We start from the raw sequence: 140589 nt of genomic DNA on the forward strand, positions 1-140589 counted from the left end.
CTCTGTGATGTATGTCTATAACAGCCCCCTGAGTGGGTGTTGACTACGGTCAGAGGGTAGGCCTCGGTGATGTATGTCTATAACAGACCCCTGAGTGGGTGTTGACTACGGTCAGAGGGTAGGCCTCGGTGATGTATGTCTATAACAGACCCCTGAGTGGGTGTTGACTACGGTCAGAGGGTAGGCCTCGGTGATGTATGTCTATAACAGACCCCTGAGTGGGTGTTAACTACGGTCAGAGGGTAGGCCTCTGTGATGTATGTCTATAACAGCCCCCTGAGTGGGTGTTGACTACGGTCAGAGGGTAGGCCTGGGTGATGTATGTCTATAACAGCCCCCTGAGTGGGTGTTGACTACGGTCAGAGGGTAGGCCTCGGTGATGTATGTCTATAACAGCCCCCTGAGTGGGTGTTGACTACGGTCAGAGGGTAGGCCTCGGTGATGTATGTCTATAACAGACCCCTGAGTGGGTGTTAACTACGGTCAGAGGGTAGGCCTCTGTGATGTATGTCTATAACAGCCCCCTGAGTGGGTGTTGACTATGGTCAGAGGGTAGGCCTGGGTGATGTATGTCTATTCCAGAGAGAGTGAACTACAATAACAGAAAGCACAAACCCCAGATAACATGTTCCTAGCCAATTTTCCGGCCTGTTAGCGTGAGCTCCAATTCCACATATCCAGTAGGTGTTGTGTAGAGTACCCAGATTAATAACATCTATTGCATTGTTCGTTATTGTACTGTTGCACTCACTTCTACCAACAAAAACACTACCCCGGTAGAGATACAGTGTTATTCTGGCTAGGTAGGGTTCAAGTCCATGGACTAAATGATAGAGAACCATATGAACCTGATAAAATAATTTTAAGAGCCGTAAAAAGATTGTCATTATCTTTCTGCCTTGTTGCCATGTATTAACAGTCTTGCAACCAAGTTGCGTTAAAGGGTTACAAGTATTTTAGGGATCCCTGTCATGTGAGATGAAAGCATTAGCATACAAACATAAAATTGGGTTTGGTTCTTTGTGCCAGCTACTCTATGGGCGTACTGTAATGCAATGTTTTGATGAGCAGATTGAACCTGTGAAAACACCACACACATGAGAATAGCAACCACAATCATGATGAATATCAGCCTATTGTTAGTCTATAGAATAATATTCTATTTTATTGCCCTAGTAGACAAATAGTCTATAATGTGTGAAAAAATGGTAAGGATAAGATCTCCGGATAGGCATGAGCCCTACACACAGTGCAATCACAATCTAGGCTGCAGGCCTGGGTGTGTGATGGGGGACTCTCTGGCTGGTCCACTGGTCGGTTAGGTAACTTCGGACCCTGAGTTCGTAGGTGACTTTGTATTTGCAAAGGGTCACATCCGAAGACAGAAGATATGTTTATAGAGTCCAGCGATAGATGTTCATCACCACCACCTGTAGAGAAAAATAAGAGAACAGTGATAGTAGAGTTGTTTTCAAATCTTTAACAGAGTGATTGATCTACCTGATCATTAAATTATGTCGATAGTAATGTGTGACATTAAAGATTATCAGGTCCTGATCCACTTTCATGCTTCTTCACCTGAGATCGGCCCCCAATTACCTAGTGTATTCGGATATTTAGTCTCCAGGCTCTGCGTCTCGTCAAGTTGAATAACTCTATGCTGACTCACATATATCCATAGGTTTGCCCTGTACCTCTAGCCACAAGCAATACCTGATAAGGACCTTACTACTTCAAAAGCACTTAACCCTGTAGTCTTATTATGTATAGCTCTGACACTACATAATATTGTGGGTAAAGCATCTGGCTATGCTATGCCAGCCAGATGCATTTTGGATAGTCTGTCCTTCAAAATTCAGTTTGTCTGTTCTGTCTGACCCCAAGAGTGAGGCTGGTATGGACAATGTAGCTGCCAGTCAATGTTCAACAATCTGGCAACTTCTTAACACACTCTCCCTGTGAACAGGGTTCTTTGATCGGAGTCCAGTTGATTTGGTAATCCCCATCTTGGAATGCTTTCTCTGACCAAAAACTTTGCTATGTGGTTTGCATTTCCTTTGTTCGTAGGATAGGCTTCCATCCATTTCGAAAACCGGTTGACAGTGATCAATTGCTTCTTAGATAGGTAACTGGAGAACATCCAATAAAACCTTCACTTCTGATTCATTTTTTACAGGAGTTCCTAGTGCAGTCACAATCCCTCTTCCAAATCTGTCTGAAGTTGTGTTACACCAAAGAAGTATCTTGAATCGGTGTAGATGTTTGCTCTTTTCCCTTCAGCCTATTTACATGCTTCTGTTAAAGCCACAATATTCTATCCTCTCTAGTGACTGTAGTGACCGCCAATCTTGTTTTCAAAGTGATGAGATTTCATAAACACCTCGGAAAACTGATCCATGACTAATTCACAACAGTCATAATCAAGCAATGTGGCATCCTGTAGAATCATGAGTGTGGCCAGGTTTCTGGGTGCACATCTTTGTTATCCTGTTCCATATAACTTCACCATGGGAGAATTCCAATGTGGAATCAAGCTGCATGATGAAATCTGGCCAATGATAGGTTCTTGAAATGGCCCCTCCAACATGTTGGATTCAATTGTCAATGGTCTAACTGTTTGGTTTGTATCATGCCCCCCCCCCCCCCCCCCATGACTGTTTTGTTCTTTCTCTTCGTCTAAGATTATGCTCATATTTAGCAACAGGGGCAATAATTCCTGAGGCACTATTTGAATGTTTTCAGGTATTTATATGTGCATTTATTTAGAATAATATGAATCTCTTCATAGTTGCATATATGCATTTACTCATATGTGCATTTAATTATGGAATCATCTATTTATCTGTGCATTTATTTTATTCTAATTATGGCAGAATTGGTACTCCACTAAAACCTTGCAATAAGCCCTATCCTTAACAGGAAGCCAAAGGCTAGCACTGGAGTGATCCAATTCTAATATGATAATATGAGTAATGTCATGGAGACAGGAAAACTGTACTGTACTCGTAAAAAGACAGAACAAGATCCAGATTGTACTGCAGTGTCTCCTCATCAAGCAGGATGATGAATTTGGTATGTCCTTCCAGAGATATCCCCAGCTGCTTCCGGATTGAGAACATTCTGAGCCGTTTCCGCCGCCATTGCGGATTTGGACTGCAGATCAGTGCTGAAGCCACTGCCATCCATTCAGGCAGTGGAGAAAACGCACAAGCATTCGGCGGCTACACCTGACATATTCGACTACAGTTTTGGAACTGAGACTAATAGCATCTTACCAGTAACATCTTGTTTGGACGTAAATCTTACTTGTTTGAGAACGACCTAGGAGTCGGTGAGGAGGTCGTAGTTAGCACGGTGCTAACTAGCTAACGTTAGCTGCTAAGCTAGAATTTTAGGACTCCAGAGAAGCCTAGGAAACCCGCCATGGCTCAAATACTACCTATCCGCTTTCAGGAGCACCTGCAGGTATGGAAATAACCTAGATACCGTTAGCTAGCTAACTACTAGATGTGACCAGGGAGCTTAGTTAACTAGCTAGTAATCGTGTCAATCCTATTGAAAGCTTTTTCGGCTAACTACTTGGTGATTTTAACTAGCTGGCTAGCTAACTACACCACACACAATACTGTTGTAGCTGGCATGACCTCCCCTCGGCCCGGTCTCCTGTTGCCGTGTTATGCTAGTTAGGGGTAAAGATGAACGGGTTAGCTGTACCGAGCCTGCCTTTATAGCATAGCAATACTATGAAACATTAGTCATACGCTAGTTATTAGGTAACGACGGTTAGATTGTAATTGGCCGGGTAGCAAAATCTAATAAATGTATAATGACAATTTTCTGTAAAGTTAGGTTTTTGTCTTGCCAACTAGCGTTACTGCGTGACAGTCAGTACTGTACGGTCAGTAAGTCAGATGCGTAGTACAGTACTTATACTTGTTAGTAAATATCTGAAACTGCTCTTAGATTTTCTGGCTTGACACTTCATTGAGACAGGTGTTCCGGTAACTGAATTGCTTTACTCAACAGTACTGTGCTAGACAATTGTATAGTTAAAAGCAACGTTAGGTATAACTATTTTAAGGTAAATTAAGCTAACTAGAGAAATTACTAGTTGCATGCGTTAGTCAACTTGTGTTAAAGAAATTAATCATCTAAGCTTACGTAATGAATCAAGTAACTGAATTGAAAGGTCACTGATTCTGTGGTTTGACACACACACATTGTGTACTAGGTCATCTATGTGCCTGCTTGTGTGTTTATGAATATATTCTCGTTTATTTTTTGACTGTCATTTTATCATGTAAGTATGCTAAGAAAATATTACTGTAACCACCTGGGAGCAAATAAGGTTGACTGTCTTGTTCTTGAAATATTCTAGCGACCTTTTGATTACTGCCCAACGCTCTTGACCACTAGGCTGCCTTGTCACCCCAAATATGTGATGGTCACATTATATCAAAACCACTTGCTTTCTAAAATTCATGATAATTGAAGAGACTAACATAGAATTTTAGTCTCTTCAATTATCACAACCAGTGTATGTACCTTATGGCTGGTTAGCCCACTCCTGGAGCCTAGATTAGACAAGATTACCCACTTGTCACATGAGTAACAAGTTCTCTAAATTGCTTCTACCACTGTCAGCCAACATCTATGGGCTTATTTACATTGTGATGAATTTTCTGAGACACATTGAAGAAGTCTTGAGATGCTAGATTGTATTTTTGTAAACTTGCAGATAGCAGTAAGTTGAGACACCACCTTCAAAGGATGTGTGCTCCACATTTTCGGTCAAGCCCCCTCAGAGGTTTGCAAGTGAAAATAAGTTTGAGAACTGTGTTATGTTTTACGTCCCCTCAAAACTCTTTAATTACCTTCTGCCAATCGGATGGAACTGCCTCACGGGCAGCTGTATTTGTGAGCTGTATTCAGACCACCTCTGCTATAAGGGGTTATTTACATTGAGAGAGAGAATAAAACGCTATATAGACTTTCAATAATTCCTATTATAAGTCTATCTAGCGTTTTATTCTCTCTCGTAATGTAAATAAGACCTGTATGAATAGCTTTTACTCATGGTTGCTACTTAGGTTGTTTAAAGCTTACTGGGAAAAGGTTCAATTAAGCTTGGAATTGTCAGTTGAAACACTTTCTGTTTGTGATAATGTGTTTTGCTACATTTGTGTCCTGATGTAGATTTAAAATGTATCTGGGACATGCTATCTGATCAAGAAACAATTTACACATGTTTAGAAGATATGTTTTTGTCTGAATTGTTAATGAAGATGTTATTGGATGTTAGTTGACCATTTTCCTGCTGTGCTTAAAATTACTTGATTTGAAAGCAGTTGTACAACAGTGTTCATTTTATCAACAGAAATATTCGTTAAATATCTATTTTTCAATTGCATAGTTGATGAGATTATAACGGACTGCATAGAAACAGAAAAAACTTGAAGAAAAATACTTTTAATTTTTGTTGGCAAAAACGAGACTAGATGAAATTATCAATAGTCAAATATAACTACGATAGTTTGATAGGATGATTTTGGAAAGAGTTTCTGTGTTTTTCATGATACGCTTTCAGATGTCATCTAAAGACATCTGAAAGTGTGTCATCCCAATATATACGCACAGACAAAGACCGTGGTGCGGTGCCTGGAGACGTAGGTATACCCTAATTTGTTAACTATTAGAGCATTTTTGAACATTCTGTTCTCCCCTCGTTCTTACATTTCAAACTGATATTTCCATCCATGTCAATTAAATTGCTCAAACAGTAACACAACTGCAATATGCATTTTCCACTGGCTTATTACTTTTCAGAAATGTCACTTCTCCATACTGGGTGCCATGCTGTGCTTATAATGTTAATAAATAGGCGTAATTGTAGGCAATATCAGCATTGTAAGTGAAACTTTAGGACATTATCAATTTGACTTCTTTGATATGATGATATGGCTATTATAGCTTAATGAGGCAATAATTGTTTGGACTAAAATGTAACAAAAACTTTCTTTTGTCACTGTTTTTGTCATTTTGACTATGACTACACAGTCATTATTCAAATGATTTAAATGGGTCTAAAACTGAAAGATATTCTAGTAAAAATAACTAAAACTATGTGAAATCAAAAAAAAGGTGCCAAAATGAATACTGTACTACAATACTGTAGTAGCATATCCGCTAACACTGTACATTTTTGTTAATTTATTTTCTGTTCTATCAATGTGATTCTATTGCATTTAGCTCCAGAACCTGGGAATCAACCCAGCTAACATTGGATTCAGCACCCTGACAATGGAGTCAGATAAGTTTATCTGTATAAGAGAGAAGGTGGGCGAACAGGCGCAAGTGGTCATCATAGATATGGCCGACCCCAACACTCCCATCCGTCGGCCTATCTCTGCTGATAGCGCCATCATGAACCCTGCTAGCAAAGTTATCGCCCTAAAAGGTAAGGGTTTTCACTCAGCCTGGTTCCCTAACATTTAATTTGACTCAAATATATCGTTTTTGAGTTAATTCTCCCAAACCTAACAGTTAACTTCAACTCTTGACTGCTGTACACAATTTGTCTGTGTGTTGCTGTCTTTAGATAAAACACAATTTGTGTAAATTTAGTTTGTCAGAATTGATGGTTATATTTGACAGTTTAACCCCTTAATACACTGATAAAATTGTCATACTATCATGAATGCTTTGTCTATTTTTGCTTGTTTTTGCTCTTTTTTTTCTTAATGCTTTCTTATATGTTTGCAGACGGTGAGTTGAATTTTATATATCATGAGTTGTGATATTTGTAACCCTGTTTGCACCGCGTTGAAATGTCTTTTCAGTTGTGTACATGTTATGTGCTTGAATAAAATCGATGCACAATGGGGTTGATTTAGGATGATATAGTATTAATAGCAAACAGAATATTAAAATACACCATGCCATGTGCCAAAGTGCACCTCTATTTCAAAATGGCCAAGAGAGGTTAAGGCTGTTGACAGTGGAACATTCATCTGAAGTAAGATCCTAGTGATAATTGTTGGTGTATTATTTATTCCCCCTTTTATAACACTCATTTTTGGAGACGTAAGTAGTCACTTTTTGCATGATTTTTGTCCGTGCATCACTTGCTAGGTTGCCATCCAGTTGGTGACATTTCAGTGCAAAAACTATATGCATATTTTTCCACCATGGATGGTTCCATCAAATTGCTTTTTTGCAGGTAAAATGCCGTGATGTAGTGCAGATAAAAATTACTTTTGCAGTTAATATTAGAAAATGTTAAAACATGCTGAATTTGTTTCCATCCCATCTTCAAATCTCCTGATGGTTTTCTTGTTTCCTCCAGCCAACAGCTTCCTAGCTAGACTAAAGATTATTCTGGACAAAATCAAAAAAGTTACTCGTCATACTGCAGCCAATCATTGATAATGTCACTGGAATAAGACCTCAATATTGTATAGAAGCCCCAAGTGCGTCACCTTGCCCTTTCACTACACTGTGAAGTTGGTGCATGCTTTCCCGCATAGTTGTGGGCAACGTTGATTTAGTTGAGTCCCAAGATCCCTGTGCACAAATCTGTGCCAGATCATGAGTCCCTATGGCTGGGTCCAAGTCAGTTCTACCAGTAATAGAGCCAATGTCTCTTTCTCTAAAGTCTGACTCCTGATTTCTGTGTCCTGGTCAAAGTGCTTAGGTCACTGTTTGTTTACTTACTAGTTATTCACCCACTTAAATAATTTGTTACATTTGTTTATACAATAATAATCTCAAGTGGATAAATACAGTGTATAATATGTAGCCATATTGCAATAAAATTGTAAGACTAATGGTAGCCCAGTTTTAAAAAAAAAAGTATTTAGTCTGTTTAAAAAAAACAACAACATACCGAACAACATTGAGATTATCAGGCAGGGAATTCCAAAGGTGTACTCCATGTGAGAAAATGTTCCCTCATTCATTAGAATCAGGTCCTTGGTTCATGAAGTTTATTTGGAAGTCAATTAGTGGTGGGAGAAAAGATAGATAAGACACAAAGGCAGGTCTGTAGAATGTATGGTTTTGTAGACTAGGAGGTTTTAAGTAAATTAATTGAGTGACAGGGAGCTATGAAAGGTCAGCAAGAATGGGGGGACTTCGGGCATACTTGTTTGAGTGAGGATCCTTGCTCTGTTTTGAATAAGCGGGAATTTATTGAGTTGCAAGAGGGCCTCCCAAATATCATGCTCCTGTAATACATTCAGGATAAAATAAGTGCAAGGATTAGCTTTTCTGCATAAGAACAGGTCAAAGTGGGTATTAGGCAAGAGCTGTTTGTGGCGGAAAGACACTTTATATAGTGTAACGAGAAGATACATTTTTGTCGATATAGGCTTGAAATTGCTAGGGCTATACGCTAAATTTCAAATGTAACCAGCAAGTGCCCACGCAAAATAATGTTGGTTGCGGACAATAGCTATAATCTAGCCATATTTGCTAAAGAAAAAGGAGACTTGTCAAAACCTGGCAAAATAAATACAGTATGGAAAATGATATATGTAGGTAGTTGTTGTAGCCTACTATAAATAATACCAATAAACTCAGTGTGATTGTTTTTTAAATTCATTACACAGCTTTTGTTTCTTAGCTATGAAAAGAGCAGGTAAATTAAGGGCTGGGAAAGCAAGTGAATTGCATTTGCTATGCGCATGATTGCAGCCGGAGTGAGCCGGTCTGTTTTCCAAGATACCCTCGCAGCTCACCAGCTGATGTAGGCTGTAAGTGGCTGATGAAGAACTCCCCTGAGCATGTAGCGCCGGTAATACTAATGAATTCTTGAGTAGTACAACACTGGTGGGAGGATGACAACATATCTGGTGACTAAGTTTACATGCATATGATATCATGGTTATTGAATTGATTTGCGTGAAAAGGCCTTTCTACCACCGTTTCTCAAAAATAATAAATGTTGACTGCATTCTTGACTGCATTGTAAGAACCTTGCATTCAGAAATGTTTTGTAGTTCATGTGTAAGATTTAGACAAGATGAAAATAATTTGCTTTGCACTTTTGCAGCTGATTTATTAATGTTGTGGATTTATAAATTTTTGTGAATTTATTAATGTTGATTTAACCACACCATGTGTATTTATGTTGTCTAACATTTTGGTTAATCATTCCCTTGTCAAGCAAGAAAAAAAAAACTCTCTACATTAAATACATTTTTTATTTTCTTTGATTTGTAGTCTAGGTGTAGTATTGCACAACAATGTAGGCTTTGTTTTTCAAGGGTCACTTTGAAAACAACAGCCGTTCAATCTTAGATTGCAGTTTTAAGAAATGTATAGGAAACACATGTTCTGCTCCAATAATAAGCCAGTGATTTGGAGAGGCTTAATTTGAATGGGTGTCAGTCATAGTACAGTGAACGCCAAATGTATCACATCTGTTTGGGTTTTATCTTGCATTAGCCAAATGTTTCACTCCTACCCAAACTTCAAAATCTCTTAAACTGTAGGTGGATAACATACTATTAGGTTAGGAATCCTCTAGAATGGCTTGAACAGTAGATTCACAGCCTTGAAGTAGAATTTGGAGCAAACATTTATCAAAGGTAATTTCTTACATCTCTTCATTGAACAATTTTTTTTTACTGAATGCAGATCCTACCACATTATTGTTTTGTTTTTTTCACTGTGATGCTTTCTGCATTTCAAGTGCTGTTTCTATGACTACCAATATTTCTAAAAAAAAAAAGTGGAATTTGGTATTACAGTATTTTCATTTCCCCCCTGAATGGATGTTTGTGTGTGGTGATTGGTTGGTGACATTAGTGGCGAGAACTGTGCTAGATCATCTCTAAACCTTCTTCTGAATTTGCAGCGGCAAAAACTCTCCAGATTTTTAACATTGAGATGAAGAGCAAGATGAAGGCTCACACCATGACAGATGACGTCACCTTTTGGAAATGGATCTCCCTAAATACGGTAGCACTGGTCACAGACAATGCTGTCTACCACTGGAGTATGGAGGGAGACTCCCAGCCAATCAAAGTATTTGACCGACACTCCAGCCTAGCAGGTTGTCAAATCATCAACTACCGCACTGATGCCAAACAGAAATGGCTACTTCTCATTGGAATTTCTGCACAGGTAATAAAATAGGGAATTGGAATAATGTTTAACATTAGGAGTAATCTCAATCTCGTAATCTCATAATTTGGCCACATGTTAATTTTGTGAATTTCCACCCGGTAGTGTAACTGAAGAATGCAATCCGTTTTTGACCTGGTAAGGTTATTGTAATGGGAAAGACTGAATCTGTCAGAGGTTTTCATAGATTATATATTCACTAATTGTCACCTGATTGCCAATAAGATCTTGACAGATATTTTTAAATATTACTGTTCTGATTTCGATCCAAGTGGGACCAGATCTGACCCAAAACATTTCCATGGTCAGGCCAGATCTGTATTGACCCAAATTAAGAATACAAAAATGCAGCTTTATTGCTGTTCAAATCTGTTTTTCCCTTCAAAATCTGTTGTCTTCAAAATAGTGTTTTACTAAAGACACTAGAATCAGAGCTTTTTGTTTTCTTTAAAAACATCTGTATTTTTGGGCATTTTATGTAGTATACACCAGCTTTTCACACTGTTGTAGTGATGTTAGGGCCCATTCATGGCAGATTTCAAATCAATCACATTTATTTTATTAAGCACTTTTTATTTTGCCAGTTGTTATAAAGTGCTTTTAAAGCTTTAAACTCCAAAGAGCAAGCAACCTTTTGCCCAGGTTGTTCCGGTTGGTTGGTTGATGCTTGTGGACCACAATTTTCAGGTAGTGTGATAGGTTAACTGTAGGTAGTCAACTGTTCTTGATACACAGCATGATGCTGCCACCACTATACCTCACTGTAGGGATGGTGTTTTTTGAGGTGTGGGCACTGTCAAGTTTGCACATCACAGCACTTAAAATGTTGGCCAAAATACATTTGTTTTCCACATTGCATTAAATTGCTGAGTTACTGTCATGCTTTTGAGCAAATTCCGGACCTGCTGTCAGATATATCTTTTTTTTGCCACCTTCTCATACAGGCCAGTGTAATTCAGCATTATTAATATGCTGTCTGAATATTTTTTCAAGGCACTTTTATATAATTCTCCTTTTTGTAAAATCTTTAAGTGGCAGGCCTGCATCTGCTTATCTGTGTAATTTCAGAAGAAATAAACACACTAAACAAATTTAAAGCTGCTTGATACAAAAAAATTTAAGAAAATTTGCACCCATGCTGTTAGTCAATCACTATGATCTAAGCTCTTGTCAGATTTGTTTGCTGGGTGTTAAACATTTTCCCACTGTCCCTGAGACCACATATCATGATTCGAGCTGTATCCCAAGGTCATCTACAGAATTTCATATATTTTATATTCAATTTGTATCTGGTTTTGTAGAGACCATTACTCTGTGTATTCACTTAATTTCAGCAAAACCGTGTAGTGGGAGCCATGCAGCTGTACTCTGTAGACAGGAAGGTATCCCAGCCCATTGAGGGGCATGCTGCTGGCTTCGCCCAGTTCAAAATGGAGGGAAACACAGAGGAATCCACACTATTCTGCTTTGCTGTTCGAGGGCAAGCTGGAGGAAAGGTATGACTCACTCAGCTCAGCATGAACACTAGTCTTCAAAGATTTTACTAGAATAGGAAATGTAATTGTATTTTTAGAAATGGGATAAGACGGGGAGATCACTCTGTATTTTCTGTAAATTTGTTTTTTTGTGTTTTGCAGTTACACATTATTGAGGTGGGTACCCCACCAACAGGGAATCAGCCATTTCCCAAGAAGGCTGTGGATGTGTTCTTCCCTCCAGAGGCGCAGAATGACTTCCCTGTAGCCATGCAGGTACAGCGCCCACATCGCAGTGGACTCATTTAAAATATCTTTAATAGAGGAATGCAATACTTCACCTTGAATATCCACGATCAGATCAGGGCAGTACTTTCCTTTCTTTTAGTTTCAAATAGTTTATTTTGAAGCAGGTTAAGGATCAAAATACAAATTACATTTTAATTGGAACAACATCTAGCCTAGAGAGATCCTGCATTCTAACAGGCATACATTTAATCTTAAGCCGGAGAAGGTTCCAAACAAACATTATTTTGTAGGACTGCAAATGTAGATCCATTTGGGTACTAAAGCCTTTTTTTCTCTCTGTCCTCTAGATTAGCTCCAAGCAAGATGTTGTCTTTCTGATCACCAAATATGGCTACATCCACCTTTATGACCTGGAGACTGGCACCTGTATCTACATGAATAGGATCAGTGGGGAGACCATCTTTGTTACAGCCCCACATGAACCGACCGCTGGCATCATTGGAGTCAACAGGAAAGGACAGGTAAGAGTCTCAATTGGGTAGACTGGCATGTAGAGCCGTGTTTTGGTCCTATCTTTGGTTAGCTCATGGGTAATCAGGTGCCAGTGGGCTTATCAGTTTTTTTCTTGGATGGAAGGCTCACTCAGGGCTATAGAATCTACTACTCATGGTCTCTTAATTTCACGTTTATTCTACATGTGAGCTTGAAAGACCTATGTATGTGACAGTGTGTGTTCATATGTGCAATTTGGCCATCTAGAGGTTTCTTTATTTTTTTCTTTCATGGCAAAACAACATACTTTTTTCTTTCATTCCTGAATGACATTGATACAATAACTATCAATAAATCAGTGGCATGTGGGTGTATGTATGATGTCGCTAAGCCAGTCCGTGTGTTCATGTGTTTTTCCAGGTTCTGTCAGTGTGTGTGGAAGAGGAGAATATCATCCCTTACATCACCAACGTGCTCCAGAACCCAGACCTGGCGCTGCGCATGGCTGTGCGTAACAACCTGGCCGGGGCGGAGGAGCTCTTTGCCCGGAAGTTCAACACCCTGTTTGCTGCTGGGAACTATTCCGAAGCAGCCAAGGTGGCTGCCAACGCTCCCAAGGTACTGACAATACTGAGTCCAAACTATGACCTGGTCCTCTGTGACATGGTCCATTACAGTTACTGCATAATGAGTTTGTCTTGGATGGTAGTTTTCTGATGTTTATGATGTTTTTTTACCACATAAGATATGCTGAAGTGGATTTGCCTTGTTTTTCACCCAGGGTATCCTACGTACTCCTGACACCATCCGGCGGTTCCAGAGTGTGCCGGCCCAGCCAGGCCAGACCTCTCCCCTGCTGCAGTACTTCGGCATCCTGCTGGACCAAGGCCAGCTCAACAAGTTTGAGTCTCTGGAGCTGTGCAGGCCTGTCCTACAGCAGGGACGCAAGCAGCTGCTGGAGAAATGGCTTAAAGAGGACAAGGTAAAGAAACCAAAGTTGGAGAGCACTTAAATGAAATCTTCATATTGATATCCCATGCATGGCTGTCAATGCCCCCTAATGTTGCTGTAATCAGGAACCAAAAGGTATAAGTCAGAAACATTCATACAAACACTGGCCATCCAAAAATGTTTTAAAGCAATGAGGCTGTGCGAACAAATGTCAATATTAATTTTTTTATAATATTATTAATTTCACGTTTAAGCTCCCTAATGTGCTGGCTATGCTCAAATGCTCTTCAATGTAGTTGGTCTAAAAAAATACCTTTCTCAAATTGCAAGGATATTAGCATGGGTAGCTTTTTGGCAGCAAAATAAAATGTTTCATTTTAAAATGGGCTACTTACCTGTAAAAATGTTACTGTCAAGCCTGCTGAGCATTCCCCTAGTTACAGCTGTAATAGACTAGCTATGACTGCCATACAAACTGAGCTAAATGCATCCCTAGTCACACTCAATTTATTGAATTATAAGGATGTTGTCTGTATGTTCAGGCCATAAAACTCATTATTTTTAAGGCTCTTTTCTTTGTTGTTTAATATTTATCAACAGTATAGAATAGTTGCACATGTTTTCTATTTGACACTTTGTGTGTAGGGGGAATCATTTTCTATAAAAAGAGGTCAATGAGCCACAATTTGTTTGTAGAATTCCTTAAACTTGGCTTTCTCAATGTCTTTACAAAGCCTGATGTGATTTTTCACAATGAATTAACATTGCATGATTTTGTCTACAGTTGGAGTGTTCAGAGGAGCTGGGTGATTTGGTGAAGTCAGTGGACCCCACATTAGCCCTCAGCGTCTACCTTAGGGCCAATGTCCCGAACAAGGTCATCCAGTGCTTTGCTGAAACCGGACAGTTTCAGAAGATTGTCCTTTATGCTAAAAAGGTTAGTCATGGTGGTTTTATTTTTCCTTTCCAACAAAATAGAATTCTGTAATATGGTCAAATTAAGTTAGAAATTAGAATTTTGAACTGTTTTCTGTATTTGTGATCTAGGTGGGTTACACTCCAGATTGGATTTTCCTCCTAAGGAATGTGATGAGGATCAGTCCAGAACAGGGCCTCCAATTCTCCCAGATGCTGGTGCAGGATGAGGAACCACTAGCTGACATCACACAGGTCAGTCTGCAAACGGCCAAAATGTATTAACTACCTCAAGCATTCATGTAATAGAAGTCCTATTTACCTTATGTTAAAATTTACTGAAGTATAAAAACCTGGTTCATTGTAGCCCTACTGGGTGGCTCATGTCTTGTCTCTCTTCAGATGTGCATAAATTCATACCAAACAATAATGGTGTACGGTAGTTATGTAATGTCTGTTTTATCTCTCCCTGTTCAGATTGTGGATGTGTTTATGGAGTACAACCTGATCCAGCAGTGTACCTCCTTTCTTCTGGATGCACTGAAGAATAACAGGCCTGCCGAGGGCCCTCTGCAGACACGCCTGCTAGAAATGAACCTTGTCCACGCCCCACAGGTACGCACACACACACCCACACACATCACATTAGCATTAAGACTTGGACATGAAACATCTTTTAATGAGGTAAAAGGGCAGCAATTTTGGTTAGGGGTTCGTCAACAATAACTTGATAGTTTTGCATTTTTATATTTTATGAAGCAGATTTTCAATACCTGGTTTGCATCGCCGGGGGGTACAAATAGATTATAGTATTTTCTCACTTTGTACACCAGTGGTAATCAGAGCATTATTACTGACAAACATGAAGGCCATTTGGGGCCTCAACCTCCAGGGAGCCCAGGTATTCTTGTTTTTATTGTTATTTCTGCCTGCTGGTGGGGAGGTACCCAACCAACATTTACTTTTGGAAAACAAGAGACTAAAGCCATCGCAAAATATATAGAATTACAAAGAGGGTGGGAATGGTCATAAGAGCTGTTCATATTATGGGACAATATTAAATAAAAATATTTATAGAAAATATTTGACATTTTCTATTTTGTTGATTTCCATCGTTGATTCCGTCCACAATCTCGGCAACACAGAAATTACAGGCCTCAAGTATTTGTTTTTGGCCCCCTTAACTGTTGTACACCAGGGAAAACTGGAAGTAGAGAAAAGACTGCTTGATTAAAACAAGGAGAGAAATGCTCTAGAATGTTAAAAGACCCTGTTATACACACATTACACCACAAAATACCAATTTGTATTCCCATCTTCATGAGTGCCATACTCTTTGTGTTTCTTCCACTGACTTGTGGATTTCTTGTATTTTTATTTATTTTTATTCAGGTAGCTGATGCCATCCTGGGCAACCAGATGTTCACCCACTACGACCGAGCCCACGTTGCTCAGCTGTGTGAGAAGGCCGGCCTGCTGCAGAGGGCCCTGGAACACTACACCGACCTGTACGACATCAAACGGGCTGTGGTGCACACGCACCTGCTCAACCCTGAGGTATAGTAACACTACATAACGCACAACTACTCTGCATACGATATTGTATGTCCTTCACCAGGTTGTTTAAGGTTGTGGATTCCTTTGTATATGCTTTGTTTCGGTCTTAGTTACATACAATGTATTGTGAAATATCTGTATACCGCTGTATCTCCGGTCTGTGCACTGACTGTATGTGAATTGACTTGGTCCTGCAGTGGCTGGTGAACTTTTTTGGCTCCCTGTCGGTTGAGGACTCTCTGGAATGTCTGAGGGCCATGCTGTCAGCCAACATCCGTCAGAACCTGCAGATCTGTGTACAGGTGGCCTCCAAGTACCATGAGCAGCTCTCCACTCAGTCCCTAACCGAGCTCTTTGAGTCCTTCAAGAGCTTTGAAGGTTAGTAGGCCATACACGTGATGCAAACCACCTACCTCGTCTTCATCTGCATTGGACTAAGTTGTCTCTGTTAATTTCAGGTTTGTTCTACTTCTTGGGCTCAATTGTTAACTTCAGCCAGGACCCAGAGGTCCACTTCAAGTACATCCAGGCCGCCTGTAAGACCGGACAGATCAAAGAGGTGGAGAGGATCTGCCGGGAGAGCAACTGCTACGACCCAGAACGAGTCAAGAACTTTCTCAAGGTAAGGGAGGAAAGGAGGAACCTTATGGTTTAAGTAACCTGCTAATCACTTCTTGCTGCCAGTTTGATTTCGTGAGTTGATATGTATCGTTCTTCTTTTCACAGGAAGCCAAACTGACTGACCAGCTCCCCCTGATCATCGTGTGTGACCGCTTTGACTTTGTCCATGACCTTGTCCTTTACCTCTACCGCAACACCCTGCAGAAATACATCGAGATATATGTACAGAAGGTACACAACCTAGTGAAGCTGCGGAGGATTTTACTGCGTTTTTATTAACACTGAACAAAAGGGTTCTGAATAAACTGTGTATCTGTGTATCAGGTGAACCCCAGCCGTCTGCCGGTGGTGATCGGAGGGCTGCTGGATGTGGACTGTGCTGAGGATGTGATTAAGAACCTCATCCTGGTGGTTAGAGGACAGTTCTCCACCGATGAGCTAGTAGCTGAAGTGGAGAAGAGGAACCGGTAAGGAGGAGGGGGACAGGGTCTTTTCAGACTGGCTTTATTTTAAATTTGGGCTGCAGTGTTTTTTGCCCCTCTTTCTGTGATATGAGTTCTTATGGTCAGCTGTAATATGGATGTATTTTCATACATTTGTAAATCACAGCATGTTTTGTTTGTAGTCTGCCCATTTTAAGGTATCAACGTTATTGCTTAGCTGTGATTTTTCTATGTACTGTATGATGCTATGAATTGTTAAAATGTCAGTGGTAATTCAGCTTTAAGGAATTCCGTGTTAGCTTAGTTGAAGATGGGAATAACATACTGGTAAAAAAAAGAAAATGGTGACTGCCAGACGCTTAGCAAACACTACTGAATTTCTTTTTATCCCTCAAGGAAGGGACTTTTCAAATACTGTTTATCGAATTTATACATTCTTTTAGGTGTTTTAAGTGAGTTTTGTTTAGTTCTCTCCCAACATTTAAATTTAACACAACACAAGAAATTCTTGTTATTGGATTTATGTTTGTCTATTTATTTAAATGTTATATGTTTTTGTTAGCAAATGAACACTAAATGCCCAGCTAAAGCATTAAACTATTCTTTGGTTTCTTCCAACGTTCCCACAGTACAGTATATACAATGTTCATTCAGACTTTAAAATCAAAACATAGATAGGGTGTTGTCCAGCTGGCAAAGAAATCATATGAATAAGGTCCAAACAGTAAGGCAGGATCAACAATTCAGCAGTTGATGGAGTTGTTTTTGTCTTGCAGTGGAAAAACTGCAATTTCAGTTTGATAAGTCATCTGTAAGTAGCATGTATCAGAGGTAACCTGAAGTGTGTGTGTGTGACCTCCAGACTAAAACTGCTCCTGCCATGGCTGGAAGCCCGTATCCATGAGGGCTGTGAGGAGCCAGCTACCCACAATGCCCTGGCCAAGATTTACATTGACAGCAACAATAACCCAGAACGCTTCCTTCGTGAGAATCCATTCTATGACAGTCGCGTTGTGGGCAAGTACTGTGAGAAGCGGGACCCACACCTGGCCTGCGTGGCTTACGAGAGAGGACAATGTGACCAGGAGCTCATTCATGTGAGTGGGGAAATAAAAATGAATTAATAATACATTTAACTGGTGATGGCTGTGTTTGTACATTTTGCCTTCAATTCTATTAATCTTCCTGTGTAGGTGTGCAATGAGAACTCCCTGTTCAAGAGTCTGTCTCGCTACCTGGTTCGTCGTAAGGACCCTGAGTTGTGGGCCAGTGTGCTGCTGGAGAGTAACCCTTTCAGAAGACCCCTCATCGACCAGGTATTGGCTTGATGGTGAAAACTAATAGTTTGAGTATACACTGCAGTTTTCTAGAATATTGGGTTGTTGGCTTTGACACTGACAATTCTCAGTAGTTCAAGCATCTTCACAAAGATGTATACTTAAGCCGTGTTGTTTGGGAATTACAAGGACATGCGCTTATAGGCTACAGTGCCCCACATTAGTGGGTGTAAGCTATGTTATAATGGGACGTCAAACTATTTTGTCTGTTACACATAGAAACAAACATACAAACTTTAAATTTGCAAAATATGTTTTTTTTTGTTTCATTTAGGTTGTTCAGACAGCCCTATCTGAGACACAGGACCCAGAAGAGGTGTCAGTCACAGTCAAGGCATTCATGACTGCAGACCTCCCCAACGAACTTATTGAGCTGCTGGAGAAGATCGTTCTGGATAACTCAGTTTTCAGTGAACACAGGTATTAGGGCTGCTCTACTACCTGTGCTCACTGGCTGACTGAGCTGTCCATTGTGTGTCTACTCTCTCAATTCTGATGCTTTGGAACTTAATTTACATTTATAGTTTTAGTTTGTCAGATCATCTTGGTTTTTATTCAGAAACCTACAGAACCTCCTGATCCTGACAGCCATCAAGGCGGATCGTACCCGTGTGATGGAGTACATCAACCGCCTGGATAACTACGATGCCCCTGACATTGCAAACATCGCCATCAGCAATGAGCTCTTTGAGGAGGCCTTTGCCATCTTCAGGAAGTTTGACGTCAACACGTCTGCTGTGCAGGTCAATTTTTGACTCTTGGTTAAGAAGATCGACCTTTAATTAAAAGATTGCTGTTTCACTTTTCCTAGATTGGGCAGTGCAACTGTTCTACCTGAATTCCAAATGTCATTAGGTGAAATTCTGTTTCTTTTTTTAGGTTCTGATTGAGCACATTGGGAACCTGGACCGGGCCTATGAGTTTGCAGAGCGCTGCAATGAGCCTCCAGTCTGGAGCCAGTTGGCCAAGGCTCAGCTGCAGAAGGGTCTGGTGAAGGAGGCCATTGACTCGTACATCAAGGCTGATGACCCCTCTGCCTATATGGAGGTGGGCCAGGCCGCAGCCCAGAGTGGTAAGAGACTTAATCCATATCATCCGAGTTTTTCAATACACTTGTTAGTGGATGAAATGGTATTCCCAAGCTCAATCCAATGGGGAAAATGGTCATTGTGAACTGAATAGGAATGTTCCCCTATTGTCCTCAGGTAACTGGGAGGACCTAGTGAAGTTCCTCCAGATGGCCCGTAAGAAGTCTCGTGAGTCCTACGTAGAGACTGAGCTCATCTTTGCCTTGGCCAAGACCAACCGCCTGGCTGAACTGGAAGAGTTCATCAATGGACCCAACAATGCCCACATACAACAGGTACCTTCAAAACATAGACACATACTAGTGCTGCACGGTTTGGATAAAATATTACATCGCAATTTATTTGACAAATATTGCAATTACAGTAATGATTTTTGATTTTCAAAAATGATCTGCGTAGATAATCTCACTTAAAAATAGAGATCATAGCCTACATAATGTGCTATTAAACTGAATAAAAATCTATTTTAGACTTATTACCAATTTGATGGGGCAGTGTCAAACTATTTAACTCCTTTTTTAATGCAATAGCGTTTGCAGCATTTGCTATGTTTGTGCCGTTGCCATAGCTGGTTAGGCAAAAATGTTCAACCTTTTGAGGTATATTTTCTCCCATATTAAGTTTTTTTCTAGGCACCGACATTGAAGCCGAAACATTTAATAACCTTGCTTTTGTGTATGTGGGACAATATCTTGGTGCCACTCGCTAACTTGAAGCAGGCGTCTTCGCTAGTAGTTGCAGTGTTAACTCAAATTAACATTGAAAAACCATCAAGTATTTTAACAAAATTTGTCAAAGTATTTAAGTAATCTACAAAAATACCAACAGCACCCGCAAGAAAAACATTTACGGATGTACGATGCGTGACCGTTGCATCGCGTGAAGCGAATATCCATTCACCTGTTTTGGAGCTAAAAATCGCCCAAGTTGGCAATTTGTATATTCCACATGTCAATATCGCAATTTCAATTATATTTCGATGAATTGTGCAGCCCTAACACACAGACACACTCTTATTAAAATGTTCTCTGTTCCAGGTGGGCGACAGGTGCTATGATGAGAAGATGTATGATGCGGCCAAGCTGCTCTACAACAACGTGTCCAACTTTGGGCGGCTAGCATCAACCCTTGTCCACCTTGGGGAATACCAGGCGGCCGTAGATGGAGCCCGCAAGGCCAATAGCACCCGCACCTGGAAGGAGGTGTGCTTTGCCTGTGTGGATGGGAATGAGTTCCGTCTGGCCCAGATGTGTGGGCTGCACATTGTTGTCCATGCTGATGAACTGGAGGAGCTGATCAACTACTACCAGGTAAATTATTTACAATGTAAATGGCTCGTATCAATTCCCTGATTCTGAGTTTTGAGCCCTATCATATCACAGCATGTGGTCAGTGTGTTGCAATTGAACAAGATGACGTGGGTTTTTTGTTTCGATAGGACCGTGCTTACTTTGAGGAGCTGATCACCATGCTAGAGGCAGCCCTGGGCCTGGAGCGTGCTCACATGGGCATGTTCACAGAGCTGGCCATCCTCTACTCAAAGTTCAAACCTCAGAAGATGAGGGAGCACCTGGAGCTCTTCTGGTCCCGTGTCAACATTCCTAAGGTAGGAATGGAACAGCAATGCCGGTTAAATGCCAATACAAGGGGATTTAAATCATTTACATAACCTTCCTGTTTTTACGTGTTAAGGTTATTTTGACATACCACAATGTGTCTGTGATTATATCCTTGTTTTCCATTTGGCTATTGGTGAAGATTATGTCAATGTGTTATGCAGGTACTGAGGGCGGCAGAGCAGGCCCACCTTTGGGCAGAGCTGGTCTTCCTCTATGACAAGTATGAGGAGTACGACAATGCCATCATCACAATGATGAGCCACCCTTCAGATGCCTGGAAGGAGGGCCAGTTCAAAGATATCATCACCAAGGTAACCAACTACCTGCAAAAACAGGAGCAGACATTTAGTGACTCTCAGATTACATTTGTCACACAAGGTTAAGTTGTCATGATGTATTCCTTGGTCATTTTATTAGACCAAGTATTTTCCAATGAAATGAAATCCAGATTCTCTAGTGTATTTTTTTTTTTGCAGGTGGCCAATGTGGAGCTGTACTACAAGGCCATCCAGTTCTATCTGGAGTTTAAACCGTTGTTACTGAACGACCTGCTCATAGTGTTATCACCGCGACTCGACCACACTCGTTCAGTCAACTTCTTCATGAAGGTACTGGGATATAATTCTCAAAGAATTTGCTAGCTTCCAATTTATAGTCTTTTAGAATGACCTGCTTCACTGTTCACTGACTGAACTTCTCTATTCCTTCCAGACCAAGCAGCTCTCACTGGTCAAGCCATACCTGCGGTCAGTGCAGAACCACAACAACAAAGGTGTCAATGAAGCACTTAACAACCTCTTCATCACAGAGGAAGACTACGCGGTACCATGATCTTTTTAACAGACTTTTTGTTTTACATACTGTGGCTAAAATAAGCTAAGAAGACAATTGTGAAAAGGGGACATTCACTGTTTTGTTGAAAAGGGCTTTGCATCTATTCTCTGTCTTGACAATACCTCTGGTTATACATGTCTGTCCTGTCTAGGCCCTGCGTGCCTCTATTGATGCCTATGACAACTTTGACAACATCACCTTGGCCCAGGGCCTAGAGAAGCATGAGCTGATTGAGTTCAGGAGGATTGCTGCCTACCTCTTCAAAGGCAACAACCGCTGGAAGCAAAGTGTGGAACTCTGCAAAAAGGATAAACTCTACAAGGTACAGCTTCTCGAGTTAATCAAGTAGAAATATTTTGTTTACCGTCCAAGGAACTGCTCACACATACCCATGATGCTGTTCTTCTTGTATAAAAGCAGAAGGAAAAAACCCTTAACAATTGCTTTTAGATAGCTGGACTACCCTGGGCTATCTGAGCCGATGCCTCTGCCGAATGGGTTTGAATCTGGTCGACTGCACAGAGAGGAATGCTCTCACCTTTGTCTTTCCCTTCTTTGTCGTCCAGTAAAACACAAAAAAGCCTGGAGAAAAAAGTATCCAGTAAAACGTTACCAAGGTACCTGGAGAAAAAGTATTTAATCTAATTCCAAGGTCTCCTGTTTTGATGTTTGTACCTGTTATGTCCTGTGTGTGTAGGATGCCATGCAGTATGCATCGGAGTCAAAGGACGTTGAACTGGCTGAGGAGTTGCTGGCATGGTTCCTAGAGGAGGATAAAAAGGAGTGCTTTGCTGCCTGTCTCTTCACCTGTTACGACCTGCTGAGGCCTGACGTGGTTCTGGAGACAGCCTGGAGGCACAACATCATGGACTTCTCTATGCCCTATTTCATGCAGGTCATGAGGGAGTACCTCTCCAAGGTGGGTTAGGTTGGCCATGCCTCAGATGGCAGGTCACCTCATAAGGTATTTTATTCAGCTTATTAAGGATATCATGTGCTTTAGTTAAGTGTCTTCAGACGTTTACTTGGTAATGTATATACGTAAAGCAATTTATTCTGAGATGTTTTAGTTTTACCTATTTGCTCTTGATCATATTGTCTTTTTTAGTACCTTGTAAACAACCAAACACTCTGTTCAGATTGAAGCCTCCAGCTCAGTGCTTCCCTCTGTTGTGATCACAATCTCATTTTGTTCTGTTTTCTTTCAATCATGTGTTCCTGTTTCATTGGGGTATTGCTACTTTTCCATACAATTTAATTAACATTAGGAAATCTATAAAGCTTACTAGTCTTCATGTCATATGTTTATCTTATGGCAAGAACTACTTGAAATATCACTTTTTGTGCTATGTTAATATTGTAGTAGAGGCTATAGCAAAGTTTGGCAACCTTTTTCATGAGTACTAATATCCAATTACCTTAAGGCCATTGCACACTGCAGCGATTGCAGACCTTGCGAACACTTGGTGCTTGTCACCTCATGCTGTGTTTTGGTGGCTTGGTTGGGAGGAGAAATCACTAGTATAACTCAATTAGAGCAAGGAGAAGAGTATTTCTTCTACATGCACAAACTTATCATCTACACTGTTGTCCCTGATTAAATTAGTCAGTATGAATGTGACAGTCCCTAATCGGGACAAGGTGCTAATTGTCCTAGCGTCTGAGCACAAACCAAGCAACTATGTTGACCCGGGCTAATATCTCTCAATTCATTTATAATCAAATCTTTGTATCTCAATCATATTTTGTTAGGGAGACAGTCGTAATTAAAATTCTAGCTCGAAATATTCCCTCCCTTACACTAAGTTTCCAATTTCTGATTTTTTTCATTGTGTTTCCAAATCACAAGTATGAAATTGTATTTTCTGAATCTTAAATTCTATTATAATTCAGAAAATACAATAAATGGCTTGACTGCACCAAAGATCAAATATTTGGTTGCACATCCTATGGCTAAAATAACTGAATTTAAATGGTTCTTGTGCACTTCTCCACTGGCAACCTAACCCACGCTTTAGCAGTAAACCTCTACAGTTATGCAATGTTTGAAGGGGTCTCTTTGCCCAACAGTTCCCAACAATCAAATTTGGGATTTAGATCTGGACTGTTTGCTGGATAATTTAGAACAGTCTAGAATTTCTTCTTGTTTAGGCTCATTGTCCTGCCCAATGACCTTTGACAGAAACTCATAAAGAGACTTGAGAATTGGTTCAGTAAATAAATAAAATAAAAACAAAGCCACCTTAAGTATTATCAGACCTCCCGCTAATTAGACTTTTTTTTGTTAGTTTTCAATCAAGATTTATTTACTTTCAGCAGTCGGGTCTTCTTGAGCTTCATACCATTTCACAATTTTTGGGTTTATTCTCAAAAAGGATGCATGATACTTAATTGTTCCAATTCATTTTCCTTTAGTTTTAGAGTTGCTCCTACAGATATTTAAGATTCATGCCTTTAGTGTTTTGAATGTACATTTATTTCAAACAATACAGGTTTTATCGATAGTAAAATACAATCTACGTTTTAATTTCTTCAGGCAATGAGTTGGTCCTTGTTTCTTGGGTATACGAATATCAACGTTATGAATAAACAAGCAAACCATTGGCTTACGGACCATATAAATGAATGTGGAAGTGAGTGGATACACTGGGATACTGAAGACATTCAGCAATGCAAAGTTTCAAAGTTTTCCCATAACTTTGCTAACCACAAAAAATCTCAGGCATAGCCATTTTACAATTGTGGGTCTCTTTAAACACTTAAAGTAGACAATATGAAGTACAGTGAATATAAAAAGTCTACACACCCCTGTTAAAATGGCAGGTTATTGTGATGTAAAAGAATGAGACAAAGATAAACCATGTCAGAACTTTTTCCACTTTTAATGTGACCTATAATGTGAACAATTCAATTGGAAAACAAACTGAAATCTTCGAGGGGAAAAAATGAAAAATAAATACCATCACAAAAACCTGGATTTTTAACAGGGCTGTGTAGACTTTTTATATCCACTGTATACAATGTTCTTGTGGAAGGTAACTACTGTATTGTTTTTCATGCAAAAATGCTTTTTCTTTGGTCCTGTGTAGTTGTCATACAAATCAAAGGACATTTGTCCTCCACTTAACTTATTTTTGATGAAATGGGAATTTATTGATATCATGACTTTTGAAAATTTCTGGCCACGACTGTGTAATCACAGACACATTGTGGTATGTCAAATCTAATATGAAAGCATCTGTCTCAGCCAAATGGACACACGTTATGATACAGAGCTATTGTTGGCAAAATAATTTAGCACCGAATGCAGAGGTATAAAAATGTATGTCAGTTTTGCTTGCCGACCAGGTAAAAAGACTTATCTTTCTATTTAACTTATCAAAATATATCCTTATTGGTTTAGTTTATTTGCATTAGTCTCTTTACTCGGGCTGTCTGCAAAAAACTTGCAACATTGTATCAAATATTGTGGGCCCTTAGAGTTTCCTACCACACGCAAACTCAAGATTAAGTACCCCAAACAAAAGACTGGAACATGCACAAATTGTAAATGTGATTAAATACACCAACACTTGGTTCTCAGTAGTGAAGCATAGGTTTTGACCTCGGCGAACAATGTATTCACTCCAAGGGGGAGAACGGCACTAGTAATAATATATGAATTTACGATATTTAAATATTGAAGATTATAAATGAATGGTAAATGCACTACAGGTGATGTAATGGAGAATTGATAGACACTAAAGTCCTATTTACACTGCTTGTTCTATGCAGATGAACTAGTACTTGTACTACATCAATAATTTCACCATTTCTATCAAAAGTGTCTTATTTACATCTTCCACTATGATTCTTCTGTTTTCTCTGTTGATCTGATTTCACATTTTATTTGTTCTCTCATGTATGAGAGTTTCCGTTTGTTTTGCTCCCTAAGTTGCCTCTCTGAATTCCCTTTCAGGTTGATGCGATTAAGGAAAAGGTGAAACTCTAATCCATTAGTCATTCTTTTTGATCCCTGTAGTTTGGAGGTGTGAAACTAGAGGATACTGCATGAGTCTGTCCCCCCCCCCGCCCCCATGTCACTCTGCTGCTTTTGAGTCAACACTCCACATTTAGAGTAGATGATAATCCAGAGGTCTGGAGTGGGGCTCTCACACACTTCCCCTGGGGAGGAACTGGGCCCGCTGGGTTTTGGGGTGCCTTGATTAGCTCTAGCTCTATTTCAGTCACTGAGTTGGATCTGTGACTGACCTAAATGTATTTAGGAGTTTCAACACACTTGCCACACTGATGTAAGGGCCTAATTCACTCTACAAGAGTTTCAATATTTTGTAAGATTTCCATCTGCAAGAAAAAAATAGTTAACTGTTGATAATCAGATTTCTATGTTATAAATACCCTCCATGATCTTTGCAATGTGAATAAATTGCGTTGCCCTTGTGTGTTCTAGTCACATGAACGGGGACGTTAGAGATTTGGTTCAGAAGTCGGGAGTCAGTGCAAGAGTCAGTCATTAAGTAGCTCTAGCTGGAATATATTTATTTTACTGTGTGCTGCACTCTTTAGCCTCACCTGTAACTCTATTTCCATTTGCTTTATTGGTATTAGTCTGGCTGGCTCAGCTATGTTAGTTGACTGGGCTAACATTAACTAGCCTAACTAATGTTTGCAAATGAAACTTCCCGAAATTATGCTGATTGTTTGAGGAAGAAATTTTTTTTAAATTTGCTTACTTTAGCTAGTTTAAATGATAAACAAATCAAACAAATTAACATGATGGATAGCTTTTTGGTGAGGGCAAGCTTTATCACCAATCTCTGTCTGCACAATATGTTTCCCATTGCAAATGAGAATAGAAAAGTGTTTTGTCCTATTTAAATTAAAACCTCCCGATAACTCTTGTTGGTGTGAATGGGCCCTTAGTTCCATTCCATTGAGGCTGTTCACAGGACCCAGCAAACTTAGTAACTGTCCAGGGAGAAGGAAAAGAGAGCTCTACCCTGGATAACCTACTGTACAGAAAATCCCTTCTCAGATATATATATATATATACAAAATACTAATGGAAAACTACCCATTACCCATTTAGTTGGTAGACTTAAGTAGGGAATTGGAGTTTGATTAATGTTAAAACAGTCCTGGGCTGATCTGAGCTTAGGGGCATAATCTTTCAAAATTATAAAAATGTATATTTGGGATGTGCACAGCTGTCGACTTATGAAAGTGAGAGAATAGATCATACTCTGTATGGATATTGATGAAGTGACCATTCTTTCGGAGTTCCCTGTTTAAATTTAAAAGCTAGGTTTAAAGGGATATTTTGTGATTTCTCAATGAGGCTCTTTATTTACCTCCCCAGAGAGAAATTAAGTAGTTCTTACAATTCCTCTGCGTGCATTTTTAATAAAGTTTCTATCAAGATTTTATTTAATTTTATGCAATGCTAATTCTAATTAGAATTGGCTTGTAACAAGTTTCTCGTTGTATTTTCATGTCTTTTTTTGTTTTGTTTGTTTTTGTGTGTGTCTGTATTAAATATATTAATGTATTTTTACTAGAACTGGCTCAAAATATATTTTTTTGCTTTCTTAAGAGAAGAAGCCTAAGGCTGGCATACATAATTTTTCCTTTCTGGGAAGTAGATGAAGGGTCTTATTGCCAAAATGTCAAACCATCCCTATGCTTCCAATATCGTTACATTTTTTTTTTTTACATATGTAGGTGTTTTTTATGTTTGTATTTTTAAATATTTGTTCTGTAGTTAATCTTTGCTATTCCAGAACAGTAAAGTGTGGTCTCTTCAATGCTGAGTGGGATAGTATGTGTGGAAAGTGTGGAACACATGTAGTGTGTTCAGAGCAAGCATGCGTTTTCCCCTCCATAGCATTAGCAGCACTTTGGACAGGCTAAGAGGTATCGTTGTTGGCTGTGCCTGCTTCTGAACGCCTTGATTGGCCATAAAAACCATCCCTCCACCCTCTCTCTGCCTCCAGTGTGGCTCTCTGCCTTTCTCATGCCCTCTTCTTAACAAATAAATAACTAACCTAACTGCTGCTTCAGCATGTCTCTTTCCCCTTCAATTAAGCTACAGAGGGTATCTTAAAACAACATACTTATTTTGTTTTGTCAGACAGGAAGTATGTAGAGAACTAAACCCCATATTGTGATCTGACAGGAGAAAATTACATTATTAGTTTACTTCAGGTTTTGTTCAGGTGATATTTTTTATTTTCAGGATGTATACCTTTTTTGTATTTATCTTCTTCAAGATGCTCCTCGCTGCTTGCTCGATTGTGTGTATTCTTGCAGTCGTACGTTTGTCTTTTTCCAATTCCTCCTTGTGAGCTGCTTATAAACAAATCATGACTGAGATGATGGGTAACCTTTTATTACAACTTAAATTAAATGTTAATTTCCTTTTTTTGTTATAATTGTTCTTTTTACTTGATTTGTTGTATCTTAATTCTCTGTGGTAGAGGAGTGTTCTTGTTAGCAGTGTGGTGGTGATTGTAATCCCTGGTAGATTTGCTTCTGTGTTGTTAACCACATTAGAGCAGTTAAAATGGGTTTGGTTCTCTACATACAGTTCAAACATACAGAAATAGATGTGGCTGGATGGTGGGACCATTATATTTGTTTTGTTTAGGCATAGCTTTGTATCAAATCTAAACCTAGACTCCCCTACAACCCTAATGCTGGCTGTCATGGTCAAGCTTGGTAGCTAGTAATGCCGGTAGCCGCTAGTGACAGTGCCTGACTGAAAAACCCACACCCTAGCATGGCCTGCTTCTTGCAGCCTGTTTTAATCTTGACTTTATTCATCTCTGCCTGTCAGGAATGGTCCCATCGGCCAGCCAGTGAAATAACCCAGAGGTCAGTTATCATGGCGTGCCCATCAGAGCTCCCTCATGCTGGTTGTCTGTGGTTAATATGCTCACTTCCGCATTCCTCTTACAGGTCGACAAGCTCGATGCCTCAGAGTCCCTAAGAAAACAGGAGGAGCAGAACACGGAGTCCCAGCCCATTGTTTACGGTAAGGCCTGATTTCTGGATTGGATGAATGTTAGATGTGGGCTAATTATGCTTTGCTTCCTGGGTAATGTGTACCTTTTGGATTGGCTTTGTGTGTTAGTGGCCTTGTGTCTAATACCGAAGCAATTGTCCTCCGTGTTTTTGTTGCAGGCACACCCCAGCTCATGCTCACTGCAGGTCCTGGTCAGGCCGTGCCCCCCCAGCCTGGCTACGGAGGCTATGGCTACCCAGCAGCACCCGCTAGCTACGGCCAACCTCCCCAGCCTGGTTTTGGTTATGGCATGTGAATGCACAGCACCCCTGACCTGAGTAACCAGTTTGTCTCTCCTTCTGTTCCTCACCAGCTTACCATCCTCTTCTACTCACAACAGGAGATACAAACAACAAGCAAACCTGTGCTCTTTAAATTATTTTTATGTTCTCCCTTAAACTTCAATGAAGGAGTTTTGTGTTCTTTGAAAATAAATTGGACCGTTTTTATTTTTTTCACATTCCATATTTATGACTACTCAACACTTACTACAATTACTTATGTGTAATTTTTTTTTAATGAATTATAATATGTATGTAAGTGGACTTGAGAAAGAAGCAATTAACCTTTTCAAATAGGTGGAGAAGCAGCTGATTTGCACTCTGTTGTGAGAGGAAACAAATATAGAAACACATTTTGACTTACTGATGTAAACAGCTTAGTATCTATTGTCTGTCTGTATAATGCATTTCATTATTGTATATTCTGAAAAAAGGTTACATATAATATTTGAACATATATTGCCACTTCAATGGCTATAGCTAGCAACACTAAGTAACGATAGTATATTCTGCACAGGCGTGTAGCTTTATGGAGTTTTAAATGCATATAGGCGTATGTATGTGAGTGTGTGGGTGTGTGTTTGATCTAACGATCTAAATAAGAATCTTAATCCCTCTCGGTCTATACTGGCTCTTCAGTCAACCCCAGTAGATGTTAGTCTTTATTTGTTGGCTATGTGTTCATCTAGATGATGTTCTGTTGTGCTGTGTACAGTGCTTGTGTGTGTAAGACTGTGTATGTGCAGGGAGGTCGAAGACTGACTCTTCTGACCTGTTAGTGTTCCTTGTATTGAGGTCTGTGTACGGCAGATCTTGTGGTGTTCAAGGTCACATTATTTTTGTGTGTACAGAAGATGATTAAAAAAAGTGAAGACCCAGCTTGTATTCCACGGCCCGGTCTGGTTTGGTTCAGTCAGTACGATTGGCTCTGAGAACAAAGGGTTTTTTGACGACAGGGCCGTGCTCCTTTGGTGTCCTATTGTCAACTTAAATAGAACAGTAACACTCCTGTAGGTTATGTATTTAGATGGTTATTATGAACTAGATCTGTTCTTTGTCAAGAATGGTCTGAAATAAAAGCCTGTATTTACCTTGATGTATTCCCAAAGTGCTTTGAACTGTGTGTATAGTGTCATTGTAAGGTGTCATCTTAATCTCTGAACATTCCTTCCTGTTATCATTCGGACAATGTCATTACGACCATGCTGAAAGGGAACTATAAGACTAAATAAAATTAAAAAACATTGAGTCCTGTATGACTGGAATCTGTTAGGCACAATTCAATTATTTCCTATTTTTACTGGATATACACAGGGGATAAATTGGGATTTGCAAAGTGGGGAATCCTTACTTTCTAGTTGTATCTAAAATGTTCAATTGCTGGCCTAATGAAGCACGGGAGCTTAGCTCCTGCCCAATTTAACCCCTGGATATGCATGTCATAAAAGGATATAATACATCCACAAGATGATTTAAGTCAGTATAAACCACAACACATTTTTCACATTTTACTGCCGTATGTAATGTATAGTCATCTTTATTGTGATTTCTCCCATGCCAAAGAATTCTCTCTACCCAGTTAGAGGTACTGGTTTATCTGAATTGTAAAATCTTACAAGGTTTTTTTCTGCAGGGTATCATGCTAGTGAGTCAGAGCAGGGAGAGCATGGACCTTTCTTTCCACTTCATTGCAATACTTCTCTGGTAGCCCAGCAGCCCTAGAAGAAAAAATGAAGTGGATTTTGCATTTTCTTTAAAACTCAAAACCCAACCACAGCCTTTGTTAGTTCGGTGGTCTAGGCTGCTGCATCCAGGTGCACATGTGGTGCTGAAGCCTAGGTTCAAATCTGGCCCCACAATTTTTTCATCAAGAAATCTCCTTTATCTTTCCCCACTGACCTGTTCAACAATTCTTAAACATTTCTAAACCAATATACACAAACAAATAACCATCCAACAAATGCCACTGGGCCTGGATTCCTTCCCGAAAACTGGATTATATTGTGGCTTTTAAAGTGTTTGCAGAAGTTAGTAAATGCTGCAGGTGTTGCCTTTAAAAGTTTAAATGTGTGTAATACACTTGGATTAAATCCATGCCTTGGTTAATACAAACCACTGTTTCATGTAATGTAGACTGTTCCCGTCAATGCTACATCCCACCATGTCCATGCATAGCTCTCATCCATCTATTGTACTTACTTGAGCTCACTGAGCTTCTTCTCCTTGATCTGGTCAAGGCGGATGCGGCGTAGACGGGCTTCCTCATTCAGACGGTCTCCTTCTTTGTAGATCTCTTTGCGCAGGGCAATAGCCTGCATCTCCCGCTCCCTCACTTGCTGGCGCACCCCCTCTGCATGACGCAACAATTTGATCCTGTGTTTCTCCTCCTTTTCCTTCTCTTTAGAGATGGATGCCTGCTGGGCCCTGGGGTGACAAAAATGACCACCCTGTAAAACATCTATCTCTACTTGACTAAGATTTTCAAACCTGGTGATTTAGGGCTTATTGGAGCATGGTGTTATGCTTCTATTCATAAAACCATTTCATTATACTACATGTACCGTGATTTAAAAGGTAATAACTGCATTGTATCATGGCATACCTCAACACCCTTTCAAACTCAGCCCTCTCACGCCCAGCCTCAATAGACAGGAGGTGCTCCTTGTGTGTCACTTGTTGTAAGCGAGCTGCCTTCAACCTCTCTTCCACCTCTGCCTTCTTCTTGAGCTGCTCTTTCTCTTTTTTTCTCCAATCCCTTTCTGCTGCTTCCTGATTTCTCCTGGCTCGAAGCTCATCCTGACAAAGTGACACATAAAACCACTGTCACCCTTCTTCCATACTTATTGTAGTCAGTTATGACAACAGTAACCATTCAGTGTGAGCCACTGTATAACAAATACTCACCTGCTCTGCCTTGTGGTCTCTCTCTCTTTCTTGCATGGCTCGCAGTCTGGCCACCTCCTTCTCCTTTTCTCTCATGATGCGTCTCTGTTCAGCCTCGTACTCAGCTTCCCGCTCCTGTAGGGTCACATAAAAGTACAGTATATTTGGTTACATTTATCCAAATGTGATCTTTACCCAATTTTTTGATCAATCAAAAGATCTATTTGCAGAAAAACATCAGGCTGCAAAAAACCTCAGAGGTATGTGGAGGTCTCTCACCATTTTCTTGCGGGTGTATTCCACGGCCCGGAGGTCAGCAAGTCTCTCCTCTTCTTTCTTGCGCTCCTTGGCCAGAAAGCTTTCCTCATTAATACGAAGGATCTCCTGCTGCAAACGCTGCCTCTCCTCCTTCTTTCTCTCCAGAGCCTGGGGGAGAACCACACACAGGTCAGTAAGTACTCACCATTGTGTTGTTTGTTGGTAGAGTAACTGATTGGACAATGTGCTAATTGTTTTAACAGTGAAAACTAGACTCATCAGGACCACACACAGGTCATGGGCCAAATAAATGAATGAAGAATTCCCCAACTCATATGGAAAAGGCTGTACATTATCCTGGCAAAAGAAAACTGCTGTACTGTACAAGGAGACTTGTCTTTAGCTAACAATACCTCCAGCTCCTCCATCTGTATCCTCTCTAGGTTCTCCAGCATTTGCTGGCCCTCCTGCTCTTTTATCTCATCCTGCAGCATCCTGTCCTCCAGTCGCTCCTCAATCTGTTTCACAATCAGCTGCTTTCCCCTAAAGAGACAAACATCAAAAATAGCACGACAGCACAGAAGGGAGTGTTGTATATGCTGTGTATTTGACGTTAAATTGGTCTTTGTTTGTTTGTGTGAGCAAGAGTGCCCTCACTGGATCCTCTGATGTTTGCGCAGCTCATCGATCTGCTCCTGGGCCTCCAGGGCTTTCCTGCGGTCCACCTCCATCATGGCATCAAGCCGCCTCTCCTCCTCCTGCAGTTCAGTCAGGATCTGCTGCCTCTCCAAGATCTGGGCGTCCCGCACTGCATGGCACTGGGCACCCAGGATCAACTGGGCCACCACAATAAGGTACAATTCCTTGTGTCAGATGCACCGACCCAGTCGTCTAGCCATCCCAATTTGGCCCTTGTCAAAGTCGCTCAGATCCTTACGCTTGCCCATTTCTCCTACTTCTAACACATCAACTTTGAGGACAGAATGTTCACATGCTGCCTAATATATCCCACCCACTGACAGGTGCCATGATAATGAGATTATCAGTGTTATTCACTTCACCTGTCAGTGGTCATAATGTTATGGCTGATCAGTGTATACTGAATATATATAGCTCTGGAAAAAGTAAGAAACCACTGGAGCTTTTTCTTTCCTTTCCAAAAAAGTTGAAAAGGAATCTGTTGAGTGAGGAACAGAAGCGTTCAGTTTGCAGTGGTCTCTTAATATATTTTTTTTAAGTTAATGCCTATAAGTAACTGAAGAAATCTGGGAATATTACCTATTGATGTTGGAAATGAATCTGAGAAGAAAATAATATGAAAGAGAAAGACTGAACGGTTGGCCCTGTTGTTGTACCTCATTGAGTTTCTTGACTTCGTCTTCCTGCTCCATCCTCATAGCGTTGGCTCTTTCCAACAGGTACTGAGCTCTTTCCTTTGCCTCAGCTTCCAGCTCGCTTAGACCCTGGTTCTTCTGACGGGACAGATCAGCCTGACGGATATGTGCCTTCCTCTCCTCAGCAGCATCCTGGCCAGGAAAACCAGAAACATTGTGGAACGGTGCAAGTGGTTTGCTTTCTTGCTGTTAACGTTTACACAAGGGTGTAGAGCCGAAGCTGGGCCCTGTAGTATCAGTTCACCAAGTTTTCATGTGGGAAAGAGCGCTTACAAAGTCATCATCCTCTCTAGAGTTGCAAAATTGTATCCAATGTTTTCTGAATAACCTGATTAAGTACACAATCCAAAGAGAATAAGAACAATATCCTGAATCTTTTAAACAAGATTTTAGGAAAATACGGGAAAGTTACTGGAACTTTACGTCCTTTCTCACCATAGCCATTTCTCTCTCCTTCTGCTGGGCTTCCAACATTGCCTCCCGCTCCTCCCTGGTTGGAACTCGAGAAGCAGTGGCAATCCTCTGAATCTCAGAGGGGCGCAGAATGATGGACAGCCCAGATGGATCCTCACTCGGGATCCTGGGAAAATTACAAAATTATTTGTTTTTTATTTGTAATTCACCACCTGAAAGATGTAACTGTCTGAATATCTTTATTAGTGCAATTCAAGTTCATGCATTCTTTTTAATGATATTGCAGTATTAAGCAAAGTACAAAAAAATGTATTTGCACATAGCAGAGTAATTGCTTCACATAGTGTGAGAAAAATTACTTAAATGTAAAATAAAACAATTAAACACAAGTTGTGGAATGCTGAAAATACATTAGACGTGATTAACACATTCACAGTATAACAGAATGAGAAATAAAGGTATAGACAAATACTTGCTTAAGATCTCTGATTAGGTCTTTTGTGATAATGCGAACTGTCTCTGGTTTCTGAGTGTTCTGACTTGGAGCAGACTGGGACTGGCCCCATGGCCCTAAACCGCCACATCTCTCAGTTTCCTTGACATCGCAGGCTGACAAAGCCTTGGGTAAAAACAAACATCTTGCAGTTAAAATCCCCCAGGCTAACCTCATTACTACAATGAATTTTAGACATTGCAAAAATAATCAAATAATAGATGGCTAACAAATGTGGCTCACCTGTTTTGTGGTTCCAAAGAGGGTCTCATCCACGTGAGAGGTTAGGGCACGGGTGCGATAGCGACGTGAATGGACGCTACCAGAGAGCCTCGTAGACGAAGACCCTATTACACTCTGGTTGCGAGAAAGTCAACAGCGTTAGTTCTGTTACAGTTATACAATGCTTTTACTTTTGTACAGACCTACAAATAACATTTACAATGTACTGTATCTAGCTAGCTAGCGAGTTTGTAACGACAGTGATGCAAGCTTGTGCCTGGTCTGTCTTGACATCGTTGATTTCACTTACCATGATGATCCTAAAGAAATGTCCACTCTCATCAAAAATAAATTCAATATTTATAGGAACAATATCATTATAATAAGACAATAAAATGCACCTATCTAGCTATTTTTCGATCTTTATTAAGGGAGAAGTGCTTCCTGATAATTAAGGTGTTTTGTTGTTGTGTATCCATGGAAACCCCCATCGTCAACAGGAAGAGTACAAGTGGCCTCTGTGAAGCATCTTGAAAAAAGCCAGCTGAATCATCTCTTGTCTTGATTGACAATGGACGACCTAAGGAGTCAAAATGTAATAAAGAAATATATAATCAAATGAATACACTCCTCAAAAAGATTAAGGGAACACTTAAATCAAACACTGGGTCTCGATTGGGGAGATTCTAACTCACACTGGGATTCTAACTCACACTGCAAATAAAAGTAAACAATTTATATCACAGGACGTTCCAACTTGCATGAATTTCATCACCGCAACTCATAATGTGACTCACTAGTGTGTATGGCCCCCACGTGCTTGTATGCACTCCCAACAACGTCTGGGCATGCTCCTAATGAGATGGCAGATGGTGTCCTGGGGGATCTCCGCCCAGATCTGGATCTGTGAGCTCCTGGACATTCTGTGGCGCTACTTGGTGATGTCGGATGCACTGATACATAATGTCCCAGAGGTTATCAATTAGATTAAGGTTTGGGGAATGTGAGGACCAGTGAATGGCATCAATGTCTTCGTCATCCAGGAACTGCCTACACACTCTGGCCACATGAGGCCAGGCATTGTGCTGCACCAGGAGGAACCCAGGGTCCACTGCACCAGCGTAAGGTCTGAGGATGGGTCTGAGGATTTCATCCCGGTACCTAACAGCAGTCAAGGTTGTCACATTACCTTTTTTTGGGTTGACCTGTTGTCACTTTCATTTGCACCAAAACAGGTGACATTGATTCACAATCACTAAAGCTTCACTGAAGTTGAATTGATTTGGTGTTATACTGTGATGATTACGTTTTCCCTTAATTCTTTTGAGCAGTGTAATTACATACATATTATTTTAAGTGGAAAGTTACTATGAAATATTTTTTATTATCCCACTTTTCAAAATAATATTATGATTTTTCATAATGTTATGATATTAATACATTGTTTTTCCAAAGGGCTTTTTTCATCAAAATAAGTATTTTAGAATATCATGGCCTATTTCATAATTGCATGTTATTTTTCAATAGAGAACACCAGTAGAGAAGATCATGAAGTTGACAGTTAAAAACTATCAAATACCTCGGTGAAGTAGACTGTGTTGGAGGTGGTTCCTGGATAAAGCTTTCCAGTTCCTGTATGGAGATACTTGGCCATTCTGCACTATTGAAGTTCAGCGTGGGTGACAGAACAGGTAATGCTGGGGCGCAAATACCAAAAACAGGGTGCTTCTCCCATTGACTGATTTGGGCTATAAACAAAAAAGAAATGGAAAATCATGTTTAATGCACATATCCAATCTATTCAGAACCATCAGAGAACACTTGAGGAGAGGAGGTCAAAGGGGTGAGTGTAAGGGAGTGAATCTGATTGTTGCAGATTACAGTATGTTATATTCAAAACTGGAATAATGGAGGATTGGGGCTTGATGGGAAAATATGCCCAAAATGACCAAACTGGCAACCTAAATTAACTGCAGTTGGCGGTGGCAATTTCAGTGTGAAGACACTAATTAACAGAATGATTGAGTAGCAAAACCTATTCTACCTTCCAACAATCTGTACTATCCAGAATATTCAAGGCTAAACCCTATGTAACCCTAGCTGCATGGGCTAAAAAAAAATCTTAAGGATTCCAGTGTTGATGGAGTAGACGCCAACTCTGTTAACATGATTATAAAATATTGTGGAAACATGGTAATCGTTCTGGCTAAGTTTTGCTTCACATTGAATGAATAGTCTCTTGAAATGTTAACTAACAACTTTCATTAATGAGCTAATGACACTGTTAAGGAAATGCTCTGTAATTTTGTGGGATCTGATAATACAGCTTGCGCAGTTTAACTTTTATGAGACAGAGAGCTTCATAGGGATAGGAATATTTGGGTTTGTGTCTTGTTCACCCCCCCCCCCCATCAGCTGAAGGACCCACCCCCTATGTTTGCAGTCACCATTGGACTCCCCTATGAATCATTAACTGACCACACTCTCAATAACATCCAGGCACAACGTCATGGAGGGACAGTTGGGATCAGCTTGTAGGACTCGGAAATCAATCTTTAGATAGGAAAGTTGACCATTAACCCTACCTATTGATTACAGTTCCCTCCCACTTCTAACCAACTCAGTAGGCCCAATGCACTGTGGATCCTGACGCCAAAGTTCACAGTTAATGGGAGCTGAAGGACTATACTAGAGCTTTTTCCCTCCGTGCTTTTGTTTAATATCCTTCTTTCTTTAAGCTTTTCCTCCTCCACTGCAAAAACCATGGCGACCATGGGGTACGGACACTACCTTACCACCATTTTCACTGCCATGTTTGTGGGCTACACACTGTACTACTTTAACAGGAAGACCTTCTCCTTTGTGATGCCCTCTCTAATGCAAGATATCAGGCTGGACAAAGATGACCTCGGTAAGCCTCTTTTTTCCTGTTTCTGTTTCCTATTCCTAACAACAGTTTCCAACCAAAGTTTGATTGTTTTCACTTAATAATTCTCTGTCCACATTTCTAATCGAGCAGCATCATATGGGGATGGCTATGTTAATTATCAAAATCAATAAAACTTTGTGTTCTACCTTTCAGGGATGATCACTAGTAGCCAGTCTCTGGCTTATGCTATCAGCAAGTTTATCAGTGGCGTGCTTTCGGATCAGATCAGTGCCCGCTGGCTCTTCTCCATTGGTCTGTTCTTGGTGGGCGGCGTTAACATGGTTTTCTCCATGTCCTCTACTGTGGCTGTCTTCTCTGGCCTCTGGTTCCTCAATGGCCTGGGCCAGGGTCTGGGGTGGCCCCCGTGCGGCAGGATCCTGCGCAAGGTACGGTCAGGATGTAACAATGGTCCCCATGCAAGTTGTCATACATGTATCAATAAATGAATATACTGGTCAGTGTAGAATTTTGTCTATCCATGTCCATTCAAAACAATTGTGTCAAGCCATGCAGCACATCACTAATCTGATATTGTTATTATGTTTATTTGACCAGGAACAATGTAAAGAAACATTTCTTAATATACTTAGGAAAATGTGTTTTACATTGACGGCTGGGTCAGCAGAGATTGCGCGTCCCTACTCAGAGAATGTCCATCCATTTTCACAGAGAAAAAGTTCAAATGAACTTTGTCTGTGCATGCGCAGTTCTTTTCTAATTGGTCTGTGGGTGTCTTTCTCTTTTCTAACTATAGGGGTAGGTAACCATGTTCCTAGAGAAAATTATAAGGGTGTTCAATATAATAAATGACTAAGCTAACCAACTGGGTTAATTTATCAGTTCAGAGATTTACTCAATTCAACATACCTGATATTCCTCTGCTGGAGAAGTGTTGCTTAACCCTGCCTGGGCATACAATTCTTCCATTCTATTTGTTCAACACGGACCACTTTGGCCAAAACATGAGAAGCCAAATGTTTATTACCATCTGCAGTCCCAAGGTAGATAAAAATAATGAAAAATATGTACATTACATTTACGTATTCTCTTCTACCCCTCAGTGGTTTGAGCCTTCTCAATTTGGAACATGGTGGGCAATTCTATCCTGCAGTAAGAACCTGGCTGGGAGTTTAGGTCCAATCATTGCAACCGTGATGGTCCAGAGCTACAGCTGGAGGACTACCTTGTCCATATCAGGCTTCTCCTGTTGCGTGGTTGCCTTTTTCTGCCTACTTTTGATCAGGAATGAACCCAAGGATGTGGGCTTGCCCAACATTGATGCTGGCGGGGCCAAGAAGGGAAAACCAGGTCAGAGCAGGGAGCTAGTCTCATGTTGTGCTGTTGTTGATGCACTTCAAAATGTGTGCAACTGTGACATTCCTAAGTGCTTAAATGATAATATACCTTTTTGAAAATTGTAGGGCGCTTTACACCTGGTTCTTTTGGTCAAAAACAAATCAGATTAAAGCCAAAAAAGTTTGTGTAAGGCCAGTAACACTGTGGGAATGGATATTGCGCCCTGTGTGCACCTCACATGCTAATAGTGTGAACAAGATCAAGATCAGATTTGTACACAAATAAAGTGCAAGTGTGTCTAAAACTTCTCTCTCTTGCATTCTCCTTCCCAGACATGTCCAGTGATGAGACCACTTTCAAAGAGTTCATTTTGTTCCCCTACCTTTGGTTACTCTCTGTGGGCTACCTGGTAGTGTTTGGAGTAAAGACGGCCTGCACTGACTGGGGGCAGCTCTTTCTCATCCAGGACAAGGGCCAGTCAACACTCATGGGTATGTCAATCTAATAAATTAAGACCTCAGTTGTTCCTCTGCTATATCAGTTTGCAATAGCCTACTGTTGATAACTCAATTATTGCCTCGAAGTCTTAAGTTTGTCTGACTGCAACTCTTCTTCACAGGAAGTTCCTACATGAGTGCCCTTGAAGTAGGAGGCCTTTTGGGCAGTTTAGCAGCAGGGTACTTCTCTGACAAGGCAGTAGCGCAAGTGAGTTAGCAATGAGTGGAATAATGCCTTCAGTGAGCGCTTTATACAAATCAATGCAGTGTTTAAACATACTAAATTTCACTTTTGTACAGCAAGGCATGAAAAGTCATGGCAACCCTCGTCATTTTCTCTTAATCTCAATGATGATTGGGATGTTTGGTTCCATGTATCTATTTCGGGTTACTGTCACTCCAGACAGCCCAAAGGTACAAAACAAGTTATTACTTAACATAATAACTTATTATTATCATAGCCAATACATATCTATATTCTTAAGTTAATGTTTTAAATGTAGATGTGGATCCTCTTCTTGGGAGCTACTTTTGGCTTCTCATCTTACGGACCAATAGCCTTGTTTGGCTTGATAGCCATTGAGAGTGCTCCTTCAAACTACTGTGGAACATCACACGCTATCGTTGCTCTAATGGCAAACAGTACGTTTTTATCTGAAAACATATTGTTTCATTGTTTTAAAGGCACATTAACAATAATTTCTAACAATTGTTTTGTCATTTATACTAGTGTCTTAGCTTTAATGCCAGTACTAAACAAGTAATTCAGTGTCTAAATATGTATATCCTATGGATCAGAACTAGCCTTACTGACATTCCTTTAATATTATCAGTTGGTGGCTTCTGCTCTGGACTGCCATTCAGCACCATCGCCAAACACCATGGATGGGAAATGGCCTTCTGGGTGGCAGAGATGTCCTGCCTAATCACTACCATTGGCTTCTTCCTGCTGCGAAACATCAGAACCAAGATGGGTCACATCACCAAGAAGGCTGACTGATTGCTACACCTCATGATCCTCTGCTGCAAATGTGGGAAACTTAAAATACTTCTCACTGTTTCCCCAATATTATGTGGTAGTGGTGGCTGAACAAAAATAAGATGTAAATACTTCCACTGAGACAAGCTTTTTAATGTATAGTACAAGATTTTTCCTTCTACAAAGTAACATGTACTCATTGATGTCGTTTTTATATCTGAGTCTGCATGCGTAGCTCGCTATGTTGCAAATGCTAAGGTTGTGTGGGTAATGTACCACATCTACATGTTACAACAAATGCAGGAACAACTGATCCTCTTTATTTGCCTTGGTTTCAGATTTGATCCTGCTTATGACCCAGGTCCAAAGTTACCAGCTTTCTCTGCTATCTCCAAAGCCCCCTTCAAATTCTGATCAAAGAGTTCACACCTGTAACATAAAGGGAAAAACATATAACCATCATTGCTCATCAATGCATCAATGCCTGATTGCCGGGGGTCTGCCAGCACAATGAACTTTATACCTGAAGAAGTTGACACAATGACACAGATTACATTTTTCATACCAATTTATAGGCATTGCATGCAGAGACTGATAGATAATAGTATTTGAAAGCATGGCTTTACCAGTTAGTGTTTGAAAGCAGTGCAGTTTGAACATATCTGTCTCCAGCATCTCAATTCCAGAACTGCCAACCTCAGGGGACAGCTGTGAACCAATAGCAAACAATCTAGAAAATAGCACAACAATATATGTTAGCACAAGTAAAGAAAACAACATGCAGCATGGATCATGGAAAAGCAAACAGGATTTATTCATGTTAGTGCTGACAAGTGAACTGTACTTACGAATGAAACATTGAAGCCAGCATAAGTTTTTCATTGGAACTCAAGCGAGCCCTTCCAAACCGTATAGAAACGGGATAGTTAGTTGAGTCTTTCAAGTATTCAATGATCTCCTTTGGGTGTCAAAGCAATACAGACGGTCTCCTTCTTTGTAGATCTCTTTGCGCAGGGCAATAGCCTGCATCTCCCGCTCCCTCACTTGCTGGCGCACCACCTCTGCATGACGCAACAATTTGATCCTGTGTTTCTCCTCCTTTTCCTTCTCTTTAGAGATGGATGCCTGCTGGGCCCTGGGGTGACAAAAGTGACCACCCTGTAAAACATCTATCTCTACTTGACTAAGATTTTCAAACCTGGTGATTTAGGGCTTATTGGAGCATGGTGTTATGCTTCTATTCATAAAACCATTTCATTATACTACATGTACTGTGATTTAAAAGGTAATAACTGCATTGTATCATGGCATACCTCAACACCCTTTCAAACTCAGCCCTCTCACGCCCAGCCTCAATAGACAGGAGGTGCTCCTTGTGTGTCACTTGTTGTAAGCGAGCTGCCTTCAACCTCTCTTCCACCTCTGCCTTCTTCTTGAGCTGCTCTTTCTCTTTTTTTCTCCAATCCCTTTCTGCTGCTTCCTGATTTCTCCTGGCTCGAAGCTCATCCTGACAAAGTGACACATAAAACCACTGTCACCCTTCTTCCATACTTATTGTAGTCAGTTATGACAACAGTAACCATTCAGTGTGAGCCACTGCTCTGCCTTGTGGTCTCTCTCTCTTTCTTGCATGGCTCGCAGTCTGGCCACCTCCTTCTCCTTTTCTCTCATGATGCGTCTCTGTTCAGCCTCGTACTCAGCTTCCCGCTCCTGTAGGGTCACATAAAAGTACAGTATATTTGGTTACATTTATCCAAATGTGATCTTTACCCAATTTTTGGCCTTAGAGCTGATTTGATCAATCAAAAGATCTATTTGCGGAAAAACATCAGGCTGCAAAAAACCTCAGAGGTATGTGGAGGTCTCTCACCATTTTCTTGCGGGTGTATTCCACTGCCCGGAGGTCAGCAAGTCTCTCCTGTTCTTGCGCTCCTTGGCCAGAAAGCTTTCCTCATTAATACGAAGGATCTCCTGCTGCAAACGCTGCCTCTCCTCCTTCTTTCTCTCCAGAGCCTGGGGGAGAACCACACACAGGTCAGTTAGTACTCATCATTGTGTTGTTTGTTGGCAGAGTAACTGATTGGACCATGTGCTAATTGTTTTAACAGTGAAAACTAGACTCATCAGGACCACACACAGGTCATGGGCCAAATAAATGAATGAAGAATTCCCCAACTCATATGGAAAAGGCTGTACATTATCCTGGCAAATGAAAACTGCTGTACTGTACAAGGAGACTTGTCTTTAGCTAACAATACCTCCAGCACCTCCATCTGTATCCTCTCTAGGTTCTCCAGCATTTGCTGGCCCTCCTGCTCTTTTATCTCATCCTGCAGCATCCTGTCCTCCAGTCGCTCCTCAAACAAACATCAAAAATAGCACGACAGCACAGAAGGGAGTGTTGTATATGCTGTGTATTTGACGTTAAATTGGTCTTTGTTTGTTTGTGTGAGCAAGAGTGCCCTCACTGGATCCTCTGATGTTTGCGCAGCTCATCGATCTGCTCCTGGGCCTCCAGGGCTTTCCTGCGGTCCACCTCCATCATGGCATCAAGCCGCCTCTCCTCCTCCTGCAGTTCAGTCAGGATCTGCTGCCTCTCCAAGATCTGGGCGTCCCGCACTGCATGGCACTGGGCACCCAGGATCAACTGGGCCACCACAATAAGGTACAATTCCTTGTGTCAGATGCACCGACCCAGTCGTCTAGCCATCCCAATTTGGCCCTTGTCAAAGTCGCTCAGATCCTTACGCTTGCCCATTTCTCCTACTTCTAACACATCAACTTTGAGGACAGAATGTTCACATGCTGCCTAATATATCCCACCCACTGACAGGTGCCATGATAATGAGATTATCAGTGTTATTCACTTCACCTGTCAGTGGTCATAATGTTATGGCTGATCAGTGTATACTGAATATATATAGCTCTGGAAAAAGTAAGAAACCACTGGAGCTTTTTCTTTCCTTTCCAAAAAAGTTGAAAAGGAATCTGTTGAGTGAGGAACAGAAGCGTTCAGTTTGCAGTGGTCTCTTAATATATTTTTTTTAAGTTAATGCCTATAAGTAACTGAAGAAATCTGGGAATATTACCTATTGATGTTGGAAATGAATCTGAGAAGAAAATAATATGAAAGAGAAAGACTGAACGGTTGGCCCTGTTGTTGTACCTCATTGAGTTTCTTGACTTCGTCTTCCTGCTCCATCCTCATAGCGTTGGCTCTTTCCAACAGGTACTGAGCTCTTTCCTTTGCCTCAGCTTCCAGCTCGCTTAGACCCTGGTTCTTCTGACGGGACAGATCAGCCTGACGGATATGTGCCTTCCTCTCCTCAGCAGCATCCTGGCCAGGAAAACCAGAAACATTGTGGAACGGTGCAAGTGGTTTGCTTTCTTGCTGTTAACGTTTACACAAGGGTGTAGAGCCGAAGCTGGGCCCTGTAGTATCAGTTCACCAAGTTTTCATGTGGGAAAGAGCGCTTACAAAGTCATCATCCTCTCTAGAGTTGCAAAATTGTATCCAATGTTTTCTGAATAACCTGATTAAGTACACAATCCAAAGAGAATAAGAACAATATCCTGAATCTTTTAAACAAGATTTTAGGAAAATACGGGAAAGTTACTGGAACTTTACGTCCTTTCTCACCATAGCCATTTCTCTCTCCTTCTGCTGGGCTTCCAACATTGCCTCCCGCTCCTCCCTGGTTGGAACTCGAGAAGCAGTGGCAATCCTCTGAATCTCAGAGGGGCGCAGAATGATGGACAGCCCAGATGGATCCTCACTCGGGATCCTGGGAAAATTACAAAATTATTTGTTTTTTATTTGTAATTCACCACCTGAAAGATGTAACTGTCTGAATATCTTTATTAGTGCAATTCAAGTTCATGCATTCTTTTTAATGATATTGCAGTATTAAGCAAAGTACAAAAAAATGTATTTGCACATAGCAGAGTAATTGCTTCACATAGTGTGAGAAAAATTACTTAAATGTAAAATAAAACAATTAAACACAAGTTGTGGAATGCTGAAAATACATTAGACGTGATTAACACATTCACAGTATAACAGAATGAGAAATAAAGGTATAGACAAATACTTGCTTAAGATCTCTGATTAGGTCTTTTGTGATAATGCGAACTGTCTCTGGTTTCTGAGTGTTCTGACTTGGAGCAGACTGGGACTGGCCCCATGGCCCTAAACCGCCACATCTCTCAGTTTCCTTGACATCGCAGGCTGACAAAGCCTTGGGTAAAAACAAACATCTTGCAGTTAAAATCCCCCAGGCTAACCTCATTACTACAATGAATTTTAGACATTGCAAAAATAATCAAATAATAGATGGCTAACAAATGTGGCTCACCTGTTTTGTGGTTCCAAAGAGGGTCTCATCCACGTGAGAGGTTAGGGCACGGGTGCGATAGCGACGTGAATGGACGCTACCAGAGAGCCTCGTAGACGAAGACCCTATTACACTCTGGTTGCGAGAAAGTCAACAGCGTTAGTTCTGTTACAGTTATACAATGCTTTTACTTTTGTACAGACCTACAAATAACATTTACAATGTACTGTATCTAGCTAGCTAGCGAGTTTGTAACGACAGTGATGCAAGCTTGTGCCTGGTCTGTCTTGACATCGTTGATTTCACTTACCATGATGATCCTAAAGAAATGTCCACTCTCATCAAAAATAAATTCAATATTTATAGGAACAATATCATTATAATAAGACAATAAAATGCACCTATCTAGCTATTTTTCGATCTTTATTAAGGGAGAAGTGCTTCCTGATAATTAAGGTGTTTTGTTGTTGTGTATCCATGGAAACCCCCATCGTCAACAGGAAGAGTACAAGTGGCCTCTGTGAAGCATCTTGAAAAAAGCCAGCTGAATCATCTCTTGTCTTGATTGACAATGGACGACCTAAGGAGTCAAAATGTAATAAAGAAATATATAATCAAATGAATACACTCCTCAAAAAGATTAAGGGAACACTTAAATCAAACACTGGGTCTCGATTGGGGAGATTCTAACTCACACTGGGATTCTAACTCACACTGCAAATAAAAGTAAACAATTTATATCACAGGACGTTCCAACTTGCATGAATTTCATCACCGCAACTCATAATGTGACTCACTAGTGTGTATGGCCCCCACGTGCTTGTATGCACTCCCAACAACGTCTGGGCATGCTCCTAATGAGATGGCAGATGGTGTCCTGGGGGATCTCCGCCCAGATCTGGATCTGTGAGCTCCTGGACATTCTGTGGCGCTACTTGGTGATGTCGGATGCACTGATACATAATGTCCCAGAGGTTATCAATTAGATTAAGGTTTGGGGAATGTGAGGACCAGTGAATGGCATCAATGTCTTCGTCATCCAGGAACTGCCTACACACTCTGGCCACATGAGGCCAGGCATTGTGCTGCACCAGGAGGAACCCAGGGTCCACTGCACCAGCGTAAGGTCTGAGGATGGGTCTGAGGATTTCATCCCGGTACCTAACAGCAGTCAAGGTTGTCACATTACCTTTTTTTGGGTTGACCTGTTGTCACTTTCATTTGCACCAAAACAGGTGACATTGATTCACAATCACTAAAGCTTCACTGAAGTTGAATTGATTTGGTGTTATACTGTGATGATTACGTTTTCCCTTAATTCTTTTGAGCAGTGTAATTACATACATATTATTTTAAGTGGAAAGTTACTATGAAATATTTTTTATTATCCCACTTTTCAAAATAATATTATGATTTTTCATAATGTTATGATATTAATACATTGTTTTTCCAAAGGGCTTTTTTCATCAAAATAAGTATTTTAGAATATCATGGCCTATTTCATAATTGCATGTTATTTTTCAATAGAGAACACCAGTAGAGAAGATCATGAAGTTGACAGTTAAAAACTATCAAATACCTCGGTGAAGTAGACTGTGTTGGAGGTGGTTCCTGGATAAAGCTTTCCAGTTCCTGTATGGAGATACTTGGCCATTCTGCACTATTGAAGTTCAGCGTGGGTGACAGAACAGGTAATGCTGGGGCGCAAATACCAAAAACAGGGTGCTTCTCCCATTGACTGATTTGGGCTATAAACAAAAAAGAAATGGAAAATCATGTTTAATGCACATATCCAATCTATTCAGAACCATCAGAGAACACTTGAGGAGAGGAGGTCAAAGGGGTGAGTGTAAGGGAGTGAATCTGATTGTTGCAGATTACAGTATGTTATATTCAAAACTGGAAGTAATGGAGGATTGGGGCTTGATGGGAAAATATGCCCAAAATGACCAAACTGGCAACCTAAATTAACTGCAGTTGGCGGTGGCAATTTCAGTGTGAAGACACTAATTAACAGAATGATTGAGTAGCAAAACCTATTCTACCTTCCAACAATCTGTACTATCCAGAATATTCAAGGCTAAACCCTATGTAACCCTAGCTGCATGGGCTAAAAAAAAATCTTAAGGATTCCAGTGTTGATGGAGTAGACGCCAACTCTGTTAACATGATTATAAAATATTGTGGAAACATGGTAATCGTTCTGGCTAAGTTTTGCTTCACATTGAATGAATAGTCTCTTGAAATGTTAACTAACAACTTTCATTAATGAGCTAATGACACTGTTAAGGAAATGCTCTGTAATTTTGTGGGATCTGATAATACAGCTTGCGCAGTTTAACTTTTATGAGACAGAGAGCTTCATAGGGATAGGAATATTTGGGTTTGTGTCTTGTTCACCCCCCCCCCCATCAGCTGAAGGACCCACCCCCTATGTTTGCAGTCACCATTGGACTCCCCTATGAATCATTAACTGACCACACTCTCAATAACATCCAGGCACAACGTCATGGAGGGACAGTTGGGATCAGCTTGTAGGACTCGGAAATCAATCTTTAGATAGGAAAGTTGACCATTAACCCTACCTATTGATTACAGTTCCCTCCCACTTCTAACCAACTCAGTAGGCCCAATGCACTGTGGATCCTGACGCCAAAGTTCACAGTTAATGGGAGCTGAAGGACTATACTAGAGCTTTTTCCCTCCGTGCTTTTGTTTAATATCCTTCTTTCTTTAAGCTTTTCCTCCTCCACTGCAAAAACCATGGCGACCATGGGGTACGGACACTACCTTACCACCATTTTCACTGCCATGTTTGTGGGCTACACACTGTACTACTTTAACAGGAAGACCTTCTCCTTTGTGATGCCCTCTCTAATGCAAGATATCAGGCTGGACAAAGATGACCTCGGTAAGCCTCTTTTTTCCTGTTTCTGTTTCCTATTCCTAACAACAGTTTCCAACCAAAGTTTGATTGTTTTCACTTAATAATTCTCTGTCCACATTTCTAATCGAGCAGCATCATATGGGGATGGCTATGTTAATTATCAAAATCAATAAAACTTTGTGTTCTACCTTTCAGGGATGATCACTAGTAGCCAGTCTCTGGCTTATGCTATCAGCAAGTTTATCAGTGGCGTGCTTTCGGATCAGATCAGTGCCCGCTGGCTCTTCTCCATTGGTCTGTTCTTGGTGGGCGGCGTTAACATGGTTTTCTCCATGTCCTCTACTGTGGCTGTCTTCTCTGGCCTCTGGTTCCTCAATGGCCTGGGCCAGGGTCTGGGGTGGCCCCCGTGCGGCAGGATCCTGCGCAAGGTACGGTCAGGATGTAACAATGGTCCCCATGCAAGTTGTCATACATGTATCAATAAATGAATATACTGGTCAGTGTAGAATTTTGTCTATCCATGTCCATTCAAAACAATTGTGTCAAGCATGCAGCACATCACTAATCTGATATTGTTATTATGTTTATTTGACCAGGAACAATGTAAAGAAACATTTCTTAATATACTTAGGAAAATGTGTTTTACATTGACGGCTGGGTCAGCAGAGATTGCGCGTCCCTACTCAGAGAATGTCCATCCATTTTCACAGAGAAAAAGTTCAAATGAACTTTGTCTGTGCATGCGCAGTTCTTTTCTAATTGGTCTGTGGGTGTCTTTCTCTTTTCTAACTATAGGGGTAGGTAACCATGTTCCTAGAGAAAATTATAAGGGTGTTCAATATAATAAATGACTAAGCTAACCAACTGGGTTAATTTATCAGTTCAGAGATTTACTCAATTCAACATACCTGATATTCCTCTGCTGGAGAAGTGTTGCTTAACCCTGCCTGGGCATACAATTCTTCCATTCTATTTGTTCAACACGGACCACTTTGGCCAAAACATGAGAAGCCAAATGTTTATTACCATCTGCAGTCCCAAGGTAGATAAAAATAATGAAAAATATGTACATTACATTTACGTATTCTCTTCTACCCCTCAGTGGTTTGAGCCTTCTCAATTTGGAACATGGTGGGCAATTCTATCCTGCAGTAAGAACCTGGCTGGGAGTTTAGGTCCAATCATTGCAACCGTGATGGTCCAGAGCTACAGCTGGAGGACTACCTTGTCCATATCAGGCTTCTCCTGTTGCGTGGTTGCCTTTTTCTGCCTACTTTTGATCAGGAATGAACCCAAGGATGTGGGCTTGCCCAACATTGATGCTGGCGGGGCCAAGAAGGGAAAACCAGGTCAGAGCAGGGAGCTAGTCTCATGTTGTGCTGTTGTTGATGCACTTCAAAATGTGTGCAACTGTGACATTCCTAAGTGCTTAAATGATAATATACCTTTTTGAAAATTGTAGGGCTCTTTACACCTGGTTCTTTTGGTCAAAAACAAATCAGATTAAAGCCAAAAAAGTTTGTGTAAGGCCAGTAACACTGTGGGAATGGATATTGCGCCCTGTGTGCACCTCACATGCTAATAGTGTGAACAAGATCAAGATCAGATTTGTACACAAATAAAGTGCAAGTGTGTCTAAAACTTCTCTCTCTTGCATTCTCCTTCCCAGACATGTCCAGTGATGAGACCACTTTCAAAGAGTTCATTTTGTTCCCCTACCTTTGGTTACTCTCTGTGGGCTACCTGGTAGTGTTTGGAGTAAAGACGGCCTGCACTGACTGGGGGCAGCTCTTTCTCATCCAGGACAAGGGCCAGTCAACACTCATGGGTATGTCAATCTAATAAATTAAGACCTCAGTTGTTCCTCTGCTATATCAGTTTGCAATAGCCTACTGTTGATAACTCAATTATTGCCTCGAAGTCTTAAGTTTGTCTGACTGCAACTCTTCTTCACAGGAAGTTCCTACATGAGTGCCCTTGAAGTAGGAGGCCTTTTGGGCAGTTTAGCAGCAGGGTACTTCTCTGACAAGGCAGTAGCGCAAGTGAGTTAGCAATGAGTGGAATAATGCCTTCAGTGAGCGCTTTATACAAATCAATGCAGTGTTTAAACATACTAAATTTCACTTTTGTACAGCAAGGCATGAAAAGTCATGGCAACCCTCGTCATTTTCTCTTAATCTCAATGATGATTGGGATGTTTGGTTCCATGTATCTATTTCGGGTTACTGTCACTCCAGACAGCCCAAAGGTACAAAACAAGTTATTACTTAACATAATAACTTATTATTATCATAGCCAATACATATCTATATTCTTAAGTTAATGTTTTAAATGTAGATGTGGATCCTCTTCTTGGGAGCTACTTTTGGCTTCTCATCTTACGGACCAATAGCCTTGTTTGGCTTGATAGCCATTGAGAGTGCTCCTTCAAACTACTGTGGAACATCACACGCTATCGTTGCTCTAATGGCAAACAGTACGTTTTTATCTGAAAACATATTGTTTCATTGTTTTAAAGGCACATTAACAATAATTTCTAACAATTGTTTTGTCATTTATACTAGTGTCTTAGCTTTAATGCCAGTACTAAACAAGTAATTCAGTGTCTAAATATGTATATCCTATGGATCAGAACTAGCCTTACTGACATTCCTTTAATATTATCAGTTGGTGGCTTCTGCTCTGGACTGCCATTCAGCACCATCGCCAAACACCATGGATGGGAAATGGCCTTCTGGGTGGCAGAGATGTCCTGCCTAATCACTACCATTGGCTTCTTCCTGCTGCGAAACATCAGAACCAAGATGGGTCACATCACCAAGAAGGCTGACTGATTGCTACACCTCATGATCCTCTGCTGCAAATGTGGGAAACTTAAAATACTTCTCACTGTTTCCCCAATATTATGTGGTAGTGGTGGCTGAACAAAAATAAGATGTAAATACTTCCACTGAGACAAGCTTTTTAATGTATAGTACAAGATTTTTCCTTCTACAAAGTAACATGTACTCATTGATGTCGTTTTTATATCTGAGTCTGCATGCGTAGCTCGCTATGTTGCAAATGCTAAGGTTGTGTGGGTAATGTACCACATCTACATGTTACAACAAATGCAGGAACAACTGATCCTCTTTATTTGCCTTGGTTTCAGATTTGATCCTGCTTATGACCCAGGTCCAAAGTTACCAGCTTTCTCTGCTATCTCCAAAGCCCCCTTCAAATTCTGATCAAAGAGTTCACACCTGTAACATAAAGGGAAAAACATATAACCATCATTGCTCATCAATGCATCAATGCCTGATTGCCGGGGGTCTGCCAGCACAATGAACTTTATACCTGAAGAAGTTGACACAATGACACAGATTACATTTTTCATACCAATTTATAGGCATTGCATGCAGAGACTGATAGATAATAGTATTTGAAAGCATGGCTTTACCAGTTAGTGTTTGAAAGCAGTGCAGTTTGAACATATCTGTCTCCAGCATCTCAATTCCAGAACTGCCAACCTCAGGGGACAGCTGTGAACCAATAGCAAACAATCTAGAAAATAGCACAACAATATATGTTAGCACAAGTAAAGAAAACAACATGCAGCATGGATCATGGAAAAGCAAACAGGATTTATTCATGTTAGTGCTGACAAGTGAACTGTACTTACGAATGAAACATTGAAGCCAGCATAAGTTTTTCATTGGAACTCAAGCGAGCCCTTCCAAACCGTATAGAAACGGGATAGTTAGTTGAGTCTTTCAAGTATTCAATGATCTCCTTTGGGTGTCAAAGCAATACAGACGGTCTCCTTCTTTGTAGATCTCTTTGCGCAGGGCAATAGCCTGCATCTCCCGCTCCCTCACTTGCTGGCGCACCACCTCTGCATGACGCAACAATTTGATCCTGTGTTTCTCCTCCTTTTCCTTCTCTTTAGAGATGGATGCCTGCTGGGCCCTGGGGTGACAAAAGTGACCACCCTGTAAAACATCTATCTCTACTTGACTAAGATTTTCAAACCTGGTGATTTAGGGCTTATTGGAGCATGGTGTTATGCTTCTATTCATAAAACCATTTCATTATACTACATGTACTGTGATTTAAAAGGTAATAACTGCATTGTATCATGGCATACCTCAACACCCTTTCAAACTCAGCCCTCTCACGCCCAGCCTCAATAGACAGGAGGTGCTCCTTGTGTGTCACTTGTTGTAAGCGAGCTGCCTTCAACCTCTCTTCCACCTCTGCCTTCTTCTTGAGCTGCTCTTTCTCTTTTTTTCTCCAATCCCTTTCTGCTGCTTCCTGATTTCTCCTGGCTCGAAGCTCATCCTGACAAAGTGACACATAAAACCACTGTCACCCTTCTTCCATACTTATTGTAGTCAGTTATGACAACAGTAACCATTCAGTGTGAGCCACTGCTCTGCCTTGTGGTCTCTCTCTCTTTCTTGCATGGCTCGCAGTCTGGCCACCTCCTTCTCCTTTTCTCTCATGATGCGTCTCTGTTCAGCCTCGTACTCAGCTTCCCGCTCCTGTAGGGTCACATAAAAGTACAGTATATTTGGTTACATTTATCCAAATGTGATCTTTACCCAATTTTTGGCCTTAGAGCTGATTTGATCAATCAAAAGATCTATTTGCGGAAAAACATCAGGCTGCAAAAAACCTCAGAGGTATGTGGAGGTCTCTCACCATTTTCTTGCGGGTGTATTCCACTGCCCGGAGGTCAGCAAGTCTCTCCTGTTCTTGCGCTCCTTGGCCAGAAAGCTTTCCTCATTAATACGAAGGATCTCCTGCTGCAAACGCTGCCTCTCCTCCTTCTTTCTCTCCAGAGCCTGGGGGAGAACCACACACAGGTCAGTTAGTACTCATCATTGTGTTGTTTGTTGGCAGAGTAACTGATTGGACCATGTGCTAATTGTTTTAACAGTGAAAACTAGACTCATCAGGACCACACACAGGTCATGGGCCAAATAAATGAATGAAGAATTCCCCAACTCATATGGAAAAGGCTGTACATTATCCTGGCAAATGAAAACTGCTGTACTGTACAAGGAGACTTGTCTTTAGCTAACAATACCTCCAGCACCTCCATCTGTATCCTCTCTAGGTTCTCCAGCATTTGCTGGCCCTCCTGCTCTTTTATCTCATCCTGCAGCATCCTGTCCTCCAGTCGCTCCTCAAACAAACATCAAAAATAGCACGACAGCACAGAAGGGAGTGTTGTATATGCTGTGTATTTGACGTTAAATTGGTCTTTGTTTGTTTGTGTGAGCAAGAGTGCCCTCACTGGATCCTCTGATGTTTGCGCAGCTCATCGATCTGCTCCTGGGCCTCCAGGGCTTTCCTGCGGTCCACCTCCATCATGGCATCAAGCCGCCTCTCCTCCTCCTGCAGTTCAGTCAGGATCTGCTGCCTCTCCAAGATCTGGGCGTCCCGCACTGCATGGCACTGGGCACCCAGGATCAACTGGGCCACCACAATAAGGTACAATTCCTTGTGTCAGATGCACCGACCCAGTCGTCTAGCCATCCCAATTTGGCCCTTGTCAAAGTCGCTCAGATCCTTACGCTTGCCCATTTCTCCTACTTCTAACACATCAACTTTGAGGACAGAATGTTCACATGCTGCCTAATATATCCCACCCACTGACAGGTGCCATGATAATGAGATTATCAGTGTTATTCACTTCACCTGTCAGTGGTCATAATGTTATGGCTGATCAGTGTATACTGAATATATATAGCTCTGGAAAAAGTAAGAAACCACTGGAGCTTTTTCTTTCCTTTCCAAAAAAGTTGAAAAGGAATCTGTTGAGTGAGGAACAGAAGCGTTCAGTTTGCAGTGGTCTCTTAATATATTTTTTTTAAGTTAATGCCTATAAGTAACTGAAGAAATCTGGGAATATTACCTATTGATGTTGGAAATGAATCTGAGAAGAAAATAATATGAAAGAGAAAGACTGAACGGTTGGCCCTGTTGTTGTACCTCATTGAGTTTCTTGACTTCGTCTTCCTGCTCCATCCTCATAGCGTTGGCTCTTTCCAACAGGTACTGAGCTCTTTCCTTTGCCTCAGCTTCCAGCTCGCTTAGACCCTGGTTCTTCTGACGGGACAGATCAGCCTGACGGATATGTGCCTTCCTCTCCTCAGCAGCATCCTGGCCAGGAAAACCAGAAACATTGTGGAACGGTGCAAGTGGTTTGCTTTCTTGCTGTTAACGTTTACACAAGGGTGTAGAGCCGAAGCTGGGCCCTGTAGTATCAGTTCACCAAGTTTTCATGTGGGAAAGAGCGCTTACAAAGTCATCATCCTCTCTAGAGTTGCAAAATTGTATCCAATGTTTTCTGAATAACCTGATTAAGTACACAATCCAAAGAGAATAAGAACAATATCCTGAATCTTTTAAACAAGATTTTAGGAAAATACGGGAAAGTTACTGGAACTTTACGTCCTTTCTCACCATAGCCATTTCTCTCTCCTTCTGCTGGGCTTCCAACATTGCCTCCCGCTCCTCCCTGGTTGGAACTCGAGAAGCAGTGGCAATCCTCTGAATCTCAGAGGGGCGCAGAATGATGGACAGCCCAGATGGATCCTCACTCGGGATCCTGGGAAAATTACAAAATTATTTGTTTTTTATTTGTAATTCACCACCTGAAAGATGTAACTGTCTGAATATCTTTATTAGTGCAATTCAAGTTCATGCATTCTTTTTAATGATATTGCAGTATTAAGCAAAGTACAAAAAAATGTATTTGCACATAGCAGAGTAATTGCTTCACATAGTGTGAGAAAAATTACTTAAATGTAAAATAAAACAATTAAACACAAGTTGTGGAATGCTGAAAATACATTAGACGTGATTAACACATTCACAGTATAACAGAATGAGAAATAAAGGTATAGACAAATACTTGCTTAAGATCTCTGATTAGGTCTTTTGTGATAATGCGAACTGTCTCTGGTTTCTGAGTGTTCTGACTTGGAGCAGACTGGGACTGGCCCCATGGCCCTAAACCGCCACATCTCTCAGTTTCCTTGACATCGCAGGCTGACAAAGCCTTGGGTAAAAACAAACATCTTGCAGTTAAAATCCCCCAGGCTAACCTCATTACTACAATGAATTTTAGACATTGCAAAAATAATCAAATAATAGATGGCTAACAAATGTGGCTCACCTGTTTTGTGGTTCCAAAGAGGGTCTCATCCACGTGAGAGGTTAGGGCACGGGTGCGATAGCGACGTGAATGGACGCTACCAGAGAGCCTCGTAGACGAAGACCCTATTACACTCTGGTTGCGAGAAAGTCAACAGCGTTAGTTCTGTTACAGTTATACAATGCTTTTACTTTTGTACAGACCTACAAATAACATTTACAATGTACTGTATCTAGCTAGCTAGCGAGTTTGTAACGACAGTGATGCAAGCTTGTGCCTGGTCTGTCTTGACATCGTTGATTTCACTTACCATGATGATCCTAAAGAAATGTCCACTCTCATCAAAAATAAATTCAATATTTATAGGAACAATATCATTATAATAAGACAATAAAATGCACCTATCTAGCTATTTTTCGATCTTTATTAAGGGAGAAGTGCTTCCTGATAATTAAGGTGTTTTGTTGTTGTGTATCCATGGAAACCCCCATCGTCAACAGGAAGAGTACAAGTGGCCTCTGTGAAGCATCTTGAAAAAAGCCAGCTGAATCATCTCTTGTCTTGATTGACAATGGACGACCTAAGGAGTCAAAATGTAATAAAGAAATATATAATCAAATGAATACACTCCTCAAAAAGATTAAGGGAACACTTAAATCAAACACTGGGTCTCGATTGGGGAGATTCTAACTCACACTGGGATTCTAACTCACACTGCAAATAAAAGTAAACAATTTATATCACAGGACGTTCCAACTTGCATGAATTTCATCACCGCAACTCATAATGTGACTCACTAGTGTGTATGGCCCCCACGTGCTTGTATGCACTCCCAACAACGTCTGGGCATGCTCCTAATGAGATGGCAGATGGTGTCCTGGGGGATCTCCGCCCAGATCTGGATCTGTGAGCTCCTGGACATTCTGTGGCGCTACTTGGTGATGTCGGATGCACTGATACATAATGTCCCAGAGGTTATCAATTAGATTAAGGTTTGGGGAATGTGAGGACCAGTGAATGGCATCAATGTCTTCGTCATCCAGGAACTGCCTACACACTCTGGCCACATGAGGCCAGGCATTGTGCTGCACCAGGAGGAACCCAGGGTCCACTGCACCAGCGTAAGGTCTGAGGATGGGTCTGAGGATTTCATCCCGGTACCTAACAGCAGTCAAGGTTGTCACATTACCTTTTTTTGGGTTGACCTGTTGTCACTTTCATTTGCACCAAAACAGGTGACATTGATTCACAATCACTAAAGCTTCACTGAAGTTGAATTGATTTGGTGTTATACTGTGATGATTACGTTTTCCCTTAATTCTTTTGAGCAGTGTAATTACATACATATTATTTTAAGTGGAAAGTTACTATGAAATATTTTTTATTATCCCACTTTTCAAAATAATATTATGATTTTTCATAATGTTATGATATTAATACATTGTTTTTCCAAAGGGCTTTTTTCATCAAAATAAGTATTTTAGAATATCATGGCCTATTTCATAATTGCATGTTATTTTTCAATAGAGAACACCAGTAGAGAAGATCATGAAGTTGACAGTTAAAAACTATCAAATACCTCGGTGAAGTAGACTGTGTTGGAGGTGGTTCCTGGATAAAGCTTTCCAGTTCCTGTATGGAGATACTTGGCCATTCTGCACTATTGAAGTTCAGCGTGGGTGACAGAACAGGTAATGCTGGGGCGCAAATACCAAAAACAGGGTGCTTCTCCCATTGACTGATTTGGGCTATAAACAAAAAAGAAATGGAAAATCATGTTTAATGCACATATCCAATCTATTCAGAACCATCAGAGAACACTTGAGGAGAGGAGGTCAAAGGGGTGAGTGTAAGGGAGTGAATCTGATTGTTGCAGATTACAGTATGTTATATTCAAAACTGGAGTAATGGAGGATTGGGGCTTGATGGGAAAATATGCCCAAAATGACCAAACTGGCAACCTAAATTAACTGCAGTTGGCGGTGGCAATTTCAGTGTGAAGACACTAATTAACAGAATGATTGAGTAGCAAAACCTATTCTACCTTCCAACAATCTGTACTATCCAGAATATTCAAGGCTAAACCCTATGTAACCCTAGCTGCATGGGCTAAAAAAAAAATCTTAAGGATTCCAGTGTTGATGGAGTAGACGCCAACTCTGTTAACATGATTATAAAATATTGTGGAAACATGGTAATCGTTCTGGCTAAGTTTTGCTTCACATTGAATGAATAGTCTCTTGAAATGTTAACTAACAACTTTCATTAATGAGCTAATGACACTGTTAAGGAAATGCTCTGTAATTTTGTGGGATCTGATAATACAGCTTGCGCAGTTTAACTTTTATGAGACAGAGAGCTTCATAGGGATAGGAATATTTGGGTTTGTGTCTTGTTCACCCCCCCCCCCCATCAGCTGAAGGACCCACCCCCTATGTTTGCAGTCACCATTGGACTCCCCTATGAATCATTAACTGACCACACTCTCAATAACATCCAGGCACAACGTCATGGAGGGACAGTTGGGATCAGCTTGTAGGACTCGGAAATCAATCTTTAGATAGGAAAGTTGACCATTAACCCTACCTATTGATTACAGTTCCCTCCCACTTCTAACCAACTCAGTAGGCCCAATGCACTGTGGATCCTGACGCCAAAGTTCACAGTTAATGGGAGCTGAAGGACTATACTAGAGCTTTTTCCCTCCGTGCTTTTGTTTAATATCCTTCTTTCTTTAAGCTTTTCCTCCTCCACTGCAAAAACCATGGCGACCATGGGGTACGGACACTACCTTACCACCATTTTCACTGCCATGTTTGTGGGCTACACACTGTACTACTTTAACAGGAAGACCTTCTCCTTTGTGATGCCCTCTCTAATGCAAGATATCAGGCTGGACAAAGATGACCTCGGTAAGCCTCTTTTTTCCTGTTTCTGTTTCCTATTCCTAACAACAGTTTCCAACCAAAGTTTGATTGTTTTCACTTAATAATTCTCTGTCCACATTTCTAATCGAGCAGCATCATATGGGGATGGCTATGTTAATTATCAAAATCAATAAAACTTTGTGTTCTACCTTTCAGGGATGATCACTAGTAGCCAGTCTCTGGCTTATGCTATCAGCAAGTTTATCAGTGGCGTGCTTTCGGATCAGATCAGTGCCCGCTGGCTCTTCTCCATTGGTCTGTTCTTGGTGGGCGGCGTTAACATGGTTTTCTCCATGTCCTCTACTGTGGCTGTCTTCTCTGGCCTCTGGTTCCTCAATGGCCTGGGCCAGGGTCTGGGGTGGCCCCCGTGCGGCAGGATCCTGCGCAAGGTACGGTCAGGATGTAACAATGGTCCCCATGCAAGTTGTCATACATGTATCAATAAATGAATATACTGGTCAGTGTAGAATTTTGTCTATCCATGTCCATTCAAAACAATTGTGTCAAGCCATGCAGCACATCACTAATCTGATATTGTTATTATGTTTATTTGACCAGGAACAATGTAAAGAAACATTTCTTAATATACTTAGGAAAATGTGTTTTACATTGACGGCTGGGTCAGCAGAGATTGCGCGTCCCTACTCAGAGAATGTCCATCCATTTTCACAGAGAAAAAGTTCAAATGAACTTTGTCTGTGCATGCGCAGTTCTTTTCTAATTGGTCTGTGGGTGTCTTTCTCTTTTCTAACTATAGGGGTAGGTAACCATGTTCCTAGAGAAAATTATAAGGGTGTTCAATATAATAAATGACTAAGCTAACCAACTGGGTTAATTTATCAGTTCAGAGATTTACTCAATTCAACATACCTGATATTCCTCTGCTGGAGAAGTGTTGCTTAACCCTGCCTGGGCATACAATTCTTCCATTCTATTTGTTCAACACGGACCACTTTGGCCAAAACATGAGAAGCCAAATGTTTATTACCATCTGCAGTCCCAAGGTAGATAAAAATAATGAAAAATATGTACATTACATTTACGTATTCTCTTCTACCCCTCAGTGGTTTGAGCCTTCTCAATTTGGAACATGGTGGGCAATTCTATCCTGCAGTAAGAACCTGGCTGGGAGTTTAGGTCCAATCATTGCAACCGTGATGGTCCAGAGCTACAGCTGGAGGACTACCTTGTCCATATCAGGCTTCTCCTGTTGCGTGGTTGCCTTTTTCTGCCTACTTTTGATCAGGAATGAACCCAAGGATGTGGGCTTGCCCAACATTGATGCTGGCGGGGCCAAGAAGGGAAAACCAGGTCAGAGCAGGGAGCTAGTCTCATGTTGTGCTGTTGTTGATGCACTTCAAAATGTGTGCAACTGTGACATTCCTAAGTGCTTAAATGATAATATACCTTTTTGAAAATTGTAGGGCGCTTTACACCTGGTTCTTTTGGTCAAAAACAAATCAGATTAAAGCCAAAAAAGTTTGTGTAAGGCCAGTAACACTGTGGGAATGGATATTGCGCCCTGTGTGCACCTCACATGCTAATAGTGTGAACAAGATCAAGATCAGATTTGTACACAAATAAAGTGCAAGTGTGTCTAAAACTTCTCTCTCTTGCATTCTCCTTCCCAGACATGTCCAGTGATGAGACCACTTTCAAAGAGTTCATTTTGTTCCCCTACCTTTGGTTACTCTCTGTGGGCTACCTGGTAGTGTTTGGAGTAAAGACGGCCTGCACTGACTGGGGGCAGCTCTTTCTCATCCAGGACAAGGGCCAGTCAACACTCATGGGTATGTCAATCTAATAAATTAAGACCTCAGTTGTTCCTCTGCTATATCAGTTTGCAATAGCCTACTGTTGATAACTCAATTATTGCCTCGAAGTCTTAAGTTTGTCTGACTGCAACTCTTCTTCACAGGAAGTTCCTACATGAGTGCCCTTGAAGTAGGAGGCCTTTTGGGCAGTTTAGCAGCAGGGTACTTCTCTGACAAGGCAGTAGCGCAAGTGAGTTAGCAATGAGTGGAATAATGCCTTCAGTGAGCGCTTTATACAAATCAATGCAGTGTTTAAACATACTAAATTTCACTTTTGTACAGCAAGGCATGAAAAGTCATGGCAACCCTCGTCATTTTCTCTTAATCTCAATGATGATTGGGATGTTTGGTTCCATGTATCTATTTCGGGTTACTGTCACTCCAGACAGCCCAAAGGTACAAAACAAGTTATTACTTAACATAATAACTTATTATTATCATAGCCAATACATATCTATATTCTTAAGTTAATGTTTTAAATGTAGATGTGGATCCTCTTCTTGGGAGCTACTTTTGGCTTCTCATCTTACGGACCAATAGCCTTGTTTGGCTTGATAGCCATTGAGAGTGCTCCTTCAAACTACTGTGGAACATCACACGCTATCGTTGCTCTAATGGCAAACAGTACGTTTTTATCTGAAAACATATTGTTTCATTGTTTTAAAGGCACATTAACAATAATTTCTAACAATTGTTTTGTCATTTATACTAGTGTCTTAGCTTTAATGCCAGTACTAAACAAGTAATTCAGTGTCTAAATATGTATATCCTATGGATCAGAACTAGCCTTACTGACATTCCTTTAATATTATCAGTTGGTGGCTTCTGCTCTGGACTGCCATTCAGCACCATCGCCAAACACCATGGATGGGAAATGGCCTTCTGGGTGGCAGAGATGTCCTGCCTAATCACTACCATTGGCTTCTTCCTGCTGCGAAACATCAGAACCAAGATGGGTCACATCACCAAGAAGGCTGACTGATTGCTACACCTCATGATCCTCTGCTGCAAATGTGGGAAACTTAAAATACTTCTCACTGTTTCCCCAATATTATGTGGTAGTGGTGGCTGAACAAAAATAAGATGTAAATACTTCCACTGAGACAAGCTTTTTAATGTATAGTACAAGATTTTTCCTTCTACAAAGTAACATGTACTCATTGATGTCGTTTTTATATCTGAGTCTGCATGCGTAGCTCGCTATGTTGCAAATGCTAAGGTTGTGTGGGTAATGTACCACATCTACATGTTACAACAAATGCAGGAACAACTGATCCTCTTTATTTGCCTTGGTTTCAGATTTGATCCTGCTTATGACCCAGGTCCAAAGTTACCAGCTTTCTCTGCTATCTCCAAAGCCCCCTTCAAATTCTGATCAAAGAGTTCACACCTGTAACATAAAGGGAAAAACATATAACCATCATTGCTCATCAATGCATCAATGCCTGATTGCCGGGGGTCTGCCAGCACAATGAACTTTATACCTGAAGAAGTTGACACAATGACACAGATTACATTTTTCATACCAATTTATAGGCATTGCATGCAGAGACTGATAGATAATAGTATTTGAAAGCATGGCTTTACCAGTTAGTGTTTGAAAGCAGTGCAGTTTGAACATATCTGTCTCCAGCATCTCAATTCCAGAACTGCCAACCTCAGGGGACAGCTGTGAACCAATAGCAAACAATCTAGAAAATAGCACAACAATATATGTTAGCACAAGTAAAGAAAACAACATGCAGCATGGATCATGGAAAAGCAAACAGGATTTATTCATGTTAGTGCTGACAAGTGAACTGTACTTACGAATGAAACATTGAAGCCAGCATAAGTTTTTCATTGGAACTCAAGCGAGCCCTTCCAAACCGTATAGAAACGGGATAGTTAGTTGAGTCTTTCAAGTATTCAATGATCTCCTTTGGGTGTCAAAGCAATACAGACGGTCTCCTTCTTTGTAGATCTCTTTGCGCAGGGCAATAGCCTGCATCTCCCGCTCCCTCACTTGCTGGCGCACCACCTCTGCATGACGCAACAATTTGATCCTGTGTTTCTCCTCCTTTTCCTTCTCTTTAGAGATGGATGCCTGCTGGGCCCTGGGGTGACAAAAGTGACCACCCTGTAAAACATCTATCTCTACTTGACTAAGATTTTCAAACCTGGTGATTTAGGGCTTATTGGAGCATGGTGTTATGCTTCTATTCATAAAACCATTTCATTATACTACATGTACTGTGATTTAAAAGGTAATAACTGCATTGTATCATGGCATACCTCAACACCCTTTCAAACTCAGCCCTCTCACGCCCAGCCTCAATAGACAGGAGGTGCTCCTTGTGTGTCACTTGTTGTAAGCGAGCTGCCTTCAACCTCTCTTCCACCTCTGCCTTCTTCTTGAGCTGCTCTTTCTCTTTTTTTCTCCAATCCCTTTCTGCTGCTTCCTGATTTCTCCTGGCTCGAAGCTCATCCTGACAAAGTGACACATAAAACCACTGTCACCCTTCTTCCATACTTATTGTAGTCAGTTATGACAACAGTAACCATTCAGTGTGAGCCACTGCTCTGCCTTGTGGTCTCTCTCTCTTTCTTGCATGGCTCGCAGTCTGGCCACCTCCTTCTCCTTTTCTCTCATGATGCGTCTCTGTTCAGCCTCGTACTCAGCTTCCCGCTCCTGTAGGGTCACATAAAAGTACAGTATATTTGGTTACATTTATCCAAATGTGATCTTTACCCAATTTTTGGCCTTAGAGCTGATTTGATCAATCAAAAGATCTATTTGCGGAAAAACATCAGGCTGCAAAAAACCTCAGAGGTATGTGGAGGTCTCTCACCATTTTCTTGCGGGTGTATTCCACTGCCCGGAGGTCAGCAAGTCTCTCCTGTTCTTGCGCTCCTTGGCCAGAAAGCTTTCCTCATTAATACGAAGGATCTCCTGCTGCAAACGCTGCCTCTCCTCCTTCTTTCTCTCCAGAGCCTGGGGGAGAACCACACACAGGTCAGTTAGTACTCATCATTGTGTTGTTTGTTGGCAGAGTAACTGATTGGACCATGTGCTAATTGTTTTAACAGTGAAAACTAGACTCATCAGGACCACACACAGGTCATGGGCCAAATAAATGAATGAAGAATTCCCCAACTCATATGGAAAAGGCTGTACATTATCCTGGCAAATGAAAACTGCTGTACTGTACAAGGAGACTTGTCTTTAGCTAACAATACCTCCAGCACCTCCATCTGTATCCTCTCTAGGTTCTCCAGCATTTGCTGGCCCTCCTGCTCTTTTATCTCATCCTGCAGCATCCTGTCCTCCAGTCGCTCCTCAAACAAACATCAAAAATAGCACGACAGCACAGAAGGGAGTGTTGTATATGCTGTGTATTTGACGTTAAATTGGTCTTTGTTTGTTTGTGTGAGCAAGAGTGCCCTCACTGGATCCTCTGATGTTTGCGCAGCTCATCGATCTGCTCCTGGGCCTCCAGGGCTTTCCTGCGGTCCACCTCCATCATGGCATCAAGCCGCCTCTCCTCCTCCTGCAGTTCAGTCAGGATCTGCTGCCTCTCCAAGATCTGGGCGTCCCGCACTGCATGGCACTGGGCACCCAGGATCAACTGGGCCACCACAATAAGGTACAATTCCTTGTGTCAGATGCACCGACCCAGTCGTCTAGCCATCCCAATTTGGCCCTTGTCAAAGTCGCTCAGATCCTTACGCTTGCCCATTTCTCCTACTTCTAACACATCAACTTTGAGGACAGAATGTTCACATGCTGCCTAATATATCCCACCCACTGACAGGTGCCATGATAATGAGATTATCAGTGTTATTCACTTCACCTGTCAGTGGTCATAATGTTATGGCTGATCAGTGTATACTGAATATATATAGCTCTGGAAAAAGTAAGAAACCACTGGAGCTTTTTCTTTCCTTTCCAAAAAAGTTGAAAAGGAATCTGTTGAGTGAGGAACAGAAGCGTTCAGTTTGCAGTGGTCTCTTAATATATTTTTTTTAAGTTAATGCCTATAAGTAACTGAAGAAATCTGGGAATATTACCTATTGATGTTGGAAATGAATCTGAGAAGAAAATAATATGAAAGAGAAAGACTGAACGGTTGGCCCTGTTGTTGTACCTCATTGAGTTTCTTGACTTCGTCTTCCTGCTCCATCCTCATAGCGTTGGCTCTTTCCAACAGGTACTGAGCTCTTTCCTTTGCCTCAGCTTCCAGCTCGCTTAGACCCTGGTTCTTCTGACGGGACAGATCAGCCTGACGGATATGTGCCTTCCTCTCCTCAGCAGCATCCTGGCCAGGAAAACCAGAAACATTGTGGAACGGTGCAAGTGGTTTGCTTTCTTGCTGTTAACGTTTACACAAGGGTGTAGAGCCGAAGCTGGGCCCTGTAGTATCAGTTCACCAAGTTTTCATGTGGGAAAGAGCGCTTACAAAGTCATCATCCTCTCTAGAGTTGCAAAATTGTATCCAATGTTTTCTGAATAACCTGATTAAGTACACAATCCAAAGAGAATAAGAACAATATCCTGAATCTTTTAAACAAGATTTTAGGAAAATACGGGAAAGTTACTGGAACTTTACGTCCTTTCTCACCATAGCCATTTCTCTCTCCTTCTGCTGGGCTTCCAACATTGCCTCCCGCTCCTCCCTGGTTGGAACTCGAGAAGCAGTGGCAATCCTCTGAATCTCAGAGGGGCGCAGAATGATGGACAGCCCAGATGGATCCTCACTCGGGATCCTGGGAAAACTACAAAATTATTTGTTTTTTATTTGTAATTCACCACCTGAAAGATGTAACTGTCTGAATATCTTTATTAGTGCAATTCAAGTTCATGCATTCTTTTTAATGATATTGCAGTATTAAGCAAAGTACTAAAAAATGTATTTGCACATAGCAGAGTAATTGCTTCACATAGTGTGAGAAAAATTACTTAAATGTAAAATAAAACAATTAAACACAAGTTGTGGAATGCTGAAAATACATTAGACGTGATTAACACATTCACAGTATAACAGAATGAGAAATAAAGGTATAGACAAATACTTGCTTAAGATCTCTGATTAGGTCTTTTGTGATAATGCGAACTGTCTCTGGTTTCTGAGTGTTCTGACTTGGAGCAGACTGGGACTGGCCCCATGGCCCTAAACCGCCACATCTCTCAGTTTCCTTGACATCGCAGGCTGACAAAGCCTTGGGTAAAAACAAACATCTTGCAGTTAAAATCCCCCAGGCTAACCTCATTACTACAATGAATTTTAGACATTGCAAAAATAATCAAATAATAGATGGCTAACAAATGTGGCTCACCTGTTTTGTGGTTCCAAAGAGGGTCTCATCCACGTGAGAGGTTAGGGCACGGGTGCGATAGCGACGTGAATGGACGCTACCAGAGAGCCTCGTAGACGAAGACCCTATTACACTCTGGTTGCGAGAAAGTCAACAGCGTTAGTTCTGTTACAGTTATACAATGCTTTTACTTTTGTACAGACCTACAAATAACATTTACAATGTACTGTATCTAGCTAGCTAGCGAGTTTGTAACGACAGTGATGCAAGCTTGTGCCTGGTCTGTCTTGACATCGTTGATTTCACTTACCATGATGATCCTAAAGAAATGTCCACTCTCATCAAAAATAAATTCAATATTTATAGGAACAATATCATTATAATAAGACAATAAAATGCACCTATCTAGCTATTTTTCGATCTTTATTAAGGGAGAAGTGCTTCCTGATAATTAAGGTGTTTTGTTGTTGTGTATCCATGGAAACCCCCATCGTCAACAGGAAGAGTACAAGTGGCCTCTGTGAAGCATCTTGAAAAAAGCCAGCTGAATCATCTCTTGTCTTGATTGACAATGGACGACCTAAGGAGTCAAAATGTAATAAAGAAATATATAATCAAATGAATACACTCCTCAAAAAGATTAAGGGAACACTTAAATCAAACACTGGGTCTCGATTGGGGAGATTCTAACTCACACTGGGATTCTAACTCACACTGCAAATAAAAGTAAACAATTTATATCACAGGACGTTCCAACTTGCATGAATTTCATCACCGCAACTCATAATGTGACTCACTAGTGTGTATGGCCCCCACGTGCTTGTATGCACTCCCAACAACGTCTGGGCATGCTCCTAATGAGATGGCGGATGGTGTCCTGGGGGATCTCCGCCCAGATCTGGATCTGTGAGCTCCTGGACATTCTGTGGCGCTACTTGGTGATGTCGGATGCACTGATACATAATGTCCCAGAGGTTATCAATTAGATTAAGGTTTGGGGAATGTGAGGACCAGTGAATGGCATCAATGTCTTCGTCATCCAGGAACTGCCTACACACTCTGGCCACATGAGGCCAGGCATTGTGCTGCACCAGGAGGAACCCAGGGTCCACTGCACCAGCGTAAGGTCTGAGGATGGGTCTGAGGATTTCATCCCGGTACCTAACAGCAGTCAAGGTTGTCACATTACCTTTTTTTGGGTTGACCTGTTGTCACTTTCATTTGCACCAAAACAGGTGACATTGATTCACAATCACTAAAGCTTCACTGAAGTTGAATTGATTTGGTGTTATACTGTGATGATTACGTTTTCCCTTAATTCTTTTGAGCAGTGTAATTACATACATATTATTTTAAGTGGAAAGTTACTATGAAATATTTTTTATTATCCCACTTTTCAAAATAATATTATGATTTTTCATAATGTTATGATATTAATACATTGTTTTTCCAAAGGGCTTTTTTCATCAAAATAAGTATTTTAGAATATCATGGCCTATTTCATAATTGCATGTTATTTTTCAATAGAGAACACCAGTAGAGAAGATCATGAAGTTGACAGTTAAAAACTATCAAATACCTCGGTGAAGTAGACTGTGTTGGAGGTGGTTCCTGGATAAAGCTTTCCAGTTCCTGTATGGAGATACTTGGCCATTCTGCACTATTGAAGTTCAGCGTGGGTGACAGAACAGGTAATGCTGGGGCGCAAATACCAAAAACAGGGTGCTTCTCCCATTGACTGATTTGGGCTATAAACAAAAAAGAAATGGAAAATCATGTTTAATGCACATATCCAATCTATTCAGAACCATCAGAGAACACTTGAGGAGAGGAGGTCAAAGGGGTGAGTGTAAGGGAGTGAATCTGATTGTTGCAGATTACAGTATGTTATATTCAAAACTGGAATAATGGAGGATTGGGGCTTGATGGGAAAATATGCCCAAAATGACCAAACTGGCAACCTAAATTAACTGCAGTTGGCGGTGGCAATTTCAGTGTGAAGACACTAATTAACAGAATGATTGAGTAGCAAAACCTATTCTACCTTCCAACAATCTGTACTATCCAGAATATTCAAGGCTAAACCCTATGTAACCCTAGCTGCATGGGCTAAAAAAAAATTTTAAGGATTCCAGTGTTGATGGAGTAGACGCCAACTCTGTTAACATGATTATAAAATATTGTGGAAACATGGTAATCGTTCTGGCTTCATATTGAATGAATAGTCTCTTGAAATGTTAACTAACAACTTTCATTAATGAGCTAATGACACTGCTAAGGAAATGCTCTGTAATTTTGTGGGATCTGATAATACAGCTTGCGCAGTTTAACGTTTATGAGACAGAGAGCTTCATAGGGATAGGAATATTTGGGTTTGTGTCTTGTTCACACCCCCCATCAGCTGAAGGACCCACCCTCTATGTTTGCAGTCACCATTGGACTCCCCTATGAATCATTAACTGACCACACTCTCAATAACATCCAGGCACAACGTCATGGAGGGACAGTTGGGATCAGCTTGTAGGACTCGGATAATTTCAGGAGAAATCAATCTTTAAATAGGAAAGTTGACCATTAACCCTACCTATTGATTACAGTTCCCTCCCACTTCTAACCAACTCAGTAGGCCCAATGCACTGTGGATCCTAACGCCAAAGTTCACAGTTAATGGGAGCTGAAGGACTATACTAGAGCTTTTTCCCTCCGTGCTTTTGTTTAATATCCTTCTTTCTTTAAGCTTTTCCTCCTCCACTGCAAAAACCATGGCGACCATGGGGTACGGATACTACCGTACCACCATTTTCACTGCCATGTTTGTGGGCTACACACTGTACTACTTTAACAGGAAGACCTTCTCCTTTGTGATGCCCTCTCTAATGCAAGAGATCAGGCTGGACAAAGATGACCTCGGTAAGCCTCTTTTTTCCTGTTTCTGTTTCCTATTCCTAACAACAGTTTCCAACCAAAGTTTGATTGTTTTCACTTAATAATTCTCTGTCCACATTTCTAATCGAGCAGCATCATATGGGGATGGCTATGTTAATTATCAAAATCAATAAAACTTTGTGTTCTACCTTTCAGGGATGATCACTAGTAGCCAGTCTCTGGCTTATGCTATCAGCAAGTTTATCAGTGGCGTGCTTTCGGATCAGATCAGTGCCCGCTGGCTCTTCTCCATTGGTCTGTTCTTGGTGGGCGGCGTTAACATGGTTTTCTCCATGTCCTCTACTGTGGCTGTCTTCTCTGGCCTCTGGTTCCTCAATGGCCTGGGCCAGGGTCTGGGGTGGCCCCCGTGCGGCAGGATCCTGCGCAAGGTACGGTCAGGATGTAACAATGGTCCCCATGCAAGTTGTCATACATGTATCAATAAATGAATATACTGGTCAGTGTAGAATTTTGTCTATCCATGTCCATTCAAAACAATTGTGTCAAGCCATGCAGCACATCACTAATCTGATATTGTTATTATGTTTATTTGACCAGGAACAATGTAAAGAAACATTTCTTAATATACTTAGGAAAATGTGTTTTACATTGACGGCTGGGTCAGCAGAGATTGCGCGTCCCTACTCAGAGAATGTCCATCCATTTTCACAGAGAAAAAGTTCAAATGAACTTTGTCTGTGCATGCGCAGTTCTTTTCTAATTGGTCTGTGGGTGTCTTTCTCTTTTCTAACTATAGGGGTAGGTAACCATGTTCCTAGAGAAAATTATAAGGGTGTTCAATATAATAAATGACTAAGCTAACCAACTGGGTTAATTTATCAGTTCAGAGATTTACTCAATTCAACATACCTGATATTCCTCTGCTGGAGAAGTGTTGCTTAACCCTGCCTGGGCATACAATTCTTCCATTCTATTTGTTCAACACGGACCACTTTGGCCAAAACATGAGAAGCCAAATGTTTATTACCATCTGCAGTCCCAAGGTAGATAAAAATTATGAAAAATATGTACATTACATTTACGTATTCTCTTCTACCCCTCAGTGGTTTGAGCCTTCTCAATTTGGAACATGGTGGGCAATTCTATCCTGCAGTATGAACCTGGCTGGGAGTTTAGGTCCAATCATTGCAACCGTGATGGCCCAGAGCTACAGCTGGAGGACTATCTTGTCCATATCAGGCTTCTCCTGTTGCGTGGTTGCCTTTTTCTGCCTACTTTTGATCAGGAATGAACCCAAGGATGTGGGCTTGCCCAACATTGATGCTGGCGGGGCCAAGAAGGGAAAACCAGGTCAGAGCAGGGAGCTAGTCTCATGTTGTGCTGTTGTTGATGCACTTCAAAATGTGTGCAACTGTGACATTCCTAAGTGCTTAAACGATAATATACCTTTTTGAAAATTGTAGGGCTCTTTACACCTGGTTCTTTTGGTCAAAAACAAATCAGATTAAAGCCAAAAAAGTTTGTGTAAGGCCAGTAACACTGTGGGAATGGATATTGCGCCCTGTGTGCACCTCACATGCTAATAGTGTGAACAAGATCAAGATCAGATTTGTACACAAATAAAGTGCAAGTGTGTCTAAAACTTCTCTCTCTTGCATTCTCCTTCCCAGACATGTCCAGTGATGAGACCACTTTCAAAGAGTTCATTTTGTCCCCCTACCTTTGGTTACTCTCTGTGGGCTACCTGGTAGTGTTTGGAGTAAAGACGGCCTGCACTGACTGGGGGCAGCTCTTTCTCATCCAGGACAAGGGCCAGTCAACACTCATGGGTATGTCAATCTAATAAATTAAGACCTCAGTTGTTCCTCTGCTATATCAGTTTGCAGTAGCCTACTGTTGATAACTCAATTATTGCCTCGAAGTCTTAAGTTTGTCTGACTGCAACTCTTCTTCACAGGAAGTTCCTACATGAGTGCCCTTGAAGTAGGAGGCCTTTTGGGCAGTTTAGCAGCAGGGTACTTCTCTGACAAGGCAGTAGCGCAAGTGAGTTAGCAATGAGTGGAATAATACCTTCAGTGAGCGCTTTATACAAATCAATGCAGTGTTTAAACATACTAAATTTCACTTTTGTACAGCAAGGCATGAAAAGTCATGGCAACCCTCGTCATTTTCTCTTGATCTCAATGATGATTGGGATGTTTGGTTCCATGTATCTATTTCGGGTTACTGTCACTCCAGACAGCCCAAAGGTACAAAACAAGTTATTACTTAACATAATAACTTATTATTATCATAGCCAATACATATCTATATTCTTAAGTTAATGTTTAAATTTTTTTCTTCATGTAGATTTGGATCCTCTTCTTGGGAGCTGCTTTTGGCTTCTCATCTTACGGACCAATAGCCTTGTTTGGCGTGATAGCCAATGAGAGTGCTCCGTCAAACTACTGTGGAACATCACACGCTATCGTTGCTCTAATGGCAAACAGTACGTTTTTATCTGAAAACATATTGTTTCATTGTTTTAAAGGCACATTAACAATAATTTCTAACAATTGTTTTGTCATTTATACTAGTGTCTTAGCTTTAATGCCAGTACTAAACAAGTAATTCAGTGTCTAAATATGTATATCCTATGGATCAGAACTAGCCTTACTGACATTCCTTTAATATTATCAGTTGGTGGCTTCTGCTCTGGACTGCCATTCAGCACCATCGCCAAGCACCATGGATGGGAAATGGCCTTCTGGGTGGCAGAGATGTCCTGCCTAATCACTACCATTGGCTTCTTCCTGCTGCGAAACATCAGAACCAAGATGGGTCACATCACCAAGAAGGCTGACTGATTGCTACACCTCATGATCCTCTGCTGCAAATGTGGGAAACTTAAAATACTTCTCACTGTTTCCCCAATATTATGTGGTAGTGGTGGCTGAACAAAAATAAGATGTAAATTAAATATATACTTCCGCTGAGACAAGCTTTTTAATGTATAGTACAAGATTTCTCCTTCTACAAAGTAACATGTACTCATTGATGTCGTTTTTATATCTGAGTCTGCATGCAGTTTAAAGGGAGTTGCTAACTACTGTTGTAGGGCAACTACAGTATCATGCAGTTTCCATAAATGTCCAGATATTGTGGTAATGTTAGTTAATAACAACTTATGTTAATGGTAGTGCATGCAAAAGTAAAACTGTTTTCCATACGTTCACCAGACTGGATAAGAACAAAAGTGCACAACTGCCAAAATCACATATTCCCTGTAAGGTCAGTAGCAAGGGCCACCTGAATGTAAAAAAGAGACAGACCTTCCTTTTTTTTCTACATGCAGAAATAACTTCCCTTGTCACTCTGTCTGCAGTTTCCTGCACTGACCCAGCTCTTTCTCCACATGTACCAGTATCCAGAGTTTACATTCATTCAGAAACTGTGACACTTGATAAATTGTTTTTGATTTGAGAAATACTTTTTTGGCTTGGAGACATGGTCATGCATATTATTTTTATAAAAGATAAGGAGACATAGAGTTGGACAAGCAGGTAGTATTTATTACCCAGGCAGTATTCAGATGCCGGTTCATCAAGCATTAGATGTTGTGTTAAAACAGAAAGTGGAATTAATATTTAAATGTTTATATAATCTTGGGTCATGCGTAGCTCGGCTATGTTGCAAATGCTAAGGTTGTGTGGGTAATTCCCATGGGGACCAGTATGAAAATGGATGCATTATTGGATGCAGTATGAATTATTCTGGATGGGAGCATCTATCAATTTGAATCCATCACATGGTGTAATGATCACCTATAAATGCTACTTAAATAAAAAGACTGTATGTTGTGACTAACTTTAGAGATACTTCTAAAGAATGTATTAGTTATTTCAGAGAAATGAAACTAGAGATCATAGAAATGTTACATAGTGGTGTTTATTATTTTTTAAGTATGTACAAAAGAAATTTTTATTTACATTGTATCCCAGCACCACATCCTTTTCATAGTATATGAGTTATTCAACTCGCACTGCTTGGAGACAAAATTGACACATTTTGAATGTACCACATCTACATGTCACAACAAATGCAGGAACAACTGATCCTCTTTATTTGCCTTGGTTTCAGATTTGATCCTGCTTATGACCCAGGTCCAAAGTTACCAGCTTTCTCTGCTATCTCCAAAGCCCCCTTCAAATTCTGATCAAAGAGTTCACACCTGTAACATAAAGGGAAAAACATATAACCATCATTTCTCATCAATGCATTGGATAACTGATAGTGACTCCTGTGAAATTGAGAGAGAGCAGATATTTGACCTGATAGGCATCTCCAGAGAGTAGAAAGGGTTCTTGAGGGCAAAGTCTGAATAGATCTCATAAATCTTCCTCAGGAGTGCATCAATGCCTGATTGCCGGGGGTCTGCCAGCACAATGAACTTTATACCTGAAGAAGTTGACACAATGACACAGATTAGATTTTTCATACCAATTTTTAGGCATTGCATACAGAGACTGATAGATAATAGTATTTGAAAGCATGGCTTTACCAGTTAGTGTTTGAAAGCAGTGCAGTTTGAACATATCTGTCTCCAGCATCTCAATTCCAGAACTGCCAACCTCAGGGGACAGCTGTGAACCAATAGCAAACAATCTAGAAAATAGCACAACAATATATGTTAGCACAAGTAAAGAAAACAACATGCAGCATGGATCATGGAAAAGCAAACAGGATTTATTCATGTTAGTGCTGACAAGTGAACTGTACTTACGAATGAAACATTGAAGCCAGCATAAGTTTTTCATTGGAACTCAAGCGAGCCCTTCCAAACCGTATAGAAACGGGATAGTTAGTTGAGTCTTTCAAGTATTCAATGATCTCCTTCCCATCTGCTGTAAACTTGCCGTTGACATCCACTCCATTGATCGACAGCAAAGCATGGCCCACTAGAGAAATAGTCCAAGTTTTTATGCATCAGTAATACTGTATAAAAGCAATATAACGACATTGATAAATAAACTTGAAACATGATCCTTGACGACGTATAGAAATAAATTAACAAGAAAGCTAACCGTAGCTGGGAATGTAAACTAAAAGTATCAGGATTCTGTTTTATCAACGGTCTCAGCTAACTTGCTACGGTATATATTATGAATCAATGTTGCACAGAAGGTATGAAATATCAAATGTCTTAGTCAAATAACATTATTACTGTATATAATCAGCTGATGTTGGGTAGTTTTGGTCCTCAAATATGTAGCCTAGCTACTCCTATTTCTGCCCTCCAATTACTACTCAACTGAGTACCAAATTCAGTAAGCTAGGATTACATTACAGTGTCTAGTTTGAGAAACAGATGCTTCACAGGTCATCAACTGACAGCTTCATTAAATACCCATAAAACACCAGTCTCAACGTCAACCATGAAGAGGCGACTCTGGGATGCTGGCCTTCTAGGCTGAGTTGCAAAGAAAAAGCAATTTTGTCAGACTGGCCAATAAAAAGAAAAGATTAAGATGGGCAACATAACATAGACACTAGACAGAGGAAAATTGGCACACAAAAAAGCCCAGCATCCCAGAGTCACCTCTTCACTGTTGACATTGAGACTGGTGTTTTGTGGGTATTATTTCAAATGGATTTATTTGTTAATAATCTGAAAAGTACAATGATCCTGCACATTATGCTATGCATGTCAGTGGCTATTTATATAATAATAAGGAAATATAACGTTACAAAAGCTTAAAATTACACTTCTACCACGTGTTTCTATTGTAGCTGGTTTAGAACAGGTCCCATGTAAGATGGATGTTGAAATGTTCCATTCGGATATAGGGGGCTCTATGACATCAGCCAATCTAGTGTTCAACTATCTTTGGGTTCAACAACCTGGGTGCAAAGCAGAAAGTTAAAACAGGATATACCCATATCTCTGTGCTGTGGTAGAGATATTATAGGAATAATTTTAATAACAATAACAATACTCAAAACAAACGCTGGCTGTGATCTGTAAAATTAACTCAACTGACACTACAAAAAATGCACTCCATTGCATGACCCACATTAATAAAGGTTCAACAATAGACCCTAGACATCTGTTAGAAACATTAAATGTTTTATTCTAAATGACCATGTAAATGATTACATCACAATATCAAGCAGCCATAAATATACTCGTCAGTTAACGATTCGAAGTGACCGGATTGAGGCACCAATTAAGCAGTATACGAAAAACCCCACTGCTGGTGGCAACGCTCGACATACCTCGAATACCATCGCGTTGACCAAATGATACAACAACCTTTTCATCATGTATCTTTAAAACCAAATCCAATGGATAGCTGAATGTTTTTTCTGCCTCTGCTCTCGGTACATAGTTGTCAAACTGGTAAATTAATCCTCCTGCCTTATTTACAACATACACACTGAATATCGCCATCTTTACTATTATTGCACTGCGGAAATTGTCACATGATAGGAAATGTTTCAGACAAAATAAAAAATTAAAACATTAATTGTTTATTCGTATTATTTTTGTTCAATATCGCAAGTATCTTAATTTCGGAGATCTGTGAATAAATACGTTTATTTGATAAACCCTTGAAAAAGGTTAGCCCGCACAATAAAAACTACATTTCCCTTTACTGTCCTTCAACATCCGCATCTACGGGTTGTCTTAGGGGCTCGTGCAGGGCTTCAACTTCCTTTCACTCCGACATCTTGACGGTGGGACATCATGGTAAGCGCCTTTGGGAGGATTTTTATTAAATTCGAATAGAAACAAGACATTCCACTAAGAAAAGGTCAGAGTATTAATAGAACGGTAGTTGGGAAATATTTGTATTCCTCAATATGCTGGTATTGGCATTGGATGCACTCAATTTTCTCGTTGCCCATGAGGCATGTTTGCTAACTAACAACGGTCGTGGTTTCTGACGGTGCTAGTAACCTGTCGGACATGCAGTGCTTATGGTGACGATTGCTCAAGTTGAAGTGCATTTTCTAACCCCTTTCCCGATGTCTAGCTGTATCAGGCTTTGACTTTCCCAACAACTGTAGTTCGGAACTACTCCGATTTAGTTATTAGGTATTACTACAAGCATTTACGCCCCAGTTTGGTTTGACACTTAGTCAAAGCTAGCTGGCTACTCGGGCTCATTGATTTCCATATGAGGCCCTCGTGGCTACCGCGATCCAATTTGATATAATGTTCACTGCCCTTAACCTGGAATAATTGAGTTTGATTCGTCGAAATTCGTCGAAATCCATGGTTTAGTTTTCGTAGACCTGTCCAATGAAATAATGTTTAACGTATTTCCTAATCCTAAGGGAAACATGAATAAGCCCTACTGCAATTGTCAAAATCCCCTAGCAGATTTTAGTTATACGCTAAGGCTGGTCATGCCTCTTGCTGTTACATTTTCTCAAATGTTCTTTAATCTGCAATACAGTATATGATTTAGGTATGGTGACTTGTAACATTACAAGGGCAATTTCCTTTTTCTATCATGCAGTATACCTACTTGGTGTATTTACACCTGATGGGTTCTAAAACATCAGGTTGTTACCTTGCCCTACTCTAAGATTTTGAAATTCGAATGTAGGCAAGACATCTATTCAATTTCCGAACCTGTGTGCCATGTCAATGGAGCCCATACCTGTATTTTAATCATATTAAGCTTTTTCAAAGCCTCTAGAATGTTATTGATCTTAAGACACCATACATACCAGATCCTCTTGAGGTAGACTGAGCTACAACTATTAAGTTGGGTCAACCTGGCTAATCATGGCTAAACCTGATGGAAATTTGGATTACTCGGGAAAGGATTGTGTTGTAGCATCTTTTGCATGCTTGCCATGAACAGAACTATGTATTTTATGGTTAATTCAGCATGAGATTCTAAGTAAACTGTCTTATTCTAGCCTCCTAAGGACGCCAAGGGGAAGGGGAAGGATTCTGGCAAGTCCAAAAAGGACAAGGATCCAGCCAATAAATCTGGAGGCAAAGCCAAAAAGAAGGTATGTCCTTATTCAGTGGCTTGAAAGTGTCTTCGGGATGCTCTAGCTTGATCATTGAGCTTGTAATTGGATTGAATGTCAACAACAATCCCTTTTCTTTGAGCAGAAGTGGTCCAAGGGAAAGGTGAGAGATAAGCTTAACAACCTGGTCCTATTCGACAAGGCCACTTATGAGAAGTTGAACAAGGAAGTGCCCAACTACAAGCTCATCACACCAGCTGTTGTGTCTGAGAGGCTAAAAATCAGAGGCTCTCTGGCCAGGGCTGCCCTCCAGGAACTACTCAACAAAGGTAAAACATTTAAGTGCTCACTCATTGAATTGTTTTCACTTTAGGAAGTAGAGGGCAGATCTGACATTGTTATAGCGGTCCCATTTCGATGATGGTGTTTTTTATCCTGGCTCCATTCTGCATATACCTCTAGTTCACTACTGTGATTCCCATTTACAATGGACTTGTTGCAGGCTACACTCTGTGTCAGTAGTCTAAGGACAATGATCTGGTTCAATTTTGAGCTTTGCGAGAGTGAACTCCAGTTAAACCTCACCGAGGCACCAACTCATGGGTCTGCCTCAGAGTCAACTGGTACACGTGTTTTAATGCCCTGGTTTTTAGCCCACCAACTTGCCTATTGCTATAACAGGGAATATTTTAAGAGAATTGCGGTCCTTTATAAGAGCGTGTTTTCTAATGCCCTTTTAACTGTGGTTGTCCTTCTGGGCGATGCATGGTTAACAGCAGCCCTCAACAAGGGCTCACAAAACTGTCACTGCAACTGGTCTGCTCTTTTGTTGTTGCATGGAATAGAGCATTGTCTTGTTTGGCTTATTTGGTCACTGTGACTGGATGCCGTTGTGCTTAAATACATGTGCATAATAACTGCAAGTTATATTTTGACCCCTCTAGGCATGATCAAGTTGGTGTCGAAACACAGAGCTCAGGTGATCTACACACGTAACACCAAGGGTCCTGATGAGGAGGGTGGTGTTGTGGTTCCAGACAAGCCTGAGAAGGCAGAGAAGCCTGAAAAGGCGGCAAAGGCAGAGAAGGCATAAACAGGTATGACACGCTAGTAATCTAAGGCTTTGTCTTAATTGTTCAAATTCTGTCTTAAAACAGTGAAATGAAAGCAAACTTAGTTAAACAGGGATCGGCCATACTTGTGTGTCAGAAAAGGCTGATGTATCAACCAATTAACATGCGTACTGTAGTGGGTCAAGGTTAATCCTCTTAATTTGCTCTGTACATTTACACATGCTAAGAATTTAATGGCTGCAAATTCATTAACCAGAAGCAGTTCTCATTGCCTTGTTTTATGCAATAGCAACTTTTGTATACTTATTATTATTATTATTATTATTATTATTATTATTTTTGAATAGAAATAAGTCGTTACCATTTAAGTTGTAGGTTCTTAAGCATTTTCCTTGCAATTTAAAAATATTTTCCCAGAAGTATACAGTCCAAATATTTAGGCTGTATCGCCGAGCCCTAGCGACAAGTAAAGTTCTGTTTCGCTGTATCTCATAAGTTGGCTTTTAAACGCACATTATTTTGTTAAATTGAGAAATCTTTCACTGATAGGCAGATTAAGTATTTTTAGGAGATTACAGATACAATTTAACATTGTTGTATGACTGTGGAGCATTATTGTTGGTTGATACTTAAAGATGCCCTAATAGTCACAACTATGCCCCCTGAGAGACTTAACTGATTGTACAACAGACACTTGATGCCAAACTTTGTTTAGGTGTATTTGCAATAAACAACCATAAATGGCCTTAAAGGTTCTTGAATTCTAATTCCTAGTGAAGTACTAGGTCACCTTTTAGGCAGTATGTTGATGAATGTTAGCAGGTTAATGCACAACTGCTTTGAATCCCTCCTAAAATAATATTTTATTTTTCAGGTTATGCTGTTTTGATTCTTGTCCAGCTGTTTTATGTAAGGTGAATAAAGTTTTGAAAAGACAAGTTGGATTTTGTTTTTATTCTATATTGTCCTCCTAAATGTTTTTGCTGAGTAGTTACTGGCACTCACGATGGTGTTCTTAGTGACATATATCAATTCCTAAATAGTTATGCATTTTTAACAATTCTAATTTAAGTCAGGAAATGTTATTTACATGATAGTGTGCATAAGGCCTGTTTAATAAAAAATATATTTGGTCCGTCCGGTACAACTGTTATCTGTTCAAGATGAAAATTCAGGGACTCAGGCAGTTAATGCATTGCAATAGATTACTTATTTTGAGTGAATAGGCTAATGGACCTACACAATTTACAAAACAGTTGGATGTTCTGTCCAGTGTAAAGATTTGTGTATTTATAGCCGCTATGCTCCACCAAACCCTGTTGGTTGTGGCTTCTCTGCAAAAAACGGGCTGTTGCCCTGCAGACAATTCTGAGATCGACTTCAGTTTCCGTCATGTATTTTCTCGTTGCTTTAACTCCCTGAGGTGTATGCAATTTGTCATTGTCATTTTATTAAGGAGTTGTCTAACAGTTCATAGTTTTTCTTGTTCTTAGAATTGCTGGTGTACTAATGGGTGTCAGCCAGAAACCCGTCAAGGAAGCACAATGAAAAGCATCACTGTATCATGTTTAAGTGCACAAGTCTATCTTATACTGAAATTGCCTTAATATCAGACCGTAGGACTCTATGAGTCTAGGATTGATGCGCTCTTACGAAGTCCCGTGAATAGTGCTAGTGGAAAGTTTGGTAAAATTAGTGAAGACATGAAAAGTATGAAGTAATGCATGGACTCATGTATTCACCAAAAACTGTCAAATAAAATGTAGATTCTTCATAGTAGCCACACTTTGCATTGACAGTTTTGTACAATTGACATTTCTCGAACTGCTATATGATGAAAAGGCAAAAGCAACATTGGAGTAGCCCAAGAACCAAACCATGAATGTCCTGCTGTTGCCTAGTTATTCCTGATCTCCCTCCAATTGGAAAGCTGGGGCATTATTAAGAAAGTCAACTTAAACCTAGAGCAGGTTTGAGAAATTGTCCAAAATCACTCTGACCAGGCAACGCAAGTACATACGTGCACTGCTCAAACAAAGGGAACCCTTAAATCGCACATCGGGTCTCGAATGAGATATAAAGGTCAGTCTTCTCTGTATGTTTTGTGATTCTTTGAGAACAAAATGTAACAACAGTCAATGGGAACCAGAGTCACCAACTGATGGAGGGCTGGATTCAAGGTCTCTGATAATCAAAGTAAACTATTGCTATCACAGGCTTTTCCAACTTGTGAATTTCATCATGGCAACGCATACAGGAATGACTGTATGGCCCCCTTGTGCCTGTATGCACTCCTGACAACATCTGGGCATGCTCCTAATGAGACAACGGATGGTGTTCTGTAGGATCTAGACCTGTATCGGGTCATCGGTGAGCTCCTGGACAGTCTGTGGTTCTACTTGACGGTGTCGGATGCCCCAATACATAACGTCCCAGAGGTTCTCAGTTGGATTCATATCTGGGGAATGTGAGGGCCAGTCAATGTCATCAATGCCTTTGTCCTCCAGGAACCGCTTACAGTCTTTTCCTGCACCAGGAGGAACTCCGTGCCCACTGCACCGGTCTGAGGATTTCATCCCAGTACCCACGGCCGGCTCCTGGCATAAGATGTGTGGTCGTCACCCTCATTTTGGTCAGAAACATGCACACTAGTAGCATCCTGGAGGTTATTTTGTAGGGTTCTGGCGGTGTTCCTCCTCGCACAATGGGGCAGATACTGGGCCTGCTGCTGTGTTGATGCCCTTCCAGCTCTCCTTGTGTAACAGCCCGTCTCCTGCTATCTCCTCCATGCTCTTGAGACTGTACTGGGTGACACAGTTATCCTCCCTGAATCAGTCAGGGAGGATAAGGAGAGAGAAATTGTCTGTGGCCACCACCTGCAAAACCAATACCCTTTTTGGGTATTGTCTTGCTGTTGTGTCTCCAGTGCACCTGTTGTCACTTTCATTTGTACCAAAACAGGTGACATTGATTGACATTCACTTATGCTTCCTAATTGGAAATAATTGATATTGAGCTTTCTCCGCAGGGTGGCCGGGCGATCCCTTAGAGATAGGGTGAGAAGCTCGGTCACCCGGGAGGAGCTCAGAGTAGAGCTGCTGCTCCTCCACATCGAGAGGGGTCAGCTGAGGTGGCTTGGGCATCTTTTTCGGATGCCTCCGGAACGCCTTCCTGGGAAGGCGTTCCGGTCCCGTCCCACCGGGAGGAAACCCCGGGGAAGACCTAGGACACGCTGGAGGGACTATGTCTCCCGGCTGGCCTGGGAACGCCTCTGTGTCCCCCCGGAAGAGCTAGAGGAAGTGTCTGGGGAGAGGGAAGTCTGGGCATCCCTGCTTAGACTGCTGCCCCCGCGACCCGGCCCCGGATAAGCGGAAGAAGATGGTATGGTATGATATTGAAGTTTAATTTTCTTATAGTGTGATATACTGTGATGATTACTTGTTCCCTTAATTTTTGGAGCAGTGCATGTTATGGCCAAATGTAACATGCGTGTTGTATTGTTTCTTGCACTGGGTTTGTCTAAAATCTTTTAGTTTGAAACCCCACATACCGATATCATCAATTTAGATGGCACATTTGTGTACAGCACCCTTGGGACAGGAAATAATAAAGAAAAAACTGTATCAAATAACCACTAAATCAAAGTGATTTAAACTGGTGCACAGATTAACATTATGTGCAAAAAGCAATGTGTATTCACTTAGTCACTGTTCTATCACTGCTGGTAGCAATGTATAATGTTTTTAGATATAACAATATTAACGATTAGAGGGAATGTAAAATGATAAAAAGCCAAATTAACAACTTATTAACATTCCTTCAATTCCAAGTACTGCTGCAATGACATCTATTAATGTCCTGTAGTTCTATTCTGCCTTTTGCTCCTGTTTCTCACAACCCTCCACACAAGCCCAACCAGGACTCCCTGTCAAACTGAAGCTGACAAGAGGACCACCACCTATCTCCTAAAAGAAGGCACACTAAAGGTTCTCAAATTAGCCTCAAGCTCATACTTTGCCAGTGACTCACACTTGTTGCTCGAAGGTTTAACACAAATCAGATTACGGAAAACAACCTCTATACTTCAGTGGCTGCACAGGCAGATGATTTGAGAGGATAATCGTAAGTAGAGAAGGCAAAGAGCTGATCATTTGATATGCAGGAAGTGGGAGCGCCGTCTTGTGGTGATTAGTTGGGGGTAGTTGCATGGCTGGATTTATAGTACGCAGCTGTTGAGCGCCTGACAGACACCCAAAGCGAGGGCTGTACCACTGCTACTACTGCTGCTACTGCTTCAGGGGGAGTTCAGTTTGCTACTAGAGAAAAAAGGAAACTGTCTCAGCACACAAAGGTAAGCAACATAACACTGCTCTCTTAACTACTATTCATTGCTACTGTACTTCAGTGCTCTGGAAATGTTTGTAGCCTTTGTTGAAGTGTTTTGACCTGTCTGTGGTTGTCTGGCCGTGACATTGGTGTCTTTGATTTGCTTGCTTGTTTTAACTGTTTTTATTTCAGATTTTCACAGGGTCGTGAAACTCCAAGTGAAATGAGTGTCAGAATGGTTGTTTTCTGTGGCTAGTAGTAGTTTTACCATACATGGTCTGGAATATTGTATGACAGAAAGTGAATTGCACTGTACTAAGCTATAACTAATGTTGATTTCCTTAGTTACTGTGTTAAATGATTAGTTTTGCAAATGTAATTTTATTTTGCACTTCTTAAATCTAGCAGTCAATGTAATGCCCTATTTTTAGAAGTGGAAGCATTACAGCAGAGTGGAGATATGGAGACCGCAACTTAAAGAGGAAAACTTAGGCTTGGCTTCTCTTGCCTACTTTCCAACAGCGCACATCTCAGCTCTCTGTGTATTGTTTTTTCCTCCAACAGTTTTGATACGTAAATATCCTCCTGCTGTCATTTTTAAGACTACATTAAGACTACATTCTGCAGCTGCTTAAGCAGGTCAAAGTGAGGTGCTAAAATAAGCCCAGAATCTCAGTTACTGTTGACAGACATAATGCTTAAACTCTGTACTTTGATTTCAGTCATTTTATTATTTGCACATGCTTGCACACAGACAGTAATGCTGTATCCCCTTAGTTCAAGTGTATGGAGTGAAGTCAGATTGATACAACATAGGCTTGCATTCTTTCAAAGTGGCTTGACTAGTGTTTTCACTCATAAAGTACATTAACTGTGGAGGATTTTTACCATGGTAGTCCAGTGGTGTGGTTGTTTAAAGAATGTGTATTTGGGTTGCTATGGTAGGATTGGTCTGTGGCTGGACAGGCACTCTGAAACTTGAGCTTGAATATTCAGCCCGGAGGCTCCTCCCAGACTGAGCTATGCTTCTCCTTATTCCATTAGAGAAAAATAAAATGTACCACAGAAAACATTTTGTTTGGTGAAAATTATGGTGTCAAAATTGTACAAATGTCTATAATGACCACATTGTAAAATGCTATTATTTAGTGAAGTTAGGATTTTTGGTGCTTTTTAGGTTCAGTGCAGCTGCGTCATTGAGGAGTCCTGGTCCCGACATGCGGACAATCCTATGAGTGGTACAAATTGTCTCAGCAAAATGAGAAATGGATGGGTTGGATGTCAGACGCTCTAGTTACTCTCTGTGGTTGGTTTGGCTTCTCTAAGGTCAGTTGTGGTTGTTGGCTTGACAATATGCTTTAGTCCAAGCATGTATGTACCAGTAAATGATTTCTGGTTAATCAAGAATGTAAGAAACAGAACAGCTAGATGTGAATTGGACATGTATCTATTGCCTCAAAGTTGTGATCACTTGAAGGCGCTTCTAAAGATTTTGAATACAGTGCTGTGCATTCTGAACTAAATACATTTATTTGGGTAGTAACTGTTTATTTGTAAAAAGAAAACTATATGTATTATTTGTGTGTATATATATATATATTTACAAATAAACACTTACTACCGAAATAAATGGCTATTGTTAAATTTTCTACAAGTCTATTCAACTAGTTTTTCAACATCTCTATGTACATGAGATATAATATGAGACATAATTGGCACAAATGTCTAGATTTATTTTAATTTAATCAATTACAAACTGCCTATATCAAAACAAGGTAGGTAACTAACAAGACCAAGATTTGGTTCCGTCAATTAGATTGATAGTTGCTCCAGGTTGTTTGGTCATTCTGTTCATTCTAAATCTGTTGAGAAGATGTACTTTTCGTTAACAGGCTTGTGAACTAGTGTCCTCTCTCCAATACATGACCTTACTCAACAATACTCATGTGTATCCTAGCTTGGAAGAGCTTGAAAATATGCCACGCCCCCTTGGGAGCACCTTTTCTTTTGTTAAAGGAGAAAGTTAAACATGTTTAAAAACACATTTTTGCTTGTTGTTTCATGAGGAAAAAGGCTTTGTCCAACTAACTTAATTTGTTTTCACTACTTAACACATTTATTTGGGATCCATCCTTGTTTTCTGCATTTGCTTGACGATGTGCAGGTGTGAAGGGGTTCACATTTCATACAAGACATGGAGATGTTTTATGTGCACTCTCCTCACCTCCATATTACAGTGAATATCAAAAGTCTACACACTCCTGTTAAAATGCCGGGTTATTGTGATGTAAAAGAATGAGACAAAGAGAAATCATGTCAGAACTTTTTCCACTTATAATGTGAACAATTCAATTGAAAAACAAACTGAAATCTCCAAGGGGGGAAATGAAAAATAAAAACCTTTATCTTTAAACTTTGGACAACAGGGTAGCCTAGTGGTTTGAGCGTCTAGAGTGAATCCCAGAGCCAGCAAGGTAGCAAATCTGCAGTTCTGTCTCTAAACAAGACCGTTAACCCTAATTGCTGCCAGGTTGTTTGGTCTGCCATGCTGTGGAACAATGGTTTTCAACCTATGGTTTGTCGAATGCCAGGGGTTCTTAAGGGTACTACATGTGGTATGTTTTTCTAAGAGGGCCCAGCCCATCTGGGCTTAAAAGACACTCCATTATAAAGTCTCATTGTGCTCAAACAATATTCATAACAAAATGCTGCAATATTTGATTTATAGTCAAAAACTGTAATATTACTAATACCAACAATTGCAAACTGACATCCATATACACTCAAACACAAACAATACATTTATTATTTTGAGCACTGCTCAATATCAAATACACTGTTCAAAAGAATTAAGGGGACACAAACATCACTGTATAACACCAAGTCAATTAAACTTCAGGGATATCAGTCTGTCCAGTTAGGAAACATAATCAATGTCACCTGTTTTGGTGGAAATGAAAGTGACGACAGGTGCACTGGAGAGGCAACAGCAAGACAAACCCAAAAAGGGAATGGTTTTGCAGGTGGTGGACACAGACAATTGCTCTCCTTATCCTTCCTGACTGATTCTGCTCTAGTTTAGTGTTTTGCATGTGTCTTTGTCACTATTGGTAACATGAGTCCATGCAGGTTGCACAGGCAGTCCAGCTCCTCCAGGATGGTACATCCATATGTGCTGTTGCAAGAAGGTTTGTTTTGTCTCCCAGTACAGCCTCAAGAGAATGGGGGAAATACCAGGAGACAGGCCGTTACACGAGGAGAGCTGGGCAGGGCCGCAGAACGGCTTCAAGGGCCGATACCTGCTCCTTTCTGCCAGGAGGAACAGGAGGAGCACTGCCAGAGCCCTATAAAATGACTCCAGTGGGCCACTGGTGTGCTTTCTGACCAAATTGTCAGAAACATACTCCATGAGGGTGGCATGAGGGCCTGACATCCTCTAGTGGGACCTGTGTTCACAGCCCAGCACAGCTTGATTGGCATTCCCCAGAGAACACCAGAATTGGCAGGTCCGCCATTGGCGCCCCTTTCTCTTCACAGATGAGAGCAGGTTGACACTGAGCACATGTGACAGATGTGAAAGAGTCTTGAGATGCCATGGTGAATGTTATGGCCAGTTCCTGGATGATGAAGCCATTGAGGCCATTGACTGGCCCTCACGTTCCCCAGACCTGAATCCAATTGAGAACCTCTAGGATGTTATTTATCAGTGCTTTCGAAGCCGTGAAGTAGCGCCACAGACTTTCTGGGAGCTCACTGATGCCCTGATCCAGGTCAGGGAGGAGATCCACCGGGACACCATCTACTGTCACATCAGGAGCATGCCCAGACGTTGTTGGGAGTGCATACAGGCACGTGGGGGCCATACACACTACTGAGCCACATTATGATGGTTGGGTCTAGTGTTACAGGTCCTGTGGATAGGAGGATTTTGGTGTGATTAGATACTCTGTATCATTTAAACCAACATGCTTCCTGCCTATGCAAGTTTGCATATTAATGTTGAGAAAATTAGCTGTTTGTATCCACAGGGACTAGGCATTTATCATTTTCCCTGAAACATTTCTTGATAAAACAGACCCAAGCTGGGAGCATACTAATAATCTACATCTTAGTGACAAAAAAGGCAAATAATACCATAGAGGAAGCATCGTGGTAATGTTTATCAATCATGCATTTATCCGAAAAGTCTTTGGGAAAGTTTTGTGGAACTTGTGGTCACACATTTGAAGATTGTGAAAGGTTGTCTTAGCACAAATGTGGACGAATGCCAGTAAACTTCCCTAGACTTTCCATGTAGGCTGAACAGTATTATTGTTTTGGAGCCAGGGCTCCAAAACATTATTATTAAAATTGCTTGCTTAAATTCAAGTTGATCACAACAGTGTAAATTGGAGCCATACAATTTACACTTTGGTCCTATACTGGCCTAGCATCTGTTAATATCAGATGGAACCCATGTTCACTTGTGCAGTGCTATTGAGTATCTGTTCATGTACATCACCCAAGCTACTATGTCTTCTTCTCCACTCCATTTCTTATCCACCACAATACGTCAGGAGATTCCTGCTCTGAGTTAGTTATGTGTTGCTTCTGATACCACTGTTTTGTTTTGACAGAACTTGGGAGATGATGTATGGCCTTAGAGATCTGGCATTTTCAAATAACACTGATTGTGCAAAAATGTGTGAAAGAAAATGTTGGCTTTGTTTGGTCGTGCTACTCAACCTTTTTTGCCAAAGGTTATACATAAATGGGTACCTTTCTTCCAGAGGAACACATTTGCCTCTACAGTATATTCCATTGGATTTGCCGTGTTGAATTTTCTGAAGACGAAACTGAAATGCTACTCAACTGCCATTAAACTCTAAACTTGCTTAACCCATACAGACTACATTCTCAGTCAGTCCTTTGAAAATAGTCATTGTTATTTATTGTTTTGGTTTTATATGAAACATATAATAAGAAGTAGAAGCAATCACACTGTTCAGTTCTGCTTGGTAAGCCAAAACCTAAAATATTTGGAATAAATAGGAATTCCTTCTCTCTGTGTTAGCCAGCTTCAAGTATATGCTGGAAATATGTTAGTTTTCCCTCAGTGCTCTGATAGCAGATCATTAAATGAGTGACAGAAGTGTTTTTAATCATAAGAAAAGGCATTGTATTGGACATTGTTACTAATGGTGCGTTGGAAAATGTACTTAAGCTGAAGCATAATGATGATGTCAATTGTTCCAAACGGCCACTTGTGTTTTCCTCAGCAGATGGTGCAAGAGCAGTATGTCACTACCACTCAGGACAGCAACGCCGCTGCTCCACTCTCCGACTCTATCTATAAGATCGGGATCTACGGCTGGAGGAAGCGCTGTCTCTACCTGTTTGTCCTGTTGCTCATCGTCATCCTCACCATAAACCTTGCCCTTGCTGTATGGATCCTCCGCGTCATGTGGTTTAACACAGTATGTGGGGTCTTACAACACAACTCCATATCCAATTGCTAAATGATCTATGAAAATATAATCTCAAAACAACACCGTGTGTTAACTCTGTTGTAACTGTAATGCATTGTAAGAGACAATTTGGTGTATTGTTTGTGGCGTTTGGTTAAACCTGACATATTTACAAGAGGGGTGGAGACTGATCCAATCATCCTGTCTCAGTTTTGTGTATGTGTTTACATATAAAGCTTACCAATATATGCTTTAATATATAGTTGTATTTCACAATGTGATAAAATTCCTTAAAATCATACATGCCTGAAAGTCTGAAAGTGACAAAATGTGGTGTAGATTGTCTGTTGGCCCTCCTTGCACTGTGAGGAATATAGGTTGTGGCAGCCAGGCTGGGAGGTTTCAGCAACTTATCCCTTCTGGGGTTCTATACATCATACTGTATATGCACCCACTGCTAAACGTCCAACACGTATGCTGCATATACCCAACAGATATAATAACATATGTAAAATATACACACACCGTCCAGAATTATAAACCAGTGGTTAAATGGAATAGGAATGAAATGTATGTAGAGATTGAATAACCAGAGTCCAGGTGGGATTCAGTGCAAAGAAGCACGACCTTGAATGAAGCTGGACATCATGAAATTGGGGAGGAAAAACTGAAAGAAAAGACAATCTTGTTATTATTATGGAGATAATTCTTGTTTGCATTGCAGGAAGGGATGGGACACCTAAAAATAACTTCGGACGGAGTGAGACTTGAGGACGGCGAGTCAGAGTTCCTTTTTCCTCTCTATGCCCAAGAGATCCACTCCAGAGAGGTATGCATACAGGCTCCTGCACTCATCCTTATTGTGTTCCTTCTTGCTTTGAACATACAATCAGTCCAATAGGTTTATGTTTGATAAACAACCTATTCTTACACATTTTAAGTAAACTTTGGAGATTAAAGTTATTTGTTCAAGTGTGCATTCTCTTGCAAATGCTGGGAAATTATATCTAAACAATTTCCCGTAGCTATATACAGCATCTGTGTTGCATAGTTGGGAAATGTATATTACTCAATAAGCTTTGCAGTTGTTCACATACAATTTTTTCAGTTTTATCACTGATAAAATCAGATTTTGCATTAATTACACAATCTGCTTTTTTCATGGCTCACTTAAATAAGCTAAATATCTTCTCAGAGCACTCTTAACTAATGCTTTATGCTTTAAGAAGATTTATCACCAGTTATTGATTCTGTCACTGATGATAAATACTGAAGCATGCATTGGCAATGCTTTATATTCAATAACATGGATGCCAGTGATGAATTCTGTTTTATGCAGGACTCCTCTCTCCTGGTGCACTCATCTGAAAATGTTACCCTTAATGCCCGCAATGAAAAATATCAAGTCACAGGAAGCCTATCTGTTGGTAAGTGGACAGAAAACCCACACACATAGAACATACTGTCAATGTTAATACATCCCTGTTTCCAAAAAAGTTGTAACGCTGTGTAAAATCTAAAACAGAATGCAATGATGTGCAAATCATTTAAACCCTATATGCAACAGAAAATCGTACAAAGACAACATGTCAAATGTTGAAACTGAGAAATTGTTTTTTTTATTGTTTCTTGAACCAGAAAAGAAACCAGGCAAGCGTAGTTCAGCCTGCCCGCGATTAGATAGGATGAATGTTGTTTGATCTGCGGTTTCCTATGTGTCAGACTGTCTTTAAACATTACAATATTTAAACAGCAGGAATGCAACTTTTCCCTCCGCCTTTACATTTTTGCTAAAATAATGTGGACAAAAAGAAGTTTATTAACGTAAATAAAGTGTACTCTTTTACAAAGATTACTGTTGATGGCTAGCTAATAGCTATACAGTACCTACAGTTCAGCTCATAAGTTTGCGTACCCTAGCAAAAATGTTAAATTTTGGTATTGATTTTGAAAATATGACTGATCAAAGAATAAAACCGTCTTTTATTTAAGGATAGTGATATGAAGCCATTTATTATCACATAGTTGCTTGGCTTCTTTTTAAATTATAGTGATAACAGGAATCACCCAAATGGCCCTGATTAAAAGTTTACATACCCTTGAATATTTGGCCTTGTTACAGACACACGAGGTGACACACACAGGTGAAAATGGCAATTAAAGTTGAATTTCCCACAACTATAGCTTTTTAAATTGTAATTAGTTGCTGTGTATAAATAGTTAATGAGTTTGTTAGCTCTCACATGGATGCACTGAGCAGGCTAGATACTGAGCCAGGGGGGCAGAAAAGAACTGTGTAATGACCTGTGTAACAAGGTAATGGAACTTCATAAAGATGGAAAAGGATATAAAAATATATCCAAAGCCTTTCAAATGCCAGTCAGTACTGTTCAATCAGTTTTTAAGAATTGGAAAATTCAGGGATCTCTTGATACCAAGCCAAGATCAGGTAGACCAAGAAAGATTTCATCCAAAACTGCCAGAAGAATTGTTCGGGATACAAATAAAAACGAATGTTTCTTATTAAGTTTACTTCCACCACAAATAGCATCTATGAACTGTATGGCTTTTATTAGCCAGTAATAGGCCTACTAGTATCTACTTATTCCTTGGAATAGCCATAAGAATTGAGCAATTTCTAGTGAGACTGAAGATGAACTTCACTCTGACAAATCTATTTCGTTTCATGGCACCATGTACGTTTTTCTTTCATTCATGAATGACAATGATACAATAACTATCAATATAGGTGAAGATACCTGACTATTTAGTCAAGAGACAGAATCGTGGAAACCCCTCCTCTTTTACTGCGCAATGGGTTGTGATCTATAAATGGCATGCATGCATTGTACTTAAAAAATCCACCAGCAAGACAATGCCAAACTTAATTCTGCATGTATGATGCAACACAGTGGTAAACATCCCCCTCTCCCAATTTTTTTGAAATGTGTTGCGTGCATCAAATTCAACATGGGCTATTTTCAATTAAATGTAGGGATAAATGATTTGCACATCATTGCATTCTGTTTTTATTTGCATTTTATGCAATGTGCTAACTTTTTTGGAAAAAATGATGTACACTCACCTAAAGGATTATTAGGAACACCTGTTCAATTTCTCATTAATACAATTATCTAATCAACCAATCACATGGCAGTTGCTTCAATGCATTTAGGGGTGTGGTCCTGGTCAAGACAATCTCCTGAACTCCAGACTGAATGTCAGAATGGGAAAGAAAGGTGATTTAAGCAATTTTGAGCATGGCATGGTTGTTGGTGCCAGACGGGCCGGTCTGAGTATTTCACAATCTGCTCAGTTACTGGGATTTTCTTGCACAACCATTTCTAGGGTTTACAAAGAATGGTGTGAAAAGGGAAAAACATCCAGTATGCGGCAGTCCTGTGGGCGAAAATGCCTTGTTGATGCTAGAGGTCAGAGGAGAATGGGCCGACTGATTCAAGCTGATAGAAGAGCAACTTTGACTGAAATAACCACTCATTACAACCGAGGTTTGCAGCAAAGCCTTTGTGAAGCCACAACACGCACAACCTTGAGGCGGATGGGCTACAACAGCAGAAGACCCCACCGGGTACCACTCATCTCCACTACAAATAGGAAAAAGAGGCTACAATTTGCACGAGCTCACCGAAATTGGACAGTTGAAGACTGGAAGAATGTTGCCTGGTCTGATGAGTCATTCAGATGGTAGAGTCAGAATTTGGTGTAAACAGAATGAGAACATGGATCCATCATGCCTTGTTACCACTGTGCAGGCTGGTGGTGGTGGTGTAATGGTGTGGGGGATGTTTTCTTGGCACACTTTAGGCCCCTTAGTGCCAATTGGGCATTGTTTAAATGCCACGGCCTACCTGAGCATTGTTTCTGACCATGTCCATCCCTTTATGACCACCATGTACCCATCCTCTGATGGCTACTTCCAGCAGGATAATGCACCATGTCACAAAGCTTGAATCATTTCAAATTGGTTTCTTGAACATGACAATGAGTTCACTGTACTGAAATGGCCCCCACAGTCACCAGATCTCAACCCAATAGAGCATCATTGGGATGTGGTGGAACGGAAGCTTTGTGCCCTGGATGTGCATCCCACAAATCTCCATCAACTGCAAGATGCTATCCTATCAATATGGGCCAACATTTCTAAAGAATGCTTTCAGTACCTTGTTGAATCAATGCCACGTAGAATGAAGGCAGTTCTGAAGGCGAAAGGGGGTCAAACACAGTATTAGTATGGTGTTCCTAATAATCCTTTAGGTGAGTGTATATTGCAACAACATCAGCAATGTCAATCATGGCATGTCACATTTATTTCCTATATAAAAGATGGTGACTATGTGGAAAGGTCCTACAAATGCTTAAGATGCATGCATTGTTAAGATATACATTTTTTGTGATATAATACAATCTCAATGAATCCCTCTCAGTTACACAGCTTTGACTGCTGTTGGTTTATAATCTTTTTCCCTGTTGTCATTTCAGGTCCAGACGTGGCTCAGGGAAATGCACAGAACTTCATCATCAGTTCTAACACCAAAACACTGTTTTCTGCAGATGACAAAGAGGTGGTTGTTGGGACAGACAAGTTGCGGGTCACAGGTACAATTATTTTGTATAGGAACATACATGTTTTTCATTAACTTTCCTGTGACCAATGAACTGAACTTATCATCACCAGTCAGTTAGCAGATGCCCTTATCCAGAGCAACTTACAGTGACTGAGACAACCACCCAACCCAGTAATAGTAATTACACCTTAATCAATGATGTTACAATCAGCAAAGTCAGTGCGAGAAGGAATAGAAAAACAAATAATGTAAAAAAAAAATTTATGTATTTGCCTGGGGCGAGATGTGGGGTTTAATCATTGTCAAAAGGGGCAGTTTCCTTAGCTAGCACTATATTATGTAAAAGATACAAGCTTCAACTGGAAACCAGTGTAGTGCGCTGAAAAGCAGGGGGACATGGAAAAACTTGGGAAGGTTGAGCACCAGGTGAGTTGCGGCATTGTGGATAGTTGTAGGAGTCTGATGGCTCAACAGGTAGCATTATCAATATGGAGTTTCAGTTTTCCAGAGTTCAGATGAAAAGTGCCTGAATTATTACCTACTGTATGCTGCTTCTTCTTTTATGAAGTAAGGTTGTACCCAACTAATGTTTTTGAGTGTGAACCTGGAGGAACGAGTCACTGCATTAATTTAATTCTAGAGCTAATACAATATTATTCAAGAGCTGGTACAAACAAGGGCATAATGAGATGATATTGGGGGGGCATGTTTTATATTTTTTTGCAAAGTGTTCTATCTACCTGCTTTTAAGATTGGGGGTGACATGTCCCTCTGCTGCTACACCCTTGAGTACAAAGGGCTGGATCAAGTAATGCTTATACTTGCTGATAGATAAATCACAGAGCTGGATTCCAACTGAGCAAATTAGGAAATTACAACATAACTCTCTTATCCATAACTGAAAACCACATCTCAACTATGCTGCTCACATCAGCAAGTTGGAGGCATTTAAGTGTAGTGTGGATTCCTTTAGTAATAATTATTGTAAACTTAAATATTATGGCAGCAGACACCATACATTAAGGTTCTGGTGTTTCTGCATGCACATACTCCTCAATTTAAACCCACAACATGGTAATGTTTCCCATAAAGTTGGGACGCTGCATAAAATGCAACAGAATGCACTGATGTGCAAATGTGCATTTATCCCTATATTTAATTGAAAATGTAATTGACAAAATATTAAATGTTGAAACTGAGAAATTGTTAGAAAAAAAGATTTTTTTTCATGTGATGCCTGCAACACATTTAAAAAAAACTTTGGGACAGGGGCATGTTTACCACTGTGTTACATCACCTCTTCTTTTAACAACGCTCGGTAAGCATTTGGGAACTGAGGAGACAAACTGCTTTAATTTAGAAAGTGAGATGTTTTCCCATTCTTGCTTGATATAGGATTTCAGCTGCTCAACAGTTCGAGGTCTCCTTTGTTGTATTTTTCATTTCATAATGCACCAAATGTTTTCAATGGGTAACAGGTCTGGACTGCAGGCAGGCCAGTTTAGCACCAGGACTATGTAGCCATGCTGTTGTGATACTTGCAGAAGTGTTTCTGAGCCCACACAATGATGTCCACCACAGAATCAGGTCGGTTTTTAATGCAGTGCCGCCTGAGTCCCAAAGATCATGGCCATCCAGTATTGGTTTTTGGCCTTGTACCTTGCGTACAGATATTTCTCTGGATTCTCTAAATCTTTTAATGATATTATGTATCATAGATAATGACATGCCCAAACATTTTGCAGTTTTACATTGAGAAATATTTTTCTTAAATTGTTGCACTATTTGCCTGCACAGTCTTTCAAAGAGTGATGAACCTCTCCCCATCTTTACTTCTGAAAGACTCCCTCTCTGGGATACTCTTTTCTCTTTCTATACCCAATCATGTTACTGACCTATTGCCAAGTAACCTAATTAGTTGTGAGATATTCCACCAGGTTTTCTTTTTCCATTACACAACTTTTCCAGTCTTTTGTACACAGTGTCCCAACTTTTAAGGAATGGGTTTGTATATTCAAACATATACACTATATGCAAAATGTTGAACACTATATAAAATCCATCTTTATAGCATAAAATGTGTTTTATTGTAATCAATTACTGCAAGTGCACCTTTTACATTTGCTTTCATTTAGGTCCAGAAGGTGCTCTGTTTGAACACTCTGTTGAGACGCCTCAACTCAAAGCTGAGGCCTTGAAAGACTTGAGGTAGATATTGGATTAAAATTATTGATGGTTGATTACATTCAGTAAAAAAAAAAAATTCACATTCAATCTATAGAATTGATCAAACTGCTGTTCCGTGTGTTTCAGGCTGGAATCTCCGACTCGCTTTCTGGCAATGGAAGCACCAAAGGGAGTTTTTATTAAAGCACTGGCGGGGAACATTGAGGCTGCATCTAACATGAATGTACTACTGCACTCCAGTGAAGGACTGGTGAGATAATGTGTGATTGATATGGTATTCACTGTAGTAGACTTCAAAAGTCCTTAACACCCGGGTTGATAATTCAGCTTCCAAGACATACGTTTTCTTGATTTCCGCACAAACCAAAGCTTTCATTAAAGATGTGCAGACTTTTGTTATCCACTGTATTTTTACACTACACTGTAAAAATAGACAGCAGTGATGCTGTCCCCTAGTGGCATGTTTCAGCAGTGGCACTTTCCCCTATTGACATGTAGATGTTTCATTAGTGGTACAGCTTGGAGACCACTGCACCTTTTTCTTTCCTTTCCTAAACGTTTTGAATGAGGAACAGAAGCTTTCAATTTGCAGTGGTCTCCTAATTTTAACCCTTCTGTTCCTCTCAAAATGTTTTGGAAATGAAAAAGAAAGGTGCAGTCTCTTCATGTTTTCCGGAGCTGTATGTTCTGTGACTAACCATAGCCTTTTTTGTTGCCTGTGTAGGTGATTCTTGATGCTGAAACAGTTCGTCTTCCCAGCCTCCCCCTGGGACAAGGAGGGGTGTCTGGAAACGCCCATGGACTCTACGAAGTGTGTGTTTGTCCCAGTGGAAAGCTATTCCTGTCCAAAGCAGGGGTCACCTCCACATGTAGCGAAAGCCAAGAGTGTTAGTAGTCTTTAACCTAAGATAATAACCCAGTGAATTAAAATGTATTTGTAATGAGTACTTTGAAACTCATTCCTGTTATTATTAAGAAAGGTGAAAAAAGTAACGAAACATGCACATAACTGCCGGTTGAACAGCAAAGGTTTCATTGTCCATAATGGATTTTATGTAACTGAAACAATGACAACTTTATATAAAATGTAGTGGCTTACTCCTTGCAATATATTGCTATTGATATAATTTTTTCTGCATAGGGTTGAGATTATTATTTATTTTATATTGACAGTATTATGGCTGGGCAATGAGGAGGTGGTTAATAGTTTACATTCTATGCAATGCATTTTTGTAGTGAAATAATGTGAGGCCCAATGAAGCGCAGTGCCCAATGGAGAATCTACAACTGAAACATTTATTTTGTCTAGGCTTGATTTGGGATCAGATGTTTTGTTTGTATATATTTTCTTCTAAGTTTTGAGACAACAAATATTGTCTATAGTCAGTGTATTTTTATGCCTAGTATAATTTAGCCCTATACTCTAAGAAATTTGGATTTGAAATCAAGTAATTACTCAGAGGTAGTAAAGTATATATTCTCATCTTTTGCTTGAGCATAGTTTTTGTACATGGCGTTGGTTTTGCAAGCACAGATTGAGCTTAGTCCCAGAAAAAAAGGATCAAGCTCAAATAATGTATATTGTACCAAAACTTGGAATCCAGGACTATTTGTGATCTGTGTCAGCCCACAAGTTTCACCATTTGGAAACACGTTTCATAATGTTTAATATGGAGTCACATTTCCTTTGCATGCAAATAAAAGGGAATTTCAGTTGGACCATCTCAATGTAAATATTAACTGGGCCAGTCAAGAACTTCTATAATGTGTTGTAGTTGCTATGGCAGGATGCTTGAGGCTGTGTTAATCTTGGCAGGTTTTTTGTCATTTTAGTCTTTTCAGTCTATAACACTGGACAACATACTCAGTATAGTTAAATAAGGCTACCTAAATGTGCACATGATGGAAGTCAAAGGTAGCCTAAATATTCATTATTTAATAGTAAAATGCAATTACTAAAATAGGCTTACATGTAGTGATGGCCAAATGAGGCTTCATTACCGTTCTTCTAGCAGCAGGATATTATGCTTGCCACATTAACTCAAATTGTCTTTTTCAAAATAAAAGCCATAACAGAAATGTATAAGACAATAGAGTTAAGAATCTCATCTGCACACCCCTGTTAAAATGCCACATTCTTGTGATGTAAAGAATGAGACAAAGATAAATCATGTCAGAACTTTTTCCACTTTTAATGTGACCTATAACGTGAACAATTCAATTGAAAAACAAACTGAAATCTTTGAGGGGGAAAAATAAAAAACTCAATAACCTGTTTGCTTAAGTGTGCACACCCTTTAACTAATACTTTGTTGAAACACTTTTTGATTTTATTACAGCACTCAGTCTTTTTGGGTAAGAGTTTATTAGCATGGCACATCTTGACAATGCAATATTTGCCCCAAATCTGTCAAATTGCGAGGACAGCACTCTTCAGATCACCCCACAGGTGTTCAATTGGATTCTGGTCTGTGCTCTGGCTGGGCCATTCCAAAACGTTACTCTTCTTCTGGTGAAGCCATGCTTTTGTGGATTTGGATGTGTGCTTTGGGTCGTTGTCGTGCTGAAAGGTGAACTTCATCTACAGCTTTCTAATGGACGCCTGAAGGTTTTGTGCCAAAATTGCCTGGTATTTGGAACTGTTCATAATTCCCTCCACCCTGACTAAGAAAAACAGCCCCAAAGCATGATGCTGCCACCACCATGCTTCACTGTGGGTGTGGTGTTCTTTGTGTGATGTGCAGTGTTGTTTTTGCGCCAAACATACCTTTTGGAATTATGGCCAAAATGTTCAACCTTGGTTTCATTAGACCATAACACATTTTCCCACGTGTTTTTCGGGCACTTGATGTTTGTTTTTGCAAACTTCAGCCAGGCTTGGATGTTTTTCTTTGTAAGAAAGGCCTTTTTTTTCTTGCCCCCCTACCTCAAAGCCCATTCATATGAAGAATACGGGAGATTGTTGTCACATGTAGCACACAGCCAGTACTTGCCGGAAATTCCTGCAATTCCTTTAATGTTGTTGTATGCCTTTTTTGAAGCCTCCCTGACCAGTTTTCTTCTCGACTTTTCATCAAATTTGGAGGGACGTCCATTTCTTGGTAATGTCCAATATTTTCCCCACTTGATGATGACTGTCTTCACTGTGTTCCATGGTATATCTAATGCTTTGGAAATTCTTTTGTACCTTTCTCCTGAATTCTTGCTATGAGATGCAACTAAGAAAATCCTTATTAATCAGTCACTTTAAATGATTGCAGGTGTGTAATGACTTGTATTTAACATGAGTTTGAATGTGATTGGTTCATTCTGAACATCCCCAGTTATAAGAGGGTGTGCACACTTATGCAACCAGGTTATTGTAAGGTTTTTATTTTTCACATTTCCCCCTCGTAGATTTCAGTTTGTTTTTCAATTGAATTGTTCACATTATAGGTCTCATTAAAAGTAGAAAAACCTGGCATTTTAACAGGGGTGTCTAGACCTTTTATAACCACTGTACATGTAAGATTTTTAGTGACATTTTTAATCATTGACTACTTAATCACGTGCACTGTCCATCTACATTAACACTCTAATGCACTGTGCACCCTACAAAACCCTATTTCACCATTGTACAGTGTTTTTTTCTCCCACACTTTCCTGTTGCCAACACCACAATACCTTATTCCAGAACTATGCAGACACTTAAGTAATGAACCTGGCCATCCTGTTATTCATTACTTTTAGGTAATGAACCTGGCCATCCTGTTATCCATTAGTGCCCTTTAAATGAGCATGGGGGAAGAGCTGCCTCTCAAGCAGCAGAATTGGCAGAGTTGCTTGGCAGCTCTTCCTCTCAGGCTTTTTTAAAGGAAATAATTCATGGCCATTTGAAGTTGTTTAGCTCACCAGTACTTTCATTCTTTTTAATCATGTTCCAAACCACTCTGGTTCAGACTCGTTATGGCTTCTGGTCCTCAAATGTATGTTTTTTGTTCCTCATGTTGACACCGATACCAGATTCCAAAGGCAAACGCAAAGCCTTGAATAGAGGGTAGACATAGGCAGCTCTGTTATGCCTGCACAAATGACATGACAAAACCCATGACTAACCAGATGCACTTGTGAAACCAACTGTCCTAAAAAAATTTCAAAATGTGCTCTGGAGATTGTTTTAATTGCAACATTATGTGAGGTTGGCAAGGAAAATGCAGATTAAAACCCCATCAAAATATATGAATGTAAACTGTTAAGAACAAATCTTTAACCTTTTCCAACTGTAAAAAAAGTTATTTGGAAATGTTGAAACAATAAAAAAATCTCTCAAATAAAAGCCAAAAGATGAACAAAAGGCACTCCCCAGAATGTATAACTGCACCATTGCATGAGGTTGGCTAAGAAATTGCAGATTAAAACTCTGTCAATATACACAGTATTATGTATCCTGTAATCTTAAATCATGCAATGCCTATATAGCCATTTGGAACAGAGCCCCACTGTTAATTAGTTTATTTTCTTAATATAGAATATGTAACTAATTATAATAAAACTATTGTGTTTGTGAAAGCAATGCAATTGCTCGCCTATGGGAGAGGGCTGCACCAATGAGATACTAGGGATTTCATCACATGACTTTTACAGCAGTGTTAATTACTGTATACTGTTACTTAAAGTTAATATATATGTACACTACATATATAGTATGAAGTTTGGACACAACCATTCACTTGAATGGGTAAGTGTATCCAAACTTTTGACTGATACTGTTTATTTTGGTGCCAGCAAATATGTTTTATTGTTAACAGATAATTTAATTAACTTTTAGGATGCTGTCAATTCCAACTCCCATAGCAATGTTTATGCAATACCTGTATTTACAATGTTTATGTAACACATACTTCTAGCTTCGAACAGTATGTAAGAGACAAATCTGTGAGTTAATTTGATTTCAAGGCTCTTTCATCCGCATTGTGCAAGGTCAGCGTTAAAGTGTGAATTAAATTAATAGGCAACCTTTCCATGTTAGAGGAGACTGCATTGAGACATGCTGCATGTTAGATCAATCAGAAATTAAAATTTTATAGAGCAATCTGCAATACATCAGCAAAAGCAATTAAATAAAGGTCTATGTTTATTATGCTGCTGATGCATTATAATGTACAGAAGAAGGGTTGACTATTTATTTTGGAAGAATTTATTAACTATGGCAATTTGTACATCAAGATACGCTGTACAACATTTTCCTCTATGGTTTCCCACTACGGTTAGTCAAAGATCTTTTCCCTTTGGCTGCACACTTCATGATTATTACAGGTGTAATAAGACATGAACAAGAAATAGATATGAATTTAAAAACATAAAATTTTAATGTATCAACAATATGTTGCCAGTGTATTTGTTGTCCCAAAATCATTCATGTAGAGTAAAACACAAGAAGTGTACAGCAAATTGACCAAAACAAGCACCACACAAGGATGCTTTCCATACTATTCCTCTGATATGAAAAGATATAAACACCAAATGAAACAGAGCTTGATTTGACTTTGGCAAAATAAACATGTTACAATATAACTCTAATATTCTGCTACATTAAAATGTTGTTAAAGTCCGTGCCCTAAATCATTGTAATCTAATCTAATCCATAATTACAACTTTGACACAATGTTTTCAAAGAAACCAATAATCATGAGTCACCCAAAAAGTACCTGATGTATTATACATACTCGTCGGCATATACATTATTACAGTAAATGGGGAGTATAATTGTTCTCTTAAAAGACCCTACCCAAAGTCTGATAAACTGACTATGTTTGATGAGACAGTCAACAATGATAAAACACAGTCTAAACTATAGAAATAAGAAAGCTAGACTCAACATTAATGATTTTCCATTCATAGTAATAATACTACCAATCTAGTGGGGTTACACAAGCGCTTTGCAAGTGCAAGTACAGGAAGTGTTTTGAGAAAGTGCTTTCTTCATTTTCAAGCAAAGGCTATAATACAAAACATTTACAGCTTGTTCAGAAAGAAAAGTAAACCAACAATCAAAATACAAAAAAAAAATATTTTGAAATGTACAATTTGGTAGAATGTTGTTGTGTTGGTTCTTTTTCAAATGTTGCTAAAAGAACACATTACAACTCAAGATTTGTCTAGCATCAATGGACTTGACGTTTTAGATGGTAACAAAGTAAAGACAAACGGTTGTCTATGGCAGAAAAATATACTTTTATAAAAGGTAAAGTAAAAAAGCAGCATAGTTGAATTCATTTACTTAGGGCAAATATGTTCAACCTGGGACTTTGGTTTAAAAAAGTATTGCTGGAGCATTTTTATATACAGCATTGCAGCTTTAAATAATTGATCTCTTTGTTAAATGGTACAGCCACATCAAATTACTTTCAGACCACTTTTTGTTAAGAGCCATACATACAGCATGGGCCACATAACCAAATCTGGTATTGGCGTTCTGCATTTCTAAGCTATCAGCTGCCTGCTGGATATTACATTTTGCCTCAAAACAATAATAAACATATCAGATTTGCACACAGCCACTATAATCTATTGTTTAGAGGGTCTATCCCTATGTTCTTGATTTAACTGGCTGATTTGTTACAAAAGCATGGCTGAATTAGATTTTTTGCTGCACAAACGTTTCAAGTTTGATGATGATCCGTGCTGTACATTCCATCACTCTCATTGCCACCTCAGATGTGTATCTGTCATTGGGGATCTGGGGAAAGGGCAACAGGTCAGGATAACGAGTTCTTAGACTGTCCACGCCGTATCCCTCCAGTATGTTAACATCCTTAGCAAGTCCTGCTAGCTGCGGGTTGTATTCCTCCACTTTCTGTGCCAGTGCTGTGGGTTTCACATCCTTGTCGGATTTTCCTCTGACAGAATAATCAGCAGCTATCAAGGCTAATTTTGTAGCCAGGTAGCATTTGAAACACACCCACTCATTGGCATTTTTGTGAAGGTCATTCCGTGCAGCAGAGAAATTGGCTCTTGCTTGCCTAAGCCACCTACGTGCTTCCACAGGATTTCCCACAGATTTGAAGGTTGGGGGTACAAAGAAGCGATTAGAATGTGATGAACCTGCATAGGTAGTGAACTGCTCCCGGAACTGCTGTTTCTCAGATTTGTGGCTTGTGGCCTCCTGGTTCCATGAAGTGTAAAACCTTTGAAATGAAAACTTCTCTGACTGAAAGCGGGTGGAGGATGTTGAGAAGGTTCTCCTGGATGCTCTGTCTGTGTTATGTTGATCTGTCAGAGTATGCTTCTCCATCCTGTTGATTTCATTCTGTAAGTGCTTAAAGACCTCTGTAGCTATGTCTAGATTCTCTGCATTCTTGTCTGGATGCCACTTCAGATACAACCGACGAATAATCTTCTTCCTTTCCATTTCAGAGAGCTTCCAAGCTTGCTCAATAACTAAACTAACTTCTTTTAGGATGTCTGGCAATGCGCTAAGTCTTATCTTTTTCGGAGATTGTTTTGTAGGAGGGACTTTATGATTTTCCTTTCCAGTAAAATGGGGAGGCACCAATCGTGGGCCAGGACCTGGAGAGTGACATTCTGAGGGGCTTGTTGGAGTTGATGGGGCACTGCTGTCTCGAATATGAGAACTTTCTTCTTGTCTAGAGAATTTGTACAAATCAAGCGAACTGACTATTTTGTACTCACTATATCCAATGTCAATTTGGAAGCATTTTCCAAGGAAGCTTGGATTGTCATCCTCTTCTTTTTCCACTTCTTGAACAATGATGGCATATGTGTATGTGGGCTGATATCCACCATAAAAATCTCCTCCTTCAGAGTCTACAAGGTAACCAACATATTCTCCAGGGTAAAACACATTCATTGGATCCATGAGGAGTATATGGTGTATCTCAGCTGGTATGGGTGTTCCAGGAAGAGGAAGCTCAAGTTTTGAGGGTTCTGTGGAGTCATACTTGACACCAAGATTGTCCAGCTTCTCTGTAATTCTGTAGATGTCGTTACAGCCGAGCATAGCAATTAGATATGATGTGTCAGATATCAAGTTGTCCGTTGCAGATTTCAGCGTCATTGCCAGTGCTAAGAGAAAATTTATGTCTTTGCTGTCTGAGTGCTGGATATAGAGGTGAATAACAGCTGTGCCATATCTTTTTAGGAAAGCAAGTGTTTCGCTCCGGCTAAGCGGGATAGGGCTGCAGCCTTTGACTCTTAAGGTTGTCTGTAGTTTCTCAAAACAAGACACCTTCAATCCTTCACAAAGTGCTTTGCACAATCGTATGGCTTTTTCCTCATTCACAAGGAATGCATTGTCATTTTCATGTTTCATTATTCTTATCAGTCCTGTGATGAACTGTTCTGAAGACAGAAGAAGCTGAAGGCGACCCTGAAGTGAACAGAGAGCTCCAAACTGGCACATTTTTGGAGACTCTTCGTCCAGTTGCTCCTCAAGAATACTACTCAGGAGTCTTGGCCTTAGCTTTGGTGGGAGCAGCATGATCAACTTTGTGTGGAAGGAATGGTCCTTGCCAAGATAACACTGACTCATGTCCACAAGCATTTGAACACCTACATTTCCCTGAATTCTGCTCTTATAGTGTGGGGCATCATCAAAAACTAAACTGTTGGATTTGGCTAATCTGCCATCGTGACTTGGCAGGTAAAATATCAAATCCCTCAGGCTCTCAAGGTCTTTGCGTATCTGAACTGGGTCATTTTGTAAGCTTTTGAACAGCCCTGAGACAGCTCTTTTCACAGTTCTCATTTCATTAGGGTCAAGCTGTTTTCCCTCAGAATTTCTGTGAATACGGCACATCACTTCAACATATTGTTTTGTTGATACAACATCTTCTGTTCCCAAGAGCTTAAACAGCTGATGAAAGGTGCCAAGTGGTAGTGGTAGTTTATATAGGTATGGCTTGAAGTCAGATTCATTGTCCAAGTTGATGACAACTTCCTCTGGTTTTAGAAGTTTCCAACCCTCCTCAACCATGACAAAACTTACCCCTCGTAGCTGGAAGCGAAAGTCTCTTTTATCTGCATTGAGAAATTCATAGGTGGATCTCAAGACTTTGTTTCTTGTTTTCACCATGTCATCATCAGGATTGGATATATTACAGATATTTTTACAATTGCTTATCACTTTGTCCAAGGGGGGTTCCAAGTTTACACTTAACATGGTCAGCACTAAGTCCAGTTGTTCTTGGCCAGTCAGTGTGCTTCCTTCTTGGTCTTTAATGGCTGCTGGTGTGGCCTTTTCTGGGAGAATGGGACATGATGTCCATAGCAGTTGAATTATATCGGTTTGCTTGAATTTTGGATTGACTTGAGACCCACTGAAACGTATTAGAGGGAGAGTGCCATTCATCTCTTGGAATTGAGCATGGAGCCGGATGAGTTCAGTTGGTGCGCGCTCAGGACACAGGAATGGTATCATGGAAAGTTCCTTAAGGAAGGAGCCAACAAATAGGTCTGTCCTCTCATTGAATATGTGGTTAAGGAGAACATCAACAATCATTTGGGTTTTTTCTTTTGACCAGCTCTCAGTTTGAGCTTTGATGCTTACCTCTTTTGCATACTGGAGAATTTGCTGCTGAGAAACAATGTGTCTGAGACCTATATTTCTTAGGAATGTGATCCATGAGGTGTGAAATGCTGTCCCATTTTTTGGCTTTGACACTTGTTCAATCTTTTTGAAAAAATCATTGGGAATGAATGCTTTTGGAGGGAGCATCATTTCGAACACCTTTACTGTTTGATCATAGAACATTTTGGTAGATTTTAGTCTGTTGGTGTAATCATAGATTATTGACAGACCTTCCAGTTTCTCATACAGCTGATCCTTTATCCCACAAGACTCCTCTATATCCATAAGTCTGTCTTTCAGATAGACAAGGTGATCAATTTTGGCATCATAAGACAGGCTGTCAAACTTTGGTAGAAGATGCTTCAGGTAGACCTCCAGATCATCAATCAGTGAACATCTAAGGAAACTGTAGAGTTCCTTCAGCTGAGGATTGTCAGCGAGAAATGCAAAGTGTGTTGTGTGGGCCCATTTTTCCATATCTGCTGAAGGAATACTTTTTGCCAGAACATAGCATGACCCAATGTTTGCAATGCTCATATATCTGCCACTGACTGATTTGAAACATGGGAGCAGTTTCAGAGTTTGTGCATCCTCTTCGGTGAGATTGATCAAATTGCAGTTAAAGTACAACAGGAGAGCCTCAAAGTCTTTGTCAGTTAAGCTTCCTGTTTTGAAAGTTGATGTCTGAATCATGTACTCCAGTGCTCTCAGGATGCTGGAGGGATTGTCAATGTTTGCTGTATGCTGTGCCATAAGAGTGAGGACAGGATTCTCTTTGACGCATATTTTGTTGACTGCAACCTGAATGCATCCCCCCTTCATGAGAGTGTGGAATACTTTGTCATTTTGCCCATTTGGAAAGATTGCCGTGCTTATCAAACCCAAAGGTAGCAGCATGTCATGATCAGGGACAACCAGCTTGGTGCTTGAAACCATGTATTTGATTCCTGGCAGCAAAGCCCAGTCTTTGAGTATGTCAAGTACAGTCTCAAAATTGGGTTTGGCACCTGCCTGCTCTTCCTTAACTGCGATGTTCTCACTGATGAAGTGCCATGCACCTTTTAGCCAAGACTCACTAGCGTAGTTGTCTCTCCATTTCACAGGGATCCTTGTTCTGTATTCACGTGGTAGAACAGAACTTAACAGTTCCCCAAAACTGCTGATGTCAAAGATCTTTGCAACACCTGCTTTCATTAGGATGTTGTTGTACCTCATGTACAGTGTGTTCATGAACAGCTCTTTTCTTGATGAGATCAGTTCATGGTGTGTGGTCAGAAATCTAGGTCTCTTGGTATCAAACACCTGGAGTATGTTGTCCATTGTTATCAGCAGTGGTAGCCCCACTATGTCGATTTCATCCTCTTCAACATCTTTAAAGCAGTAGTCAACCAGAAGCTTCAGGCTGTGGAATAGCTTGTAATTTGACTGCTGGAGTCGACAGGGAAGTTTCCCAACTTGGCAGGACGTATCTTGGGAAGAGAATGTGAGTAGAAAGTTTCGTACATCCCTTGGGGTAACATAGCTCACTGGAATTCCTGCATCATCCAAACAGAAGTAAAGACTGGCTGTTTCATCACAACTATGAACCAAGTTAAAGCCCACATCCAAAAGCAAGGCTTTGAGTCGGAAGACATTTTCTGCAACAGACTTACGTGAGGAAATGTTGTATTCTGTATTCTTCAGATGTTGAAGTTCATCCTGTAGTATATTGTCAAAGAATGCTTTGCCTTTGTTTGAAGAAGAGGAAGTGTTCACCCAGGAGATATATACAGCAGAATGCAAGTCTGTGTTGTCAATCTGGGGTGCCCTAACAACAGGAAGGAGACGTTTTTGGTCAGCATGAATGCAGGTGTACACTGCTTTGACAAGACAGTACCAATCTGGCTGGATGTCAAGCCTGTTGACTGGGAAGAAGAACAGAAATTTCCTTAAAGTGTCTTTGACAATGTGGATTGGTGTTCCTTGTAACACAGTCATGGTAGGATCAGGTCCTGGAAAGTAGCGTCGTTTCATTTGAGTCATCAGCTCCACATAGGCAGGAGCTATCAAAAAGGTCATCAAGTTATTATTCCAGTCACTTCTTACTCCTACTCCATTGTCATCTCTCCATAGGTTTCTCCTGGCTGAATCTAAGGCAAAATGCCCATTAACATGAAAGGGCAAGCCAGTTTCCAATGACAAGGGCAAAAAGCAGAATGCTCTATGGGGCTTCTTGTAGTTGTGGCTTACACATGCAGCTACCCCTCCACGTGGAAAGAGAGTAATGTCTTCATTTTTGTGGGCTGATATTACACTCTTTGAGACTTTCTCAATGCAGGAGAATCCAGATCGATTGCAGACCATCCAAGTTGTCAAATTGCCATCAGTGTTCTCTATATCCATTGAGTAAGTTATCTGTTGGACTGGGATTTGAGTGAGTTGCTTCTTTTTTGTCACACTATCCACCACTGAGGCATGAAATTGCTTACGTTTCAGACGGTCACCATCTGTAATTTTAGCAGTCACAGAGTATAGCACCTTCAGGTCACCTGTAGGTTTTTCTATTTCACAGATGGAAATTTTCTCCATGTGGTTGAGGAACATGAGGAGTTCTGCTCCATCATTTTTTAATTTATCCAGAAGGTTTTGCACCATTCTGTCTGAGGCAGCAACAGAGCTGATCTCTGATATTTTTGCCATTTCTGTTGAGCGTATGGGGAATCTGAACATTGTAGAATGTTCAAGCTTGAAATGAGTTCCCAGGTAAAGATTAAGCACATCGGAGAATTGAGATCTAAAGTCAGAGTCCAAGTCCCTAAACATTCTTCCAGGACTAATAGATGTTGACCCAGGTGCATATCGTGCGTGTGGATCGAAGATGCACAGAATGTCATTGTTTGAAAGGAATGATGGGCAGTCTGTGATATGATACACAGAGTTGAATCCTATGCCATATTGTCCAGTTTTGCCTGGGTTTGCTTCTTTTGTTCCTCTTCCTAGGTTCTGGATTCCTCTGACATCATCCTCAGTGAAGGGCTGATTGTTGTAGACACAAAGGGATGGGCCTTGCATTGGCAACCATTTGTCATCAAATATTCTGTCTGTAGGGTGGGTTCTTGGATCAAAAACAAAATAGATTTCTGTGGCTTTAGCATCATCTGCATTCTGCAGGAGCTCCTTCAGCATTTCTTTTTCTGATGGGTAAGCATTGAGAATACTTTTAATTCTACTTGTGAGTTTCTCTTTTTGTCCAAACTCACTACCAAGCGTAGTGAAGCAGACATTTGATGCATACCTTTCCAAGGCTTTGTGACGTTTGGGAATTGCACCAAGTTTCACAGCAACCTCTCTTGGAATATCTGAATGACAATATTTCACAGTTGTATCTCTGACTTTGATCCATGGGCAGTCATTGTAACACAGAGACTTTGAAGGCTGGAGTGTAAGATGGGTATCAGGAAGAAGAATTTCCCTGTAGGCAGCTTGGCAGAATTCCTGTGTCTTCTCTCTGATTAAACTCCATATTCCTTCACTAATGATTCTACGACAGAGCTGAAATTTATCTTCAGAGAGTGCTTTTCTGCCACATTCCTGTTTCACTAATTCAAGTACTGCTGAAAAGTTCTCAACAGTGAAGCTCGACTGAACCCCAACATTTTCAAATAGCTCACGGCAACTGTTTCTGTACTTGTTGGGAAGCTGGTAGAGATATGGTGCTGCATCAAAGTTCTGGTAGAATGCAACTTTGAAAGGCTCAACGTAAGTGTTCTCCACAAGAATGGAGCAGAAGGTTTTCAGCTCCTCATTGATCTGTGTCTTTGCCTTGGCATCCTGGAGCATTTCTTCATGAAGATATTTGTAGCAGGCGTTGGTGATATTTTCTTGATACAGAGTAACTCCATCAAATGACTTGGCAAGTTCCTTAAGTTGACTGACAACTAATCCAACTGTTGGCTTTCTTAGCAATCCAAGATAATCTTTAACAGCCAAAGTTATTGTGCCACACCCTTTGAATGATGGAGAATTCTCATTTAGGATAGGTTTCATCAAGCACACTGTGTCCTGGTGGTCTGTTGTAAAGAGTTCTTTGGCTGAAAACATTGTGGATGGGGGGAAAGTATTCCCATGCCATGGTAGTGAAAATCCTGCAGGCTTTGTCAGAAATGGAAGAAACTTTATGTCTTGTAACTTTTCCAGCAGTTGACCCGCTCCTGAATCTGTCATTTTAAGCTTCTCATCAATGAGACTCAGAATAATGCTGCTCCGAAGACATGCAGCGGTATGATCATTTTCATTTAGATCAAACACAGATTCAGCACGTTCAATCAAATCCTCCCAAGAAAGGTCATCCTTAACCATCCCCAGCTGTACTAGCTTGACCAAGCATACTGGATTCATGTAGTCTTTTGAGGTTCCTTCTGGAAATCTTCCATCATCAGTGTTGTATAGTTTGGCCACTCTTCCTTCTGGGTGGATTAGTCTGGATGGTAACACTAATTGCTGATTCTGGGCAGAGCATGGGATACATGGAGTCTCTTTAAGTATTGATGCAAATTCGTCCAGTTTGTCATTTAAGACATAATGCATTAGGGGATCACGGAGTTCTTTGTCAATGTCATGGATATGAGGGAAAAAAACATCTGAGAAAAACTGCTTTTCTGTCAGAGTGTTCTCCATTAGCTTTCCTTTGCATCCAGCATCTTCGAAACCTTCCTTCACCCAGTCAGGCAGCTCAACCGCACATAGGTCTTGGGAGCCGCTTTTTTTGAGGTACTTCAAAAATATCTGGAAGGCTGCAGGACCAATGTCTGGTCTGCAGAGCAGGGAGTCGTCTAGGAATCGGACATATTTGATTGATACCCAGATTTTGCCATCAGAAAAAACTTTTGCATGTTCACAGTCACCGCCTTTCGCAATTTCTTGATAGACTCCTTGGCTGATCACTGTGAAGTCATTGTGTACTACACTTGGATCAGGCCATGCTACGTAGTAGCTATAGTCAAGCAGTTCTCCACTTTCTGCCATTGAACGGAGCATACTGAGTGCTGCTAAGTATGCCTGAACAATCACATTTCTCATGAACACTGAATTCCAGTGTCCTTTGGTGTCTGTCTTCCAGATTTCTTTACGGTTAGATGTCACAGCAAAACAACCATTTATATGGACTGGCAAGCCTGTTTTGATTCTGAGAGGCAAATAGCAAAACACTTCTCCTATTGGATTGGTGTGGTTGGTATTTGCCTTTACTGTCCATTTTCGATTCTCCTCTTCTGAAAGCAGAACAGCTACACCCCCACAAGGGACTAGTCCAAGTCGTTTTCCGCTCTCACCAAGGGAAAATTTAAGTGCTTCAGTCACATCCATACATGAACAAATGAGCCAGTTTGTTAACTCAACAGCTTTTTGTGGCATTTCATCTGTGAGTCGTCTGTTTTTTCCATCTTTGGCAGCCATTTCAAAGTATGATGACGGATCCTCTTCTGAACCTCTGAAGAGGGGGGACTGGAGATCAACTATGCGCTTAAACACATTGTGAAACTCCTCCACCACAATGCGTATAATGCAGCCAGACTTGGGAGTGTCAGCCGGTACCCTGTTGGTGGCAGCTACCTTTTTCATTACTTTTGCTGCAGATTTCAGGATGCTTAGCGGTCCATATGCAGCTTTGGATGACCAAACACTTTTGTTGATAGTAACAACATCCTGTGCTGCTGCTGGATTGGGCTCTTCATATTTCAAGTACTTCAGTACCATTGAGCCGACATGCTGTGTGAAGAGGATTAACCTGTGGCCACACATGCTGAACTCATCAACAAGGGAGTAGATATCTGTGGTGTTGTAGTAGATGCTGCTGATTTCACTTACGGATGCTTCTTGCTCTGTTCGGAAGGGAAGTCTGAACAGCGTTCCATCATACTTGTATGGACACTCTTGGGCAAGAGGAAGTTGGCAGTTGAAGACATTGATGAAGGGTTTGAATTGATTGGGGAACTTTCGCAGGCGTTTCTGTTGTTTGCTCCAGTTGATCTTGATTCCCGGGTTTGACCGGTCTCTAATATGCTTGCTGATGTGGTTGATGTTTGGATCAAACATGATCATGAATTCTCTGCTCATTATGATTGGGATGTCAGTGATGTGGTAAACAGAGTTGAATCCAAGGCCAAATTTGCCAACTTTGTCTGCTTCACATCTCTTCATTGACCCACCTAATCTTGTTATGTTCAGAAAATCAGTGTCAGAGAATGTAGAATTGTTGAATGACCACAAAGACGGGCCATGGCATATAATCATTCCAGGGTCAAGCAAGTTCTCTCGAATTTCAATATTCTTTCGCATGTCTATCAGGAAGCTACACTCTGTAGCACTAGCATCATCAGCATTCTGAAGAAGTTCTTTGAAAATATCTGCAACAGATGGATATTCTTCTAAAATATTTTTTATTCTCACTGTCAGAGGTTCCCGTTGGCCTGATTGTTCAAAGCCAAGGTTTTCTGGGTTTATCAGCCTGGTACTCAAACATGGCACATTCAGCCATTCTGCTGTTTTCATGGGGATGTCATCATGGATTAAGATAATGGGCTCAGACGTGTCATCAAGTAAGTCATGTAGATCCTCTACTTTAATGTCACAGTAGGTGCATTCATGAATTGGTTTCATGGCAAGTTTGTTTGGGTCCTTGTAGCAAAGGATTGGTACATGCATGTCAATGTCCACAGAAATTTGACTGTTATACAGCCATCGTAAAATATTTATCATAAGAAGAAGATCATGCTTACTTTCCTCTTTAGTCATTTTTTCATCACACCTTTTTCTTATTGTTTTGATCACATCAAAAACATGGTTTGGGATAACCTCTTCAACTGAACCACAGAATTTAAAAAGTCTGTGAAACTTTGCAATGGTCTTTGGCAAAGAGTACAGGTAGGGCTGCAAATCAAGGTCAGGAATGGGTTTTAGAACTGTGTGGCAGGGTGATGAAAATGTCTTGCCAGTCCACACCCAATCAAATGGCAATGACTTCATTGCCTCTCTTGCATCTTCAAGGTGTGCTTGCATGAAGTCATAAATCTCAATAAGGATTTGTTGGAATTGATACCAGTCTTCTGTGGTAAATGCTTGCGATCTGTGCCAGTCATTCACAGCCTTTAAGTGCTGTAACACTTGATCAATCAGTGGCTCTGTGGATAACTTCAGGGCCTTCTTCATACCAGCTGAAGTGCGCTCAACAAGTGCAACTGAAGATCCTACAAGAACTGCATGGGATATATCACACATTTCTGAGAATGAACAAATGTTATGGGTGTCTCCCATCCAGGCAAGGGACTTTGGGTAATTTACAGGTCTGTCCTTGCAGACTGGAACCCATTTCAGTTTTTGCAAGGATATCTGAGCTTCCGAAGACTTTACCAGCTTGGTTTGTCTGTTCAGTATTTGCAGCAGTGTTTTCGCTTTCTGTATAATTGGTTCCCATTCTGGCTCATTGCCACCCTGTAATTCCTCTATCTTTCGTGCCACCTGAAGTACATCCTTTTCAATGAGTTGGACTTCATTTTTCAGTCCAAGTTGTCTCAGTGAATGAAGGATATCAGGAGATGCCGTATATGTACTTGTGGGAAACCTATTCTTCTCCATATAGAACAGAGTCTGCAAAATCTCCAGCTCAGGGTCAAAAAGGTCGGTAGCCGCAACAGATTTTCCTGCAGATGTATAAATGAATTTCAGAGAAGAAAGCCATCCAATCACAGATTTGTTTTCATTCTTTAGGAATGACATATGCTTAAGGACCCAAAGCATAATTTTTGTGATCTCTTCTTTTGAGTAAAATCCTCTCTCTATATCTTGAATAACCAATTTCAAACAGTCAGTAGTTTTCACCTGCTCCACGTTCAGCATCTTAATGAGACGAATTGATGCCTCATCACTACAGCCCACAAGGTTAATAGATAGCCTGACATCTGGTGGATACTTGGCTGTATGGTGTAATGCCCTTGCTCCTCTCAGAGAGGTATATGTTGGGATGCTTTTTTCTGAAAGTGGCCCTATTTTCTCAAAGATGGTAAGCTCCAACAGGATACGCTTCTCTTTTTCTGTAATGTCAGACAGCCCTGCCAGGAAGTCTCTCAGTGCAACTTTTTGTTTGCTAGAGAAGGATGAGACCAGGCTGGCCACTCTCTGGGTTGACGACTTGTCCATGATTTGCAATAGCATACTGGGTGATGAAGGATGAATGTAGTTCTTCAGTAGAGGGTGCTGCAAACAAAGATCCAACTTTTTCATCATTACTACTCCAAGTTTTTTCATGATTTCAAGAAGGCTTTCGGAAAGTGGGGTGTCCTCATCTGCAATGATAATAGGGGATGGAGTTTTAAGACGATGGAGCTCGATTAAGCCTGCACTTTCCTCCAGTGGCACATTTGGGATCAAAGGCATATCTTCAAAGGTACTAAGGTCATCAGCAAAGTTAATATAAAGATGCTTCCAAATCATCTTCAACCAAGACAGTGTAGGATGCTTTTTCTCTCGGTTCCCAGGGTCCCATTGGACTGTGAATTCTCTGGTAGGCCAGGCTTTTGAGAGGATCTCTTTTATGAGTCGAGAAGACCGTTCTGGTGTTAACATTTGAACCTGAGTGCAGGGTCTTCCTGTAGAAGATACAAAAACACAAATTAAAGGGGCCTTACGTAAGAAATATACTCGCAAGCATAAATTACCAGATGACATCCACAGTTAATGTTTTAAGTTAATGTTTCAAATATTTATTTGTACAAAATTGTGCTTAAGATATTCCCCACATAAACGTTCTCTCCGCTCCATCTATCAGTTTGCTTTGAATGCAGACTCCTCATACTTACTTTATATACTCACAGTACTATCCCATCCCCTCTAAGCCACCCTGGACTACCTACCACTTTTCCAGGTCTCATTTGGTAAGCAAAGAGGAGGAGACCAGTTTTGTAATTGTTTGAACTCGGTCTTTTAAATGTTAGAGGCAGGATTCTACATAGTGCCCCTTATATATTTATGTTTTTCTATTAAATTTAACAATGTTTGTCTTGAAGGCTCCAAATAATTTAGTAGCTGCATATCCCAAGGTCCTTCCCATTAATATTACCAGTATCATCAACATATATTTAGCCTAGTTTGCATTTTGTATGTGAATTGTAGTAAGGATTAACAGGACATTAGAAAATCAATGTTTAAATGGATGATCATTTGCAAGACCATATGGACTCAGTTAGGCATTGGAAAATACAGCCAGATTTATAGTTAGATTTAACACAAAATCTAAAGCACAGAAAAACATAATATTTACTGTAGACACCATGCACAGCATGGGAAACATAAAACACATTTAATAAGCTTATTTATTAGACTCACAATATCACATCACTTCAATAAAATTCTACAATGTGTTGATCTGATCACATAAAGATTGTGCAAATTCCTGCAAAATGCAAGCAAGGATTTCAGTGACGTGTTAGTATTCTCACTACAAACACAATTTTCTGTGAACTCACACAGATAAACCAATACAAACACGTTATTAGTATTAAAAATCAAACATTTTCCAAATTAGGTGGAAGAGAGCATAATATTTCAAATTCTCCAACTTCCATGAGGGTACAGTATTTGTTTCAGCATTTATCCATGTTGAGGCCATGTTAGCTAGTTCACATTAAATGCATGACACAATTTAGATTAGTGTTTGCATCATGCCAAATGAAAGCAGTGATTTGATTTGGGTTATTGTCAAAGATTATTCACCACACCACTTTTTAAATACCTACCAGAACAACCCCAAAGGAATTGCTGAACTGTAATTCAATCCAAAGTAGACGTTTTAGACATTTGGGTAGCATTTGCATGACAATTTTCTTTAAATGGTACTACATCTCAAAATTCCCACAAATCCATTTATGTCATTATAGTTGTAAGAATCTTATAAAATGTTCATTTGATATACTGGTTTGTGATGAGGTAGGGATTCTCAGGTTGTTATGGGTGGGGGATGCCTGCAGGCTGCAGCATCAGGTTATGTACAGTGGGGAGAACAAGTATTTGATACACTGCAGAAAAAAAAATTGCCTAGCTTTGTCATAGGTGAGACCACAACTGATGTTACTTTGGGGTAAGTATTTGAAACACTGCCGATTTTTCAGGTTTTCCTACTTACAAAGCATGTAGAAGTCTGAAATTTTTATCATAGGTACACTTCAACTGTGAGAGACGGAATCTAATTATCTAAAAATCTAATTGTAGGATTTTTAAATAATTAATTTGCATTTTATTGCATAACATATTTATTTGATCACCTACCAACCAGTAAGAATTCCGGCTCTCACAGACCTGTTAGTTTTTCTTTAAGAAGCTCTCCTGTTCTCCACTTATTACCTGTAAATTCAACACTACTGATGTTTGCTCCTTGGGGTTTAAGGCCAGGTGTCTCTGTAAAGCACTTTTGTAAAAAGGGCTTTATAAATAAATGTTATTGATTGATTGACTGTATTTACTGCACCTGTTTGAACTCGTTACCTGTATAAAAGACACCTGTCCACACACTCAAACAGACTCCGACCTCTCCACAATGGCCAAGACCAGAAAGCTGTGTAAGGACATCAGGGATAAAATTGTAGTCCTGCACAAGGCTGGGATGGGCTACAGGACAGTAGGCAAGCAGCTTGGTGAGAAGGCAACAACTGTTGGCGCAATTATTAGAAAATGGAAGAAGTTCAAGATGACGGTCAATCTCCCTCGGTCTGGGGCTCAATGCAAGATCTCACCTTGTGGGGCATCAATGATCATGAGGAAGGTGAGGGATCAGCCCAGAACTACACGGCAGGACTTGGTAAATGACCTGAAGAGAGCTGGGACCAAAGTCTCAAAGAAAACCATTAGCAACACACTACGCCGTCATGGATTCAAATCCTGCAGCGCACGCAAGGTCCCCTTGCTCAAGCCGGCGCATGTCCAGGCCCGTCTGAAGTTTGCCAATGACCATCTGGATGATCCAGAAGAGGAATGGGAGAAGGTCATGTGATCTGATGAGATAAAAATAGAGCTTTTTGGTCTAAACTCCACTCACTGTGTTTGGAGGAAGAAAAAGGATGAGTCCAACCCCAAGAACACCATCCCAACCGTGAAGCATGGAGGTGGAAACATCATTCTTTGGGGATGATTTTCTGCAAAGGGGACAGGACGACTGCACTGTATTGAGGGGAGGATGGATGGGGCCATGTATCGCGAGATCTTGGCCAACAACCTCCTTCCCTCAGTAAGAGCATTGAAGATGGGTCGTGGCTGGGTCTTCCAGCATGACAACGACCCGAAACACACAGCCAGGGCAACTAAGAAGTGGCTCCGTAAGAAGCATCTCAAGGTCCTGGAGTGGCCTAGCCAGTCTCCAGACATGAACCCAATAGAAAATCTTTGGAGGGAGCTGAAAGTCCGTATTTTCCCAGCAACAGCCCCGAAACCTGAAGGATCTGGAGAAGGTCTGTATGGAGGAGTGGGCCAAAATCCCTGCTGCAGTGTGTGCAAACCTGGTTAAGAACTACAGGAAACGTATGATCTCTGTAATTGCAAACAAAGGTTTCTGTACCAAATATTAGGTTCTGCTTTTCTGATGTATCAAATACTTGTTCTCCCCACTGTAGCTGCAGAAGAAGGCTGTCAATTGCTATAGAACTATAGAACAGCAAACATATTGTAAATGTAGAAGCACACAAGAGGGTGTCCAAGCTATGCAGTGACAAATCAGATTGTATATCTGACATGATTTGTAACCAACAGGTGTAAACTAACAGTGAAATTATTACTTACGGGCCCTTTTCCAAATGCAGAGTTAAAATGTAAAAGGAAGATTGAAATAAAGGAGAAAGAATGAAAAAAATAGTAACACATTCACAATGAATAAAAAATAAATATAACAAATGACAATGTTTATATACTTGGAGTATCAGTACTGGGTTGATGTGCAGTGGCATATAATATTGTATATAAGATTGATATTTATATACAGGGTAGATAATAAACAGCAGCTGTTACGTATGTGAAGACTGTAAAAGCGTGTGTATTTGTTTGCATGCAGCATCACTATACAAGTACAATGTGTGTACATCATAGCCTGCTCCAGCGTTTTGGGTGACCTAAGCCAGATTTGGCTGGGGGGACCTCTACCTTGCTGCAAAACAGTGGCCACACTATTGACAAAGAAGAAAAAATGCATTTAAAGCAAGCTTTCTGCAATTCAACACAGTGTTTTTAAAATAATTCAGTGATGAAAAATCGTAATCTTTGATGTTGCGAGGTTGCAAATTTTCCTTTGTACATTTATGAAACAAAACACTCCCAAGCTTCATCCAATAAGTTTGCTCGCATTGTCCAATTTTAATTTTACATTTGACCAGACAACTACAGGGCAAAAATAAGAAAAGGTTGTGTTTTTTTTGTGGTAATAATGACAACATAGATACAAATAAAAATATCATCATTAATATCCCATCCACAAAAAGTCTTCAATATATCGCAACGTAATGTTTGGCCCATATTGCCCAACCCTAAGGTGTACATTTTTATTCAGGAATTTTATAATACATTTCATGTAATTCAAAAATGTAGGCCCAGGGAAACAATATTTTCATGCAGTTATGCATATTTTTCCAAGGGGTTGGACATTGTTGCTTTTTTAAGGCATTTCTTTTTTTTTATTATACAGATTTTGCTGTGGTGTGGAGAAGTTTTGCATATTAACAATTCAATGAGTAAGAAAGAAAGAAAATATTATTTTAAGAAATGGAACCCTGAACATGTAAAACTACAAAATAACATAACAAGCATAATAAAAAGCCAAAAAAGCCATGGGAAAAAACAACCACTCCCAGAAACCATTCCGCTAACCAGGATTGGTTGAGATAATTTGTTGCCAAGAGATGAGCCCTGATTGGTATGCCATGTTGCATTTAATTGTTTACTACAGCTTGCCCACCTATACAATATGAAAGGGTTTTGAGAGATAGCTACATAGGCAGGGACAAAGGTAAAAGTGTTCTTTTAACATTACTACCGCCCAAAATTTAGCTACCTTTGATGACAAAGCTCAGTGGGAAAAAGTTGTGATGGATAACTATTTGGAGGATGATCATGGTGTGCTCATTGTCAGACAATGACATGAGACTGACATACTTGGGTAACATTAAACACTTATGGAATGAGACAGAGTCTGATGGGAAAAATACTGAGATAAACAGTGTTGTTACAGAAGTAGGCTGAGTTTTGGAATGAGTCAAATGACAGATAAAAGTTTAGTGTGAGGATGGAATAAATAAAAAAAAGTAAAATGATGAAAATAATTTGATGAAACCCCCCCCCCCCAAAAAAAAATGACACACAAAACATAAACCAACATAGTGCAAAGAGTTACAGTCTGCCATGAATAGTTTTTTCCATTAATACGGGTACATGTAAATTTTCATTTTCAGATAATGTTTCATTTTCATTCATTGAAAGTTAGCGTTGAAAGCATCCAATGGCCACGCGTCATCAGTCATGGACGGATGACACTCATGGACGGACGACACATGCCCATCGTACCTAGTGATGCACACCTCACTAGGTACGATGGGCATGTGTCATCCATCCATGAGATGCTTGTCACTGTGGCCATTGGGCCCATTTACTTTTCCTTATCAACAAAGACATCTCATGGTAGTATGAATCTTGGAAGATTTGGAAGGCCAGTTTCTCAGAAATCTCTTTAAATGTTTATCAACTTTCAAAGCATCATCACCTTTCCAATTGTTCCTAATTTATATTTTACCCATTTTATCATGGATGAAGGGAAAATGTGAAGTAGGTTTTCTGAAATTCTACACATTGCAGTTATACTTTGACTTCATGCAATAAATTTTTTTGAGTCACTACATTTGAAAATTGGGTTGCAGAAAGAAACTGAATGATACATAGAACCCTGTTTCCAAAAAAGTTGTCATGCTGTGTAAAATGCAAATAAAAACAAAACTCAATGAAGTTCAAATCCCTGTATTTATTCCTATATTTAATGGAAAATAGTTCAAAGACAACATATCAAATGTTGAAAAATGTATTTAGAATTTGATTCCAGCAACATTTCCTTTAACAACACTCTGTAAGCGTTTGGGACTGAGGAGACAAATTGCTGTAGTTTTGAAAGTGGAATGTTGTCCCATTCTTGCTTGATATAGGATTGCAGCTGCTCAACAGTTCAGGGTCTCCACTGTATTTGTCATTTCATAATGCACCAAATGTTTTTAACTGGGGACGGGTCTGGACTGCAGGCAGGCAGTTCAGCACTCTTATATTACAGAGAGTTGTGATACGTGCAGAATGTGGTTTAGCATTGTCCTGCTGAAATTAGCAAGGCCTTCCCTGAAAAAGACGTTGTTTGGATGGTAGCATATGTTGCCCAAAAACCTGTATATATTGATCAGCAATTATGGTGCCTTCACAGAAGTGCAAGTCACCCATGCAATGTGCACTAATGCAGCCCCATACCATCAAAGATGTTGGCTTTTGCACTGTGCGATGAAAACAAGCCTCATGGTCCCTCTCCTCATTAGCCTGGAGGACGCCTGGAGGTGTCCATGTTTTAGCCTGGAGGTGTCCATGTTTCCCGAAAAGAATGTCAAATTTTGATTTGTCAGACCACAGGAAACTGTTCCACTTCACCTCAGTCCATCTAAAATGAGTTTGGGCACAGAGAAGGCGCTGGTGTTTCTGGATTTTCTTTATGTCTGGTTTCTTTGCATGGTAGCGTTTTAACTTGCATTTGTGGATGCTGCGACATACTGTGTTCACAGACAATGGGTTTCGGAAGTGTTCCTGAACCCATACAGTGATTTCCACTACAGAATAGTATGTTTTTTATGCATTGCTGCCTTAGAGCCCTAAGATCACAGCCATCCAATATTGATTTTCGCCCTTGTTCCTCGCATACAGAGATTATATTTTACTGACTTTTACTGATATTGCATACCATAGATGATAAGATCCCCAAACTCTTTGCAATTTTACATTGTGATATGTTATTCTTTAATTGTGGCACTATTTGCCCATGCAGTCTTTCACAGAGTGGTGAACCCCTCCCCATCCTCACTTCTGACAGGCCCATCCTTTCTGGAAGGATCTTTTAATGACCAATCATGTTACTGACCTATTGGCAATTGACTTAATTAGTTGTGTGATATTGCACTAGATTTAGTTTATTCACATTACACAAAGTTTCTAGTCTTTTGGTGCCTCTTATAAGGTTTAATTGATTTGTTGTCTTGGCACAAATGTAATGTTTTTCTTTATATTTTACACAGTGTCCCAACTTATTTGGAAACGGGGTTGTAGAACTAGGGTTACGGGAGTAATCTCTTGTAAACGCAAAATGCCTTATGTTCTCTGTTTTCTGTAATGCTTTAATCTACAAAAAATTCAGACTCTATTCCATTTGTATTTTTTATGTTTTCTGGATCTACCCAAAACATTCTGATGCATTTTAAATCTTCCCATAGAATTAAATATTATTATAAATGTGTAAAAATGTAAATACTATCAAAACTCTAATTAAGAAAGTAAACATTAGTTGTTGAAAACCATACACATTTTTAAATGGTGGGGTCAGAGGCATAGTGGGAACCACTTACAGTGGATCTAAAGTCTACACACCCCTGTTAAAATGCCAGGTTTTTGTGATGTAAAAGAATGAGACAAAGATAAATCATGTCAGAACGTTTTCCATTTTTAATGTGACCTATAATGTGAACAATTCAATTAAAAAACAAACTGAAATCTTCAAGGGGAAAAAATGAAAAATAAAAACCTTACAATAACCTGATGCAACCAGGTTATTGTGATTATTTTTTTTATTTCAGTTTGTTTTTCAATTGAATTGTTCACGTTATAGGTCACATTAAAGGTGGAAAACGTTCTGACATGATTAATCTTTGTCTCATTCTTTTACATCACAAGAACCTGGCATTTTAACATGGGTGTGTATACTTTTTATATACACTGTATGTGTGAATTAACATGGATAGCATGCAGTGTGTGTGCATGAAAACAGTACCATTGGGTTAATGCAAAAATAGGATCATACAGACAATAATAATTGTGCAGTCATGTTCAAAGGTGCACTCCAGGTCATATGATCATCCCATTAACTATTTTTAGGGTCTTTCTCTGACACCACCATGAAGGTCCTATATGGCAGGGAACTTAAGTCAACTGTAGTTGGCATCCCCATGCAGAATACCAGACAATGACAGACAAGTAAAATTACTTTGTCTTTGAGTTAAGTACAAGATTAAAACAGTCAAGTCACAAAGTTACCACTGCTGTGGTCCTCAATATCCTCTTGCAATAGGACCAGCTGGATGGCAAAACCAGCCCAAATAGTACCTCAAAGGTAATTTAAATAAAAAAAGAACTATTCAGCATGGCAAAACAGTTGAAAAGAAAAGCTTTGAGTGAGGAAAAGAAGGGTTCAATTCTGGCTTTACTAGCAGACGGATACAGTGAGCATCAGGTTGCTTCCATCCTGAAAATTATAAGAACAAAGTCAAGCAAAAGACATTAGGGACAACAAAGCTACAGTCTGGCAGAGGGCGAAAATGACTGTCCACTGACTGAGATGACCGTCAACTCATTCGAATGTCACTCAACAACCATAGTATGACATCAAGTGACCTACAAAAAGAATGGCAAACAGCAGCTTGGGTGAAGTCCACGGCAAGGATAGTTCGAAACAGGCTCCTAGCGGCAGGCCTGTAGTCGTGCAAAGCTAGAAAAAAGCCCTTCATCAATGACAAGCAAAGAAGAGCCAGGCTGAAGTTTACAAAAACCGTAAGGATTGGACAGTAGAGGAATGGAGTAAGGTCATCTTATCTGACTTGTCAAATTTTCAGCTTTGCCCAACACCTGGTCGTCTAATGGTTAGACGGAGACCTGGAGAGGCCTATAAGCCTCTGTCTCTCGCACCCACTGTGAAATTTGGTGGAGGATCGGCGATGATCTTGGGATGTTTCAGCAAGGCTGGAATCGGGCAGATTTGATCAAGCCAAGTACAAGGTTGCCCTGGAAGGACCCCTGCTTCCTTCTGCTCTGACAATGTTCCCCAACACTGAGAATTGTTTTTTCCCAGCAGGACAATGCTCCATGCCACACTGCCAGGTCAATCAAGGAGTGGATGGAGGACAACCAGATCAAGACCCATTTTTTTCCCCATTATTTGTGGTCTGAAAACAATGCATCTTTTTGTTGGTTATTTTGACCAGTTGTTGTTTTCTACAAATAAATACTCTAGATAAGAATATTTTTATTTGGAATTTGGGTGTAATGTTGTCAGTAGTTTATAGAATAAAAGAAAAATGTTAATTTTACTCAAATACATACCTATGAGTAGTAAATCCAGAGAAACTGATAACTACTGTGAAGTATCAACATTATTTGTTTGTATTCTTTCTGTTAAAAGCAGCTTTCAAAATAAGGACATACTTTTTTACAGACTTGATGCTACTTACAGACTCGATGCTATTTACAGACTTTAGAGTTAGAGCTGCCTCAATCGTGCATATCACCCACCACTGGCAGTCAGAATGATGGAATCTACCTACAGTATCTCACAGAAGTGAGTACACCCCTCACATTTCTTTTGAGACCTTGTAACACTTACGAGTTACATGACACCGGGGAGGGAAAATTTCTAATTGGGCCCAATTTGGACATTTTCACTTAGGGGTGAACTCACTTTTGTTGCCAGCAGTTCAGACATTAATGTGTGTTGTGTTATTTTGAGGGGACAGCAAATGTACACTGTTATACAAGCTGTACACTCACTACTTTACATTGTAGCAAAGTGTCACTTCTTCAGTCACATGAAAAGATATAATCAAATATTTAAAACATTTTTTAGGGGTGTACTCACTTTTGTGAGATACTGTATCTGCCAAACAAAATGACAACTAATGGCCAAACACAAAGACTTACATTCAGTATTATATATGGATTACTGTGAAATAAAGTAGCTGATTTGTTATTTGGCAGTTAGGATGAAGACACAGTTTGTTATGTGCTGTTCAGCAAGGGGCTTTAATGGACAAATCTGTTCATTCAGCATATTCCTCCTGACTGGCTCCTGGCCATTTTGGCAAACTCCAGGTTGGTTATGGGAATGAGCATGTCCAAGATCTGATAGCAATGAGTGGAATGTGAGGCACAAAACAGATCTCTCCCTCTCCCTCTCTCACTCTCACTCACTCACACTCTGGCCCAAGGGAGGAAGTATGTGGGTTGCAATCAACAATTACAATGTCATGGTAGTTTGCATTAATTCCACATCAAACAAGAAGTAGTTAATTCGGATGTAAACATGATACAAATCTGAGTGAAATTCTCTACCGGAGGGATTCGTGTTTCTAATGTAAATGTTCAGAAAATCAATTGAGTTCAAGGTCATCTGATCTAGTACACAGTGCTAAGAGTCTGAATACTCAAAGAAAATTTGTATTAAGGCTATGACCCATGTTTGGACCATAGACATCAATTAATCTCCTAATACCATCTGATAGTGATCACCACTCAGCAACAGTGGTTCTGTGCTGGAAGAACTTTTTTATTTCATACAAGATTTTAACACACCTGTTGTCCTGCAAAGAACAGCAGTTTAAAGTTTTGCCTGGTTTTCTATATAATACCTCAAAAGAGGACGGTGGAAGTAGTAAAACAATTCTCCAAGGATTTCAGTTGTACAATTGCAAAAGTTGGTTATATCATGGGGAGCCAAAGTCTTTGTTGTAATGTTATAATTAGATATAACCTCCAAACCAACAAGCTATTTGAACTTCTTTCAAGAAAAATATACTTAATCATCATAAAGATATTAGATTCATTTTTTTTGTAGATAATGCGATATTGGTTTTATAATTTCAGTAAAAGTATTGGATTGTATGCTGTTAATGACACTTGAAACAAGATTTGTGACAAAATAAAACATATTGTTATACTCAAATCCTGCTTGAAGTCACTGAGTGTTGCGGTAACATCTTTGGGATCATTACGTCTGTTGCTTTACACAGGCTGAAATTGCATTAATCTTAAATGATAGACATTTTTGGATATGCTTTGATAATTTTTGCTTGTGACATTTTACAACTAGCTAAGGGGTTTTGTGCAACAGCAAAAGCTAACATGATTTGCTAAGCTTGCTAACATTATTTATGCCTGCAACTCATTCAAAAGGAACAGTGCACCACATGCACAGGTTATGTATTATACCATTTAGCTGGCTACGGTTGATTAGTAACTGCTAGCTAACATTCTGGGTCCTCGTGATGCCAGCTGCTTGCTGTTGTCGCACCGCTAATTATAATGTAATGTGGTACAGTACAGTACAATAGACACCCGTGACAGCTTCTACAAGTCTGTACACAGCTAATCAAAAGTAGCGTGACAGAGAATTTTTTTTTATTAAGCATTTCAAATAACAGTTAATTTAGTTTCAGCATGTCTACCAAATGATGTTAAATAAAACAAGTTAAGCAAACATCTTGAACTCATTGTTGTGTTCCAAACCATTCCTGAACCATTTTTGCTTTGTGGCAGGGGCATCATTCTGCTGAAAGAGGCAAATGCCATCAGGGAATACCGTTCCCATGAAAAGGTGCACAATGCTCAGGTAGGTGGTACGTGTCAAAGTAACACCCACATGAATGGCAGGACCCAAGGTTTCCCAGCATACCATTGCCCAAAGCATCACACTGCCTCCACAGGCTTGCTTACTTTCCATAGTGCATCCTTGTTACCATGTGTTTGCCAGGTAAGCAACACACGTACCCGGTCATCCAGGTGATGTAAAAAAAAAATAAAGCCAAAATAAAGCCAAAACCACATTGGCATGGCTTAAAAACAAAAAGATCCATGTCAATGTGAAGTGGCCCCATCAAATTCTTGACTGCAATCCAATTTAAAATATGCCGAAAGAGTTAAACATTGCTGTTCACCAAAGTTCCCCATCCAACTTGACAGAGATTTCCCAAAGAAGAATGAGCAGAAATTACTCTCCAGATGTACGAAGCTCATAGAGACTTATCCAAATAGCAGGCAAATTGCTGCCAAAAGGGGCCTATACCAAATATTGATTAAAAGGAGGTGAATACTTATACAATTAATTATTGGTTTTGTATTTGTAATTAACATAACCCCTAACGAAATCCATTTAGATTTCAAGTTGTAACAATATAAAATGTGGAAATATCCAAGCAGGGTGAATACTTTTGAGAGGCAAACTTACTTGTGAGCTTTAAATTGATACTGTGCACCAAACCGACCTCTTGTCATGAGCAGACTAGAGACAATGGTGAATAACTGCATTCATGACAGAAACCTATTTTATACGAAAATACCCTTCCATACATTTCTACAGCATGAACTCTAAAATGTAGCTTAGGGCTGGTAACAATGGAGTTACACATAACTTGGAGTTTATTGTTTAGAATTAAATGGCAAAATGCATATGTGAAATAGAATACTTTTTTTGGAGAAAAATCGAATGTCAGAACAGTCTGTGTGCGTCCTTGATAAGTGATCATAAATCCACATCCCACAGTGGCAGCACAGGAATAGGGTGACCAAGAGTTATTAATACAAACCTTGTGCATCCCTTACAGACCGCACCCATCACATTTCTTAACTAGGCAGCAAGTGTAGTGAACCTGACTTGTAACTATGTGAATTTGCTTTATGTGGATCTAGAGTTTAATGTCAAGTCTTCAAAAATAAACTGATGCCATATCTTCTAGAAATAAGGTTGCTGTTTAAATCTAATAACAGGATTAAAGTGTCTCCTCCAACGAAAATTCAATCCCAGATTAAAACCGAAGTATCTGATCTTATTGTGGAACATTAATGTGACTAGGGGTTTACCTCTGCTTTTGGCAGCGTCCTTCAGGCTGCTCATAATGGACGGCTTAATGCCCTCCATTATGAATCTTCCCTCCAGTCCAGGGTAGAGAGACCTTAACAAAACGGAAGCAGAGTACACATTATTACAGCTTAGGTCACAGCTTGTATCCTAGTATATCACTTACTGTCAACAATACCTCATTCAATTATGTCATTTCAGGATTAAAATGTCGCACCTGGGGAACTCTTCAGAAGGGATGTAAATAGCATCCTTATCATTGACAGAGGAGGAGAATGCTGCAAATGTCTCATCTTGCAAAGGCAGCAGCTCCAGTCCAATGAGTTCACTGTAACCCCTGTCACTAAGGACAAACTCGAGCAGAAGCAGCTTTTCCTGAGAGGAAACTTTGTGTTTGGCCTTCCTGATGACCTGGCGCACCAGGGAAGGGTTCACCTTGTTCACACATGCAGGCCCAGTCATGTAAGAGTTCAGGACTACATCCACAGTGGCAGGCACTCTAGCCACCTGCATCCCTGAGCTTTGAAGGTAGCTGATCACAGTCTCTGTGGTGTCTGCATCTGTGTCCAGCTCTGAAAACACAGCCTCGTCCACCTGGATCCAGCTGTTAGTAAGAGTGTTGATGACCTTTTGCTGTAACAAGTCATGAAAGAGAGGCTCCAGTATAGGCTTCCAGCGAGGCTTGATCCGGTTGGGGTCAGGCCAGGCCCCGTAGGTGCCTCTGGGAGAGAGTGTGAAGTCTTGGTCTGTCTTGTTTTGGATCCTCTTGATGGCCTCCATGATAAGGGTGAAGTAGGCCCTGGGGATGACTGTCACGATGAGGAGCTCGTTCCAGAGAGCTGCAGGGTCCCTCCACTGGTCCACCTCCCGCCATTTGATGCTTCTGCGGTTGTCTGTTAGGCCAAAAAAGCCACTGACGTGGACTGGCAGTCCAGTCAAGCTTTCTTCCCCAGGGGGAAGAGGCAGGAAACAGAAGGCTCGACCAGAGAAACCAGATGTGGCTTCCTTTCCCTCGTCAATGAGAGTAAGAGGCAAGGCAATGCCGATGGTTGGAATGAACTTCAGATCATCTGCCAGGGAGTCCAAATCACTGCACAATCCTCTGCCCCCCACACCGTTACAGACTAGCCATGTGGTCCTTTGGGTCTCCTTGGTTGTCTCGTCCTGGGTTTCAATGTTGACCTGGTAGGTTGCGCAAGTAACAGTACTGCTGGGCACTCCATTGTTGTAGCTGTCTGTGGCCTGGCCCAGGGTCTTCAATGAGTTGGGCCGCTCCAGCTTGTCGTCTGGGTTCTCTCCAGCCGTAACCTGAAAGAGCATACGTTCTGTACCATCTGATTCACGCAGATGCAGAGAGACCTTTTGAACACTCTTGAGGAAGAGGAGCACTGTGTCAGCATCAGCTTTGAAAGACTCAAAGAGCTCCAGGACCTTCTCTTTGTTATAGATGTTGTAACTCAGCTGGGAGGGTCTAATGCGGAGGGGAAAGCGGAAGAGGGTTCCAGAGAAGCTGCCATCCTTAATGGTTTTTCCTGTACTCCCAAATAAGCCTATGTAGGGTGCAAACTGGTCAATGAGCTCTGTGATCTCCTTCATGTCTGTCTTCAAGTTCCAACACTGACCAGTCTCATTGGTCCCAAACAGTGTCTGGTGAGGGTCCAGCATTCCAATTTGTTCTCCACTGAATATGCTGGGCACATCTGAAACAATCAAAACCCTTTTTTATGTAGTGATAAAATTAATGAAACTTTAAAAACTTGCAGTCAAAAAGATTTTTGTACATATAACACAAACTATAGAGTAATCACCTTAATCATTTGTAGGAATAATAATAATTAAAGCCTCACCTGTTATGTGGTACACAGAATTGAACCCAATACCGAACCGTCCAACTTTCAATGGATCCTCTCTCTTTCTGCTCCTTGCTATCTCCTGAATCCCATTCCAATCTTCAGTTGTGAACACTGCATCATTGTACACATACAAGGCAGCTCCTAGAATCAAAAGGTGAATATTGCAATAAGATCATTTTGATAGTTCTCTTTTACATACTGCTACAGTAAAACCAAACTTTTACCAACTCTCCTTTTATTCCCCTTAGAACAAACTTGACCCTGACCAGTCAAGATCCAAGACTAGTCACTCTGCAAAGACTCTCCTCAGTGAGGCTTTTTGCACTGCCCAAGTAGACCTTTGTCTGTTCTCATACTCCTAGATTTACTGCATTCAAAACTAAACTGTCAGATCCTCGTTTCCTTTCTCTCAGGGCTGGGTGTCTCAGGTCCTGCACACATAAGGTTAACAGCCTAAAACAGGCCAATTCTACCAGGTGAGGTGGAGAGGACCTGAGTTTGCTCCGTGTGATCTAACTATCATTGCTATCTCACTACATTCAGGCATTGTTCAAACCTCGTCTCCCTACCCAAGCTCTTTGTATGGCCAACTCTGGTCTCTTGTCATCCCATCCCTATGAAAGTCCAGCTCAAGCTCAACCCAGTCAAAAGTCTTCAGTGCTTAGAAGCCTGCATGACACCACTGACCCACCAGCTGATGTTTATGCAACTCATTACTGTACACTATATAGACAAATTGGTATGAGATATGTTTTTTCTTCCCAGTATAAGTAAAAACAATTGGTAGACAGTTCCAAGAAATGGCTACATGAATTTATTTCAGCGAAAGGGAGAAAGACCAGCTATTGAATGTACTTATTTTTACTGCACTATATAAATAAATGATTGCAAAGTATTGTGGCAGTTCCACTGTGCAGTTGAGCTTAAGACCCTGCACCCGTCCTGCCAAGGGCACATGAGTAACAGGATATCAGTTGCAACCATAAGCACATGGTGCTGGAGCAAATCTACCCAACTGTGGCTTCAGATTAAACCAAAGTACTGTATTTCAAACTCTTATGGAACGGTTTTGTGTGATGGAAACTTTACATCAACACCTAGGTGTCTTTTAGCGGATTATTGTACAGGTTTTGGTATATGGAGATCAGAGCAACCGTTCAAGATCTCAACTAGAGATTCAGCTTGGTCGAGGGCTGTTTAAACTAGAAAAAAATATTAATATCTAGCAAATGAATAGGAAATATAGTAATTAACATAATGTTTATAATTATTTTTAACTGAAATAATAATTGGATCAAAGAATCCATTTGGAGAAATTACAGCCTTGCAGCCCTTTGGCATTCAAGGGTGACAATTTATTGAGGTAATCTGAAGAGATTTCACCCCATGCTTCCAGAAGCACCTCCCACAAGTTGGATTGGCTTGATGGGCACTTCTTATATATCATACAGTCAACTGCTACCACAAGAGCTCAATAGGGTTGAGATCCGGTGAAACTGCTGGCCACTCCATTATAGACAGAAAACCAGCTGACTGCTTCTTCCCTGAACAGTTCATGCATTGTTTGGAGCTGTGCTTTGGGTCATTGTCTGGTTGTAGGAAGAGATTGGCTCCAATCAAGCACAATCCACCGGGTAGGGCATGGCGTTTCAAAATGTAGTGATAGCCTTCCTTCTTCAAGATCCCTTTCACCCTGTACCCTTTTACCCTCTTTACCATCACCATTGCACCCCCAGACGAACACATTGCCTCCACCTTGACAGCTGGTGTCAAGCACTCTTGCAACTTTTCATTTGGTCTGTGTCTCACAAATATTCTTTGTGATATGAAAACCTAAAACTTGCTGATGTCTGTCCAAAAAAATAATAATCCAATCTTCCTCTGTCCAGTGGCTGTGTTATTTTGCCCATCTTTTCTTTGAATTGGCCAGTCTGAGATACAGTGGCATCGGGAGTATAACCCCGGATCCTAGCAACGTCTCTGCTGAGATGGCCTTTTCTTTGCAACTCTGCCTAGAAGGCCAGGCTCCCGGAGTCGCCTCTTCACTGTTGCAGTCGAGACTAATAATATTTAATGAAGCTGCCAGTTGAGGACCTGTGAGGAGTCTGTTTCTCAAACTAGAGACTCTAATGTATTTGTCCTCTTGCTCAGTTGTGCACCGGGGCCTCCCACTCTTTCTATTCTGGTTAGAGCCAGTTTGCGCTGTTCTGTGAAGGGAGTAGGACACAGCATTGTACGAGATCTTCAGTTTCTTGGCAAATTCTCACATGGAATATCCTTCATTTCTCAGATTAAGAATAGCCTGAATTCATTGTTTATGGACATTTTGAGCCTGTTTCGAACCCACAATTGCTAATGCTCAAAATACTCAACTAGTCTAAAGAATGCCAATTTTATTCCTTTTTTAATCAGCACAAAACTTTTCAACTGTGCTAACATAATTGCAAAACGGTATTCTAATGATCAATTAGCCTTTTAAAATGATAAACTTGGATTAGCAAACACAACATGCCATTGGAATACAAGACTGATGGTTGGTGAAAATGGGCCTCTGAATGCCTATGTAGATATTCCATATAAAACTGCCATTTACAGCTAAACTAGTTATTTAGAACATCAACAATGTCTACACTGTATTTCTGATCAATTTGATGCTATTTTGAAGGATGAAAAATTGCTTTTCTTTTGAAAACAAGGACATCTCTAAGTAACCCCACATTCAAAATTCTGAACATTCCACCCAGGGTACAACTTATGAAGACTATGTTTAGAGTGTCATAATGTGAATTCAAACTAAAAATAATTACATTTAACTCTTTACTACTACTCAACCTACCTTGATACTGAGCCATGTCAGGTGACCAAAGTGACTCCACTCCATACTCTGTCTCATCGTACATAAACCTGACCTCCGTGGCTCCAGCATCCTCAGCATTCTGTATCAGCTCCTGAAGTGAAAAACAGTGAGGTTATTTATTCATATACTTATATGAATAAACGTATAGGTTCTGCCATTTTATATGTCTATTGTGTATATATAGTATACAGTTGTGTTCAAAAGTTTGCATACCCTTGGAGAATTGGTAATATATGTTCCATTTGTAAAGAAAATATGATTGAGCAGGAAAAAACATTTTATTTCTTATGGGATTCACATTCAACTGTAGGTCATAACAGAATGGCACAATCATAAAACAAAACATGGCAACAAAGAAACAAGAAATCAGGCAAGTTCAGCTGGCCGGTTTGATGTGGAGTCCGCGGGTGATTGGGCCTATATTGTCAGTGAATCTGGCAAACCTGGGTATAACGTTGGATTGTCGGCTCATTTGCAAAGGATTTGAACCGTGGAAAATAAACAAAACATAAAAATGGAACATAGATATGTTTACGACTCGGAGGAAAGAAAAGCAATACAAAAATGTAATATAATGATATGTGCCCTTGAGACGCATCTTTAGTAAAGTTGTTGAGCAGCAGAAGCAAGAGAAAATGGATAGTTCTGACGTTACAATGACACGAGCAGCATCGCAGCTTATAACAAATGAGAATTACAGTTATGATCCAGGTCCAAAAGCAGCTAGCAGCGAAGCTTTGTAACTGCTGTTGGGGAAGTTTCTGAAGCCTGATGCATTCTTACTGATTAAAGGACTTGAGTCCCATTGTTTAGATAGGTAAAGGAATGTGGGGGAGCTGGTATTTGCATAGAGGGCATCTATTGTCTGTCCAGATGCTGTAAGAACTCTTAGAATTGAAGAAGTGACTTATGGCGGGGAGGAGAGCTGTCCTTTGTGTGAAGTATGGGTAAACACTACAGTAAACATTATAGCAGGAAGGATAAGGTGGGGGAAGATAGCATTTGACTTGTGTGATAGAACAAAGGTTTTATTGACATAGGACAGCATCTTACCACACCCCTTTTTCTATGTAATAAATACGGATTGTGCATGTTTTGAGTCAGAGACTCCTCAAACGATTATGTGTGTGTAAGCGGTTGACGCTTCTCTCATATGTGCATAATAGTTAATAAAACTGTTAGAATGTACAAAGAGAACTTTGTCTCTGTGTCCCTTACTCCGAGTGTCGATACATGGAATTTCCATCACACTGCATGAATGTTTTGTTGTAGCTTAATAACAAACTTGAGTTCATCATGGTATGTGAAACATATGTACATTTTTGGGAGAATAGTATTGAATATTTGCCTTTAGTTGGGAAATCAGGTAGCAAGTCTTTTGTGATGGGGGGGGTGGGGGGGTGGGGATTGGTAGGGGGGCCTCCGAGGCTAAGGTTCACACCCATGGCAGAGAAAGCTAAGCTCCGCCACTGCAGTGAGCCACCACCATGCTTAACAGTGGGGATGGTAATCTGTTCACTATAGTGGGGATGGTATTCTGACCCCTCTCCAAACATAGCGCTTAAGTTATGACCATAAAGCTCTGTTTTGGTCTTGTCACTCCAAATTACAGTGTGACAGAAGCTGTGAGGCATGTTGTTGTTGTGCATATTGTTACCAGGCTTTTTTGTGGCGCAGTAAAGGCTTCTTTCTGGCAAATCGACCATGCAGCTCATTTTTGTTCAAGTATCCTCGTATTTTGCTCCTTGAAATAACCACACCGTCTTTCTCCACAGCCTGTATTTCCCCTGAGGTTACCTGTGGGTTTTTCTTTGTATCCCAAATAATTCATCTGGCAGTTTTGAAATCTTTCTTGGTCTACCTGACCTTGGCTTGGTATCAAGAGATCCCCAAATGTTCCACTTCTTAATAAGTGATTGAACAGGACTGACAGGTATTTGCAAGGCTTTGGATATATTTTTATATCCTTTTCCATCTTTATAAACTTCCATTACCTTGTTACACAGGTCATTAGAAGGTTCTTTTCTGCTCCCCATGGCTCAGTATCTAGCCTGCTCAGTGTTTCCACGTGAGAGCTAACACACTCATTGACTATTTATACACAAACACTAATTGCAATTTATAAAGCCACAGGTGTGGGAAATTCACCTTTCATTTCCATTTTCACCTGTGTGTCACCTTGTATGTCTGTAACAAGCCCAAACATTCAAGGGTATGTAAACTTTTGATCAGGGCCATTTGGGTGATTTCTGTTATCATTATGATTTTAAAAGTAGTCAAACAACTATGTAATAATAAATGGCTTCATATGATCACTATCCTTAAATAAAATTAAAAAGATTTGCATGATGAGTCATATTTTCAAAATCAATGCCAAAATTTCAATTTCTGCCAGGGTATGCAAACTTACGAACACAACTGTACATATAGATCACAGTCATAGATGTAGAGATAGATAGATATACAGCGCCGGAAAAAGATTGAGACCACAGAACCTTTTTCTTTCCTTTCCAAAAAAGTCGAAAGGGAAGGTTTTGAGGGAGGAACAGAAGGGTTAAAATTAAGTGACCACTGCAAAATGAACGCTTCTGTTACTCACTCAAAAACAAACTTTTTTAGAAAGGTAAGAAAAAGGTGCAGAGGTCTCTTAATTTTTTCCGGAGCTGTATATAGATCACAGTGTCATTGACAGAGAGATAGATAGATATAAATACTTCTATTAGATTCTGTTCATGTAAGATCAAACTTACAAACAATAATATAATAAATAAAATTACAATAATAATAATAAATTATATTTTATAATGTTTTTTTTTGCTGATCTTCATCAAGTAATCATAGAAGTTCTAAACCATCATCATCATTGTAGGTTTCCATCTTTAGGAGTCTTTCCCCATGGCAGTGGGAAGAATGAAACACTGCTACTGTAGTTAATGAGGTTTCATTGTCTATGTGAGTGAGTGACAGTGAGAGTTAAATCCTGACTATTACAGATCAAAAGAGTATAATCACTTTTAGCTGCATGCCAAACACGCCCAGAGTCCATAAGTTGGGCAACTATGGACTCTTAGAGCATATTATTAAAAGGTCATAAATGCATTGTACTTACTTTTAGAATCTGTCCACCTTCAGGATATCTTCTTAGAATATCTTTCAAAAACTCAACCAATGGTGGTGTCGTCTGTCCAAACCGCCCTATAAAAATACGAGTGAAATAAAACTGAATGGAAAATATTTACTTACAGCACAATGTAACTGCACAAATAAAATAAATTCCTGAATGAAGGAGGGATACAAATTATATTTAAACATGCTTAAGGTCATGAACAAAAATAATGGGTCAGCCCAGTTTGGATTATTTTGGCTATCATGGCTTGAAGACATCTGAGTAACTGAAAGATAGGTGGTTGTTGGGACACATTTGGCAGAAACTTCAGTGACAAAGACTGGTCAACATGTGATGTTTCACAATATACAACTGAACACTTATAAGAGATAATGGAGTGGTGCCTCCATGAGTGAGCAGGCAAAAAATATATATCTTATTTCTTATGGGATTCACATTCAACTGTAGGTCATAACAGAATGGCAAAATCATAAAACAAAACATGGCAACAAAGAAAAAATTAACGACCCCTGTTCAAAAGTCTGCATACCCTTAGTTCTTAACACAAGTGTTCTTAACACTTGCCCCCTTCAGCATCACTGACATCTTGCAGTCTTTTGTAATAGCCATCTATGTAATAGCAGGTTATGAAAACTTTTGAGCACAATTGTATTAAGGCACTTCATGTGGGTGTTTTCTTTCATGGCAATTACCTTTATTTAAGTTAAAATGGATCCATGTCAGTAAGATTTCCAGTTAGCTATTATCTTACCTCCCCCTTTCAGGCCCTTTGCTTCCAGTGTTATGCGTATTTCAGGGCTTCCTGTGGGCACAAGCGTCCCAATCTGCACTCTGTCATCCAGCTTAAAGAGGGGGGACGGAACATACTGTGAGTATTAAATAAAATGCTTTAGTAATGATGAACAATAATGATTTTTTTGTATGCAAAACTCTGAATATGATTACTTGATAAATCATTACATCAAACATAGTTACTGCCTTATTGGCAGACGATATGGTCATCACGCAAGACATTTTACATTAACAGCCTTCAAAGGATCAGCCTCATTACAAGGCAAAAACAACTTACCTGCAGCGTCAATTGCTTTGTTCATCATGAACATGCAGTCCTGCATGATGAACCCTGCTATGCAAACCAAACCTCTGATCACACAAGTTCACTATATTAAGGTTCACCAAATAGTGAATGTCCCTTCATTGAGCCAATGGGATTAGTATAATAATAGCACAAAATGGTACAAAAGGTTGACAGCGTGGGCTGGACTTTCGATTCATGCCTGCTTAATTGAATCTGCTCTGCTAACTGAGAATAATACCCCAATGATAGTGGGAGTGGGTTAGTGTCCTACTTCTAAGCTTGAAAAGCTTCAAAGCTCCTAACTATCCAAAGTACCGTTATTTTTCATGGTTAATGAGTTTTAGCTTTTAGCTGTAACCAATTTGGTCCTCCTAGTTTATAATAGGTTTTTAGTTTACAGTTGACATACAACATTCTTTTTTTAACTTATTGGTTTTGGGGTAATCAGCTGACTCTCAGAGACAAAGTGGAATGTGTTAAAGGAGTATGAGACTAAGCCTATACTTGATAGTGCCTTCAAGCGTCCCCCAAAGCAAGATGCTCCCAACCTAAATATGGACGCTGGAACAGAGCCAACCTCTCTGACAGTGTTCATAACCAAATTAAACAAACTAGAGCTTGCATGAAAGTCAGTAAAGAGTCACTTTTGGACTATGCAGAGAGAGGTCTGGGCTCCCTGTTGGTTAAGCAGCTGCTCTATAGGAGTTTATGAAATGACCTGTAATATTCTGAGGGTGACATCACAGGAGCTGACAGGCAGGGATCCACCTGTTCTTTTCCCTCAGTAAACGCTCTGTAGAAGTGGGTCCTGGCGTTATATTTACAATGGCTATTAAAAGCCAAGTTTTGCTACACATCATAGGATAACATGCTGCTAGTCTGACAGCTCCACATGTACTTAATACAGTAAATGTACACATTCACAAAAGCACAGAACAGCTATGAATTTAATATGATGAGCATGTGACAAAGTTGTACTGTAGTTAGCACTACTTTACAGACATGGAAAGGCCATGAGAAGCAATTCCATGAAAATCTGAGTAGAAGCAGAAAAAAAAGAAAAGTTGCCTAGCTTTGTCATAGGTGAGACCACAACTGATGTTACTTGAACAGTGGGGATAACAAGTATTTGATACACTGACGATTTTGCAGGTTTTCCTACTCACAAAGCATGTAGATATCTGTAATTTCTACCATAGGTACACTTCAACTGTGAGAGTTGAAAAATCCAGAAAATCACATTGTTTGATTTTTTAATAATTAATTTGCATTTTATTGCATGACATACGTATTTGATCACCTACCAACCAGTAAGAATTCCGGCTCTCACAGACCTGTTAGTTTTTCTTTAAGAAGCCCTCCTGTTCTCCACTCATTACCTGTATTAACTGCACCTGTTTGAACTCGTTACCTGTATAAAAGACACCTGTCCACACATTCAATCAAACGGACTCAAACCTCACCACAATGGTCAAGACCAGAGAGCTGTGTAAGGGATAAAATTGTAGACCTGCACAAGGCTGGGATAGGCTACAGGACAATAGGCAAGCAGCTTGGTGAGAAGGTAACAACTGTTGGCGCAATTATTAGAAAATGGAAGAAGTTCAAGATGACGGTCAATCTCCCTCGGTCTGGGGCTCCATGCAAGATCTCACCTCGTGGGGCATCAATGATCATGAGGTAGGTGAGGGATCAGCCCAGAACTACACAGCAGATCACCTGGTCAATGATCTGAAGAGAGCTGGGACCACAGTCTCACAGAAAACCATTAGTAACACACTACACCGTCATGGATTAAAATCCTGCAGTGCACGCAAGGTCCCCCTGCTCAAGCCAGCGCATGTCCAGGCCCGTCTGAAGTTTGCCAATAACCATCTGGATGATCCAGAGGAGGAATGGGAGAAGGTCATGTGGTCTGATGAGACAAAAATAGAGCTAAACTCCACTCGCTGTGTTTGGAGGAAGAAGAAGGATGAGTACAACCCCAAAAACACCATCCCAACCGTGAAGCATGGAGGTGGAAACATCATTCTTTGGGGATGCTTTTCTGCAAAGGGGACAGGAAGACTGCACCGTATTGAGGGGAGGATGGATGGGGCCATGTATCGAGAGATCTTGGCCAACAACCTCCTTCCCTCAGTAAGAGCATTAAAGATGGGTCGTGGCTGGGTCTTCCAGCATGACAACGACCCGAAACACACAGCCAGGGCAACTAAGGAGTGGCTCCGTAAGAAGCATCTCAAGGTCCTGGAGTGGCCTAACCAGTCTCCAGACCTGAACCCAATAGAAAATCTTTGGAGGAAGCTGAAAGTCCATATTGCCCAGCGACAGCCCCGAAACCTGAAGGATCTGGAGAAGGTCTGTATGGAGGAGTGGGCCAAAATCCCTGCTGCAGTGTGTGCAAACCTGGTCAAGAACTACAGGAAACGTATGATCTCTGTAATTGCAAACTAAGGTTTCTGTACCAAATATTAAGTTCTGCTTTTCTGATGTTTCAAATACTTATGTCATGCAATAAAATGCTAATTAATTACTTAAACATCATACAATGTGATTTTCTGGATTTTTGTTTTAGATTCCGTCACTCACAGTTAAAGAATCCCTATGATAAAAATTACAAACTTCTACATGCTTTGTAAGTGGGAAAACCTGCAAAATCTGCGGTGTATCAAATACATGTTCTCCCCAATGTATATGAATGTACATATTAGGCGTGTGAAAATATAATCGTTAAAGCGTTTAAACAATGTTGGGATGTTAAACATTAAGTAATAATCTATACCTGGAAAGAACATATACTGTCATTTCAAAACGTACACTACTGGGAAAGATGCTCACAGGGATCTCTGAGAACACCATGGTAAAATCAAGGGATCTACAGACTAATTAAATGAAAATCAATGTTGAAATTCTTGAGTCAACTGTCAGAATCCGACTACATTGGAGGTCAAAGCTACAACAGAATGGCTAAATAGGAGGAAATTTAGTGTTATGAAATGATACCCAGATGTCAATCCGATCTAAATGCTTTGGGAGTACATGAAGGGGGCTGTGCATGTAAGAAAACCCTCAAACATGACACAGTTGATCTAATGATTATGTCCTGATCTCAATCCTGTTGAGAATTTCTTGCACAATCTGAAATCTGGGGTGGTTTATTTTCTTCCAACCAACCTGAAACACAAGGAGGTAATCTGCCAAGAAGAATGGGATGAAATCCCTCCACTGTGTGCAAAGCTTGCACATACTTACATGAAAAGACTTACTGCAGTGAAAGGTGGCCTTACCAAATATTAATGTGCGGGTGACGAATACTTATGCAAGCAACATATCTTCTTACAAATACTTCCCGACATAAAACCAACGAAACAATACAACAATACCATTTGTAACACAAAGGCACTGTACATGTACTGGAGACAGTGGTTAAGACCACTAGACCACCCATAGGCTACTGTGTTCACACAATGTTATTAGTACTGGTTATTTATTCTCTCTCTAAGTATTGTAGGGCCTCTAGGTTACCATCTCTCTCTTCTTGAATAAATATTTACATTTTATATTTTTTTCATAAATTAACACATGGCTATCACTGTCCTCTTCCATTTTCAATGCTACAAACAGTAATTTTTATTATAATCTGTAAAATGTTACATTTAATTATGAAAACACTGGAGACAGGTAGCCTAGAGGCCCTCTTATAGCAATACCTAAAAAAGGAGAGAATTATAGTTTTTTTTCAGTCTTTGAGGGATCAATAACTAGGTAGCTAGTAATAAGATTTTTCTCTCTCATTCTCTCCATGGGAATTTGTTTTTGTCTCAAACGGGGGGAAATAATCTCGGTAGATTGCATGATTGTACATCCATCTGATGTTCGAAGACAATTTGCAAAAGTGGATAAGAAATGTTCATGACCTGATGTTGTCAGACATTTCTAACTTTGCCAGCATGTTCCTTAGAACTCTCCTCTTAGTTGCATGCAGTTTTACAATGTTACGTAATTTATTTTGGGATTAGATAAAGATATAGGCAAGCTACTTCAGCAACTCCTTCAAGACTAGTTTCCAGGTGATACATTCTAAGCAAGTCTCAACTGCCAAGCTTTCATATTTTACACAGAGGTCAAGGGTCGTTCCATAAGGATGAATTTACATCCCAGTAGGGCCTCTTTGAGACCTCTCTAAATTCTAACCCTAACTCTATTTCACAAAATGATCTAAAACAATATCTTAACTCTGTTTTTCCAGCTGTATATTGATAGATGATATAGAACCTCCATCCATCCATCTTCTTCCGCTTATCCAGGGCCGGGTCGCGGGGGCAGCAGTCTAAGCAGGGATGCCCAGACTTCCCTCTCCCCAGACACTTCCTCTAGCTCTTCCGGGGGGACACCGAGGCGTTCCCAGGCCAGCCGGGAGACATAGTCCCTCCAGCGTGTCCTAGGTCTTCCCCGGGGTCTCCTCCCGGTGGGACGGGACCGGAACACCTTCCCAGGAAGGCGTTCCGGAGGCATCCGAAAAAGATGCCCAAGCCACCTCAGCTGACCCCTCTCGATGTGGAGGAGCAGCGGCTCTACTCTGAGCTCCTCCCGGGTGACCGAGCTTCTCACCCTATCTCTAAGGGATCGCCCGGCCACCCTGCGGAGAAAGCTCATTTCGGCCGCCTGTATCCGGGATCTTGTCCTTTCGGTCATGACCCAAAGCTCATGACCATAGGTGAGAGTAGGAACGTAGATTGACTGGTAAATCGAGAGCTTCGCCTTGCGGCTCAGCTCTTTCTTCACCACGACAGACTGATACATCGACTGCATTACTGCAGAAGCTGCACCGATCCGTCTGTCAATCTCCCGTTCCATCCTTCCCTCACTCGTGAACAAGACCCCTAGATACTTAAACTCCTCCACTTGAGGCAGGCACTCTCCACCAACCTGAAGTGGGCAAGCCACCCTTTTCCGACTGAGGACCATGGCCTCGGATTTGGAGGTACTGATTTTCATCCCCACCGCTTCACACTCGGCTGCAAACCGTCCCAGCGCATGCTGAAGGTCCTGGTTAGAAGGGGCCAACACGACAACATCATCTGCAAAGAGCAGATGCGAAATTGTGTGGTCCCCAAACCTGACACCCTCCGGCCCCTGGCTGCGCCTAGAAATTCTGTCTCACCCTATCTCTAAGGGATCGCCCGGCCACCCTGCGGAGAAAGCTCATTTCGGCCGCCTGTATCCGGGATCTTGTCCTTTCGGTCATGACCCAAAGCTCATGACCATAGGTGAGAGTAGGAACGTAGATTGACTGGTAAATCGAGAGCTTCGCCTTGCGGCTCTGCTCTTTCTTCACCACGACAGACCGATACATCGACTGCATTACTGCAGAAGCTGCACCGATCCGTCTGTCAATCTCCCGTTCCATCCTTCCCTCACTCGTGAACAAGACCCCTAGATACTTAAACTCCTCCACTTGAGGCAGGCACTCTCCACCGATATAGAACCTGACATGTGAAATAGAGTTAGGGTTAGAATTTGGAACGACCCCTGACCTCTGTGTAAAATATGAAAGCTTGCTGAAGTAGCTTGCCTAAATCTTTATTTATGGCCAGTTTCCAGGTGACATATTCTAAGCAATAGTCTGAACTTCCAAGCTTTCATATTTTACACAGGGGTCAGGGTTCGTTCCATAAGGATGAATTGAATGCTTTGCGGGTTAATTTTCAGGATCGATAACTAAAGAATTCCTCCGTAATATTGTCTGATCTGGTTCCAACCTATAGATATTAGTGTGATATTTTATACTCCCATATAACGAATTTGTAGATTTGTTACATTATCTTGGGTATTGCCATTGCCACTTTTGCCATTACTTCCAAATGTTGTTTTTGCAGCATTGCCTGTTTTTTCTAGTCAGGGTTATTTATGGTAATGGCCCTATTGGAATGATAAGACATGGTTCTAACAGCAATGAAGGTATGTTTTTAAAATATCAATTAACATCACTTTAGTTTTGTGAATTAGGGTTAGGTTGTTTAATTGTATTACAGATTTCTAGTTTTAATGGTTTGTAGTTTACAAATCTAGAGGACATAAAATAATAATAAAAAGCTAAAATATATATATTTTGACTTTCAACTTAATTTGACTTTCAACTAAATGCATTTTCTTGGGGAAAGATTTCTCACAGACAATCGCACATCCAGAAAATGTCCACGTAGCAAGACTCTTTTCAAAACTATTTGCACTGAGTGAAGAAGGCCTGCAGCATTGTCAAGGACTCCACACACCCCAGCCACAGGCTATTCATCTGCTTAACTTTGGACAGATGGAGTGTCTACATCAGAGCTTGATCTCATACCAGCAGGCTGACACAGCTGTCTAGCAAGCAATTAGACTGCTCAACACGAACTGGACTGGCTATGCACACACACAGACATGCCTTAACTGCTTCATCCAGACCCCTTTTCACCGGTTTGCACATCTATCTTTTAACGTTATATTTCTGGTTATTTTAGAGCTGGTGTAATATATTATTGTTTCCATATGTTTTTACTTTACTTACTCTTTCTGTTGTTGCAATGTTGTGAAGGAACCGGACAGTAAGCATTTTCACTCACCGCTAAATTGTTTGCATCTTTTCTTTGTTAACAATACTGGCTTTAATATAGTAATGATGACATGGTACAAATACGATCCACCGTCTTTAGTGGTGAATCATCACTAAATCCCAGGCATGAAATGTTGCCACCTTGGATAGCATCCATTATACTGGCATAGCGTGGTGACGCTGGGCCCGGGTAGAATATGTCCTTACAGGCGCTACCCCCACCCCCCACCCCGGGAGAAAACGTATGGAACGCTATATAGGCATATGAAGCTGATCCTGCCATAGTTTATGCTACCATCTGATTGTGATAACAATAGAAACACAGGATGTAAAATAGAAATGCTAAATAGTTCTATGATACAGGCCATGCACGGGCCCCCACCCACCACAGGCTTGGGTGCAATCTTACCTCCTGCAAACCTGATAGCTACACCAGTGCTCCATTAACTGTTGTTAAAACCTTCTATAAAAGTTGTGGGATGATCCAGCTTGTAAGTGATTAAATACAGTAGGTCTTGAAAGTTGGAAAAACACATTCTTCCTAAGTCACAAGTCCTTACAATTAGCTTTTGGTCACTTTGATTGATATGCAAAGGTCATTGCTCGCCTGTTTGTGTTCAGTCGTTTTCTGTCGCCTTAGAGATATTATTTGCAATCGTATGTGCTTTCAGTTTTACACAAATGTTGCCGTTAATATATGGTTTCCATTTTGAATATATTTTAATAGTCACTATAAGGAAAAAAAATCCTCTCCCACTATAAAAGGAAAGCATCCATCTCTAAGCAAGAGCGGTTTAATGTTGGAAGGGAATTCCCTTTCATACCAGGATCACATTACCTCTTGCTTCGGCTGAGGAACTGCAGTGACAAACCTAAACCGAATACGCTCCATTGATGTCAGAAGAGGGATGGCAAAGAGTTGTTTACATATGAAGAACTTGGTATAGAGAGTAGGTCAATTCTAGCCACTTAAAAGAACAACTGTCTTTTTCATTGTAATTGTACCCTAAAAAGCAAAAATGTCCACCTTTTTGTAGCTGTGGACTACACCATTGGCACTTTAAGGGTACAAACTGCAATGTACACCTATGTACCTATAACTAATGGTACAACGGATGGTACAGGGTATTACTACAGTGACAGGCATTTGTACCCTTTGAGCAAGGCTCACATGGCTCTCACATCATGCTGACGACATGCCAATGGTATGCCTGATGACAGGCAGAATGAAGAATTTATAGGAAGGAGGTCAACGATCTTGCAGTGTGGAGCAGTGACAGGCATATTTTACAA

General features: G+C 40.4%; 11 protein-coding genes, 4 long non-coding RNA genes and 3 pseudogenes across 27 annotated transcripts in view; 11 read left to right on the forward strand and 7 right to left on the reverse strand.

Annotated features, from left to right (window-relative positions):
• The first annotated feature begins 3109 nt into the window (after nt 1-3109).
• On the forward strand, nt 3110-30149 carry LOC105006438 (clathrin heavy chain 1). Of its 6 annotated transcripts, XM_010864977.4 has the most exons (34): nt 3110-3465; nt 6250-6457; nt 6763-6765; nt 9860-10128; nt 11463-11624; nt 11766-11879; nt 12200-12373; nt 12765-12962; nt 13126-13326; nt 14080-14232; nt 14343-14465; nt 14688-14825; nt 15603-15767; nt 15965-16145; nt 16226-16389; nt 16494-16619; nt 16713-16855; nt 17694-17928; nt 18025-18147; nt 18443-18588; nt 18728-18911; nt 19048-19240; nt 19374-19531; nt 20294-20566; nt 20695-20862; nt 21037-21186; nt 21352-21483; nt 21587-21697; nt 21861-22031; nt 22407-22628; nt 25668-25688; nt 28545-28582; nt 28667-28742; nt 28892-29002. In XM_010864977.4, the coding sequence occupies exons 1-33, from the start codon at nt 3424-3426 to the stop codon at nt 28695-28697; spliced, it is 4920 nt and encodes a 1639-aa protein (XP_010863279.1). In that variant the 5' UTR covers nt 3110-3423; the 3' UTR covers nt 28698-28742; nt 28892-29002. The 6 variants fall into 6 exon arrangements, with proteins under 6 accessions (XP_010863279.1, XP_010863280.1, XP_010863274.1 ...); XM_010864978.4 differs by lacking the exon at nt 25668-25688; XM_010864972.4 differs by lacking the exon at nt 28545-28582 and having other exon boundaries at nt 3111-3465; nt 28892-30149.
• Nucleotides 30150-30570: 421 nt separating this feature from the next.
• On the reverse strand, nt 30571-37120 carry cfap45 (cilia and flagella associated protein 45). 2 transcript variants are annotated; one of them, XM_029119113.2, is made up of 14 exons: nt 36753-37120; nt 36297-36670; nt 35028-35297; nt 34739-34852; nt 34479-34621; nt 34024-34168; nt 33550-33720; nt 32852-33030; nt 32608-32737; nt 32216-32362; nt 31958-32071; nt 31656-31849; nt 31253-31477; nt 30571-30771 (listed from the first exon to the last, which is right to left on the reverse strand). In XM_029119113.2, the coding sequence occupies exons 3-14, from the start codon at nt 35028-35030 to the stop codon at nt 30696-30698; spliced, it is 1641 nt and encodes a 546-aa protein (XP_028974946.2). In that variant the 5' UTR covers nt 35031-35297; nt 36297-36670; nt 36753-37120; the 3' UTR covers nt 30571-30695. The 2 variants fall into 2 exon arrangements, with proteins under 2 accessions (XP_028974946.2, XP_028974935.2); XM_029119102.2 differs by lacking the exons at nt 36297-36670; nt 36753-37120 and having other exon boundaries at nt 35028-35495.
• On the forward strand, nt 32208-34476 carry LOC117594600. Its single transcript, XR_004575822.1, has 3 exons — nt 32208-32383; nt 32638-33048; nt 33613-34476. It is a non-coding gene; the product is annotated as an uncharacterized LOC117594600 (long non-coding RNA).
• Nucleotides 37121-37337: 217 nt separating the features above from the next.
• On the forward strand, nt 37338-40880 carry LOC114828745 (glucose-6-phosphate exchanger SLC37A4). The gene is made up of 9 exons (XM_029119129.2): nt 37338-37628; nt 37800-38032; nt 38708-38954; nt 39275-39433; nt 39562-39647; nt 39740-39853; nt 39943-40081; nt 40273-40470; nt 40757-40880. Exons 1-8 carry the CDS (start codon nt 37481-37483, stop codon nt 40437-40439), a joined length of 1293 nt encoding a protein of 430 aa, XP_028974962.1. The 5' UTR covers nt 37338-37480; the 3' UTR covers nt 40440-40470; nt 40757-40880.
• On the reverse strand, nt 40462-41304 carry LOC117594598 (trafficking protein particle complex subunit 4-like). Its single transcript, XM_034292879.1, has 3 exons — nt 41267-41304; nt 41045-41148; nt 40462-40941 (listed from the first exon to the last, which is right to left on the reverse strand). The coding sequence occupies exons 1-3, from the start codon at nt 41287-41289 to the stop codon at nt 40769-40771; spliced, it is 300 nt and encodes a 99-aa protein (XP_034148770.1). The 5' UTR covers nt 41290-41304; the 3' UTR covers nt 40462-40768.
• A 39-nt stretch (nt 41305-41343) lies between these two features.
• Nucleotides 41344-45530, reverse strand: LOC114838825 (annotated as a pseudogene).
• On the forward strand, nt 42997-44511 carry LOC117594599. The gene is made up of 2 exons (XR_004575821.1): nt 42997-43083; nt 43648-44511. It is a non-coding gene; the product is annotated as an uncharacterized LOC117594599 (long non-coding RNA).
• Nucleotides 45531-47372: 1842 nt separating the features above from the next.
• On the forward strand, nt 47373-50914 carry LOC117592800 (glucose-6-phosphate exchanger SLC37A4-like). The gene is made up of 9 exons (XM_034291406.1): nt 47373-47663; nt 47835-48067; nt 48742-48988; nt 49309-49467; nt 49596-49681; nt 49774-49887; nt 49977-50115; nt 50307-50504; nt 50791-50914. Exons 1-8 carry the CDS (start codon nt 47516-47518, stop codon nt 50471-50473), a joined length of 1293 nt encoding a protein of 430 aa, XP_034147297.1. The 5' UTR covers nt 47373-47515; the 3' UTR covers nt 50474-50504; nt 50791-50914.
• A 101-nt stretch (nt 50915-51015) lies between these two features.
• Nucleotides 51016-56653, reverse strand: LOC117594250 (annotated as a pseudogene).
• On the forward strand, nt 53031-54545 carry LOC109616101. Its single transcript, XR_002197155.3, has 2 exons — nt 53031-53117; nt 53682-54545. It is a non-coding gene; the product is annotated as an uncharacterized LOC109616101 (long non-coding RNA).
• A 754-nt stretch (nt 56654-57407) lies between the features above and the next one.
• Nucleotides 57408-60950, forward strand: LOC117594249 (glucose-6-phosphate exchanger SLC37A4-like). The gene is made up of 9 exons (XM_034291408.1): nt 57408-57698; nt 57870-58102; nt 58778-59024; nt 59345-59503; nt 59632-59717; nt 59810-59923; nt 60013-60151; nt 60343-60540; nt 60827-60950. Exons 1-8 carry the CDS (start codon nt 57551-57553, stop codon nt 60507-60509), a joined length of 1293 nt encoding a protein of 430 aa, XP_034147299.1. The 5' UTR covers nt 57408-57550; the 3' UTR covers nt 60510-60540; nt 60827-60950.
• A 164-nt stretch (nt 60951-61114) lies between these two features.
• Nucleotides 61115-66906, reverse strand: LOC117594251 (annotated as a pseudogene).
• LOC117594252 lies at nt 63067-64581 on the forward strand. The gene is made up of 2 exons (XR_004575603.1): nt 63067-63153; nt 63718-64581. It is a non-coding gene; the product is annotated as an uncharacterized LOC117594252 (long non-coding RNA).
• Nucleotides 66907-67450: 544 nt separating the features above from the next.
• On the forward strand, nt 67451-71951 carry slc37a4a (solute carrier family 37 member 4a). The gene is made up of 9 exons (XM_010884693.5): nt 67451-67732; nt 67904-68136; nt 68812-69058; nt 69379-69537; nt 69666-69751; nt 69844-69957; nt 70058-70196; nt 70388-70585; nt 71828-71951. Exons 1-8 carry the CDS (start codon nt 67585-67587, stop codon nt 70552-70554), a joined length of 1293 nt encoding a protein of 430 aa, XP_010882995.4. The 5' UTR covers nt 67451-67584; the 3' UTR covers nt 70555-70585; nt 71828-71951.
• Nucleotides 71621-74148, reverse strand: trappc4 (trafficking protein particle complex 4). The gene is given in 5 exon segments (NM_001303971.1): nt 71621-71918; nt 72019-72145; nt 72249-72352; nt 72471-72645; nt 73964-74148. Coding segments are annotated over 5 exon segments (660 nt in total). The 5' UTR covers nt 74139-74148; the 3' UTR covers nt 71621-71839.
• Nucleotides 74149-74403: 255 nt separating this feature from the next.
• Nucleotides 74404-77681, forward strand: rps25 (ribosomal protein S25). The gene is given in 5 exon segments (NM_001303806.1): nt 74404-74438; nt 75623-75718; nt 75825-76008; nt 76624-76776; nt 77627-77681. Coding segments are annotated over 4 exon segments (432 nt in total). The 5' UTR covers nt 74404-74435; the 3' UTR covers nt 76773-76776; nt 77627-77681.
• A 3076-nt stretch (nt 77682-80757) lies between these two features.
• sgcg (sarcoglycan, gamma) lies at nt 80758-94406 on the forward strand. 4 transcript variants are annotated; one of them, XM_010885063.3, is made up of 9 exons: nt 80758-81103; nt 82256-82404; nt 86337-86534; nt 87250-87354; nt 87865-87952; nt 91026-91142; nt 93247-93319; nt 93425-93548; nt 94023-94406. In XM_010885063.3, exons 2-9 carry the CDS (start codon nt 82348-82350, stop codon nt 94188-94190), a joined length of 930 nt encoding a protein of 309 aa, XP_010883365.1. In that variant the 5' UTR covers nt 80758-81103; nt 82256-82347; the 3' UTR covers nt 94191-94406. The 4 variants fall into 4 exon arrangements, with proteins under 4 accessions (XP_010883365.1, XP_010883443.1, XP_010883529.1 ...); XM_010885141.3 differs by having other exon boundaries at nt 86340-86534; XM_010885227.3 differs by lacking the exon at nt 82256-82404 and having other exon boundaries at nt 80759-81103.
• Nucleotides 94407-98623: 4217 nt separating this feature from the next.
• Nucleotides 98624-140589, reverse strand: part of sacs (sacsin molecular chaperone) — a 54314-nt gene continuing 12348 nt past the window's right edge. Inside the window, exons 4-11 of one of the 4 annotated variants that reach the window (XM_020048046.2) lie at nt 132375-132465; nt 131606-131691; nt 128476-128587; nt 125634-125780; nt 124004-125486; nt 123789-123880; nt 112634-112660; nt 98624-111487 (exon numbers count right to left, since the gene is read on the reverse strand). In XM_020048046.2, the coding sequence (XP_019903605.2) occupies nt 99915-111487; nt 112634-112660; nt 123789-123880; nt 124004-125486; nt 125634-125780; nt 128476-128587; nt 131606-131691; nt 132375-132465 (13611 nt within the window). In that variant the 3' untranslated portion in view covers nt 98624-99914. Of the gene's footprint in view, nt 111488-112633; nt 112661-114443; nt 115046-117376; nt 117559-123788; nt 123881-124003; nt 125487-125633; nt 125781-128475; nt 128588-131605; nt 131692-132374; nt 132466-140589 lie in introns of those variants that run through there. The other 3 variants (XM_010884944.4, XM_020048056.2, XM_034294579.1) reach the window with 3 other exon arrangements.

Source organism: Esox lucius, chromosome 1 (genome assembly GCF_011004845.1).
Source record: "Esox lucius isolate fEsoLuc1 chromosome 1, fEsoLuc1.pri, whole genome shotgun sequence".
In the NCBI taxonomy this organism is placed as follows: domain Eukaryota; kingdom Metazoa; phylum Chordata; class Actinopteri; order Esociformes; family Esocidae; genus Esox; species Esox lucius.

Excerpts from the sequence above, each read along its gene's own strand:
- LOC105006438 (XM_010864972.4), top strand. The coding sequence starts at position 3,424 with ATGGCTCAAATACTACCTATCCGCTTTCAGGAGCACCTGCAG. Across the intron at positions 15,768-15,964 it reads CGCACCTGCTCAACCCTGAG|TGGCTGGTGAACTTTTTTGG; the intron begins GTATAGTAACAC and ends TTGGTCCTGCAG. Across the intron at positions 19,532-20,293 it reads ACAATGCCCACATACAACAG|GTGGGCGACAGGTGCTATGA; the intron begins GTACCTTCAAAA and ends TCTCTGTTCCAG.
- cfap45 (XM_029119113.2), bottom strand. Across the intron at positions 34,622-34,738 it reads TCTTTGGAACCACAAAACAG|GCTTTGTCAGCCTGCGATGT; the intron begins GTGAGCCACATT and ends TTTTTACCCAAG. Across the intron at positions 33,031-33,549 it reads AAGTCAAGAAACTCAATGAG|TTGATCCTGGGTGCCCAGTG; the intron begins GTACAACAACAG and ends GTGGTGGCCCAG.
- LOC114828745 (XM_029119129.2), top strand. The coding sequence starts at position 37,481 with ATGGCGACCATGGGGTACGGACACTACCTTACCACCATTTTCACTGCC. Across the intron at positions 39,434-39,561 it reads GGGCCAGTCAACACTCATGG|GAAGTTCCTACATGAGTGCC; the intron begins GTATGTCAATCT and ends TCTTCTTCACAG. Across the intron at positions 39,648-39,739 it reads CTGACAAGGCAGTAGCGCAA|CAAGGCATGAAAAGTCATGG; the intron begins GTGAGTTAGCAA and ends ACTTTTGTACAG.
- LOC117594598 (XM_034292879.1), bottom strand. The coding sequence starts at position 41,289 with ATGCTGGCTTCAATGTTTCATTC. Across the intron at positions 41,149-41,266 it reads CTGGCTTCAATGTTTCATTC|ATTGTTTGCTATTGGTTCAC; the intron begins GTAAGTACAGTT and ends GCTATTTTCTAG. Across the intron at positions 40,942-41,044 it reads CTGCTTTCAAACACTAACTG|GTATAAAGTTCATTGTGCTG; the intron begins GTAAAGCCATGC and ends CAACTTCTTCAG.
- LOC117592800 (XM_034291406.1), top strand. The coding sequence starts at position 47,516 with ATGGCGACCATGGGGTACGGACACTACCTTACCACCATTTTCACTGCC. Across the intron at positions 48,068-48,741 it reads GCGGCAGGATCCTGCGCAAG|TGGTTTGAGCCTTCTCAATT; the intron begins GTACGGTCAGGA and ends TCTACCCCTCAG. Across the intron at positions 50,116-50,306 it reads CGTTGCTCTAATGGCAAACA|TTGGTGGCTTCTGCTCTGGA; the intron begins GTACGTTTTTAT and ends TAATATTATCAG.
- LOC117594249 (XM_034291408.1), top strand. The coding sequence starts at position 57,551 with ATGGCGACCATGGGGTACGGACACTACCTTACCACCATTTTCACTGCC. Across the intron at positions 59,025-59,344 it reads GGCCAAGAAGGGAAAACCAG|ACATGTCCAGTGATGAGACC; the intron begins GTCAGAGCAGGG and ends TCTCCTTCCCAG. Across the intron at positions 59,924-60,012 it reads TCACTCCAGACAGCCCAAAG|ATGTGGATCCTCTTCTTGGG; the intron begins GTACAAAACAAG and ends TTTTAAATGTAG.
- slc37a4a (XM_010884693.5), top strand. The coding sequence starts at position 67,585 with ATGGCGACCATGGGGTACGGATACTACCGTACCACCATTTTCACTGCC. Across the intron at positions 67,733-67,903 it reads GCTGGACAAAGATGACCTCG|GGATGATCACTAGTAGCCAG; the intron begins GTAAGCCTCTTT and ends TCTACCTTTCAG. Across the intron at positions 69,059-69,378 it reads GGCCAAGAAGGGAAAACCAG|ACATGTCCAGTGATGAGACC; the intron begins GTCAGAGCAGGG and ends TCTCCTTCCCAG.
- sgcg (XM_010885063.3), top strand. The coding sequence starts at position 82,348 with ATGGGTTGGATGTCAGACGCTCTAGTTACTCTCTGTGGTTGGTTTGGC. Across the intron at positions 82,405-86,336 it reads GTTGGTTTGGCTTCTCTAAG|CAGATGGTGCAAGAGCAGTA; the intron begins GTCAGTTGTGGT and ends TGTTTTCCTCAG. Across the intron at positions 93,320-93,424 it reads GAGGCCTTGAAAGACTTGAG|GCTGGAATCTCCGACTCGCT; the intron begins GTAGATATTGGA and ends CGTGTGTTTCAG.